The sequence below is a fragment of the Triticum urartu genome, chromosome 1, assembly GCF_003073215.2.
Source record: "Triticum urartu cultivar G1812 chromosome 1, Tu2.1, whole genome shotgun sequence".
In the NCBI taxonomy this organism is placed as follows: Eukaryota; Viridiplantae; Streptophyta; class Magnoliopsida; order Poales; family Poaceae; genus Triticum; species Triticum urartu.
In genome coordinates this window covers 283369823-283514001 of record NC_053022.1, presented here as the reverse complement: position 1 = coordinate 283514001, position 144179 = coordinate 283369823, and positions in this window count along the sequence as shown.

Below are 144179 nucleotides of genomic sequence, written 5' to 3'. Positions count from 1 at the left end.
CGTGAGCCGCGTTGGGGGTCCGGACCGGAACTCGGGGGCTGCGACCCACTCAGGGTCGCGCCGCTCGGTGATGTAAAACCACCCCGATTGCCACCCCTTCAGGGTCTCCACAAAGGAGCCCTCGAGCCGTAAGACGTTGGGCATCTTGCCCACCATGGCGCCTCCGCACTTCGCCTGGTTGCCGCGCACCACCTTCGGCTTGACATTGAAAGTCTTGAGCCATATGCCGAAATGCGGGCGGATGCAGAGGAAAGCCCCGCACATGACGATAAACGCCGAGATGTTGAGGATGAAGTTCGGGGCCAGATCATGGAAATCCAGGCCATAGTAGAACATGAGTCCCCTGACAAATGGGTGGATAGGAAAGCCCAGTCCACGGAGGAAGTGGGAAAGGAACACTACCCTCTCATGGGGCCTTGGGGTGGGGAGGAGCTGCCCCTCTTCGGAAGCCGGTACGCGATGTCGTTAGACAAGTATCCAGCCTTCCTCAGTTTTATGATGTGACCCTCCGTGATGGAGGAGACCATCCAATTGCCTCCCGCTCCGGACATGGCTAGAGAAGGTTGAGGTGGGGATTACGGATTTGGGCGCTGGAGCTCGAGTGCGCGAAAATGGATAGGCAAAGGAGGAAGAAGGCGTAGGTGAAAAGGTGGATCCTTATCCCCTTATATGGGTGCACACAACTACGTGTCCCCACCAGCCTGGTAAAACTCGATTATCCCCAAGCGCCGTAATCAATGGCGCGGTTGGGTTACCCACACCCGTATTGATGAGAATCCCGGAATAAGGGGACACGATCTCTTCTTCGACAAGATGTGCCAAGGAAACCGCCTTGCATGACACGCTGAGGTGGGATAATAAAACAATTCGAATAAAGGCTTGGCCATGGTGCGTCACACTACGAAATACGTCGGCAGATTAGATTTGTGTAAATATTATTCTCTCTATGGCAATATGTGGAAACTTATTTTGCAGAGCCGGACACTATCTTTGTGTTCAAAATCTTCTATGAAGTACTTGGAGGAGGAACCCGCCTTGCAATGCCGAAGACAATCTGCACGCCGGACTCATCGTCATTGAAGCCTGGTTCAGGGGCTAATGAGGGAGTCCTGGATTAGGGGGTGTCCGGATGGTCGGACTATACCTTCAGCCGGACTCCTGGGCTATGAATATACAAGATTGAAGACTTCGTCCCGTGTCCGGAAGGGACTTTCCTTGGCGTGGAAGGCAAGCTTGGCGATACGGATATGTAGATCTCCTACCATTGTAACCGACTTTGTGTAACCCTAACCCTCTGCGGTGTCTATATAAACCGGAGGGTTTTAGTCCGTAGGACAACATATAGAACAACAATCATACCATAGGCTAGCTTCTAGGGTTTAGCCTCTCCGATCTCGTGGTAGATCTACTCTTGTACTACCCATATCATCAATATTAATCAAGCAGGACGTAGGGTTTTACCTCCATCAAGAGGGCCCGAACCTAGGTAAAACTTCGTGTCCCTTGCCTCCTGTTATCGTCCGGCCTAGATGCACAGTTCGGGACCCCCTACCCGAGATCCGCCGGTTTTGACACCAACAGCTGGCCTTAAGGCCGCGGTGGCCCTAGGGGTAAAGCGCCTCACGACGCAACCGAGCTGGTGAAGTCCTGCGAGGCCTGCCAATTCCACGCCAAGCAGATCCACTAACCAGCTCAGGGCCTCCAGACCATTCCGCTCTCGTGGCCATTCGCAGTCTAGGGGCTGGATATCTTAGGCCCATTCACTCGAGCGCCTGGGGGCTACGGCTACCTCTACGTCGCCATCGACAAGTTCACCAAATGGGCGGAGGTAGAAGCGGTCCGCACCATCCCAGCCGGATCTACAGTCAAGTTCATCAAGGGTCTCGTGAGCCAGTTCGGGCTCCCTAATCGCATCATCACCGACAATGGCTCGCAGTTCACTAGCAATCTCTTCAAGACATATTGTGCTAACCTTGGAGCACTGATCTGCTATGTTTCGGTGGCACACCCCAGGAGCAATGGCCAAGCCGAACGTGCCAACGCGGAGGTCCTGAGAGGCCTCACGACCAGGACCTTCAAGAAGAAGCTCGAGGCCTGCGGCAGGGGCTGGCACGACAAGCTCCAGTTTGTGATGTGGTCCATCCGCACCATCGCCACCAAACTAACAGGCGAGACCCCGTTCTTCCTCGTCAACGGAGCAGAAGCGGTTCTCCCTCACGAGGTCAAGCATAGCTCCACGTGGGTCCTGGCGTTTGATGAGACGCAGCAAGACACCATGCGGGGGATGGACCTTGTGCTGGGGGAGGAACGCCGCCGCGAAGCCATGCTTCGAGCGGCAAGATACCAGCAGGCGCTGCCGTGGTATCACTGCCACAGCGTCCGCTCCAGGACTCTCGAGGTGGGCGACCTCGTCCTAAGGCGGGTGCTGTAAGTGCATCTAGTGCCACCCCTAGTTGGTTTTGGAGTATTGACGACAAACCTGGTTGAGGGACTAATGTTGTTTGTGAGAATTGCAGGATAACACAGGTAGATGTCCCTCATTGATTCGGTTTTCCTACCAGAGATGACCCCTAAAAATGTATGAAGACATTGAAGTCAAAGGTGGTATGCAAAGACATTCACATTGAAGACTATGACAAGAGAAGACATCGCGTGAAGACTATGCAGCGCGAAGACTTAGTTGTTTCATCGTTCTTTTTCTTGTTTGTTGAGTCATAGGAACCACCATACTGTTAAGTGGGGTCCAAGTAAACCAGTCAGAATGAGTGAAGTGATGCTTAACCAAAATCCTATGTCTTCGAGCGAAGACAATGAGAGCAAATCTTATCCAGAGCTAGATAAGTCAACTTTGCTTGTAGCTCAAGTAAAGTTGTCGTGTGTGTTTGAAATCTGACTGTTGGAACGCGTGTCAGTTCCTTTGTGACCCAGGGTCATTTCGGAAAAATCAGGTCGGGTTGCCTAGTGGCTATAAATAGCCCACCCCCTACACAATAAATTGGTTGGTTGCTCAGAGTTAGTGCACGGCTTTTGTCGTTTGAGAGCAACCCACATCGAAGCCTTTGAGAGAGAAATCCTTGCGAGGACAAAGCCCTAAACACCCAGAGCCAAAGAGTGTTAGGCATCACTTAAGTCTTCTTGTCTGTGTGATCTAAAGACTTATTACACTTGAGGACTATGAATCCTCCAGCCGGTTAGGCGTCGCGTTCTGAGCATCCAAGAGTTATTGTGGATCGCCGGTGAATGAAGTATGTGAAGGTTTGGAAGTCTACCTTGAAGACTTACCAGAGTAATTGGGCGAGGACTGGGTGTCCTTAGCTCAAGGGGAATAAGGTGAAGACATGGTCTTCTGAGTTGAATCTCAGCCTCCCTAACTAGACGTATAGTTGTCACAGCAACTGGAACTAGTCCAACAAATCATTGTCTTCAACGAGCCACTGGTTCTATCCTTCCCATCTCTTTATTTGCAGATTGGTCCTTGTGAAGTCATTGCCTGTTTGCATTATCTATTTGTCTTCACTGTGTGACTGCTTGTTCTGATTGGCTTCATACTATCTTCCATCCTGATCTATATTGCCTAGCTGCTATTAGTCTTTGTGCTTTCATTTCATTGAATACTTGACTATGGCTTGCTTAGTGTAGTCTACCTTCCGCTGCATGGTAATAGGTTTATTTCTATCGTTTGTCTTCGAAACTTCCATGTTTTGAAGACTTTCATAAAAATCGCCTATTCACCCCCCCTCTAGTCGATCACTAGCACTTTCAATTGGTATCAGAGCAAGGTACTCCCTTGTTCTGTGTGATTTGGTTTAACCACCTGGAGTTTTAGCTATGTCGACTGCAGCGATAATCAAAGTCTCCGTTGCGTGCCTAGTCTTCGATGGAGCTGAATATCCCTACTGGAAGAATAAGATGCGCATGCATCTGGAAGCCATTGATGTCGACCTCTGGTATGTCATCAAGAATGGCGTCCCCAAGGCTGGTGAAGGTGTCACCGCTACTGATATCAAGAAGTTCGTTCAACTAGATTCCACTACCAAGAACATCATCTGTGGTCATCTGACCAAAGGACAGTATGGCCGTGTGAGTGCTCTGTAAACTTCAAAGCTAGTCTGGGACTGGCTCTCCAAGGTCAACGAAGGCGTCTCAACCCAGAGAGATCAAAGAATCAGTGTCCTTCGCAACCTCTTCAACCGCTTCAAGAGAAATGACAATGAGAATGTTTAGCTCACGTTTGATCGACTCGCTGACATCACAAATGAGCTTCAAGCCCTCGACGCTACTGAGATCACCAAGCATGAAGTTGTCAAGACACTCGTGAGATTACTTGACAACTCGTTTGACACCCTAGCCCTGATGATTCAAGAATGCCCTAACTTCAAGACACTTGATGCGTCTAACATACTTGAAAGGCTCAACACACATGAGTTTCAGCTTTCTGAGAAAAGAGGCATCTACGGTCCCAAATATGGGCGAACTCGTGCTTTGAAGGCAAAAGTTGTTTCCTCATCTGAAGAAGAATCTGAGTGCAGTTCTTATGATCCTGAAGACATTGGAAAGGAGCTTGCTATGCTTGTGAAGAAGTTCTAGAAATTCACCAAGAAGAAAGGCTTCAGAAAGTCCTCACGATCCAGCTCAAGGAATGATGAAGCCTCTGCTCATGACTACAAGAAGAGAACATGCCACAAGTGCAAGAAACCTGGTCACTACATCTCTGAGTGTCCGAAGTGGGACAATGAGAACAAGAAGAAGAAGAAGAAGAGCAAGGAATATGATTCTGACGACAAGAAGAAGAAGAAATACTCAAAGTCTTCTTCCAAGTCTTCATCAAAGTCTTCATCACACAAGAAGAACTCATCTGGCAAGGCTCGTGCGTTTGTTGGCAAGGAAATGGATTCAGAGGAGGAGTCTGCTTCTGAGGAGGCGGAGGTGGAGTCTGAGGAGGAGTCCGATTCTGGCATTGCAAGTCTGGCTACAGCCTACGTTGCCAAGTCCATCTTCAACACTGAAGACAATGACTTCATCACCGACGCCGATGCTAATGACAAGGACAACTCCGCGACCACCTACTGCTTCATGGCATGCGGTGGCAAGGTAAACTCACGCACTACTCACTATCAAACATCTAGTGAAGATGACTCTGATTGTGGTTCCAAACCCAGCTACAAAACACTTGCTAAAATTGCAACTGAACAACAGAAAGCTATGGAACATATTCAAAAACTATTAGACAAAAGCGATGACCTGTTAGACGCTGAAATGACTCGATCTCAGTCCTTAATTGAAGACATAAAAAATCTTCATGTTAAGTATGAGGAACTTGAAAGTCGTCATGAAACGCTCTCAACAACTCATGAAAAGCTTTCCAATGATTATCTTCAAAGGAAGCAAGATCTTGAGAAATTGAGAGCGGCTCATGAAGATCTTCAAAAGGAAAACGAGTCACTTCGCGCCAAACAGATCAGTTCCGCTCAGGAAGGATTTGAACCACCATGTCTTAAATGCATTGAGCGTGACAACGCTACTTCTGTTGCTGGATGTTCTACTGCTGCTACTGTTGCAATATCTTCAACTGTTGATGTGGTAACTAACCCCTCTGCTGAGGATGCCACTGCTATTGCTGATGAAAATGCTAGGTTGAAGACATTGCTTGAAACAGGGATGTACAAAAGTGTCAAAGGGCATCAGACACTATGTGATGTCCTCAAAAGGCAGATCCTAAACCGAAACCCTAGGAAAGAGGGTGTTGGGTTCGAAAGGAAATGAATGCTGATGGCTCTTACTGGAAACCTGAGTAGTACCCCAAAACCACATGGGTTGCTACAAAGGAACCTTTAGTGGATCCATCCACCCTATCTGGCTTCACTTGTGCTAATGCCATTGTTATTGATGAATCCTTTGAAGCAAACTATAAACTGTTTAAGATTCAGAATGGTGAAGTGTTTGCCAGGTATATTGGTACTAACTGCAGGAATGGGCCACCTATGAAGAAAGTCTGGGTGCCGAAAAAGTGTTTGGAAAATCTTCATGTGTATGTCGTCATGACACCACAAGTGAAGAAGACAAACCCCAGACCACGGGCTTCATATGGTCCAAAGGCTTCATACAGACAGAGGACTCACCTGAGTTGCACTAACGCAAATGTTTTGCAGGGAAACCATACTCAGGCCTATGAATATGAGCGCATTTCATCAAACCGCCATGTTCATAAGACCAAGAACTACTCTGCTTATTCTTATGAGTACTATTGTCCACCCGCAAGACTATTTTCTAGGGCTGCAAAGTCAAAGTTCTCAAATGCTGCACTTAGAATCATTGCTTCGAAGCCACCCTTGAAGATGTGGGTGGCTAAGAAAGCTTAACTCTTTTTGCAGGGAAGGGTCTCCAGCCGAAAATCAAATGCGTCTGAAGCTATTGCCGAGGACCTTAAACATCTTGTAGGGCGCAAGATCAAATGCCCAAATGGTCTTATTATGTATTTTGTTCCTGATTCGCTTGCTACTTGCCCTATCAGTCCTATCCTCGATCTAAGCTTTTATAATCCACTTGCTCGTCAAATGTTTATGCTTCACAATTCTCTTCGTGAAGCCTATCCCCCTAACTGCCCTGTAGGGTATGACAGCAGCTACTTCAGAATGGATTATTGATAGTGGATGTACTAATCACATGACTGGCAAGCGAAGTCTTCTCATGGACTCAACCTTACGTCCATATCACAAGAGTCACATCACATTTGCTGATACTGGTAAAAGCAAGGTATTGGGTCTAGGTAGAGTTGCAATCTCAAGGGATCAGCACATGGATAAAGTGATGCTTGTTGAATCCCTTGGTTTCAACTTAATGTCAGTCTCAATGCTTTGCGATTTAAACATGATTGTGATGTTTGGAAAATATTGTTGCCTTGTTCTAATGGAATCTGACAAGTCTCTAGTCTTTGAAGGGTATCGAAAAGATGATGTGTACATGGTAGATTTCTCAGCAGGACCACAGCTTGCCGTATGTCTTCTTGCAAAAGCTTCAGAATGCTGGCTCTGGCATCGTAGGCTAGGGCATGCTGGCATGAGGAATTTGCACACTCTTGCAAAGAAGAAGCATATCATAGGCATCGAGGGCGTCAGTTCAAGAAGGATCACTTATGCGGTGCCTGCGAAGCTGGAAAGATGACAAGGGCCAAGCATCCCTTGAAGACAATCATGACAATGACTCAACCCTTCGAACTGCTACACATGGACCTCTTCGGTCCCACTCACTACTCAACTCTTACTACTACTGCTTGTCTCTATGGCTTCGTCATTGTTGATGATTATTCAAGATATACATGGTTGCATATAATCCTCTACAAGACTGAAGTGCAGGATGTCTTCAGATGCTTCGCCAATCGAGCCATGAACAACTATGGCGTCAAGATCAAGCACATCAGAAGTGACAATGGCACTGAATTCCAGCACACCGGCCTCGACACTTATCTTGATACTTTGGGCATCACTCATGAGTTCTCAGCTCGATACGCGCCGCAACAAAATGGCATCGTGGAACGCAAGAACAGAACACTCATTGAGATGGCCCGGACGATGCTCGATGAATACAAGACTCCAAGAAAGTTATGGCCTGAAGCCATTGATATTGCACGACATATCATCAACCGTGTTTATCTTCACAAGCTTCTGAACAAAACATCCTATGAGCTCCTCACTGGTAAGAAGCCAAATGTCAGTTACTTCAGAGTATTTGGTGCCAGGTGCTGGATCAAGGATCCACATCACACTTCAAAATTGGCACCGAAAGCACATGAAGGTTTTATGCTTGGATACAGAAAGGATTCACACTCCTACAGAGTCTTCAACCTATTTCACTATAAAGTGGTTGAAACTGTGGATGTGCGGTTTGATGAGACTAACGGCTCGCAAAGAGAGCACCTACCAAATGTGCTAGATGAAATTCCATGCAGTGAATCCATCAAGCTTATGGGAACCGGAGAAATCATACTGTCTGAAGCACAGCCCGAAGAGGAACTCATCATCTCTGCACCTGATCAACCTGAAGACAATGCTCAGCCTGAAGACAATCCTTCTAACGATGACAATGACCAGCAAGAGCAAAATCTTCGTCCAGTTCATCCTCGTGTTGCAAATGAAGTAGAAATTGAGAAGATAATTGACAGCATAAATGCGCCTAGTCCACTCACTCGTTCAAGAGCAACACAGCTAGCAAATTTCTGTGGGCACTTTGCTTTTGTCTCAATATCTGAACCCAAGAAAGTTGCTGAAGCCTTCATGGAACCTGAATGGATTCAAGCTATGTAAGAAGAGCTTCAACAATTTGAGCTGAATAATGTATGGGAACTGGTCAACATCCTGATCCTCGTAAGCACAATATCATAGGCACTAAATGGATATACCGCAACAAGCAAGATGAGCATGGTCAAGTCGTCAGAAACAAGGCACGTCTCGTCACTCAAGGATATACTAAGTGGAAGGGATTGACTTCGATGAAAAATTTGCTCCTGTGGCTAGGCTTGAAGCTATACGCATACTGCTGGCCTATGCAAATCATCATAACATTCTTCTATATCAAATGGATGTGAAGAGTGCCTTTCTCAATGGCAAGATTGAAGAAGAAGTGTATTTTGCACAACCGCCTGGCTTTGAAGATCCAAAGCATCATGACATGGTTTATAAGCTCAACAAGGCACTGTATGGCCTCAAACAAGCCCCTCGTGCTTGGTATGACACACTCAAGGACTTCCTGAAGAGCAAAGGCTTCAAACCTGGTTCCCTAGATCCCACGCTCTTCACGGAGACATATGATGGTGAACTGTTTGTGTGCCAAATATATGTGGATGACATTATCTTCGGCTGCACTAATAAGAAATACAGTGATGAGTTTGGATACATGATGCAAGAGCAATATCAGATGTCCATGATGGGTGAGTTGAAGTTATTCCTTGGTCTTCAAATACGACAACAACGCAACGTCATCTTCATATCTCAAGAGAAATACCTCAAGGATTTCCTGAAGAAGTTTGCAATGCAAGACTGCAAAGGTTACACGACGCCAATGCCTACCAAGAGTCATCTAGATTCTGACACCAATGGTAAAGAGTTCGATCAAAAGGTATACCGCTCCATGATTGGTTCTTTGCTTTATTTATGTGCATCTAGGCCAGATATCATGCTTAGTGTTTGCATGTGTGCCCGATTCCAAGCGGCACCAAAGGAATCACATCACTTAGTGGTGAAGCGAATTCTTTGATATTTGGCTCACACCCCAACACTAGGATTATGATATCCAAAGGGCTCAGAGTTTGATCTAGTTGGATTCTCAGATGTTGATTATGCTGGTGACAAGGTGGATCGCAAGTCTACATCAGGCACATGTCACTTTCTAGGACGATCACTTGTATGTTGGTCTTCAAAGAAGCAGAACTGTGTATCTCTCTCCACTGCTGAATCTGAATACACTGCTGCTGGATCTTGCTGCGCTTAGCTTCTATGGATGAATCAAACACTCAAAGACTATGGCATTCATCTGAAGCAAGTGCCACTCTACTGCGATAATGAAAGCGACATCAAGATCGCCAATAACCCAGTTCAGCACTCGAAGACAAAGCACCTTCAGATCCGTCATCACTTTCTCATAGATCATGTCATGAAGGAAGATATTGATATCATACACGTCAACACTGAAGAGCAACTAGCAGATATCTTCACAAAGCCCTTGGATGAGAAAAGGTTTTGCAAGTTACGGTGTGAGCTAAATATCTTTGAATCCTCAAATGTCCTGTGATCAGGCACACATCCTAACACTTATGCATGTTGATGACTTAGATGTGCAACACACGAAGTAAAGTATATCTTCAATCAACGAAGACTTACATTCTGAGTGTGAATACATTAACGTGGAATTTGACTTCGGAGCGCCACGATAATTGTGCGTCGTGTCTAAGTCTAATACTTCCTATATGGTGGGTAACGCCACCACCAAATTCTTCCTTTAAAAGTGTTTTTCTCATGGTGTTACTTTTACATAGTCTTCACACTTGATTTGTCTTCAACATTGATTTGCTTTCTTGATTATTTTCACAATGTTGACTTGGTATATGCATATATTAAGTGTTCTATCCTCTACAGCATTCACTTATAGCTATGTCTTCTAGTTGAATCTTTTGAACTAAGTGAATGTGATCGGACCCTGACCTTTCTATGCTCCCTCCCTCAAATCTATCTATCCAAATCATATGCATTCTATTGAAACTATTGAATATCTTCTCTGCGTCCTTGTCAGCAGAAGACACAGAGACAAACATTTAATCTGTTTTAATTGCTTAATCCTTATTGCCTGAAACCCGAAGAAGCCGGAATGACTGCCCGAAAATCCAGACGGGTGTGGGAACATGGAACTGCTTTCAATGTGTTGCATGTTCGCCACGTGTCCCTCAGATGTGAACCGCCAGGGGCACCTGCATAATTGCGCCGTGCCGTTCTTTTCCTTATAAATACATGTCCCCTCACGATCAAAAATCCTTCTTCCACCTCTCCACCTCGTCAAAACCCTAGCGCCTCTGCTAGCTCTCCACGACGCCGGCGACGAAGTGCTTAGCTGCCGCGACTTCACCGACGCCGTCCTCACGCCGGCCGCGGACATTGTCTTCTCCGCCGCCGCCGTAGGTGTCCCCCGTTGCGAAGTTAGGGCACGGTGGATCGAACTACTCGGTCTCCTACTCTTCCCATCTAGCAGTTCATCGTGTGGTAAATAAAATCTTACTTTTTACCGTCTTTTGACCTAATCGATTCATCCTTCTTCACCAAAAGTGGTTTCTGTGACTACAAACTTGGATCTATCTAGTTCTGCATCTCATACTGTGCCTAGCATCTTAACTTATGCATCTAAACCAGTTAGATTCCTCACTTGTACCTATTCTTGGATTCGTACAAATCTGGAACCAACTTCAAACACATAAGTGAATGTCTTCGCGTTATGAGGTCAATGTCTTCAAACTGATTTATCTTCAAAATATTCTGAGAATGCATATGACCTCTTCCCCTTCCCTCGCATCTTTAATGCTGTCACAGGTACATGTTCGTGGGAGAATCCCTTAGTTCTCATAGTTTGCATTCGTTTGCAGAATTCTTACAGCAGCATATCAACTCTCCCGAAGCCAGTTCTTGTCTGACCAAGAAGCCTTTGTCAGTGTTGAAGCCATACAGTTTAAACTTCATGGCTTTGCAAAAGTCAGTAAGGAAGGGCAGCAGACAGCGCCGCGGGGAAACATCAAAGGATTTGCCAGCTGAGCTACATGAACTGTACAAAACTGATCCTGAAGAAACCTATAATGAACGCAAAATTCGAATCCAATGGATTCGAAGATATTGGGCCGAGCAATGGTTTAAGTACAGATTCGTCACCAAGGAGTATGCTGAGAAGAATGCTATCAAGCGTCCCTTGGGAGATATTCTCTATAAAAATCTTCAACCCAAGACCAGAACTGAAGCCATTGCTCATGGTTTCTTCCCTTGCATGGTCCGTGGACCTCAACCTACTAATGCTCATCCCACATCTCTGCTATGGTGTCGGGATGACAATATGTTCAAGCGCAACTTCCAGTTTGCCAAGAACTCGGCCAAGGAGAACAAGAAATCTTGGGGATTAGAATTCAATCCTGGACCCTCTGCGCCTCGTGCCGATGACACACGCGAAGCTGAACCAAATCTGGTTGGGCCCTTCTATGACTTAGAAGGTCTCATCACTCATATCAGGGTTCAAGGGGCAGATGTGGATCGACCTGCAGATGACGCTGACTCTGATGAAGCGCCTGCACATCCGAAGCTGAAAAAGCAGAAGAAACCAAAGGCATCAAAGCCCCCCTCTGCACCAAAGGTCTCACGGGCGAATCCTTTGGCCACTGCACCTCCTGAAGCCAGTGTGCATTCTAAAGATCTCTCACGCATCTCCAAGTCTGCCAAGTTGAAAAAGCCCATGCAACCCACTGGTCAAGCACTGACCCCTGCTGCTGTTTTGAGAAATGAGAATGACGCCAATGATCTGTCTAGCGATGACGATCTTGGCGATGACGCTCTTGAGCAGTTGATAAAGAGCAAGCAAGAGGCGGAAATCTTCAATGATCTTCCCCTCTTTGATGTGGAAATCTTATACAAGTTTATTGATGAGTGGTTTGATAGCCCAAATGTCAGTTTTGATGATCTTCAGCTTCTAATTGGCCTCAGCGTCTCCTTCCATGGAGCCATTGCTCCTGAGCTGGCTCTAGCTCAGAAAATTGTTGAGCTGAAGCATAAGATCGATTATGAAAAGGCTCAGTTCAAGAAGCACATGGCCAAGCTCAATGTTGAAGACATTCAAAACTTCAAGGTCATGATGCATGAGCTCAAGGAGGCATTCCACAAGAAACAAGAAGAAGTAAAAGGTTCTCGTGAGCGCATGAAGAATCTTGCTGCCAAATGTGTTCAAGGCTACACTATACCTCGAAGCGACTCCTAGGCGACCAACACCCCAACCTGCCCCTCCTCTCATAGGCGACTCCTATGCGACTCCTAGGCGACCTACGCCGATGGCCACTCCGGCCCCGGCGGCCACCCCCCACCCTCCTGCCGGTAGCCGCTCTGGCTCCGGCAGCCACCCTCCTTGTTATGTGCCACTCCGGCCACAACAGCTACACTATGGCTCCTTTTGCTCTCAACTTTGATCGTGGGAAGAAGTTCCAAGCAGACATGAGGAGAAAGTTTTGGAACCTAGTGGTTTTCTCACCGGGGTTTCGTCAATGAGAGTTCATCATGGTGGTTTCTTTTTGTAGAGCATCTTTCAAGCTTGATACACACACAGTTAGTGTTTCGCTTCTTGCTATGTTTGGTGGTTATGCCCAAGGCTTTAGAGTTCATCATCTCAAAGATAGATCTTTCAAGTTTTCAGTCGCATCTAAATCGGTGGGTTTTGAGATTTATAATGCGGGCAGAGTTGTTGAGAAAGAGTTTGAGATGGTATTTAACCTCTGGAATTTTGGTGGTCCAAATTGGATTAGAGAAGAGAGAGTGTTCTATGCTGAGCAGGATAGAGAATGGACGTTAGTGGGTAGGCATGGTAAAGAAGTGAATCATGATTCCGGCGATCGCCGGACTAGTGCTCCGGCTCACCGGAATACCAGATCAATTTTTGAACGTCTTTCAGGCCCTATTCAAATTAGGAGTGATCAGACGGGTGCCTTGATTGATTCCAATGCGCGACTTGAAGAGGGGAAGCACAATGAGCTCCAAGTTATTACTCAACATCAACGTACCAAAAGATACGCGACATGCTATGCATGCGGGGAGTAGGGTCATTACGCGTGCAATTGTTCGAGACCAAATCTTCCTGGGCTTTGGCCTTTTATCCAGTTTGATACTTTCCAAAGCCCACCGGAGCAGGCCTGGGCCGAGGGTGCGGTGGAGTCGTGGTTTCGCTGTCCCGGGCCAGCATTACCGTTAAGGCAAGCCTCAACATTTAAGGTGCTGGTTAAGGATCTTTTCCCAAATTTTCAGCCGAGACCCCTGCTTGCCTCCTCGCATTCCACCTCACCTACCAACTCTGCCTCAACCTCGTCAAGCTCGCCACCTTCATCTTCATTGCCGGGGAGGGCCTTTGTGCTCTGTGCGTTTGAAGTGTCAGCAATGGCAAACATCCCTATCGATCCAACTCCTTTCGTCCCTCATGGTTTCCACATTCAGGTTGTGGAGGGGAGAAATGGGGTTTCCAGGGCCATCTTGCCGCACCGCCCGCGTCGCCATGAAGACTGGGTGATGGCGACTATTCATCCACATCCAAATGAGGTATTCTTCCCTAATGTTCGAGATGTTCTAGAAGAGTTTTTGCAAGGGGAGGAAGAGGTGCAGTTTCGAGAGATTCAGCCTTGTCCTTTTGGGGAGGCGTATGTTCAGTTCAGGCATGTGCGGGATAGGGACAGATTGGTCAGGCAGAGTCCACACCCATTTGGAGATGTTTTTATCTCTCTCACTCCGCATTACCAAGGTAGAAACTGGCGCAGAATTCATTTTAACAGAACTTGCTAGTTGCTTTTTGTGGGGGTGCCGTTTGATTACTGTAATACAGAGGATGTTGCTGCTGCTATTTCCAAATGGGGTAGAATCATTAGTTGGGAAAAGGAGGATGCTCTTCGAGGAAACATCTTGGTCAAGGCTAGAGTTACTGACCTCTTGGATGTGCCTAAAAGTATTAGGTGGTCTGAAGGAGAGAGTTTTGAGGAAGAATCTTGGACCTTTTCTGTTGAAGTGTTGCTAGAAGAAATGCTTGGAGGTGGACCTGCAGATAAGGACCCAATTCCTCCTCCAGGGGTGGACCCACACCCAGTACCGCAGCATGCTAATGATTTTCCTGGGTTCCAACCTCTGCCATTAAACAATGATCAAGTTAACAATGCAGAATGGGATGAGTGGGATGAGCAGGAGGAAAATGACCACTGGGCTTTCCCATAGCCAAATCCCCCTATTCTTGTGCAGCAACAGCAGGAGATACATGTGGTACCGGAAGATGGTGCTCCTAACAGTAGCATCACAACTACTATTTCTTTATCTGATGGGCTCTTGTCTCTTACACACTCTTCTAGTGAGGAGGTGAATCAGGCGGCACAAGTTCCTCTTTTGGGCATGGGACTGCAAAACATTGCTCTAGCTTATCAGGCAGACCTAGAGGAAGCTGAGACTGGCCTTGCTTCCTTGGAGGAGAATGTTAACTTGCAGGTGCCAGACTTTCAGCCCCTAGAGATTCCACCTCATGTACCTGAGTTGCAGGAGCAGGTTGTATCGATGGTGCAACCACAAGAGGTGGCACAACAAAGTCATCACATGCTTGCTTATGAGGATAACAATATGCAGAACATATCTCATAATGTCACTATAAAGGCTGGTAGTTCTAAAGCGCAGGAATTTGCTTATGAAGGAGCTGCTGACAATGAGAAAGACAATGTTATGACTATGGGCTCTGGGGCTACTGCGACTAAGGGGGAGGTGGACAAATCCATTATTAAGGGAACGAGAATGTCCCTACTGCTCCTTCTGAAGATAATAAAAAGGTACTTGTGGCCCTCCTTCTGTACCTTGTTCTCCCAATTCTTTTGATGTTCAAGAAATTGCTGAATCACATGCTAAAGACATTATTGATGGCTCTCATTTGATCTCTAAAGATGGCTTGGACCTGTGGATTCAGCATTTTTCTCCAGCCACTCAGGGAGCAGTCAACACTTTTAAGATTGATATTCCAGTAAGTTGGTTCAACTTCATAATCCACCTTCTCTTAACTCCTGACAATTTTGGCTGGATCATGAAATTTCTCAAATCTGAATTATGGACTTTGTTGACTACAAACTATTCTACTGAAGAGACTTTTACATTTCACATACCTGATAACTGCTCCACTTCTCAGGCCCCAGGTTGTAAAGACTTTATGCAGGGCATTGGTAAGGAAAATGAGGGCATTAGCCCAGCAGCTCACTCTTCTAGTGGCATAGGGAGCCCACTGCAACAGGTGTCTCCAAATAAGGTGCTCATTCTGCCACTTGGAGAGGCAGTTTCAAGGAAGAGAATGGAGAAGGAACCTCTTGTGGAAACTGAGGTAAGAAGAAGTGATAGGATTAAGAAAGATAACAATGGTTATAGGAGAAAACCTTGCACTGTTCAGACTTGCCTCCCTTGTAATGCTATACCCCCAACAATTCATAATAAAGTTGTGAAAAATCTGACAAAGAGTTTCTGCAAGGTATCTGAGGAGGGGGCACATGACAAGTTGTCCAAAAAGCTAAAGAAAAAGGAGCATGAGGAGATGGCCAAGGTCCCTAAGGCCACTGGAGATGCTAACCCTCATGCTGTGTAAACATGACTACACACCTCTACTCCAAGCCTACAAGCCAGTTCCTTTATTTCCACAACTTACTGCAACAACATTGTAGAGTGGCAATGGCTTATTTTGGTAATCTATGTAATATAAATGGATTTGGCACTCCCTGCATCATTTTGATTAGTAGTGGGAGATCTTTTCTTCTATATGTCTGTACCCCTAACTGTGTGATGTGGGTCCAGTGGGACAAGTGTACTTTGATTACCTTGGAAGAGGCTGATATCCATGCTGCTGCTTGTTTTGTTCTTGATTTGTTGAGAAAGGAAGTTTCTGCTGGGAATATACAGCTGCTTAATACAGGGATAAACACCAGGGGATGGCACCTGGTGATTAATTACAATTTGATTATTTGTATTAATGAATAACAATAGATCATGGAACATATTGAACTGGAATGTAAGGGGCATTAATTCCTCAGATAAATGGTTGGCCATCAGACAGAAAATTGAGGAGAGTGCAACTTGTATTTTTTGCATTCAGGAAACTAAAAGAGAACTTTTTGACCTTGCTTACTTGCACAAATTTTGTCCACAAAGATTTAATAAGTTTGAATTTCTCCCCTATGTGGGGGCCTCTCGTGGTATCTTGATAGCATGGAATGGCTCTTATTTCAATGGTGAATTGATATTTCAAAACAAGTTCTCTCTCACAGTTCAGTTTACATGCAAAACATCTCATCACTCCTGGGTTCTAACCAATATTTATGGCCCCTACAACCAAGAAGATAAGCTAGAATTTATTGACTGGTTAAACTCCATTCAAATGGACATTGAGACTGAATGGATTCTCATGGGAGATTTCAATTTTATCAGATCCCCAGAAGACATGAATAAACCAGGTGGGGATGTCAATCATATGCTTTTTTTCAATGAGGCTATTAGTAACCTAGGGTTGGTGGAACTGCCTTTAAAAGGTAGGCAATATAACTGGAGTAACATGCAAGATAGTCCTCTCTTAGAAAAGCTAGACTGGATATTTACTTCTGCTGCTTGGATGACCTCCTTTCCTGATTCCACTGCTCTTCCTCTGGCCAAACCAATTTCTGATCACATTCCATGTTTGATTAAAATTCGAACTAGCATCCCAAAGTCTAAGGTTTTCAGGTTTGAAAATTATTGGTTGAAACATAGCTCTTTCAAGGATATTGTCTAGGCTGCCTAGAATATTCCAGTGGGTTTTTCTGATCCGGCTAAGAAAATCAATGCCAAATTTAAAAATCTCAGGATAACACTGAAACTGTGGGCCAAAAACCTCTCTTGTATGAAAAAGCAGATTGAGGAACTAAATGATTGTATTTTTCTTTGGGACATGATTGAGGAATACAGAGACCTAACCTTATTTGAGGCAAACTGTAGGAGACTGTTAAAAGAGTATCTTCTGGAGGTGCTTAATAATCAAAAGATCTACTGGAAACAAAGGGGAAAAATTAAAGGAGTTAAGTTTGGAGATGAGAACACAAAATTCTTCCACAGTAAGGCCTCAATTAATCATAGACATAACAAGATTTCAATGCTGCTAAATGATGAGCAAGTGGAGATCACTAATCATGCAGGCAAGGCTGCTATTCTTTGGGAGGCTTTTAAAAAAAGACTTGGACAGTCAAGTGGGCATAATATGCATTTTGATTTGCATGATTTATATGAGAACAGAGTTGATCCACAAATATTTCAGGAACTTGAAAGGCCTTTCACACAAGAAGAAATTGATGATGTAGTGAAGAACTTACCAACTGATAAATCCCCAGGTCCAGATGGTTTCAACAATGAATTTATTAAAGCTTGCTCGGACATTATTAAAGAAGATACTACTACACTGATCATGGATTTTCATGCTGGCACTGTGAACCTTGAGAGCATCAATACATCTTTCATCACTTTAATTCCTAAAAAAGAAGTACCTCTCACACCAAATGACTTTAGACCCATTTCTTTGCTTAATGGTGTTATGAAAATCATTATAAAGCTGTTAGCCAACAGACTTCAGGGAGTGATATTACAGATAGTACATATTAATCAGTATGGTTTTTTGAAGAACAGGATGATTCAAGACTGCCTTGGGTGGGCTTATGAGTATATAAACTAGTGTCACAAATCTAGAGAGGAGATGTTGGTGATCAAGTTAGATTTTGAAAAAGCTTTTGATACTATTGAACATCAGGCCATCATTGACATATTCAGAGCAAAAGATTTTGGGGAAAAATGGATTTCTTGGATGAAGCTTATATTCACATCTGCTTCTTTTGCTGTTATGCTCAATATAGTTCCTGGGAAGAAATTTTATTACAAAATAGGGGTCAGACAAGGTGATCCTTACTCACCTTTGATTTTTGTTCTAGCCGCTGACCTCCTTCAGTCCATCTTTAATAAGGCTATGAGATTAGGGATTATAACTCCCCCTCTTCAAGTGAATTCTTGCCCTGATTTTCCAATAGTGCAATATGCTGATGATACCCTGGTCTTTATGAAAGCTAATGCCAGAGAGCTCATTTGTATTAAGGCACTCCTCAACACTTTTGCTATAGCCACTAGTTTGAAGGTAAATTATGGTAAGTCAGTCATGGTGCCCATAAATGTTGCAGAGGACAGAGTGGATATATTCACAAACACATTGCAGTGCTCCAGAGGCCACTTCCCTTTCACATACTTGGGATTACCTCTGGGAATTTACAAACCAACTATGGAGCAATGTTTGCCACTAGTTCAAAGAATTGCCAAAAGACTTGCTGGATTATCTACATTCATGACACAAGCAGGAAAACTACTATTGGTAAAATCAGTGCTTGCTTCATTAACCATTTTCTACATGTGCTGCCTAGATGTTCCTATAACTATCAAGTAGCAGATCATTAAATATTTGAGACATTGCCTATGGAGGAGCCCGGATTGGGGGATCATAGACCAGCACTTGTGGCATGGAAAACTGTTTGTAGACCCAAGAGTCAAGGAGGTTTAGGAGTCATGGATATTTTCACTCACAACAAGACATTGCTCATGAAAAATCTTCATAAGTTTTTCAACAGACATGATATTCCCTGGGTAAATCTTGTTTGGGAGACATACTACAGTACTGGGAATTTGCCAGGCAACAGCAGGGAGGGATCCTTCTGGTGGAAGTCAAATTTAGCTCTTATTGATTAATACAAAGCAATTGCTGGATGTAATGTAGGAGATGGTCAAAGTGCTCTGTTTTGGGTTGATTGTTGGCATGACTTTGTCATGAAACACAAATTTCACCACCTCATTACTTTTGCCAGAAATACCTCTATTACTGTCAATCAAGTCATCCATACTGAGTACCTCCAGGATTCATTTCACCTACCACTGACCACCCAAGCATATGAGGAATTCCTTGAAATGGAAACTATTTGCATCTCTTTGAGAAACTCAGAGCACCTGCAGTTGAGGGACACATGGAGCTACATATGGGGCAATGAATTTTACTCCTCAATCAAAGCATATAAGGTGTTAATTGGATATAAGATAACTCCATCTCATTTCAGTTGGATATGGAAAAGCTCATGTCAACCTAAACACAAAATTTTCTTCTGGCAACTGTTGCATGACAGAGTTAATACTAGGAATCTACTAAGAAGAAAGAACTTTGAGCTGGATGATTATAATTGTGTTGTTCGAAATTGTCATCAGGAGGAGACTTTACATCATCTCTTTTGGAGTTGCCCTTTTGCTGCACAATGTTGGGATTACATTTGCCCAACCAGAACAAGCAACCTGTCAGTGCTGGAAGCATTTCAAGACCTTAAAGACAAATTGCAGCTTCCTTTCTTCATGGAGATCATTATATAGGTTCTTTGGCTATCTAGATATCTAGAAACAACAAGATCTTTGAACATATTAATCCCTCTTTTCAGGGTTGGAAACACATCTATTTGGAAGAGCTCAAGTTATTGAAATTCAAGATGAAGAATAAGTTTCTGCCACAATTTGGAGCTTGGTTAGAGTCCATCTTGTAATTTTAGGGGTAGTATAGTTTTTTTTGATAGTTTCTCTCTTTTTTCTTCTGTTTTTTCTTCTTTCTCTTCTTTCTTTCTTTCTTTCTTTTTCTGGGCTTACCTCAAGCCCTTAAGACATTGTGTTATTTCCCTTTCTTTACTTAATAAAAGTTGCAGTGGGGTTTTACCCTACTGTTTATAGTAAAAAAGCTGAAAAGCGCAAGGCCTTGGGGAAACCAGGCATCGACCCTAGAATGGCTGCCAACAAGAAGAAGAAGCCAGCTGTGGCAGAACCAGAAGCGTCAAGGCAGGAAGAACCTCGCATTGTCTTCCCAGCCAATATGACAGGCTCGAAGCCTAAGGTCCCCACAGTGGCTTCAGAATTCAAGAAAACTAGAGCAGCTGAAGCCGAAGGCAGAAAGCGCAAGACGAAAGCCACCACTGATGATGCTCCCCCAACCAAGAAAAGGAAAACAAAGAAGAGAGACCGGGCTGCTTCCATAGAGCCCCTTCTTGTCGAGCCAATTTCTGTTGCTCGTCCTGTGTCTGAACATCGTGAACGTCGTCTGGTAGTTCATGAGCCTGCTTCCACAGAGGCTCCTGAATCTAAAGAGAATCCAGCTATTGACCCCACCACAGCTGAAGCCATTGGTCACCACGACAATGTAGCAGATGATGAAGTCCTTCCTCAGATTGAACAAAATGTGGTATCATTGCCTGTGCTCACACACAGCGAGCTCATCAGCATTGGTCATCCTCTGACGCCAATTGCTCAGGATGCATCGTGGGCTGATCACCCACAACAAACAAGACACCCCAAGTACTCCCCAACCACAAGTCACCTCACCAGTGCAAGATGACGATGACTTTGAGGCCCAGCCAACTCCATCTCCACAGGCGTCGCCAGTGTTATGTAGGCTTTGCAAAGGACCAAGGCCCCAAGTCACTCTTCCGAGCGTTCCAGAAGGAGAAGTGCACCACCGATCTGTTGCATGTCAAGTGTTCGCAGAAGCCACTCCAACTGTGAACGTCTCTGAGTCTAAAGCCAAAACGGCTGAAGATATTCCGGCTGCATCAGCCGATGATAAAGAAGAACCAAGAGTTGAAGAAGAACGAATTGCTACTTCCCCAGTCCACCAAGATGCTGCTCCCGAGGAAAATGTGTCCAACCCTCCAGCCACACAAGTGGAGGTTGAAGCTAACGTCACGACCACCAACAACACTGCTGACGACACTGATGTTGTCATGCCCGAAGCCAATAATGAAGCACCTGAAGCCAATGTGGCCCCTGAAGCCAATGCTGCACCAGACGTAATCATTCCTCCTAAAGCTATTGTGCCACTTGCAGCCCATGTCAACAAAAATGCCAATGCTCATGTACCCCCTCCAAGACCTCATATTGTTGAGCTGGCATTTGATCATGGTCAATCTGTTATGGTCCAATGGCCCATTCTGGTTCCTCCACCTGCTGCGGGTCCACAATTTGACTATCATGTCGAGCACATGCCTCAAGTCCAGAAGCCCAAGCCAAGACTTCCAAGATTCCCAGGCACTGCAAGCTCACCTGGGGTCTTCAATGTGAATGGCTTCGTGGCACATAACAACTTCTTCAACAGCGCCAAGAACCCATACTCCAAATCTCGCATGTCATCGGATCGGTTCTGGAGCTATCAGCAGCGCAGCTACTATTCATGCGTCTTATACAATCAAGGGCGCATATTTCCACATATGCGTCTCGACACTGAAGCTATAGCTGGTCTGCCCTGTATAGAAGAAGCGTTGGATTGCTTCAGAGACGCTGGACCCCTGCACTTTTTCACAAACAAGGAACACTTGAATGAATTGCTTCTATTACAGTTTTATGCAACTCTTCACATTCGCGGCTACAACAAGGATCCAAAGACTTGGGTCCTTGAGTGGATGACAGGCAATGTCCATCATGAAGCCAAAGCTCTTGATATCATTGAGCTAACTGGCCTGTCCACTCCAGGCGATCTATTTGAACCTGGTTGTAGGCTTCATCGTGATGCTTTAGAGAGCATTTTTTAGAATCCCGAGCCCAACATGAGCCGGATGCTCAGTATGATGAAGCCTTTACCTCCAGATGCTAAATATCCTCAGGCGTTCTTTGTTGAAGACCTTGAGTATCTGCCACGCACCATCTACCACATCATACGGCGAACTCTCTGGCCTATCAAAGGACATTCTCCAGCTGCAAAACTTGAAGGTACAATGAAGACATTGGTCATCTATATTCTCAATGGCAAGAGCTTCAATGCACAAGATTTCTTCCTTCGTCAACTGGCAGCATCAGGCTCAGACATCTTTGGACTGAAGTTCTATGCTCCATGGGTCATGCGCCTCATCAATCTTCACTCTGCAATCAACTATTAGCCCTCTGCACGAAACCATCTTGTCTTTTTGCCGGAGGTCAATTTGTCTGTTGATGCCATTTACCCTGACCCTGCAAAGGAGCCGCTATGTCTTCACAATGCAGACCATCAAAGCTTCACTCAGCCTATTCCAAGTCATTATGTGCCCAATGCTATCACTCGTGTTTATCCATTGGCAGGCAATACTCGTGCCCCTCTTCAAGCCAACACAGAAAGCACTATTGCTCAAAGGCCTCGGAAGCGCTCTCGTGTTCTAAATGACCGAGAACTTCTTGTCGCACTTCATCAAAAGCATGATAAGCATGATTACTGGCTGAAGCGTCAAATGCATAGTCTCTTGGTGGATGTCAATTGCATTCGTAATCTTGCCACCAAGAACGCATTTGTCTCCCATGAAGCCTGTCAGTGATCTTGGAAGAGTCTGACACTTCTGTGCTCTGAAGATGATTTAAGAGCGGATGGCTTCACTAAGAGATATAAGTTTGATTCAACGCCTCCAAGGAATGTGTTGGGGATATTACTACAGGAGGTAAACCGGCCTTATATAGCCGGGTTGACTCTTTGAAGATTAGAAGCCCATGAAGATGTAAAGATGCTGGCGCTTTACGGAGAGCCCAAGGGCGGGTTACAGTCCGTAAATGTAAACCGGCCTAGTCATGTAACTTGTATAGTAAGATAGAAAGAGAGAGGCCGAACCGGAAACGTTTATAATCCGGCTTCGGGACTCTGTGGCCCGGCGGGCGTCAACCTATGTATATAAAGGGACGAACCGGCCGCGGTTTAGAGACAGACAACAACAACTCGAGAGCCAGATAAAGTGGATTCGCTCCCTGACCTTCGAAACCCTAGCAATACCAATCACAACTAGACGTAGGCTTTTACCTTCATCGAAGGGGCCAAACTAGTATAAAACTCTCGTGTCCCCTTGTCTGGTTTAACCCCTTTAAGCTAACCCGTTGCGATGGCTCCATGACTAAGTCCTTCCACGAGGACATCTGCCATGACAAACCCACGACAGTTGGCGCCCACCTTGGGGCTATCGCATGATGGTTTTGAGTTCTTGAAGGGCAGCTTCGATGGATTCAAGGGATACGCTGTGGGCCGGATGACAAAGAGTCGCCGCGGCAAGCTCTACATCGACAACGCGGGATGGGGTCCCGAGGCCGATTCAATCAAATACGGGTACCGGGTCCCCTTTGGTAGGATTCACGTCTTCATCGGAAAGATCGGCGAACCGGCCCCCGAGCCGGACATCTGCACCGACATCATCGAAATGGCTCGGCGTGCAAGATCGGGGTACGAGGACGGACCGGTGTCCGATGGAGAAACCGTAGTCTGCTCTGATGACAAGTCTTCTGGAGAAACCGAATCGCTTTACCAGTTGTAGGACGGCCGGATTGAGGAAGGATCCGAGGGCAAAAGTATTTCGGATTCCCCCGATCTGCCAAACCGGGCCGCCATCTTCATGGCCGGCACACAATCGGCGCCTCATTCATCTACCGCCGCAGCAATGCTCTCCGATTCAATGACGGCCACACCAGCAGGGGCAGGAAGCTCGGCGCCACCTTCGGCTCAAGTCCTGTCTGATTTGTTCGACGCTCTGGCAACATTGATGTCCGCGGAGGTAGACGCAGCAGCCAGGGATCAGCACGATGCGGAGATTGTAAAAGTGAAAGATCAGATAGCCCAGGCTAAAGCGGACCTGGCAGCAGAGAACGCCAGGATGGCTACGGAGCGGGCCGAATTGGAAGCACAGGCTTACCAGATTAGACTGGATCAGAATGCTTTAGAGGAAGTCATGCGAAGAAGGTACCGATCACGTCTCCCGTTGGTTTATGAGCCGTAGAATCTTTTCAACACGCCAGGTGCAGGAGCTGGTAACCAACCCACGCTAAACCGGGAGGGGGCGCCAGGAGAAGGAGCGCCGGTTCAGCCACGCACGACGGACCTGCCTCGCCAGAACAACGTGGTACCATCAACACTGCCCGGGCATTATTCCAACCCGTTGGACAACATTGTGGCCGCCGCTTCACGCCTGGTGGCCCTCCCAACCGACGGCGAGTCACCAGTTGCAGTGGAAGCACGTCGGGCCAGGGACCTCCTTCAGACAACACTAAATCAACAGCAAGCATATTCGCACAGCCGTGAGAGGATTCATTCCACTCCCCGTCCAAGCCAGAGTTATAGCAGACACGTGGAGGACGAACTGGCCGTGTCCAGTAGTGCACGTCGCCGAAATTCGCCACGAGGGAACAAGCCGGCTGGGGGAGGTGCTAATGCGCAAGATGTTGTGGACCATGGCCGCGCACGTCGAGAGGCCGAATTGACAGCTCGACACGGAGCACGACAGCATACTCCGGTTCACCCCACCACCTCCATGGAGCCAGGAGCGATGTTCAGTTCCTTAGGGATACCGTGTTTAACTCCCGCTTTGTGTAATGTGCGACTACCCAAGGATTTCAAGGGACCTCGTAAGGTACCAAATTACACCGCCGATTTGCAGCCAGAGGCGTGGGTGGAGAGCTATGAGATGACAATGGAGATGTTATATGTGGATGAGGCGGTGTGTGCTAAATATTTCACCATGATGTTGGAAGGAACAGCTCGCACTTGGTTGAAGAGCTTGCCGACCAACTCTATTGGATCATGGGCCGAGCTGAAGCACCGGTTTATCCAGAACTTCAAGGATACGTGTAAGCAGCCAATGTCAATTGTAGATCTGGCCACTTGTGTCCAAGAAGAAGGGGAGTCCACGACCTATTGGGTTAAACGGGTCTCAGCGATTTTGCATTCATCAGATCGTATCAATGCAGACACCGCAGTGTTAACGTTAGAGGGCAATTGCCATTTCAAACCGCTGAAACGGAAATTTGGAAGGCTCAAACGTCACTGCAATGACATGTCAACACTCATGGCCGCTTTGGTTAAATATGCCGATTCAGATAATACCAAGGATCCGGATTCAGAGGAGGAAAAACCGGAGAAGGGTAAGAAGAGCGGCAATGCCAAAGGCCAACAACATAATCTGGCAGGCCATGGAAACGCTGGTAAGCGCAAGGCCGACAGTGGTTTGGACTTTGTCGCAAATACCAACGCGCAGGAGAATGGCCAGCACCGTAAAGGCAAGCAACCCCAGAGGGGTGGAGGTCCAGGCAACAACTTGGAGCGTTTGTTAAATCAACCTTGTCCAAAGCACGGATTGAAGGATAAACCGGCATCACATCTCTGGAAAGATTATTATATCATGCGGGATTTCAAGAATTCCAATATGTTCCAATATGACAACGGCCCGCCCGGCGGTTCAGGAGGAGGTTTCCACGTGCCGGGTTACAGAAGTGGTGGTTCCGGTTCAGGGTTTCCAGGCAATCAAACCGGACACGTCAATCAAGGACACCAAGGAAACCAAGGAGGTTACAACCATCAGGGGAGTCAGCAGCAGCAGAAGCAGTCGGGTTATCAGAGCAATCCCAAACAGCTGAACAACGGGCAATATCATGTCTTCACTACTAGTTTGTGCAAACGTGATCAGAAGCTTCACTAAAGGGCATTCACCTCTGTCGAGCCGGCAGTACCTCAGTATTTATGCTGGTCGGAGCAACCTATTTTGTGGAGTAGAGAGGTTCACCCGCCCCGGATTGATAATCCAGGTCATTTGGCCTTGGTGGTAGCCCCTCAAGTTGGGGGATACAAGTTCACTAAACTACTCATGGATGCGGGAAGTAGTATCAATATTTTGTATTATGATACATTCCGCCGTATGGGGTTGACAGATAAGGATATTAAACCGTCGAATACGGTACTTCATGGTGTGGTGCCTGGTAAGTCTGCATATCCTATTGGTAAGATAGCTCTGGAGGTAGCTTTTGGAGATGACTACGATTCAAGGTCAGAAACATTAACATTTGAGGTGGTGAAGATCAAAAGTCCATACCACGCCTTGTTTGGGCGGCCGGTTTATGCTAAGTTTATGGCAAGGTCATGTTATGTTTACCTGCAGCTTAAAATGCCAGGTCATAAGGGGACTATCACAGTACATGGAAGTATAAAGATTGCCTTGGAGTGTGAAGAAGGCGATGCGGCTTATGCTGAGTCGGTTTGTGCCACGGAGGAGTTAAAATTCTATCAGGAGCAAGTTGATCCGGCAGACATGACCTCCTTAAAAAAGCCAACCACGGAACATGATCCAGCATTGAAGTTCAAATCAGCTACAGACACTAAAATGGTTGACTTTGTCCCTGGCAATTCATCCAAACAGTTCAGCATCAGCTCTAACCTAGATCCCAAATAGGAAAGCGCGCTCATCGAGTTCATCCGTGAGAATCGGGACATCTTTGCATGGAAACCTTCTGACATGCCAGGTGTACCGAGAGAACTCGCTGAGCACACACTCAACATTGATCCTAAATTCAAACCGGTCCGACAGTTCCTCCGCTGTTTCAATGAGGAAAGACGCAAGGCTATAGGTGAAGAGGTAGCCCGTTTGTTGGCTCCTGGGTTTACTGTGGAAGTTTTTCATCCAGAGTGGTTAGCCAATCTGGTGCTGGTTCTTAAGAAAAACGGCACTTGGCGCATGTGTGTGGACTACACAGATTTAAACAAGGCTTGCTCTCCCTCGCATTGATCAGATAATTGATGCTACGGCGGGTTGTGACCATTTGTGTTTTTTGGATGCTTACTCTGGTTATCATCAGATCAAAATGGCAGTTAAGGACCAGGAGAAGACAACCTTCATAACTCCCTTTGGAGCCTTCTACTATGTTTCCATGCCCTTTGGACTCAAGAGTGCCCAGGCAACTTACCAGCGATGTGTTCAGAATTACCTTCATAAGCAAATTGGGCGCAATGTTCATGCGTATGTGGATGATATTGTGGTCAAATCTAGAAAGGAGGAGACATTGATAGATGATCTACGGGAAACCTTTGACAATCTCCGGGTTTACAAGATGATGCTCAATCCGGAGAAGTGTGTTTTCGGTGTCCCGGCAGCCAAGCTATTAGGTTTTCTGGTTTCAAACAGAGGCATTGAGGCTAATCCGGAAAAGATTGCAGCAATTACGTCCTTGGCTAAACCGGCGTGTATTAACGATGTGCAACATCCGGCCGGCCGGATTACAGCCTTGAGCTGGTTTATCAGCCGCCTTGGAGAGAAGGCCATCCCCTTATATCAGATGCTCAAGAAAACAGATAACTTTTTCTGGAGTGAGGCAGCTGATAAGGTGTTTGAGGATCTGAAGAGGCAGCTAGGGGAACCGCCCGTGCTGGCAACACCGATCGATAAAGAGCCATTATTCTTATATGTGGCTGCTAATGCCCGGGTTGTCAGCGTAGCCATTGTGGTAGAGCGCAAGGAGCCTGGCAAAGAGTATCCGGTTCAACGGCCGGTTTATTATATCAATGAGGTGCTCATTGAGTCAAAGCAGAGGTATCCACATTGGCAGAAACTGGTGTATGTGTTGTTTATGGCAAGCCAGAAGCTCAAACACTATTTTCAGGGCCATCCTATCACAGTGGTCAGTTCAGCTCCTCTGGGCAACATCATTCAAAACAGAGAGGCAACTGGCTAGATTGCCAAGTGGGCCATTGAGCTTGGACCTCACGGGCTCAAATATATACCCCGGACGGCGATCAAGTCCCAGGCACTCGTCGATTTCATCAACGATTGGACGGAGTTACAGGCACCTGAGGAGAAACTAGATAATACATATTGGACTATTCATTTTGATGGGTCCAGACAGTTAGAGGGTTCAGGGGCTGGAGTCGTATTAACTTCCCCACGAGCTGACAAGTTTTGTTATGTCCTCTGTTTAATGTTCCCTTATACTAACAATGCAGCTGAATATGAGGCTTTACTCCATAGTCTTCGGATGGCTAAAGAGATGAATTTGAGCCGGGTTAAGTGCTTCGGCGATTCAGATCTAGTGGCTCAGCAAGTGTCTGGCACTTGGGATTCTAAGGACCCACTCATGGCTGCATATCGGCAAGAGGTGGACGCAGTGGCTGGTCACTTTAAAGGTTATCAGGTGGACCATATAGACCAGCGGAAGAATGAAGCGGCAGACGCTTTAAGTTGTCTTGGTTCCCAACGTAAACTGGTTCCGCCCAATGTCTTTCTTGATGTATTGCACAATCCGTCAGTCAAAATACCAACCGAAGAAGATTTGGCTATTCCTGATCTGGAGGCTCAGTTGGTGGCAGCTCTGCATGCCATACCGGATTGGACGATCCCATATCTGGATTACATGAACCGGGGCGAGTTACCAGCTGAGGAAACGTTGGCTCGACAGATAATCCGACGGTCCAAGTCCATGACCATACTCAACGGGGAGTTACATCGTTACAGTGTTTCAGGAGCAATTCAGCGATGTGTTTCTCCTCAAGAAGGTTGTGAGATTTTGCGAGAAATTCATGAAGGTGATTGTGGTCACCACGCCGGTTCAAAGTCGTTAGTTGCCAAAGCTTTTCGCCTCGGTTTTTACTGGTTGACGGCACATGCTGATGCGGAGGATTTAGTCAAAAGATGTGATGGATGTCAAAAGTTTGCCCGCCGGGCGCATGTTCCGGCTCAAGAGTTGCGGATGATTCCAATTACGTGGCCGTTTGCAACTTGGGGGCTGGATATGGTTGGACCTTTCAAGCGCTCCAAGGAAAAGAAGACCCATCTGTTAGTAGTAGTTGATAAATTCACTAAATGGGTAGAGGCAGAGCCAGACAGCAAGTGTGATGCATCCATGATGGTTCAATTCATCAAAAAGGTGATATTCCGGTTTGGTTTTCCACATAGCATTATAACAGACAATGGTACTAACTTATCAAAAGGGGAGATGGAAGCATTCTGTCAACGTGAGAACATCCGGCTTGATCTAGCATCAGTAGCTCACCCTCAATCTAATGGTCAAGCAGAAAGGGCAAATCAAGAAATTCTACGGGGTATCAAACCAAGGCTTATGGTTCCCTTAAAGTGGACGCCGGGTTGTTCGGTCGAGGAGCTACCTTCTGTGTTATGGAGCATCAACACCAAACCCAATAGGTCTACGGGTTACACGCTTTTCTTCATGGTTTATGGAGCGGAGGCGGTTCTTCCTTGTGACATCCGTCACGATTCGCCCCGTGTGGCAGCTTATGTTGAAGCTGATAATGAGAAGGCACGTCAGGATTCTCTGGACCTGTTGGATGAAGAGCGGGATCTTGCAGCAGCACGTTCGGTGATTTATCAACAAGATCTTCGACGTTATCACAGCCGCCGGGTTAAAACTAGAACCTTTCAAGAAGGTGATTTGGTGCTCCGGCTCATCCAGGATCAGACTGATATGCACAAGTTATCCCCCCCTTGGGAAGGACCCTTTGTGGTCAGCAAAAATCTGCACAACGGATCCTACTACCTCATTGATGTTCGAGAGCATGAAGACTCACGTCAATCGGAGGAGGAGACAAAGCGGCTGTGGAACGTAGCTCTCCTTCGGCCTTACTATACTTGAAGCTATAGGCTCTTCACCTGTTCATATTTATGACAGTGTATATACCATATAATAAACCGGAGCCTCCATTATAAGTGGGGTATCTGTTCTTTCTTATATCATATGTGTGCTTTTACAAGTTAATGGTCAAAGCGGAGTCTTTGTTACACCGGCTTTAGCAGCTGCATCAAGATAAAGAAAATCACTGGGGGGCTTGGTCATGTTTGAACCACAGCTACACCTCTTGATAGGCATTTCAGCCACACAAGGAAAAATTTGTGGAGGCAAAGAGGGTATTGTACACAGTACAAACTCAAACATAGGCACACGCTGAGCATCGCTCACAAAGCTACTTGGGGGCTCTTTTTTGCAAAGCAACAAAGAGTTTTTAAGGACCCTCGTAATTGGCTATCAAGCCATGGCTTGGAAGCCTGGTGTATTCACCTAAAACCCCAGGTTAACCTTCCTTCATCAAGTAAGCCACTCCTATCCAGGTAATCCTGGCATGACCCACCGAACGTTTGACAAGTCAATCTTTTACAGACCCTGAACTTGTCACAGTTAAAACGATGATTGGTTAATTGGAGGCCCATCTTAAAAGGCTTTGTTAAATGGTTTAACTCAGAGGCCTGGCAGCCCATGAAAAGCCTCGGTTTGGTGCCTGGCAGCTCGTAAAAAGCCTCGCATATTTTCCTATTTGAATTTTGTTTGGTGACAATCATCAGTATTTTTTGATAAACCGGCATCCTTGACCCGGCTTGCTTTCCAACCACCAGTTGTTGGCACATGATCAATTATAAACCGGTGGTCATTGACCCGGTCTGGTTTGACTAAATCACCAGTGTTATAAAGAAAATCCGGTAGTTTTACCGGTCCGGTTTAATAGATAGACCGACATTATGAAGATGGAATTACCAAACGTACCAGGTTGGTGTTAAACACCTTTGTTGTATAAACGTTTGGTCAATCAATGAGGTATGTTCTGTACATTATTTTTTGTACAAACACTTGATTATTCAGCTAAAGTACTATATATACTTCTTGGATATTATGACATGTTTCACGGTAAACCGCTAGACACTTTTAAGTTTTTTGGACCCAGGAAGGCAAGTCATCATAAGCTATGCATAAAATATATCCTGAAGGACGGCACAGATTGTCACAAAGCGTTATGAAACATGCTCGATGGCATTGCAGATAAACAAAGTTTTAGCTATCCTATTACATGAAGCTTCAAAGTGGTTCAAACAGTGCCATTGCTTTCCACAGTAGCCACATAAACCGGCAACCGGATCAGGACTCTTCATCACGACGGTTTGACGGTTGCGAATCAGTTGATGTTGGCACTTCTTCATCCCTCCCCAGCCGCTGGAAATCAGACGTTGACCAGTCGATTTCGGTTAAAGCTTGGAACACTGCCTCCTCATGGATAAGATCAGAAGGGTTAATATCAAGGGCATAAGTGTGCTTACGAATCGGAGGCACAAGTTCTTCGACTTCATGGATATCGGTCGGCTGTATTTTCCCTTCTGCATCATAAAACGGTTGAAAATGGGACAAATCGGTGTCCTCAGCCAATTTGCTGGCCGCTGGCCGCATCTGTTTGGTCAGCCGCCGAATATCATCATTGTCAAAGTTTGAACCGTCTTCTTTAACGCCTGGATATCCTTTAATGATATCCTTTGCTTCAAGGTCTGGAATCCAGGCCTTGGCTCGAATAAGGGCGGTTAATGCTCCTGCTCTCGCAGCGGCTCTTTTCAACTCGCCAATACGCGCCGGTAACATGCCCAGCTTCTCAAGGGTCTCCTTAATCAACGTTGGCGCCGGTTTGTTGTAAGCCGCTGTACTAATGGCTCATTGAGATCCGGAGTATAGCTGCTCAACCAATGTATATGCCGCTTTGAGCTTCATCCGCATATCTACGCCAAGATGAGTGATCCGAGTTCCTGCCAAAGATTTTATCAATATTTTGGTCAGTTTTAACATTCATTGACTGGTGCAACATACATAAGCAGACACTTACCAAAGATAGAAGAGGTCATAGCCTTGATTTGGCGCTTCAAACCGGCTAGTTCTTCGACCACCGGTTTCAGGGCTTCCTCGGCATCTACAGCTCTTTTGGTCAAACCAGCTTTTTCGGTTTCCCATTCAGCACGATCTCGGGTGAATGATTCTTTCAATTTTTCCATTCCGGCCAGGGCCTGCGTCAGCTCCTCTTTTCCTTTTGCAGCTTCGGCTTGTTGAGACTTCACATTTTCTTGCAAGTCAGAGTTTTGGGCATCTTTGCTTCTCAGTTCAGCCTGCAACATTGAAGATATATTCAACAAAACAACATATTTATGCACTAAGTATAAAGCATATAACAAGTTATCCACTTCATACTTGGGGGCTAATGCCTATTTGCTCTCAAATACTACACTCTATACAAGTCTCTAGAATAATGCAAGCATTATCCTTGACACTTGTGGGCTAATGTACGTTTGTTCTAAACCGGCGGTGTGGATTAAAAACCGGATTAACTTGCCAAGTTAAACCGGCCTTTGGGGGCTATGCTGTAGAATGTTATCAATGTACAAAGGAGAAGCATTTACCTGATATCGTTCTTTCATCAAATTCACCAAACCGGCTTCATAATCCCGGTTTGAGTGCAGACGGTTCAAGAAGCCGGAATGAAGCTTATCAACATTAAGATGAGCATAGTTTGATAAATCACTGCTCCATTTACCTTTATCCCTGGCAATTTTCTCTTCTTTGGCACTATGCTGAGCCAAAATGACGGGATGACCAGGAGAGATTTGGCCTGTTCCAGTAATAATAACGTCATCACCTTGGCCTTCAGGATTTTTGGTGGATGATGATAGAATTTCAGTGTTCTTCATTGGATCAGCCCGGTTTGGTTCTGCCGGTTCAGTATCAGGGGCGGCAGGTTCAGCATCTGTTGGTTTGTCCGTATATTGGCCGTCAAGGGGCAGATCATCAAAAGTTGTTTCAGGATGAAGGCCTTCCGGTTCACCAGTCTGCTCCAGTTCACTTCTTGGTTCTTCTTCTTCGGCAACTGGGTCTTCTGGCGGATTGGTAACCAGAGCTTTCTTGCTGGGTCTAGCTTTGGCCCTGCAAACAGAATAAAAAAGGATTAACATCCTGTTCAAAAGATATAGGGCGCATTGAAAGGAAAGGTTTTTCATAACTCACCCGGCCACAGTTTTCAAAGGGGGGAGTTGAGTTGCTGTCGATTCACCAGAAGAGGAAGGAGGTGTCACCTGATAATTTGAATCGGATGGATTAAGAGGCTGTCTAAACTAACCGGCCTTGGGGTAAGAATGGTCAGAAGTAGGAGAGACCTCAGACCGGCGCTTCCGAACCGGAGTGTCAGGTAAACAGGTAGAGGTGACCTGTTGGCCACTGTGCCGGGTTGTCCGGCGAGCTTCATGCTGTTGAGTCTTCAAAATAACTGTTGGATCCAAGTGAGCAAGAGGATGAGAAAAGCTTACTTTCCGAATTGCTTGGCGAGTTTTTTGTGTTGGCATAGAGTCTGAACCGGAGGAAAGGGTAATTACCTCTACGTCATCAGCCTGACTAGCTTCTGCCTCCTCCTGAGGAAGATCATTGTTAACAAGATGCATAAAAAGAGAGCCAAGTGAGTCAAGTTCTACCTCAACTTCTGGGTCATCAGTATCATCATCAAGTTCCATATTAATCCGGTCAGTCATTTTCCGCTTTGACGTCCGTTTTATGGCTTTGGTCTTTGGGCGGGTTGGTTTGACCGCTTTGTCTCCAGTTGGCTTTGCCGCTTTCTCTATGGATTTCCGTTTCCAGAAAGGGTCATCACCCTATATATATAAAGAAGAAGGGTTACAGCTTGTATAAGTTAAAGATATTAGAGATGAAGAGGAAGGGTAATGCTTACAGCAGGCTGTTTGTTCTTGGTATAGAAGGGACTCGGACCGGTTTGACTACAGACCAATTCTGATTCATTCAGAATTTTCTTTACACCTTTGGTAACTTCTTCCTCAGATAATTGGATATTGCAGTGGCGTTGAGGATCGTCAACTTCACCGGTATATTCGCACATTAAACCGGGACGCTGGCTTAGCGGCAAGATGCTCTAGGATATCCAATAGCGCACAAAATCCACGCCTGTTAAACCGTTTGCCATAAAGGCCCGGAGCTTGGTGATTTGAGGAGCGTATTTTGCCCTTTCTGAAGAGCTCAGGCGTTGTGGCATTGGGTGAGTATTGGATAATCTATGATCACGGAAGCTAGGGAGGGGATTTTCATCCTCAGGCGAAGTGTCTCTGCAATAGAACCATGTTTGGTTCCATTCCTTTTGGTGGCTACGGTGTTTGGCATGAGGAAATGCCACTTCTTTCCGCTTTTGAATCGAGACACCACCAAGCTCTGTGTTCGGGCCATTCACAAACTCTGTGCGCCGGTTTAAGTGAAAGAAATCCCGGAACAATTCTGCAGTTGGTTCTTCTTGTAAATAGGCTTCATAGAAGAGTTGGAAATTACATAAGTTGGAGACTGAATTGGGACCAATATCTTGTGGATGCAGTTGGAAGCTGGCAAGTACATCTCGGTAGAATTTTGACCCTGGCGGTTTGAAACCACGGCCTATATGGTCAACAAAGATTACCACCTCGCCTTGTCTTGGGGTTGGAGGATTCTCTATTCCTGGAACTCGCCATTTGATCTCAGTTTTCTTAGGCAGAGAGCCGATGCTAACCATCTCATTCAATTGATCCTCAGTAACCCGGGAACGAGCCCAGTTGCAGGCAGTGAATTGTTTGGCCATTGCAAAGAGAACAAACTGAAAATGAAAGGTCGGTTCATAAATTACGCATGATTATACACAAGAGACAAGGGAGTAGGAAACATGCTGATATGGTAAATGGTACAAACCGGAGACTAGTATAATAAGAGAGAAAGGTAATGCTAGCACAGGGTTGATCAGACACTGTTAAACCGGAGCATAATTGTGAAGGTAACATGCTCTTCCAGTTTATCAGAGGGCTAATGGCATAGACTATTTATACAATGCTAAACCGCTTATATTGGTGTGAGGAGAAACGGATCTCACAGGAGCATAGAAACAGATCTCACAGTTATGTATAAAAATTTCGGATCTAATGCTAAGGCAGAAAAGCAAAAATAATTGGATCTTGAAAGGGTGCAGAACTAAAGCAATTTTTGACAGACTAGATCAGTTCTTTGCGCATAAGGATTTGTGATGATCATGGTAGGTAAGCTACGGCAGGAGATGCATCAAGCATGAAGTGTCCATCTATTAAAGGAAGAACAGGGAAGAATAGCACTAATGAACTTCGGAAGAACTGCGAAGAATGTCGAAACCCTAAGACAGATCTATGGTGAAAGAAGCAGAGAACTTACCGGAGCTGATGAGGAAGCAGAAGGGCGCCACAGTATTCTGGTGCGTTCAGGGTGATGCAACGGCCAAGGTCGGAGCAGAGACGACGGTCGACGGTGGCGGCGGAGCTCCAGAGGCTGAGCGGCGCGAGGAGGGCGACGCGAAGAGGCACGGGGGGAAACGGTGAAAATGACCCCTCGGTTCTATTTATAAGGCGAAGTGATAAAATGGCAAGTACGGGAATCGAGGAGCCCAAAAAATGGATAAAGTTAATAAAGGTGTCGCCTCGATGACTGGATATATATTAAATGAAGGAAATCTCCGACATCAATGGATGGATGACGTCACGGCGGTTTATCGTAATTTTGAAGTATGACATCACGACGGTTTACAAGATCAAAAATGAAGATAAGAGAGAAGATTTTTTCTAAAGTGTGGAAGATTGACATGAACAAGTTCAAACCAATCTGGGGCCTAATGTTGGGGATATTACTATTGGAGGTGAACCGGCCTTATATAGCCGGGTTGACTCTTTGAAGATTAGAAGCCCATGAAGATGTAAAGATGCTGGCGCTTTACGGAGAGCCCAAGGGTGGGTTACAGTCTGTAAATGTAAACCGGCCTAGTCATGTAACTTGTATAGTAAGATAGAAAGAGAGAGGCCGAACCGGAAACGTTTATAATCCGGCTTCGGGACTCTGTAGCCCGGCCGGCGTCAACCTATGTATATAAAGGGACGACCCGGCCGCGGTTTAGAGACAGACAACAACAACTCAAGAGCCAGATAAAGAGGATTCGCTCCCTGACCTTCGAAACCCTAGCAATACCAATCACAACTAGACGTAGGCTTTTACCTTCATCGAAGGGGCTGAACTAGTATAAAACTCCCGTGTCCCCTTGTCCGGTTTAACCCCTTTAAGCTAACCCGTTGCGATGGTTCCACGACTAAGTCCTTTCACGAGCACATCTGTCGTGACAAACCCACGCGACAGAATGCAGTTCTGCGACGGACTCCATCTCTTGAAGACTCTAAATACTCCTCTTCAGTGGCTACTGTAAATGCCAGAGTCATCGAGGATGAAGATGATGTGACTTCTCCAACGTCTGCATCTCCACATACCGACACTGCGCCGAGTTCTTCTGCACCGCCAAATGCCAACGACGACCCTGCTGCTTCACCTACTCCCTCTGGGAACGAGTAGAAGCTTTATGTCTTCAAACCTTTTTGGTCCTTACTGACAAAAGGGGGAGAAGCATATGAGTTGATAGTCTTCAAGCGGGTCCATATGGGTGGTTGCTTTACTTTTTGCTACTTTTTCCAAGTGCTTACAACTCTCGCTTTTTTATACATTTGGTTCTTTGAGTTGTAACACTTAAACTCGATGGTCGTCTTCTACTTATTTGCTATTCTGTGATGCGATGATAAATTCCGCATGTGCACTGATAACTTCCGCACTTAGGTCATTTTTGCAGACGTCCATTTTTCATTATGCATGTCGTTATCTTCTCTATATCAAATTACTTATATGCACATCTTCAGGGGGAGCCTTTGCCACTTATGAAGACAATACCCTATCCTTTACAATTTCACATATTTTATTCCCCGTTGAAAACTTCAAGAAGTTTGTCATCAATCACCAAAAAGGGGGAGATTGTAAGTGCATCTAGTGCCACCCCTAGTTGGTTTTGGAGTATTGACGACAAACCTGGTTGAGGGACTAATGTGTTTGTGAGAATTGTAGGATAACACAGGTAGAAGTCCCTCATTGATTCGGTTTTCCTACCAGAGAGGACCCCTAAAAATGTACCAGAGAGGACCCCTAAAAATGTATGAAGACATTCACATTGAAGACTATGATAAGAGAAGACATCGTGTGAAGACTATGGAGCGCGAAGACTTAGTTGTTCCGTCGTTCTTTTTCTTCTTTGCTGAGTCATAGGAACCACCGTACTGTTAAGTGGGGTCCAAGTAAACCAGTCAGAATGACTGAAGTGATGCTTAACCAAAATCCTATGTCTTCGAGCGAAGACAATGAGAGCAAGTCTTATCCAGAGCTGGATAAGTCAGGTTTGCTTGTAGCTCAAGTAAAGTTGCCGTGTGTGTTTGAAATCTGACCATTGGAACACGTGTCAGTTCCTTAGTGACCCAGGGTCATTTTAGAAAAATCAGGTCAGGTTGCCTAGTGGCTATAAATAGCCCACCCCCTACACCATAAATTGGTTGGCTGCTCAGAGTTAGTGCACGGCTTTTGTCGTTTGAGAGCAACCCACCTCGAAGCCTTTGAGAGAGAAATCCGTGCGAGGACAAAGCCCTAAACACCCAGAGCCAAAGAGTGTTAGGCATCACTTAAGTCTTCTTGTCTGTGTGATCTGAAGACTTATTACACTTGAGGACTGTGAATCCTCCAGCCGGTTAGGCGTCGCGTTCTGACCATCCAAAAGTCATTGTGGATCGCCAGTGAACGAAGTCTATGAAGGTTTGGAAGTCTACCTTGAAGACCTACCAGAGTAATTGGGCGAGGACTGGGTGTCCTTAGCTCAAGGGGAATAAGGTGAAGGCGCGGTCTTCTGAGTTGAATCTCAGCCTCCCTAACCAGACGTACAGTTGTCATAGCAACTGGAACTAGTTCAACAAATCATTGTCTTCAATGTGCCACTGGTTCTATCCTTCCCATCTCTTTATTTGCAGATTGGTCCTTGTGAACTCATTGCCTGTTTGCATTATCTATTTGTCTTCACTGTGTGACTGCTTGTTCTGATTGGCTTCATACTATCTTCCATCCTGATCTATACTGCCTAGCTGCTATTAGTCTTTGTGCTTTCATTTCATTGAATACTTGACTATGGCTTGCTTAGTGTAGTCTACCTTCCGCTGCATGGTAATAGGTTTATTTCTATCATTTGTGTTTGAAACTTCCATGTTTTGAAGACTATCATAAAAATCGTCTATTCACCCCCCTCTAGTCGATCACTAGCACTTTCAGGTGCTCTCCAGGGAAGGGCTGCATAAGCTCTCGCTCATGTGGGAGGGCCCATTTAGGGTCGCCCACGTCTCCAGGACTAGCGCCATGTGCCTGGAGACGCATGACGGGGTCCCCATACGGAACGCCTGGAACATCCGGCACCTCTAGAAGTTCTACCCATGAAGCAAGGCCCAACGCATGTGAAGCAAGGCCCCATGCCTGTGAAGGTCTCTACACGTGACACTCTCACGTAATAATGAGTGGGGCTATACACGCCCCGGAGTCTCAGCAGTGCCGCCCTCCGGCCTCGGGGGCTCCCTCCCACGTCCTAGTGGCAGCACTTAGCTTCGCGCTGGTGAGAAGACTAGACTAGGTGCCGGACGCGGCTTTTCATTTGCTTTCCGTAGTTGGCTTGCCCATTTTTAATGGAAGTTCGCATTCTGGTGTTTCTTGTCATCTTGGTTCGATTGCCTTTTCCTCTATTCTTCCCTCGGTTCTTTGTTTTAGCCCGTACTCTCCCTCACATGCCTCGCGAGGGGGCTGGACGAGTGCACTCGTGAGCACTCGTTTTTCTTGTTCTTCACGAGGCACCCTCGCTCAGGCTCGCAAGCTATCGCACCTCCCTCTTTTAAGTCTGTTCCCCTCGGGTACCGTGACATGGAGCGCTGGGTCATGGCCAGCCGCGCCAGGGCCCTGAGCTTACAAGAACAATAGTTCCTTAACAATTTTTTGCAGTTCCTCGACGCCTACCAAGCCTACGGCAAGGAGGTCTCACGAGGTGCCAGGAGATGCACGCCTCACGAGGCGGAAACTCTTTCAGACACGTTAAGCTAAGTTATCTTTACACGCCTATGTAAAACACTGATGCTGCAACACAATGCAGGAACAGTAAACATAACATAGCAGCCTAGAAATCATAGTTCATTGCATGCCCTTGCAGGGCCCCATACTCGTTTCTTTTTCAAATATAGGAAGGAAGAAACAAAACAAAATTAAGCAGCACGCACCCCCATGGCGGTTCGTGAGGGTAGTCCCTCGACGCCCCCCTGGACTCAACCAGACCCCTCCTCGCGCTTCACTGGGGCACGACGACGAGACGATCCACTACAAACTTCGAAGCGGGTGCGGCGGCTGGTCATAGCCACCGCTGCTGGAGCTATCGCCGGAGGAAGAGCTGCCGTAGCTGGACGAGCCACGACCAGCACCGAGGATGAGTCCGCCTTCATCCTTGTCATGACCGTTGCCAAGGCCGAGCACCTCGCCGTTGTCGTTGTCCTCAGGCCAGCATCCGACGTGGCGACCATCTTCCCCGAATACCCGCACGTAGAGGGTCGCGTCACCGTTGTACTTGAAGTGGAGGGTACTGTTGGCGTTCTAGGAACTGGGGTCCCCAGACTTGCCTGCCTACGGCCCATGGCGTGGCTGCACCAGCGGCCCTATACGGCCCATCTTCACCAGCAAACGCTCAAGACCCTTGCGAGGGGCCAAGCCTCGCGAGGCGGACGACGCAAGACCTGCTCGGGGGCAGCCTCACTAGGCTGTCTCGCGAGGGGCGGAGAGATCAAGGCAAGGGACACCTTGCGAGGTTCCTGTGACGCAAGCTATGACGACTGGACACAGGTGTGCGCCAGCGCGCGTAGTGTCCTCTTTCCTCTTTGGTGCTAAAGAGGCAAGCACAGACGAGGAGTCCTGAGGCATCAGGCAAAGGTTTCCATATCGGTGCAACAAGACCAAGACCAGCAGGACAGCAGGACAGAGGTCACCCTGGAGCCCAAGGCGGCGTCACCATCAGAGAGCCTTTGGCAGGCGAACACTACTTTTGTCAGGATGGCTTGTACTAGCTACCCCCTTCAAATTGGTCGTTGTGGGATCCCTTCCCGCCTAATATTTGGGGAGAGGACCGAGCCTCTCTATATATAGGACTAGCCACCACCGATGAGGGGGAGGCTAAATGGGGACCGGATCCATTCCACCAATCCACCACACTCACCAAGCACAAGAACACCTCTCATCCGGAGGCTGTCCTTCCCCTGTAACTGTTCATCCTCAGCCTAAGAGGCAATCCACCACACCACACTGGAGTATGGTATTACACCACATTGGTGGCCGAACCAGTATAAATTCTTGTGTCTCGTGTTCTTTTGGTTCAGCGAGCTAGGCCGTGAGATCATGGTGTGTGCGAGCTAGAGAGGGGGAGAGATCTTCGTGCGCACCCCAGTGTTCGAACCTAACGGGTTTGCCAGAACCCGAAATCCGACATTTGGCGCGCCAGGTAAGGGTGCGCCGAAGCTTGCCCCCGACGGCCTCGCCGCTCCGACCGGCTCTCATGGACGCCTCTGCTTCTCTGACTGGATCGATGAGCGCCCTCCACAGTGCCGTGGGGTTCTGGGCCTTCACCCCCGCCTTGCGGCGGGTGCAGTGGCCGCAAAAGTTCAAGCCGGAGATGCCGCCCTATTACGATGGTGCGGCAAATCTAGCAACCTTCCTGCTGGTGTACGAGGAGGACGTCCTGGAGGCCGAGGCGACGGTAAAGTCATGGCCAACTGGCTCCCAATGGCCCTCGCTGGCGTGCCGCGCGCCTGGCTCCTCCATCTGCCAGAATCTTCCGTGGCCTCCTGGGAGGAGCTGCGCGACCTCTTCATCACGCGCTTCGGGGGACCAGCACCCCCCGTCGTCATGGCTCTCCTCGGTGGCTCGTAGGCACCGCGCTCGGACCGTCATGCCAAGCCGTTCTTATGCCAGATCGGCGCCGACTCCACGCGGCAGGGGGCTCCCCCGTGTTGGGCGGCGCCCAAGGCCGACCTGACATTCGACTCAAGGGATCACCCAGTCACCACCGTCGGTTCGGGCGTGCTCCTGATGCTTTCCACGCCCACCATCTGCATCCTGGTTGTCAGCAAGACCCTCATCGACGGCGACGCCGGCCTCAACTTGCTCTCCGTGGAGGCTTTTAGTCTCCTTCACGTACCGCTTGAGCGGCTCCACCCCAGCAAGCCCTTCTCCGGAGTCAGCAGCAACTCCTCCAACCCCCTGGGGCAGATCCGTCTCCTTGTGACCTTTGGCACACGCGACAACTACCGTGCGGAGCTAATCGACTTCGACATTGCCCGTATCTGCTTACCGTACAACGCCATCCTCGGGTACCTGGCGCTGGCCCAGTTCATGGCAGCTACCCATCCTGCCTACAACCTCATGAAGATGCCAGGGAGCAAGGGCGTCCTCACCGTGGCCGGAGACACCAAGGAAGCTATGGCGGCTCTCAAGCTCGCCTTCAGGGCCACAGTGGCAACTTGCCCAGCCGACAAGGCCGTGTCCAGAACCAAGGGGGCTGCGCCGACCTAGACGAAGCAGCTATTCACTCAAGGTCAAGCCAAGACGAAGCAGATACCGGTCGACGAGGACGGGGCCTCTGGCGCCACCTTTACCATAGGCGCTAATCTCACCCCAGATCAAGAAAGGGAGTTGGTGGACTTCTTGTGGGCGAACAAGGAAGTATTCGCCTGGGAGCCCAACCAGCCGGTTGGGGTCCCGAGAGGAGTGATTGAGCATCATCTGAGGGTATGCCCCCAACGTGCGCCCTATGAATTAGAGGGCGAGGTGACAGTCCACGGAGAAGTAGTCCTTCATCATTTAGGAAACCCTCAAGCTGGAGGCAGCGGGTGTCATTCGCGAGGTCCGGTACCCAGAGTGGCTGGCGAATCCAGTCGTCATGCCGAAGAAAGGAGGGAAGGAGCGCATGTGTGTTGACTTCACCAACCTCAACAGGCTTGCCCTCAAGACCCATTCCCGCTGCCGCGCATCGACCAGATTGTCGACTCCACCGCCGAGTGTGATCTGCTATGTTTCCTGGACGCGTTCTCGGGCTACCACCAGATCAAGATGGCGGTGGAAGATGTGGAGAAAACAGCTTTCTTGACCCCGTGCGGGGTATACTGCTAGACTTGCATGCCATTCGGACTATGCAACACAGGAGCGACCTTCCAACAACTGATGCACATCGCCTTGGGGCGGCTGCTCGGGAGAAATGCTGAGGCCTACATCGATGACATTGTGGTGAAGTCTTGGGAGGCAAGAAGCTTGATTCAGGACCTGGAGGAGACCTTCGCGAGCTTGGGCCAGGTGGACCTACAGCTCAACCCGGAGAAGTGCATGTTTGGTGTTCCTTCTGGCAAGCTGCTGGGCTTCCTCATGTCCCACAGGGGGATCGAGGCCAACCCGGAGAAGGTCAAGGAAATCGAAGACATGAGCCCACCACAAAAACTCAAGGAGATGTAGAAGCTTGCGGGCTGCGTGACTTCACTGGGGCGCTTAATCTCCAAGTTGGGGGAGCGCACCTTGTTGTTCTTCAAGCTGATGAAGAAGAAGGATCCGTTCGAGTGGACCCCCGAGGCCGACCTGGCATTTCAAGATCTTAAGAGATACTTGACCAGCCCGCCGGTGATGGTGGCGCCTCATCCTCTCGAGCCCTTAGTAATCTACCTGTCTGCCACGCCCCACTCCGCCAGCGCGGCCCTGGTGGCCATTAGAGAGGAGCCCCAGGTCAAGGGCCCGCCAAGTGGAGCCGCCAAGCCGGATGAGGTAGCACAACATCAAGGCGATGCTCCTGAGACACCGGCTGCCCCAACTAGTCATCAAGCCCCAAAAGATGGGGACCCACAGGGAACGCCTCAGCCCTCGGGAGCCAAAAATTTCGTCAACTCTCCCGCCCTCGTCGAGCACCTAGTGTACTTCATCAGCATAGTGCTACGAGATGCGAGAGCATGATACCCCATGCCCCAGAAGCTCTTGCTTGCGCTCCTGGTGGCCTCGCGTAAGCTGCACCACTACTTCCATGGTCACCCCATCAAGGTCGTCTCAGCTTACCCATTGGAGAGATTGCTTAGGAGCCCCAATGCTGCGGGAAAAGTCGTCGAATGGAACATCGAGCTGCAAGCGTTTGACCTGGAGTTCAGCACAACCAGGGTCATCAAGGGGGCTGCAATCGCCGACTTTGTGGCGGAATGGACCGACACCTCTGATCTCGAAGCAGGCGAGAACCGATCCCTCTCTCTAGGGAGTGAAGCGCCGGATGGCTAGGTCATGTACTTCAATGGCACGTTCGCACGCCAGGGCACGGGGGTTGGAGCCGTGCTCATCTCACCCACTCTGCTTCCAGCGGGGCGAGAAGGTCTCCAACAACATCACAGAGTACGAGGGTCTCATTGCCGGCCTCAATGCTCCGGTGGCCCTGGGGGTGAAACGCCTCACCATCAAGGGAGACTCGCAGCTCCTCGTCAACTTCTCCAACAAGGTGTACGAGCCAGAGGATGAGCACATGGAGGCATACCTTGTGGAGGTATGCAAAATGGAGAAGCAGCTCCTAGGCCTGGAGCTACAGCATGTGCCCCGTGCAACCAACAAGGAGGCCGACGACATCGCTAAAAGAGCATCCAAGCAGCTAGCCCAAGAGCCTGGCGTCTTCGAGGAACGACTCTTCAAGCCTTCGGCGGCACCTCCGCCTGCGGAGCTGGCGCCACCTCAGGAGGAGCTCCCCCAGCCACAAGCCTCAGGAGCCCCTGCCTGCGGCCCGACCTGAAGAGCGTGTGTCCTCTTAGCGTTCGCGCCTCAGGACGGTTGCTGGATCGAGGAGTTCAGGGCGTATCTGACGCAAGGCACGTTGACGGAGAAGGAGGAAGACGCGGAGTGTGTGGCCCGGCAGGCTACGACGTACTGCATTCAGGACGGTGAGCTAATATAGGAAGCGGCCAAATGATGTTTCTCTATGATGCATTTCCAAGGAATAGGGGAATGAGTTGCTGGCCAACATACATGGCGGAGACTGTGGGCACCACTCGTCATCGCGCACCCTAGTCGGCAAGGCTTTCCGCAGCGGATTCTACTGGCCCACGGAACTCAACGACGTGGCCGAGCTGGTGAAGTCCTATGAGGCCTGCCAATTCCACACCAAGCAGGTCCACCAGCCGGCTCAGGCCTCCAGACTGTCCAGCTCTCATGGTCGTTTGCGGTCTGGGGGCTAGATATCCTGGGCCCATTCCGTCGTGCGCCAGGAGGTTACCGCTACCTCTACATCGCCATCGATAAATTCACCAAGTGGGCGGAAGTGTAAGACATCCGCATCATCCTAGCTAGGTCAGCAGTCAAGTTCATCAAGGGCCTCGTAAGCCAATTTGGGGTCCTTAATCGCATGATCACCGACAAAGGCTCACAGTTCACTAGCAATCTCTTCAAAACATATTGTGCTAACCTTGGAACACAGATTTGCTACGCCTCCGTGGCGCACCCCAGGAGCAACGGCCCGGCCGAACGTGACAACATGGAAGTCCTGAGGGGTCTCAAGACTAGGACGTTTAAGAAGAAGCTCGAGGCCTGCGGCAGGAGCTGGCACGACGAACTCCAGTCCGTGTTGTGGTCCATCCGCACCACCGCCACCAGGCCGATAGGCGAGACCCCGTTCTTCCTCGTCTATGGAGAAGAAGCGCGTTCTCCCACATGAGGTCAGGCATTCCTCCGCGCGGGTCCTGGCATTTGATGAAACGCAGCAGGACGCCATGTGGGGGATGGACCTCGTCCTGGGGGAGGAACGCTGCTGTGAAGCCTTGCTCCGAGCTGCGAGGTAGCAGTAGGCGCTGCGGCGGTACCACTGCCGCAACGTCTGCTCCAGGGTGCTCGAGGTGGGTGATCTTGTCCTGAGGTGGGTGCTCTCCAGGGAAGGGCTGCACAAGCTCTCACCCATGTGGGAGGGCCCGTTTCAGGATGCGCACGCCTCCAGGCCTAGCGCCACGCGCCTGGAGACGCAGGACGGGATGCCCATCTAGAACGCCTGGAACATCCAGCACCTCCGGAACTTCTACCCATGAAGCAAGGCCCGGCGCCTGTGAAGCAAGGCCCAGTGCCTGTGAAGATCTCCGCTCGTGACACTCTCACATAATAATGTGTGGGTCTGTACACGCCTCAGAGTCTCAGGAGTGCCGCCCACGGGCCTCGGGGGATCCCTCCCACTTCTTAGTGGCAGCACTTAGCTCTGCGCCGGTGAGAAGAGAGGAAGACTAGACTAGGTGTCGGATGTGGCTTTTCATTTGCTTTCCATAGTTGGTTTGCCCCTTTTTAGTGAGAATTTGCTTTCTGGTGTTCCTTGCTGGCCTGGTTCCATTGTCCTTGTTGCCCCCTTTTCCGCCCTCGGTTTTGACCAGTACTTTCCCTCGCATGCCTCGCGAGGGGGCTAGACAGGTGCCCTGCGCTTTCGTTTTGTGCCCTCGTGAACGCTTTCGTTTCCCTGTTTTTCGCAAGGGACCCTCGCTCGACTTCGCAAGCATGCGCACCCCTCTCAATCCGTGCCCCCGGGTACCATGATGCGAAATACTGGGTCATGGCTGGCAGTGCCTGCGACCAGGATTCGGAAGAATAAGAATTCCCTAACGAATTTTTCCAGTTCCCAGGTGCCTTCCGAGCACAGGAGGCCTCGCCAGGCACTGGGGAACGCGCACCTCGCGAGGCAGAAACTACTTCAGGTGCATCAAGCTAAGTTATTCCTATGCGCCTACATAAAACGTTGATGCTGCAACACGACACAAGAATGATAAACATAGCACAGCCACTTAGAAATCATAGTTGTTGCACGCCCTAGAGGGGCCCCATAATTGTCTCTCTCTTAATGCAGGAAGGAAAGGAAGAACGAAACAAAAGTGGAACGTGCTCCCATGGCAGGTCGCGAGGTCGGTCCCGTGGCGCTCTCCTGAGCTCAGCCAGACCCTTCCTCGCGCTTCACTAAAGTGCGGCGACGAGACGACACGCTGCCACCTTCGAAGCGGGCGCGACGGCGTGGCGGTTGGTCATAGCTGCTGCTGCTGGAGCTGTGGCCGAAAGAAGAGTTGCCGTAGCTAGACGATCCATGGCCGGCGCAGAGGGCGAGCCCGCCTCCACTCTCGTAGCGGCCGTCACCGAGGCCGAGCACCCCACCGCCGTTGTTGTCCTTGGGGAAACACCCGACGCGGTGATACATCTCCAACGTATCTATGTTTCCAAACACTTTTTCCCTTGTTTTGGACTCTAACTTGCATGATTTGAATGGAACTAACCCGGACTGACGCTGTTTTCAGCAGAATTGCCATGTTGTTATTTCTGTGCAGAAATAAAGGTTCTCGAAATGACCTGAAACTTCACGGATAATATCTTTGGAATATATAAAAAATACTGGCGAAAGAATCAAGGCCAGGGGGCCCACACCCTATCCACGAGGGTGGGGCGCGCCCTTCCCCCTGGGCACGCCCCCTGCCTCGTGGGCCCCCTGGAGCTCCACCGACCTCAACTCCAACTCTATACATTCACGTTCACGGAGAAAAAAAATCAGAGAGAAGGATTCATCGCGTTTTACGATACGGAGCCGCCGCCAAGCCCTAATCTCTCTTGGGAGGGCTGATCTAGAGTCCGTTCGGGGCTCCGGAGAGGGGAATCCGTCGCCATCGTCATCATCAACCTTCCTCCATCACCAATTTCATGATGCTCACCTCCATGCATGTGTAATTCCATCGTAGGCTTGCTGGAAGGTGATGGGTTAGATGAGATTTATCATGTAATTGAGTTAGTTTTGTTAGGGTTTGATCCCTAGTATCTATTATGTTCTGAGATTGATGTTGCTATGACTTCGCTATGCTTAATGCTTGTCACTAGGGCCTGAGTGCCATGATTTCAGATCTGAATCTATTATGTTCTCATGAATATATGTGAGTTCTTGATCCTATCTTGCAAGTCTATAGTCACCTATTATGTGTAAAGATCCATTAACCCCGAAGTGACAATAATCGGTATACTTACCGGTGATGACTGTAGTTTGAGGAGTTCATGTATTCACTAAGTGTTAATGCTTTGGTCTGGTACTCTATTAAAAGGAGGCCTTAATATCCCTTAGTTTCCAATAGGACCCCGCTGCCACGGGAGGGTAGGACAAAAGATGACATGCATGTTCTTTTCCATAAGCACGTATGACTATATTCGGAATACATGCCTACATTACATTGATGAACTGGAGCTAGTTCTGTGTCACCCTATAACTATTGCATGAGGAGTCGCATCCGACATAATTATCCATCATTGATCCATTGCCCACGAGCTTTTCATATATTGTTCTTCGCTTATTTACTTTTCTGTTGCTACTGTTACAATCACTATAAAACCAAAAATATTACTTTTGCTACCATTACCACTACTATCATATTACTTTTCTACTAAATACTTTGCTGCAGATATTAAGTTTCCAGGTGTGGTTGAATTGACAACTCAGCTGCTAATACTTGAGAATATTCTTTGGCTCCCCTTGTGTCGAATCAATAATGGGTTGAATACTATACCCTCGAAAACTGTTGCGATCCCCTATACTTGTGGGTTATCAAGACTTTTCTGGCGCCGTTACCAGGGAGCATAACTCTATTCTTTGAGTCACTTGGGATTTATATCTATTTATCACTATGAAGAATTTGAAACATCAAAGAACCAAGATTTTTCCCTCAACTATGAGGGGAGGTAAGGAACTGCCATCTAGCTCTGCACTTGATTCACCTTCTGTTTTGAGTAAACTTACGACACCTGCTCCTGCTATTCATTCTGATATGTCACATGTTATTCATGATGCCACTTCTGCTTTGCATGATACTTATGATGAAACTACTTCTATGGTTGATAATACTGTGCCGTTAGGTGAATTTCTTGATGAACAACTGGCTAGGGTTAGAGAGAATGAAATTATTGAAACTGATAATATTGATGAAAGTAATGATGAAGATTCTCCCCCTAGATATGAATTGCCTGTTGTGCGTGAGGGTTATGTTTTGGATGAAGAAACTGCTAGAGACTTCTTAGCTTTCAATGATAGATGTGATCTTAAGAAATTATTAGCTAAGCTTAAGAAATTTTTTTGAATGCTAGAATGAAATATGACCCTGCTTTTGCTACTTCACATATCTTTATTACTGATAAGGATTATGATTTCTCTGAAGATCTTGAGTTAATTACTTTGGTTGAATCTGATCCTTTTTATGGCTATGAATCTGAAACTGTTGTGGCACATCTTACTAAATTAAATGATATAGCCACCCTGTTCACTCATGATGAGAAAACTCGCTATTACTTTATCCTTAAGTTGTTTCCGTTCTCATTAAAGGGTGATGCTAAAACATGGTTTAATTCTCTTGATCCTAGTTGTGTGCATAGTCCCCAGGATATGATTTATTACTTCTCTTCTAAATATTTCACGCTCATAAGAAACAAGCTGCCTTAAGGGAAATATATAATTTTGTGCAAATTGAAGAAGAGAGTCTCCCACAAGCTTGGGGGAGGCTTCTCCACTTACTTAATGCTTTGCCTGATCATCCTCTCAAGAAAAATGAAATACTTGATATCTTTTATAATGGACTAACCGATGCTTCCAGAGACTACCTGGATAGTTGTGCTGGTTGTGTTTTCAGGGAAAGAACTATTGATCAAGCTGAATTGCTATTGAATAATATGTTGAGCAATGAAAATGATTGGACACTTCCTGAACCAGCTCCTAAACCAACTCCGAAGAAAAGGGTTATTCTATTTCTCAGTCCTGAAGATATGCAAGAGGCAAAGAAATCTAAGAAAGAAAAAGGTATTAAAGCTGAAGATGTTAAGAATTTACCACCTATTGAAGAAATACATGGTCTTGATAACCCGACACAGGTAGTAAAGGTAAATTCTCTCTATAGACTTGATGAAGGTGATATTCCTCATAATTAGTCTGCTAGCCAATGCTTAGATGAGTCTGATAATTTTATTGTTAAACAAGAAAACTTCAATGCTTATGTTGGTAGACAATTGAAATGCAATGCTGATATGCTTGAACACTTGAGCGATTATATGTCTAGAGTTAAAGGTGAACTTAAATTTATTGGTAAACATGCTTCTATGGTTACCACTCAAGTAGAACAAGTACTTAAATCTCAGAATGATTTGCTCAATGAATTAAATAATAAGAAAAATGATAATTCTGTTAGAGTCATGACTAGAGGGGGTAAAATGACTCCGGAACCTTTATATCTTGAAAGCCACCCTAAGAGAATTGAGCAAGATTCTCAAAGAATTAATGTTGATGCACCTAGTTCTTCTAAGAAGAAGAAAAAGAAAAATGATAGGACTTTGCATGCTTCTATTGAACCTGTTGTTGACACACCTGGGAATCCCAATGATATTTCTATTTCTGATACTGAAACACAATCTGGTAATGCACAAGAACCTAGTGATAATGTTAATGATGATGTTCATGTTGATGCTCAACCTAGCAATGATAATGATGTAGAGATTGAACCTGCTGTTGATCTTGATAACCCACAATCAAAGAATCAATGTTATGATAAGAGCGACTTTGTTGCTAGGAAGCACGGTAAAGAAAGAGAACCATGGGTTCAGAAGCCCATCGCTTTTCCTCCTAAACCATCCAAGAAAAAGGATGATGAGGATTTTGAGCGCTTTGCTGAAATGATTAGACCTATCTTTTTGCGTATGTGTTTGACTGGTATGCTTAAAATGAACCCTTATGCTAAATACATGAAGGATATTGTTACTAATAAAAGAAAAGTACCGGAAGCTGAAATTTCCACCATGCTTGCTAATTACACTTTTAAGGGTGGAATACCTAAGAAACTAGGAGACACAGGAGTACCAACTATACCATGCTCCATTAAAAGAAACTATGTTAAAACTGCTTTATGTGATCTTGGAGCCGATGTTAGTGTTATGACTCTGTCTTTATATCGTAGACCTTATTTGAATAAGTTGACACCTACTGATATATCTTTGCAAATGGTCGATAAATCAACTACTATACCTGTCGGTATTTGTGAGGATGTGCCTGTTGTGGTTGCAAATGTTACTATTTTAACGGACTTTGTTATTCTTGATATTCCCGAGGATGATAGTATGTCGATTATCCTTGGTAGACCCTTTTTGAATACTGCAGGGGCTGTTATTGATTGCAACAAAGGCAATGTCACTTTTCGTATTAATGGTAATGAGCATACGGTACACTTTCCGAGGAAACAACCTCAAGTCCACAGTATCAATTCTATTGGAAAAATTTCAACAATTACTATTGGAGGTTTTGAATTTCCTCTTCCTACTGTCAAGAAGAAATATGATATTCTTATTGTTGGGGACGTGCATATCCCCATTGAGGTAACCTAGTGCTATTCGAAATTTCTCCGGTTTCGTGCGATTCGGAATGAGTTTGTTAACAAGACTTGATCAACCTTTTTAGTTGATTCCTTTTGATGAGCATGAGATGGATGAAGTTAGAAAGCACAACCTTCTGTACCCTCCTTTTACTTTCTGTTATTTATATTAAATAAAGTAAAAATAGTATTTTCTGTCTGTTTTCTGAATTATCCTTGCAATAAAATAATACCCCAAAAATAAAAGTTCTCCAAATGCCCTGAAAATGAAATATGATTTTTTCCAGAATATTTAAGAATTATTGGCACTGAGAACACACCAGGGGGCCCCACGGTGTGCCCACGAGGGTGGAGGGCGCGCCCCCTGCCTCGTGGACCCCACGTGGGTCCCCTCCACTTATTCTTGCACCCACACACTTCGTCTTCCTCCAGAAAAAATCATCCACCAGCTCAAACCCGAGTTCTAGCTCATCTTGCTCCCATTTTCGATCTCCTTGCTCAAAGCTCCATTCACAAAACTGCTTTGGGGGATTGTTCTTCGGTATATGACTCCTCTGATGGTCCAATCATTTTTTGTTCTAGTGCTTTATTTCGTGCAAAATTTTGCTTCATAGGTGACCCTATTCTTGAGCTTGCATGTCAAATTAATGTGGTCAAAGTAGTTTTAATGCATGATATAGCCTCTAGGCACTTGTAGGAGTAGTTGCTATAAATTTTGTTGAGTTTGGTTCACTTTTATTTTTAAGTTACTACAATTTTCAGAAATTTTTCAGAGGAAGAAATAAGTTTAGGAAAATGTTCCAAGGTGGCTCCTCAAGGAAGCAAGGCCCAAGGCCCGCAATACGCGAGCCGGACAATGAACTACCAAGGGAGGCTCAAGTGCGGCCTTGTGAATGGCCGCACAGGATTTCATGGTCCAGGCAGGCATCAAGGAAGAATTTGACGCATATGTGTGTAACGCTGATCTTGAGAGCTTTGAGGCAGATAAGTGCCGGCAATACCTCTATCTAACTGATTCATTTGTGAGAAGGTTTAAATTTGCATCCTCTCACAACTCCCACACTGTCCTATTTGATCTTTATGATAAATCTTATACCATGGACTGTGAAGATTTTAATACTGCTTGTAAAGTCCCGCAGTGGGGTAGTGCTAGTGAACCTCGCAAATCTGAATTTAAAGAATTTCTTGCTAGTATCACTGTGGGGGAATCTAGAGAAATAACACAAGCTACCATAGGGAGCATTCATTTTCCTGCCATACATTATTTTGTTCTCTTCGTGGGTAGATGCATTAACGGTAAGGATGAGGCATGTCACATGTATGTTCTTGATCTTAGTGTTCTCAAGAGTGTTGTATTAGGAGATAAACAATACAACTTGGGGGCTATTATTGCACATAGGTTGCATCTTAATGGTTTAACTGGAGATTTGTTTGGTGGAATTTATGCAACTCGTGTAGCTAACTTTCTTGGTATACCCATACGTGGGGATGATATTGAGTTGCCTCCTGCTTATCTAGATCATAATGCTATGGTTCATCATCAGTTTGTTGAGAGGAATGATCAGTTCCTCCAGTACCGACGAATCTTTGACAGACGACGTACCGTCCACATTGCTCTCCCTGCTCCTGCTTTCTTTGATTTTCAGACAAAAGGGAGATATGTTATAACCAGGTAGGAGGCGAGCGAGTACGCGAGGAGGATGGAGGCAGCTCGCCTCCAAGCTGCAGCTCATGAGGCAATTTTCTGCATCTCAGTACGACCCCAGCTACAACTTTGATCCATGGGCATAGACCAACTTAGGCCGAAAGCCTAAGCTTGGGGGAGTACGTATTTCTCACCGACATTATATTCATGTTCACACACTCATGCCAGTTGTCGGTGCTCATACTTTTTCATTGTACTATACATGCTAGTTTATTTTCTTTTCCAGCTTTCTTCTTGTGTGTTTGAAAAACCTTAAGAAAAACCAAAAAAAATTAGTCGTAGCTTTTATCCAGTTTACTTTCCATGCTTGTAGTAGCATTAATTAAAAGAAACCCAAAAAGATTTCTCCTTCTTCTTTTGCTTGTTGGGAGCTTTACCATGTAAATAGTTTTGTTTCTTTTGTTTTCTTTGGGGGTCGAGAGGAGAAGACCATGATGAAAATGTTGAGTGGCTCTCATACGAATTATTGTTGATCTAACAAAGAGCCCATATTACCTTGTCTTCTCCCTTGTATTGAATGCTTGCAGATTCCAGCTTAGTCCAATGCACGTGCACTATTATTATTATCCACACCGTTCGGTTGTGCAAGTGAAAGGCAATAATGATGATATATGGTGAACTGATTGAGATGAGAAAGGCTGGTATGAACTCGAACTCTCTTGCTTTTGTAAATATGATTAGTTCATCATTCCTGATTCAACCTATTATGAATGGAACATGCTTGCAACGACAATTAGAGATTATAGTTGCTCATGTCATGCTTAATTTGCTAGGAGTTTATAATGTTTTACCTTGCGTGCCAACATGCTATTAAAATGGTTGTGATGTGGTATGATAGGGTGGTATCTTCCTTTGAACGATTCGAGTGGCTTGACTTGGCACATGTTCACACATGTAGTTGAAATAAAATCAACATAGCCTCCACGATATTTATGTTCATGGTGAATTATATCCTACTCATGCTTGCATTCAATGTTGATTAATTTTAATGCATGTTCATGACTGTTGTCGCTCTGTAGATGGTCGCTTCCCAGTCACTTTCTACCCTTCACTTGTACTAAGCGGGAATACTGCTTGTGCATCCAACTCCATAAACCCCAAAGTTATTCCATATGAGTCCACCATACCTTCCTATATATGATATCTACCTGCCGTTCCAAGTAAATTTGTATGTGCCAAACTCTAAACCTTCAAATAAAAATTCTATTTTGTATGCTCGAATAGCTCATGTATCAACTAGGGCTGTATGTATCTTCCATGCTAGGCGGGTAATTCTCAAGAAGAGTGGACTCCGCTCCTCACTCACAAGAAAATGGCTGGTCACCGGGATACCCAGTCCCATGCTCAAATCAAATCAAAATAATTGCAAACAAAACTCCCCCAGGATTGTTGTTAGTTGGTGGCACCCATTGTTTTGGGTAAGCCATGGATTGATACTTGTTGGTGGTGGGGGAGTATAAAATTTACCATTCTGCTCGGGAACCGCCTATAATGTTGTAGCATGGAAGATATCGAGGTCTCTCAGTTGTTATGTTGACAATGAAAGTATACCGCTCAAAATATTATTCATCTCTATTTCAAAATCGAGCTCTGGCACCTCAACAAATCCCTGCTTCCCTCTGCGAAGGGCCTATCTATTTACTTTTATGCTGAGTCATCATCCTCTTGTTAAAAAGCACCAGTTGGAGAGCACCGCTGTCATTTGCATGTATTATTATTAGTTTATATTGAGTACGACTTGACTGGATCTCTTTTACCATGAATTAGAATTTCCAGTCTGCCCTTGATCTTCAGGGGTGCTCTACATTTACGTTTTGCGGTATCAGAAAGGGCTAGTGAGAAACCATCTTGTTATATCATATTATGATTGTTTTGAGAAAGTGTTGTCATCCGAGATTTATTATTATTACTCGCTAGTTGATTATGCCATTGATATGAGTAAACATGAGACCTAAATGTTATTGTGAATATGGTTAGTTAATAATCTTTGCTGAAAACTTGAATGCTGGCTTTACATATTTACAACAACAAGAGCAAACAGAGTTTATAAAAGTTTTTCTTTATCACTTTCAGTTTATCAAATGAATTTCTTGAGGACAAGCAAAGGTTTAAGCTTGGGGAGTTGATACGTCTCCAATGTATCTACTTTTCCAAACACTTTTGCCCTTGTTTTGGACTCTAACTTGCATGATTTGAATGGAACTAACCCGGACTGACGCTGTTTTCAACAGAATTGCCATGGTGTTATTTTTGTGCAGAGATAAAAGTTCTCAGAATGACCTGAAAATCAACGGAGAATATTTTTGGAATATATAAAAAATACTGGCGAAAGACACCATGTCAGGGGTCCACACCCTGTCCACGAGGGTGGGGCGCGCCTATGTTCCCTGGGCGCGCCCCCCTGCCTCGTGGGCCCCCTGAGGCTCCACCCACCTCAACTCCAACTCCATATATTCACTTTCGAGGAGAAAAAAACCAGAGAGAAGGACTCATCGCGTTTTATGATACGGAGCCGCCGCCGAGCCCTAATCTCTCTCGGGAGGGTTGATCTGGAGTCCGTTCGGGGCTCCGGAGAGGGGAATCCGTCGCCATCGTCATCATCAACCTTCCTCCATCACCAATTTCATGATGCTCACCGCCGTGCGTGAGTAATTCCATCGTAGGCTTCCTGGACGGTGATGGGTTGGATGAGATTTATCATGTAATCGAGTTAGTTTTGTTAGGGTTTGATCCCTAGTATCCATCGTATGTTTTGAGATTGATGTTGCAATGACTTTGCTATGCTTAATGCTTGTCACTAGGGCCCAAGTGCCATGATTTCAGATCTGAACCTATCATGTTTTCATGAATATATGTGAGTTCTTGATCCTATCTTGCAAGTCTATAGTCACCTATTATGTGTTATGATCCGTTAACCCCGAAGTGACAATAATCGTGATACTTACCGGTGATGACCGTAGTTTGAGGAGTTCATGTATTCACTAAGTGTTAATGCTTTGGTCCGGTACTCTATTAAATGGAGGCCTTAATATCCCTTAGTTTCCAATAGGACTCCGCTACCACGGGAGGGTAGGACAAAAGATGGCATGCAAGTTCTTTTCCATAAGCACGTATGACTATATTCGGAACACATGCCTACATTACATTGATGAACTAGAGCTAGTTCTATGTCACTCTATGTTATAACTATTGCATGAGGAATCGCATCCGACATAATTACCCATCATTGATCCATTGCCTATGACCTTTTCATATATTGGTCTTCACTTATTTACTTTTCCGTTGCTATTGTTACAATCACTATAAAACTAAAAATATTACTTTTGCTACCATTACCACTAGTATCATATTACTTTGCTACTAAATACTTTGTTGCAGATATTAAGTTTCCAGGTGTGGTTGAAGTGACAACTCAGCTGCTAATACTTGAGAATATTCTTTGGCTCCCCTTGTGTCGAATCAATAAATTTGGGTTGAATACTCTACCCTTGAAAACTGTTGCGATCCCCTATAATGGTGGGTTATCACGCGGCGGCCATCTTCCCCGAACACCCTCACATAGAGGGTCATGCTGCCATCGTACTTGAAGTGGAGGGAGCACCGCCGACCCAGGCCGCGCGCGCAGGCAAATGCCTGCCAGCCGCGGGTCAGGGCCGCGTTGCCTGCGACAGAGACCTCGACCACGACCCACGAAGCCTTGCTGCTGCAGCCAGCCGCCTGCAACCAGAGACCGCCTGGACCAGTGACTGGCAGCTCACCGGTAAAGAAGCGCGGGAGCTGTAGCCAAGTGCCGACAGGGTTCTCTGACCACACGACAAACTCCGGCAGCACTTCCACAGAGTGGAAGTGTGGCCTGGGCGGTCGCACGACCATGGCGCGCCTCCCTTCATCGACGGGGCTCCCATGACTCGGGCGACCACCACCATGCAAAGAGGCGCCACCGCGGACGCGAAGGGCCGCGGTAGGGGTCACGGTGTGCTTGCAGGGCGGTCGCTCCCCCTCTTGGGTGGCGGTGAGCCGGGCCCCTCCTGGCAAGCCTTCCCCTTCTCCGCAGCCGAGAGCCCCTTCGCAGGCGCCATGGGTGTCGCTGCCGGCAGTGGAGTGACGACGAAGAAGAAGTAGCGAGAAAAGCAAAGGAAGAGATGGGTGACGGGGGCTCCGCCCCCTTCCCATTTATACCCAAGGGGAGGCCAACTGATGGCCTCCACGATCTAAGGTAATAATGATCTTTTTCTGCATGCATCAAGGAGTTGTCAAGTCGGGCAGTTGCCGAGGCGGCGTGGGGAAGCGTAGACGCCCACGTACAATCAATCGCCATGCGTCAACCGTGGCCACAGGCTGTTGGGGCCTGCGGCACTCCGCCCTTGCCCTTTGGCTTCGCCTCGAAGCCAAGCCCGAGCGCGCCTTGGGCCCGGGGGCTACTATCGGCGTTCTGGGAACGGCGGTCCCCAGACTTGCCTGCCTGCGGCGTGGCTCCACCAGCGGCCCTGTACGGCCCATCCTCACCAGCAAACACTCAAGACCGTCGCGAGGGGCCAAGCCTCGCGAGGCGGACGACGCAAGACCTCTTCGGGGGCAGCCGCACCAGGCTGGCTTGCGAGGAGCGGAGAGATCAAGGCAAGGGACACCTCGCGAGGTTCCTGTGACGCAAGCCATGACGACTGGAGCCATGCGGGCGCCAACACGCACAGTGTCCTCGTTTCCTCTTTGGTGCTAAAGAGGCAAGCGCAGACGAGGAGTCCCGAGGCATCAGGCAAAGGTTTCCATATCGGTGCAACAAGACCAAGACCAGTAGGACGGATGTCACCGTTGAGCCCAAGACGGCGTCACCATCAAAGCCTTTGGTAGGCGAAGACTACTTTTGTCAGGATGGCTTGTACTAGCTGCCCCCCTTCAAATTAGCCGTTGTGGGATCCCTTCCCGCCTAATATTTGGGGAGAGGACCCGGGCCTCTATATATATAGGACTAGCCACCACCGAGGAGGGGGGGGGGGCTAAATGGGGACCTCATCCATTCCACCAATCCGCCACACTCACCAAGCACAAGAACACCTCTCCTCAGGAGGCTGTTCTTCCCTTGCAACTATTCATCCTCAGCCCAAGAGGCAATCCACCACACCACACTGGAGTAGGGTATTACACCAAATTGGTGGCCGAACCAGTATAAATTCTTGTGTCTCCTGTTCTTTGGGTTCGTGATCTAGGCCGTGAGATCATGGTGTGTGCAAGCTAGAGAGGGGGAGAGATCTTTGTGTGCATCCCAGTGTTCGAACCTCAAGGGTTTGCCGGAACCCGAAATCCGACAGGTACACCGCCTGCCCAGGCCGCGCGCGGGAAAATGCCTGCCAGTTGCTACCTCTTAAGCACTGAGTTGGTTTTCCCTTGAAGAGGAAAGGGTGATGCAGTAAAGTAGCATAAGTATTTCCCTCTGTTTTTGAGAACCAAGGTATCAATCTAGTAGGAGACAACATGCAAGTCCCTCGTACCTACACAAACAAATAAGAACCTCGCAACCAACACGATAAAGGGGTTGTCAATCCCTTCACGGTGACTTACAAGATTGAGATCTGATAGAGATAATAATAAGATAAATATTTTAGGTATTTTTATGATATAGATTGGAAGTAAAGATTGCGAAATAAAATAGATTGGAAACTTATATGATAAAAGATAGACTCGGGGGCCATAGATTTCACTAGTGGCTTCTCTCAAGATAGCATAAGTATTACGATGGTTGAACAAATTACTGTCCAGCAATTGATAGAAAAGTGCATAATTATGAGAATACCTAGGCATGATCATGTATATAGGCATCACGTCCGCGACAAGTAGACCGACACGATTCTGCATCTACTTCTATTACTCCACACATCGACCGCTATCTAGCATGCATCTAGAGTATTAAGTTCATAAGAACAGAGTAACACATTAAGCAAGATGACATGATGTAGAGGGATAAACTCAAGCAATATGATATAAACCCCATCTTATAACCTCGATGGCAACAATACAACACGTGCCTTGCTGCCCCTGGTGTCACTGGGAAAGGACACTGCAAGATTGAACCCAAATCTAAGCACTTCTCCCATTGCAAGAAAGATCAATCTAGTAGGCCAAACCAAACTGATAATTCAAAGAGACTTGGAAATATAATTAAATCATACATATAAGAATTCAAAGAAGAACCAAATATTGTTCATAGATAATCTTGATCATAAACCCACAATTCATCGGATCTCGACAAACACACCGCAAAAAGAGTTACATCGAATAGATCTCCAAGAAGATCAAGGAGAACTTTGTATTGAGATCCAAAGAGAGAGAAGAAGCCATCTAGATAATAACAATGGACCCGGAGGTCTGAAGTAAACTACTCACACATCATCGGAGGGGCTATGGTGTTGATGTAGAAGCCCTCCGTGATTGATTCCCCTTCCGGCGGAGCTCCGGAAAAGGCCCCAAGATGGGATCTCTTGGGTACAGAAGGTTGCGGCGGTGGAAATAGGGTTTCGTGGTGCTCCTGGATGTTTTTGGGGTATATGGGTATATATAGGAGGAAGAAGTAGGTTGGTGGAGCTACGAGGGGCCCATGAGGGTGTAGGGCGCGCCCAGGGGGTAGGCGCGCCCCCTGCCACGTGGCCGCCTCGTTTGTTTCTTGACATCCACTCCAAGTCCCCTGGGTCACGTTTGTTCCAAACATAACTCTCCCAAAGGTTTCATTCGTTTTGGATTTTGTTTGATATTCCTTTTGTGCGAAACACTGAAATAGGCAAAAAATAGCAATTTGCAGTGGGCCTTGGGTTAGTAGGTTAGTCCCAAAAATAATATAAAAGTGCTTAGTAAAGCCCATTAAACATCCAAAACAGATAATATAATAGCATGGAACAATCAAAAATTATAGATACGTTGGAGACGTATCAAGCATCCCCAAGCTTAATTTCTACTCGTCCTTGAGTAGGTAAATGATAAAAACAGAATTTTTGATGTGGAATGCTACCTAGCATATTTCTAAATGTAATTTTCTTTATTGTGGCATGGATGTTCAGATCTGAAAGATTCAAGAATTTTTTTTAATATTGACATAAAAATAGTAGTACTTCAAGCATACTAACAAAGCAATCATGTCTTCTCAAAATAACATGGCCAAAGAAAGTTATCCCTACAAAATCATATAGTCTGGCTATGCTCTATCTTCATCACACAAAGTATTTAATCATGCACAACCCCGATGACAAGACAAGAAATTGTTTCATACTTTTGGTGTTCTCAAACTTTTTCGATCTTCACACAATACATGAGCGTGAGCCATGGACATAGCACTATAGGTGGAATAGAATGGTGGTTGTGGAGAAGACAAAAAGGAGAAGATAGTCTCACATCAACTAGACGTATCAACGGGCTATAGAGATGCCCATCAATAGATATCAATGTGAGTGAGTAGGGATTGCCATGCAACGGATGCACTAGAGCTATAAGTGTATGAAAGCTCAACAAAAGAAACTAAGTGGGTGTGCATCCAACTCGCTTGCTCATGAAGACCTAGGGCATTTTGAGGAATCCCATCATTGGAATATACAAGCCAAGTTCTATAATGTAAAATTCCCACTAGTATATGGAAGTGACAACATAGGAGACTCTCTATCATGAAGATGATGGTGCTACTTTGAAGCACAAGTGTGGAAAAAGGATAGTAACATTGTCCCTTCTCTCTTTTTCTCTCATTTTTTCATTTTTTGGGGCCTTCTTATTTTTTATGGCCTCTTTTCCCTTTTTTTCTTTTCGTTCAGAGTCTCATCCCGACTTATGGGGGAATCATGGTCTCCATCATCCTTTCCTCACTAGGGACAATGCTCTAATAATGATGATCATCGCACTTTTATTTACTTACAACTCAAAGATTACAACTCAACACTTAGAACAAAATATGACTCTATGTGAATGCCTCCGGTGGTGTACTGGGATATGCAATGAATCAAGAGTGACACATATGAAAGAATTATGAACGATGACTTTGCCACAAATACGATGTCAACTGCATGATCATTCCAAGCAATATGACAATGATGAAGCGTGTCATAATAACGGAACGGTGGAAAGTTGCATGGCAATATATCTCAGAATGGCTATTGAAATGCCATAATAGGTAGGTATGGTGGCTGTTTTGAGGAAGGTATATGGTGGGTTTAAGGTACCGGCGAAAGTTGCGCGGTACTAGAGAGGCTAGCAATGGTGGAAGGGTGAGAGTGCGTATAATGCATGGACTCACCATTAGTCATAAAGAACTCACATACTTATTGCAAAAATTTATTAGTTATCGAAACAAAGTACTATGCGCATGCTCCTAGGGTGATAGATTGGTAGGAAAAGACCATCGCTCATCCGCGACCGCCACTCATAAGGAAGACAATCAATAAATAAATCATGCTCCGACTTCATCACATAACGGTTCACCATACGTGCATGCTACGGGAATCACAAACTTTAGAACGACTATTTCTCAAATTCACAACTACTCAACTAGCATGAATCTAATATCACCATCTTCATATCTCAAAACAATCATCAAGTATCAAACTTCTCATAGTATTCAATGCACCTTTTATGATAGTTTTTATTATACCCGTCTTGGATGCCTATCATATTAGGACTAATTCTTAACCAAAGCAAACTACCATGCTGTTCTAAAAGACTCTCAAAATAATATAAGTGAATCATGAGATATCAATAATTTCTATAAAATAAAACCACCACCGTGCTCTAAAAGATATAACTGAAGCACTAGAGCAAAATTATCTAGCTCAAAAGATATAAGTGAAGCACATAGAGTATTCTAATAAATTCCAATTCATGTGTGCCTCTACCAAAAGGTGTGTACAGAAATGATTATTGTGGTAAACTAAAAATCAAAGACACAAATCATACAAGACGCTCCAGGCAAAACACATATCATGTGGTGAATAAAAATATAGCCTCAAGTAAAGTTACCGATAGAAGAAGACGAAAGAGGGGATGACTTCCGGGGCATCCCCAAGCTTAGGCTTTTGGTTGTCCTTGAATTTTACCTTTGGGTTCCTTGGTCATCCCCAAGCTTATGCTCTTTCCACTCCTTATTCCATAATCCATCAAATCTTTACCCAAAACTTGTAAACTTCACAACACAAAACTTAAACATAAAATGTCATGAGCTCCGTTATATAAGAAAACAAACCACCACTTAAGGTACTGTAATGAACTCATTATTCATTTATTTTGGTGTTAAACCTACTTTATTCCAACTTCTCTATGGTTCATAACCTCCGATGCTAGCCATAGATACATCAAAATAAGCAAACAACACACGAAAAACAGAATCTGTCAAAAACAGAACAGTCTGTAGTAATCTGTAGGTTTAGAATACTTATGTAACCCCAAAAATTATAAAATAAATATCTGGACGTGAGGAGTTTATCTATTAATCATCTTCAAAAAGAATCAACCTAATATTACTCTTCGGTAAAAAATGGCAGCAAATCTCGTGAGCGCTAAAGTTTCTATTTTTATAGAAAGATCGCAAAGACTTTCCCCAAGTCTTCCCAAAGGTTCCACTTGGCACAAACAGTAATTAAAAGCATAAAAGCACATCTAAGCAGAGGCTAGATGAATTATTTATTACTAAACAGAAAAAAAAGCAAGAAACAAAAATAAAATTGGGTTGCCTCCCAACAAGCGCTATCGTTTAACGCCCCGAGCTAGGCATAAAAGCAAGGATAGTTCTATGTATTATCATCTTTGGTATGCAATTCTTCAACGGAACACTTATAAACCTTAGGAGTTTCCTTCTTTTTATTAATGATCAAACTCCTTGGCAAGAAATCAAGAAAATCATTTGTAGCAAGAGGTTCCTTAATGATAGCGAGAAAGTTGGGGTGAACACTTATGGATTTGAGATCCGCATTTCCCTTACTAGAAGTTTCACCCTTATTTTTAGGAACGTACATCAATTTGGAAAATTTAGCATTAGAAGGTTTTGGAGTATTTTTCACGGAAGAAAAGGCATACCCTAAGTTGGTAATAATATCCTCAATTTTATCAATTCTTGTGGAATCTTGATCTATCTTTTCGTTAATTATGGGTTCCTTTTCTTTAAAATTATTAAGAGCAACTCCTACCTTAGATCCATATTGGATAATTTGGTTGTGGATCTTATTATCCAAATTTTCAATCAATTCTATATATGCAACTTTATTTTCAATAATTTCCAGCCTTTGCATAACATGTTTCAAAGTTAAAACAGTTCCATTAACCAAAAGAGGTGGTGGGCCAAACAAATCTAACATAGCATTATAAGAATCAAAATTATGGCTACCCAAGGAATTCCCTTCGGTAATGGTGTCAAGAATATATCGATTCCAAGGGGTGATGCCTACATAGAAATTGCGAAGAAGGACAGAAGTAGATACCTGCCTAGTAGATCTATTTTGAGCATTGCAAATTATGTACCAAGCATCTTTTAGATTTTCTCCCTCACTTTGTTTAAAATTAAGAACTTCATTCTCGGGAGACAAAGGAGTTGATAAAGGAATGGCCATGACGGCACACGGGACACAAGGAACAAGCAAAAAAAAGACGAACTGAAAGAGAGGGCGAATAAAACGTCAAGGTTGAAGTGGGGGAGAGGAAAACGAGAGGCAAATGGCAAATAATGTAATGTGAGGGATAAGAGTTTGTGATGGGTACTTGGTATGTCTTGACTTGTGCGTATATCTCCCCGGCAACGGCGCCAGAAATCCTTGTTGCTACCTCTTGAGCACTGCGTTGGTTTTCCCTTGAAGAGGAAAGGGTGATGCAATAAACTAGCGTAAGTATTTCCCTCAGTTTTTGAGAACCAAGGTATCAATCCAGTAGCAGACTACACGCAAGTCCCTCATACCTACACAAAGAAATAAGAACCTCGCAACCAATGCGATAAGGGGGATGTCAATCCCATCACGGTCACTTACGATAGTGAGATCTGATAGAGATAATAATAATAACATAAATATTTATGGTATTTTTATGATATAGATTGAAAGTAACGATTGCGAAATAAAATAGATTGGAAACTTATATGATAAAAGACAGACCCCGGGGCCATAGGTTTCACTAGTGGCTTCTCTCAAGATAGCATAAGTATTACGGTGGGTGAACAAATTGCTGTCAAGCAATTGATAGAAAAGTGCATAATTATGAGAATATCTAGGCATGATCATGTATATAAGCATCACGTCCGTGACAAGTAGACCGAAATGATTCTGCATCTACTACTATTACTCCACACATCGACCGCTATCCAGCATGCATCTAGAGTATTAAGTTCATAAGAACAGAGTAACACATTAAGAAAGATGACATGATGTAGAGGGATAAACTCAAGCAATATGATATAAACCCCATCTTATAACCTCGATGGCAACAATACAACATGTGCCTTGCTGCCCCTGGTGTCACTGGGAAAGGACACTGCAAGATTGGACCCAAATCTAAGCACTTCTCCCATTGCAAGAAAGATCAATCTAGTAGGCCAAACCAAACTGATAATTCGAAGAGACATGGAAATATAATTAAATCATACATATAAGAATTCAAAGAAGAACCAAATATTGTTCATAGATAATCTTGATCATAAACCCACAATTCGTCGGATCTCGACAAACACATCGCAAAAAAAGTTACATCGAATAGATCTCCAAGAAGATCGAGGAGAACTTTGTATTGAGACCCAAAGAGAGAGAAGAAGCCATCTAGATAATAACAATGGACCCGGAGGTCTGAAGTAAACTACTCACACATCATCGGAGGGGCTATGGTGTTGATGTAGAAGCCCTCCGTGATTGATTCCCCCTCCGGCGGAGCTCCGGAAAAGGCCCCAAGATGGGATCTCTTGGGTACAGAAGGTTCCGACGGTGGAAATAGGGTTTCGTGGTGCTCCTGGATGTTTCCGGGGTATATGGGTATATATAGGATGAAGAAGTAGGTCGGTGGAGCTACGAGGGCCCACGAGGGTGGAGGGCGCGTCCAGGGGGGTAGGCGCGCCCCTTCCTCGTGGCCTCCTTGTTTGTTTCTTGACGTCCACTCCCAGTCCCCTAGGTCACGTTTGTTCCAAAAAAAACTATCCCGAAGTTTTCATTCCGTTTGGATTCCGTTTGATATTCCTTTTCTGCGAAACACTGAAATAGGCAAAAAAACAACAATTTGCACCGGGCCTTGGGTTAGTAGGTTAGTCCCAAAAATAATATAAAAGTGCTTAGTAAAGCCCATTAAACATCCAAAACAGATAATATAATAGCATGGAATAATCAAAAATTATAGATACGTTGAAGACGTATCTCCAGCCGCGGGCCAGGGCTGCGTTGCCTGCGACGGAGACTTCCACCGCGACCCACGAAGCTTTGCTGCAGCAGCCATTCGCCTGCAGCCAGAGACCGCCTGGACCTGCGGCCGGCAGTTCGCCGGTGAAGAATCGCGGGAGCTGAAGCCAGGTGCCGGCCGGGTTCTCTGACCACATGACGAACTCCGGCAATACCTTCGCCGAGTGGAAGCGCTGTCGGGGAGGCTGCGCAACCATGGCGCACCTCCCTTCTTCGACGGGACTGCCACGACCTGGGCGGCCCCTACCACGTGGGGAGGTGCCTCCGCGTCCGCAAGGGGCCATGGCGGGAGTTGCGGCATGCTTACGCGGGCGACCACGCCCCCTCTTGGGCGGTGGTGAGCGGGCCCCTCCTGGCGGGCCTTCCCCTTCTCTATGGCCGAGAACCTCTTCGTGGGCACCATGGGTGCCGCTATAAGAAATGAAGCAAGGTAGAAGAAGCAAGTGGAGCAGGAAGAGATGCGTGACGGGGGCTCCGCCCCTCCTCATTTATAGCAGGAGAAGACGCCCCCACGATCACAGGTAATGATGGTTTTCTCTGCATGCAGCAGGGACTCGTCAAGTCGGGCAGTTGCCAAGGCAGCATGGTGAAGCGGAGACGCCCACGTCCCATCAATTGCCACGCGTCAACCGAGGTCGCGGGCTGTTGGGGCCCGCGGTGCTCCGTACTTGCCCTTGGCTTCGCCTCGAAGCCAAGTCCCAGCGCGCCTTAGCCCCGGGGGCTACTGTCAGCGTCCTGGGAACGGGGGTCCCCAGACTTGCCTGCCTGCGGCCCATGGCGTGGCTCCACCAGCAGCCCTGTACGGCCCATCTTCATTAGCGAACACTCAAGACCCTCGCATGGGGCCAAGCCTCGCGAGGCGGACGACACAAGACCTCCTCGGGGGCGGCTTCACCAGGCTGGCTCGTGAGGGGCGGAGAAATCAAGGTAAGTGGCACCTCGCGAGGTCCCTGTGACGCAAGCCATGACGACCAAGGCCAGGCGGGCGCAGCGCGCGGTGTACTCATTTCCTCTTTGGTGCTAAGGAGGTAAGCGCGGGCGAGGAGTCCCGAGGCATCAGGCAAAGGTTTCCATATCGGTGCAACAAGACCAAGACCAGCAAGACAGCAGGATGGAGGTCACCATGGAGCCCAGGATGGCATCACCACCAGAACCTTTGGCAGGCAAAGACAACCTTTTGTCAGGATAACCAGTACTAGTTTCCCCCTTCAAACTGGCCGTTGTGGGATCCCTTCCCGCTTAATATTTGGGAAGAGGACCAGGGCCTCTATAAACAGGACTAGACACCATCGTAGGGAGGCATCTGATCTTCGATTGGATCCATTCCACCAAGGCCACCAGACGAGCTCACCGAGCTCAAGAACACCTCTCCTCAGGAGGCTGTTCTTCCCTTGTACTTGTTCTTCCTCAGCCCAAGAGGCAATCCACCACACCACACTAGAGTAGGGTATTACACCACATCGCTGGCCCGAACCAGTATAAACCCTATGTCCTTTATTCAGCGAGTTAGACGTTCTGAGCTTTGAGATTGTGGTGAGCGCGTGAGCTAGAGGGAGGAGAGATATTCATGCGCACCCCAGAGTTCGAACCTCAATGGTTTTGTCGGAACTCGAAGTCCGTCACCTACGTGCCTCCCATGATGGGCCTATTGTACACGCTAAGAGAAGGCTGCCGCCCATTCCCCTTACCAAGGCGGGTATCAGGAGCGTGAGAGGCCGAGACTTTCCGCGAGCCGCCCAGGAGCTTCACCGACACCTTCAACGACAACAGCCACTAGGTACAACCGATATCTTAGGAGCAGGATTACGCTAACCATGGACCATGGGTGAACCAAGCCACAGCGGCAGCCAGGGACCCCGGGGTGATGGCCCTGCCGCAGGCGGGCGGTGCGCACTGGGGCTATGCGGGGGTGCTCGGTGCCAGGGCCTCCTCGACGCCGCGTGGAGCAACGCGCCGCATGGAGGTAGGTCACCTGCTAGGGAAGGAGCCGATGAGCCCTTCCCCCGGAGAAGGGCCTGCAGTCGTCGGGGGCACCGCCAGCGTCCCCCTTGCCCCTTGGTCTCGTCCTAGTTTCTGGACGCCCCAACGGTTGTCGGGGGAGGCGCAGGGCGGGGCCCTTGTCAGGCGCCATGGAAATACATGAAGGACTCCGCTCGTGACACTCTCACGTTATAATGAGTTGGGGCCGTACACGCCCCGGAGTCTCCAGAGTGCCGCCCTCGGGCCTCATGGGGGCTCCCACCCATGTCCAAGTGGAAGCACCATGCTCCGCGCTGGCCGTCGACACTGTCCCCCAATGACTATGCCCACGCCCAGTGGAAGCACTTAGCTCCGCGCTGGTGAGAAGATAAGAATCCTAGCTAGGTGCCAGACGCGGCCGTTTGATTTCGCCCTTCTTTCTGTAACCCAACTTGCTGTCGTTTGGAATGAGATTTGGAGTTTCTTGCGTTTGTCAAAAGATAAATGGGGGAGTTTTTATTAGCTCGTGGTGATTTCTTGCTTTCTGGCTTTGTGTTTGGGAGTGAGGCACACGCCTGCTACCCCCCTGTGAGAGCCCCGCGAGCGGGAGCTGGGTGTGGCATGCGCGTGTCGAGCACGCTTGGGTTAGCCCAGGCAACACCAAGGCCCCCTCGGGGTCAGGAATGCAACCGCCGCAGGACCACCCCGCGCATACCTTGCCATAACCCGACAATGGGCTCCTCGCGAGGCTTACTTGGACGAGCCAGCAGGCTCCCCAAGAGGGCCAAAACCTCGCGAGCCCTTGGAAGGCTCACCTCAGGAGAAGGGCGCCTCTACAATGACAGGGCCTACTCGGGACCTACGAGACCGGAGATAAGTTGCGACAACTACTGCCCCCAGGTCCATGACGACACGTTCCAAATCCTATTTCAAGACATATTGCCATTTCATACATTATAAGGGCCCCCCCTTCAAAAAATGCTTTCATGCCCTGTAGGGCCGTTCCCGAAGGTTTTTTCCATACAGGTCAGGGCAAAAAGGGGAAATGCAGGCCTAGCTGAATGTGTTGCTTCTGACGCCATCCTCGTCGTCTTCATGCGCGCCACCTGCGCTGTCGCTGGCATCGTCCTCATCATCGTCATCCGCGCCGCCCCTGTTGGATGCAATCACGGCCATGTTGTCCACTGGAGTGGTAATCTGCGACTAGGTCATCCACATGGTCATCCACCCAGTCTGCCAGATTACCCTGGATGACCCAGGGCACGGGGGTTATCACGGCATTGAAGTCAAAATGGGGATCGCGGTTGAGAAGGTGACTGAAGACTCGCGAGAATGCATGCCCGAGAAGGCCCCAACTTCTCTCTTCAACGAACTCGTGAGCCCTCACGGCCCGGTCCTCCAGACGTGTCACGATCTGGGTGAAGAAGCGCAGGTGATTGGCGTCCTCATCCTCGTTCGGATGGGTGACGTTCTCTTCGCAGATGGTGTCCAAAGCCCATGTGGCCCTAACCCTGAGGTCCTAGAGAATGGAGTAACACTTGCTCTACATCGTCCGACGACTGCACACCTTGTTCTCGATCTGCTACGCAAGGGACGCAACGGCTCGCCCTGCTGCTGAAATGAACACAGGTCAGTTCGTGCGGAGGCCAGGTCGGCTTGGGCAGAGGCCAGATCCTCCTTGGCAGCCCTCTCGCGCTCCTCCGCAACTTCTAGCTTCGTCTTGAGGTCGGTGGTCCTGCCCTTAAGCTCGGCCTCCAGGAGCTCCAACTTCAGGCGGTACTCGTCGGCAAGAGCCGCGCGAACCTTCGCCACCCTCTAGTCGACCTCCTACTGGATCTTGGCCTCCTGAGCGGCGACGGCGTCCTCAGCCGTGGCCACATGGCATTCCCTCACCTCCAGCCGCTCAAGCTCAAGGCCACGCTCCAAGACCTCCAGCGCCAATGCCTTCCCGCGTTCCTGGACCTCCTTCTCATCAGAGGGAGCCTCGCTCAGTGATGCTGCCAGGGCAGCCCTGCGTGCCTCAATATGCCAGTCGAGGGTGGCGTTTGAAGCCTGAAGCTCCTGCTCCCTCTCCTCGGCCGCCTCACCATGGCAGTCGGTGTCCCCTGGCTTCCTCCTAAGCACAGGCGCAAGCCTCACGAGAGTCTTCAAGGGACACTTCGGTGCTCGTGTGGGCACACTCGTGCTAAAGATGCCCAAAGTTGATGGCGATCTTTAGCTAGAGCCACTCCTGCGCCAAGCGAAGGCCCTCCGTCTCAAGGCGGGCGTTGACATCTGCAAGATCTCCACCAAGCCGACTCAGCACGCTCATCGCCTCCCGGAAAAATCTTATGCGGACGACACTGCGCCCGCACGCGAGCTCCGGCGCGTGGCCAATCCCATCCTCTATGCCCGGGGCTGCCGGAGAGGCGCGGAGTGGCTCGCGTGCCTCTAGCAGAGGGTTGGAGGCCGACGCCTTCCCAACCGCTCTCCGGTTCTCAGCGAAGGTGCTGGGCGATACGGTCTCGCGTGTTGAAGATGAAGCTGATGCTGGGGTTGCCGAGCCACCGGTGATGACCAACGAAGGAGCCCTCGGCACGCGTCCTGCACCCTAGGACTGGCCGCGAAGGAAGAATGTAGGGAGAACAGGCTCACGGCCCCCCTGCGATGCATCCGCCTCGCGGACTGGCCCCGTGCCTCACACAGGTGTCCGGTGCAGGGGGATCCGGACCATGAGTGGACCGTGGACCTCCGGAGTTTGCTTCACAGCAGGTTTTGCCGCCGCAGCCGGAGGGATCCTGAAGAGCCAGGGTCAGGAAGGGACGCGGCGCGCAGAAAACCACAAAGATAAGGTATATACTCATCTACGGCCATGTATTTCCTCTGCTTCAGTGGCCAGTGGGTGTCACCACTGCATCTTGGAGGCCCCTTCCTCTTGCGAGGAGCTTCAAGGTTCAGGCAGATTGGGCCAGGGGTCGGGGCATGGCCCTTGACGACTAGGCAGCATGTCCCCACCTCCGGAGCACTGGCCTGGGCTTCAGGGGCGGCGTCCTCTGGAGCATTGGGCCACACCAACTCACCAGCCACGGCCTCAGGAGCACCCGGCCGCACCAGTCCTCCAGCGGCCGCCTCGGGGGCCTTCGACGGAGCCTTTGGAGCGACCATCTCGGGGGCACCATACGACACCTGCTCCCCAGGGGAGGCCCAGGAGTACCAGGCGGTGCTCGCTCGCCTGCATCCTCGTCCAGGGCGCGCCGCCGCAGGGTCAATAAGCACGGGAGCCACGAATGTGGGGTTCTCGCGCGGCCCCTCAAGGCCCCCTGGGCGTAGCCCCCACTCGTTAAAGAGGGGCATCTGCTTCACGAAGTCCACCTTGTTCGAGCAGAGCCATAAGAGGCATCCGTCCTCCAGAAGTGCAGCACGCGCTGGGTCGCCCATCAGGAGCCCGAGCACAGTGCGCAACGTCTTGGAAGGAAGCGAAGGAACCTGGAGCCTCATGGGGTCATTGGGGACAGTGAAGGTCCACATTAGGTGAGAATGGCGCTGGAGCGGGGTAATGCGCTGCCGGACGAACTCCCCCACCACCATCGACGCAGTCACCCCGACCTTCTTCAACTTGGCAAAGCCTCGCGATGCGGACAACACCAAGACCTCCAGAAGGAGTGGCCTCCTCCGGCTGGCTCCTAAGGAGTGGAGATCTCTATGATAGCCTCACCTCGTGAGGTTCAGATGACGTGAGCCATGACGACCAAGGCCAGGCGAGCGCCAGCGGGCACAGGATAGCAGTTTCCTCTTTGGTGATAAGGAGGCAAGCGCAGGCGCGGAGTCCCAAGGAATCAGCCAAAGGATTCCATTCTCGTGCAAAAATACCAAGACCGCCAGGATGGCAGGACAGAGGTCATCGTCGAGCCCACCACAGCGTCAACACCAGAAGCTTTGCAAGTGAACACTAGTTTTGTCAGGATAAGATGTACTAGCTATCTCCCTTCGAATTTGGCCATTATGGGATCCCTTCATGTCTTCATTTGGGAAGAGGACTGAGGGAGTCCTGGATTAGGGGGTATCCGGACAGCCGGATTATATCCTTTGGCCAGACAGTTGGACTATGAAGATGCAAGATTGAAGACTTCGTCCCGTGTCCGGATAGGACTCTACTTGGCGTGGAAGGTAAGCTAGGCAATACGGATATGTATATCTCCTCCTTTGTAACCGACCTTGTGTAACCTTAGCCCCCTCCGGTGTCTATATAAACCGGAGGGTTTTAGTCCATAGGACCACATACAATCATACAATAGGCTAGCTTCTAGGGTTTAGCTTCTCCGATCTCGTGGTAGATCAACTCTTGTAATACTCATATCATCAAGAATAAATCAAGTAGGACGTAGGGTTTTACCTCCATCAAGAGGGCGCGAACCTGGGTAAAACATCGTGTCCCCTACCTCCTGTTACCATCCGCCTTAGACGCACAGTTCGGGACCCCCTACCCGAGATCCGCCGGTTTGGACACCGACATTGGTGCTTTCATTGAGAGTTCCTCTGTGTCTTCGCCGTTAGGCTTAATGGCTCCTACGATCATCAATAGCGATGTAGTCCAGGCTGAGACTTTTGTCCCCGGACAGATCTTTGTGTTCGGCGGCTTCGCACTGCGGGCCAACTCACTTGGCCATCTGGAGCAGATCAAAAGTTACGCCCCTGGCCACCAGGTCAGGTGTGGAAGCTTAAACTACACGGCCAATATCCACAGAGACTTGACCTTCGACGGATTCGAGCCCCTGCCTTGTGCACCACGCGGTCACGATGAGTACGATTTAGCTCTACCATCGGACAGTGTTCGAGAAATCGCACCGGCAGCCGCTCCGACCCTCAATTCGGAGCCAGTTGCGCCATCCATGGACAGGTGGATAGACCCCGCCACGGAGGCCGTATTCTCTGCGGCGATGAAGCCGAATATCGACCTTACCCTTCACGAGAGCCGTGTTGCTAAATTGCTGGATCCTTCTTCGGCCACGGACTCCGAACCGCCTGTGCCCATTCCTGTCAAATCCGATTGGGCACCGATCATGGAGTTTACATCCGCGAATATTTTTCAGCACTCGCCCTTTGGCGACATACTGAACTCATTAAGGTCTCTCTCCTTGTCAGGAGAGTCCTGGCCGAACTACGTCCGGCAGGATCGGGATGCGGATGACGAAGAAATTCGCCGCCCTCCCACCACCCACTTAGTAGCCACTGTCGATAACTTAATCGACATGCTTGACTTCGACTCTGAAGACATCGACGGTATGGACGACGATGCGGGAGCCGAAGAGGAACCACTTCCCATAGGGCACTAGACGCCCACTTCGTCACAAGACGTATACATGGTGGACACACCCAAAGAAAACAACGACGAGGAACGGAAGGACGCAGCGAAGGGTTGTTCCCTCGAGAAGCAGTCAAAGCGGCGGCGTAAACGCCGCTCCAAATCCCGCCTCGGCAGAAATAACAATCATATAGACCCAGCGATAGAGAAGGGTGTACCATCGCCCGACCAGGGCAACACGGGGAATCAAACCAAACAACCTGACTCCGTCGAAGATAACAGTCTGGACGACATCACACCGGACAGGCGCCAGGAGCAACATAATGCCCACCAAAGGCTTGTTGCCATGGTGAGGACTCTGAAAAAACAGAAGCAAAGGATCAAGGCTGCACAAGACACACTCAAAATCAAATGGAGTGAAGTACTCAACACTGTAGTGAAGTACGACAGTAATCGCCACACCAAGAGCTATCCGAAGCAAAAGTTGATACCTGAGTTTGATGAGGAGGCATTAGATCCTCCACAATTAAAAAATAAAACGGCCATCCAGTCGGATAGACGACCTCATAGCCAACATAAAGCAGCAAACGACGCCGCACATAAACCCGTACGCAATCCGCGTAAGGGCTCACATCAAAAGGACGGCGCAACCAGATCCATCTATGGACCACGTAGGCACGCTCCAACATACAATGCAACACAACAAACATCCGAACACCACGGTACGCCCAAATACAGGGGTGCCGCACACCCTCTATGTTTCACCGACGAGGTGCTGGACCATGAATTTCCAGAGGGATTCAAACCCGTAAACATAGAGGCGTACGACGGAACAACATACCCTGGGGTCTGGATTGAGGACTACATCCTCCACATCCATATGGCTCGAGGAGACGATCTCCACGCCATCAAGTAATTACCCCTCAAGCTCAAAGGGCCAGCTCGGCACTGGCTTAAAAGCCTCCCCGAAAACTCCATCGGAAGCTGGGAAGAGCTCGAAGACGCCTTTCGGGCAAATTTTCAAGGGACATATGTCCGACTACCGGATGTAGACGATTTAAGTCATATAACTCAACAGCCCGGTGAGTCAGCCCGAAAACTTTGGAACAGGTTCCTCACTAAAAAGAACCAAATAGTTGACTGTCCGGACACCGAAGCCTTAGCAGCCTTCAAGCATAGCGTTCGAGACGAATGGCTTGCCAGACACCTCGGCCAAGAAAAGTCGAGAACAATGGCAGCATTAACAAGCCTCATGACCCGTTTTTTGCGCGGGCGAGGACAGTTGGTTAGCCCGATGCAGCACCAGCGACCCAAGTACTTCCGAAGTCAGGGATGTAAACAGGAAATCACGATGCAGCAAGAATAAGCGCCGAAATAAAGAAGACATCTCGAAGAGCACGGCGGTAAATGCCAGATTTAGAAGCTCTCGGCCAGGGCAGCAGAAGCCGCCCTCCAAAGGCAACAGAGACGAATTGTCCAGCCTAAACAAAATTCTGGACCAAATATGTCAGATCCATAGCACCCCGGATAAACCTGCAAATCGTACCCACAGAGAATGTTGGGTCTTCAAACAGTCCGGCAAGCTCAACGTCGAACACAAGGGGCAGGATACACCAAGTGAAGACGAGGACGAGCCTCACAAGCAAAGCACAGGGGAACAGAATAAATTCCCACCAGAAGTCAAAACAGTCAACGTGTTACACGTGATAAAAGGGAGAAACAAAGCGGCACCTTTAGAGGAACATGCCCCAGGGCCTATCACCGCGGAGCTCCGCCACTGCTCATCCCAACCGATCACCTTCGACCATCGGGATTACTCGACAAGTATCCGGCATGCAGGATGGGTTGCCTTGGTATTAGATCCAATAATTCACGGATACCACTTCACCCGAGTCCTGATGGACGGCGGCAGTAGTTTAAATCTGATATATCAGGACACAGTCCGCAAAATGGGGATAGACCCAACAAAAATTTGCCGCAACAATGCTACCTTTAAAGGAGTAACGGCATGCCCGGATGCTCACTGCAGGGGCTCCCTACTACTAGAGGTTATATTCGGCTTCCCCGATAACTTCCACATCGAAAATTTAACTTTCCACGTCGCACCGTTCCAAAGTGGCTATCAAGCACTACTCGGACGCGAAGCTTTCGCTCGCTTTAACGCAATACCGCATTACGCTTCCCTCAAGCTCAAGATGCCCAGTCCACGTGGCATCATTACAGTAAATGGAAATATTGAGCTCTCCTTGCACGCCGAAGACGGTGCGGCTGCCTTGGCCGCCGCACACTAAACGGCCTCACCAACTCCAGCGTTTGACAGGTCGTTAAGACCACGGACACGGCTAGACGAGTCCGGCTCAGCTATATGTAATTAATACAGGTTTGATGGCTATACCCCTATTACAATACAAGGGGCTCAACGCGCGCGCAAAAGTGGCAATAAGGCTCACCTTTACTCATTTTCAACTATATATTGTTTTACCTTAACTTTTGCACGGCAACTTTTCAATTAAGTTCCTCTCTTTTTCAAATGACCATCGTGCTACACCCTTCCAGGATATGGCACAACAGAGACACAGGCACAGACGTGCAACAGGGACCCATTCCAAGGATTCTTTGTAGATTAAGACCCTGCGTAAACCTTTTTTACTGTCTCTTGTTGATTTACATCCCTCAGATTCTCGGTACAACCGAGAAGGATGCTGACGTCTTGGCATGTGGCCTAATGCACGTACCTGGACACCAGGGGCTTATTACAAAGGGTACTATTTAGACCCAGGTTACACCATAAAGACCAAATACCTTAGAGAGTGTTCGGCGTCGCGAGTTTGGCCTTATATGCATCAGCTCCGAATCATGTCTTTGGTAAAATGTTGGGTTTGCCTAGCTCCTGTGTTTTGCTTCCTTACGTTCCGCTCTATCGGCTAAGGCGGCACCAGGAGAACTACTGCGATTTTTCGCTAGTTCATTCGGACAAGCACCTCAATAGACAAAGCCGAAAACTGACTGTCAGGATATAGCGTGAGACTGGTCAACCACTCGATGACTTATTGGAATCTTCGGGATTCCTCCGCATTAACGAAGGGCCGTTTCCCGGCTAGGCATGTACGCACCCTGAATCCGGGTGAGTGCGGAGCCACCAGGGGCTATATAGTAGCCCCATTGTCAAACTCCTATGGCTAAGTGAAAGTGTTAAAGCATTATAGTCCGGTTTCCTAGTTCGCTGCGCTATCACCTCCTTAATAGGACCAAGACGTTGGATTAAGTGTGAATACGCGTCTTCTGCGAACACCCCCGCATTATATGTGTGGGGGCTGAAGCCGACGACTGCAATCTTTCAGGTTATATATAGGTATACATAAACGGCTGCACAGGAGGCATCACAATACTTTTGGGAAAAAGTATAAATACAACCTTGATAAATTCAATAAAACATTGTTTTTACAATGGGAATACATGTCACTCAAAAATAACATTCTTCGAGCACTGGCCCTCTATCGAATGAGCGCCCTCAAGAACTTCTTCAAAATAGTGCTCGGCAGCCACTCGGCCTATGGCCGAACCCTGCGCCGTGATAGTGGTGGCATCCATCTCTGCCCAGTATGTCTTGACATGGGCAAGGGCCATCCGCGAGCCTTCTATGCACGCCGACCTCTTCATCGCATTAATGCATGGCACCGCACCAAGGAACTGCTGCACCAAGCTAAAATAGTTGTTCGGCTTTGGCCTTTCCGGCCACAGATGATCCACGACAGACCTCATGGCGAGTCTGGACAATCTATTGAGTTTGGCCCATTCGGCAAGCTGATCAGTCAACAGAAGCGGACGCTCTGGAACGTTAAATTGCGACTCGAACAGCTTGTCCACTTCACGATCTGTCTGATCTCGGAAGTATTCGGCCGCATCGGCAGCGCTCGCCGCTAAATCCAGATATGCATCGGCTGAACTCCACAGCCGATCTAGAGGGGCATCCCGCAGATCGCCAAACTTCTCCGTAGCATAAAGGGCTTCCCAGGCACAATATCCATGGCTTCACGCGGTTCCTCCTTCTTTGCTCTCATTGCAGAGCGGGTGTCTTTGGTCTCCATGGTGGCCTTTTCGAGGTCCGTAGCCTTCGCTCGGCTTTCTTCTTCAAGAAACTGGCAGCGGTCGGCAGTGTCTTTTAACTTCACAGCCATTTTGGCCATTTTCTCTTTGCTCTCTCTATGCGCGGCCTTCTCAGCTCCACGGTGGCAGCTCCATCTGCAGTCACAACACATTAAAGATACTGGCATCACGCTGCTCTTACTATGTGACATTCACTATAAACATCACCTACCCTATGCCTCGTCAAGCCGCTTGTTAACAAGCTCGATATCGGCATCCGCCGCTTTAGTTCGGCAACCCCATCAGTCCGGCTAGCCACCGGAGCTTCAGACACCTGCACATAAAGGCTGTCTGGTTATTACCTGGGACTATGATCCTCCGTTCGCCGCCGTTCTCGACGACAACCAGAGTCTCAAGGGCTACTATCTACACAGGGCACACCTAAAATGCGCGGTACCATCACAAATGTATATCATTTCACGTACCTCAAAGCCCGTCAGTAGACTCATAAAGGCTTCATGCAACCCATATTCGGTGGACGAAATACTTTCAATCACCGTACACATTAATGTATGGTGCACTTTTGAGATAGTTGCTCCGACCGCATACCACATGGTGCCGGACTCTTTTGATTGCTCTCTTCAAGAGCCGGATACTGAGGGCTTCGGGTGACCATAGGATTACCTTCTGGCCTTGCCGGATCCGAAGAAACTCTCCGTGATGACACTTCAAGGTCGCCCGCTTCTTGAGCCAGGGAGTCCGGGGGAGGCGTTTCGCTCTCCATCATCTCCAGAAGAAGATCCCCCAAAGAGGAGCTCTGCTGAGAAGGGCTCAGATCCGAACTGCATGATAGATGCTTCGGTTATCTTCCTCAGAAGTAAGGTAGTATATCTTCACTATTAAGTACTTTTTGATTACTTACAGCTCGTTAGAGGGCTGATCCCCGCATGGACTTTGTGCGGCAAGAACACCCTCCGAGGCGGGACCCTCTGGTGGAGTTTCCTTCTCCCGTTTGGAAACCTTGGTTTCCGGATCATCAGAGGTAGTCCTCTTCCGCCCCCGGGGCGAGGGAATGTTAGATTCCTTCCCTTGGTTATCCTCCCTCATGGAGGCGCTCATTCCCTTGGTTGGAATAGGTAGCGGTGGGGGCCCGCTTTCGCCCTCTTTATTCCCCCCTTCATCTTCCTTTGAGGGCACCAGGCAAGGTGCTGGCTCGAGCATCTTTTCCAGCACCGGATTGTCCAAGCCTTCGGGAAGGGGGGCCGGACACCGGATCATCTTCGCCTTTGTTATCCAGTCCTGGTCAAAAAGCGATTCTTCAGAATGACGTTAGGATAAATGAAAGACAGTGTGTTCGGCTAGAGGATTACTTACTTGGGCCGCAGTGCAGTTGCTGCTCAGGCCCACGTCCTCCTCGGAGGTGTCCGGACACTCTATTTGGGGTCCGAAGAACGACTTGTACATCTCCTCGTGCGTCAGGCCGAGGAAGTTCTGAATAGCGCGCGGTCCTTCTGGGTTGAATTCCCACAAGCGGAGGGGCTAGCGTTTGCAAGGCTGGACTCGACGAACCAGCATGACTTGCAATACCATAACCAAACTAAAATCTCCCTCGAAGAGATCTCGGATGCGGCTCTGCAGTATGGGCACATCCTTGGCTGGACCCTAGCTCAGCCCCCTGCTGATCCATGACATCAGTTGTGGTGGAGGGCCCGAGCGAAAGGCGGGGAAGCTACCCACTTGGCACTTCTGGGAGCGGTGACGTAGAACTACTCCCGTTGCCATAATCCGGACATCTCTGGAAAGGTACCCTTTGGCCACGGGGCTCCAGCGATCTTGCTTATTAAGGCCCCTGCGCACGCTGCATGCTGCCCCTCAATCGTCTTCGGCTTCACATCAAAGGTCTTGAGCCACAGGCCAAGTGAGGGGTAATGCGGAGGAAGGCCTCACATACGACACTAAATGCCGAGATATGGAGAAAGGAATCTGGGGCTAGATCGTGGAAATCAAGCCCGTAATAGAACATCAAACCCCTTACGAAGGGATCCAGAGTGAGGCCTAGTCCTCGGAGGAAGTGGGAGATAAACACGACGTCTTCATTGGGTTCAGGAGTAGGGACGACCTACCCTTGGGCAGGCAGCCGATGCGAGACTTCGGCAGTCAAGTATCTTGCCTCCCTCAACTTCTTGATATCTTCTTCCGTGACGGAGGAGGGCATCCACCAGCCCTGGAGGCTGGATTCGGACATGATTGAAGGTCCGAAGCACCTGACCTGGGCTTTGGGTGTTAGAACTCGAGGCGGGGGAAGGATTCGATTGAGCACAGGAGGAAAAAATTAAAAGCCTTGACCCTTTATAAAGAGGGTGAATATCAACCGTCCTCCTCATGGCCGTTTGGGACTTGCCTAAAATCTAGGAGTCCTAGGTGCGGTTGGGTTACCCACGCCCGTATTGATGAGAATCCCATAATAAGGGGGACACGATCTCTGCTTTGACAAGACGTGTCAAGAAACTGCCTCGCGTTATGTGCGGGGCTAGTTGAAGAAAAACGGTTCGAATAATCACCGAGCCATGGCATGGTGTCATGTTACCAAAATGTGTCAGCAGATTAGATTTGTGGAAATATTATTCTCTCTACGGTGGTATGTGGAACTTATTTTGCAGGGTCAAACACTATCCTTTTATTCAAATTCTTCTGTGGTGTATCCGGAGGAGGAACCCGCCTTGCAATGCCGAAGACAACATTGCGTGCCGGACTCATCGTCATTGAAGCCTGGTTCAGGGGCTACTGAGGGAATCCTGGATTAGGGGGTATCCGGACAGCCAGATTATATCCTTTGGCCGGACTATTGGACTATGGAGATACAAGATTGAAGACTTCGTCCCGTGTCCGGATAGGACTTTACTTTGTGTGGAAGGCAAGCTAGGCAATACGGATATGTATATCTCCTCCTTTGTAACCGACCTTGTGTAACCCTAGCCCCCTCCGGTGTCTATATAAACCGGAGGGTTTTAGTCCATAGGACAACATACAATCATACCATAGGCTAGCTTCTAGGGTTTAGCCTCTCCGATCTTGTGGTAGATCAACTCTTGTAATACTCATATCATCAAGAATAAATCAAGCAGGACGTAGGGTTTTACCTCTATCAAGAGGGCCCGAACCTGGGTAAAACATCGTGTCCCCTGCCTCCTATTACCATCCGCCTTAGACGCACAGTTCGGGACCCCCTACCCAAGATCCGCCGGTTTTGACACCGACAAGGACCAAGGCCACTATAAATAGGGCCAAGCCACCACCGTAGAGGGGTATAGGATCCATTCCATCCCCACCAGCTCACTAGTTCAAAAGCACAACTCCCCAGGTTGTTCTTCGACTATACTAGTTCATTCTCTGCCCATCTCAAGGCCAATCCACCACAAAGCAAGAGTAGGGTTTTACACCGCAAGGTGTCCCGAACCTGGGTAAACTGTTGTGTCCCATTTCCTTCCCGTTCATCGAGCTAGGCCGTGAGGTTGGACAGTAGGCAGACTTGGGAGGTTGATTTCTTCACACGCACCCTAGAGTTCGAATCTATCAAGGGTCTGCGGACCCCGAAATTCGACAGAATCGTGTCATTCGGCCATTGGCTGAGCCCGATGTCCAATTTGGTCTTTTCCCATCCGGGAAGGCCGCGGCTATAAATAGTCACCCCGCTCCAACTTTGATGATTGGTTGCTCCGCTTGAGATTTCTGAGAAGATTTATTTGAGTAACCCCTCTCCGAGTGATTTGAGTTTAAGATCCACCGAGAGAAAACCAAGAGCACAAACTTAGACAGTGGTCTAGCATCACAGTAGATCTGAGTTAGAGATCTTGTAACTTTTAGGTCTTAAGAGATGCACACTCTCTAGACGGATAGGTTTGGCTTCGAGAGTTGAAGGGTTGTTGTCTTCACCGAGCCTGATCTTCAGCAAGCAAGAGTGATTGTGGTTCGCGAAGGTCGACCGAAGATTTGGAGATCACCGACAAGGATCTACCACGAGTGAAATTGACTTAGTCTGATCAGCTCTGTGTTGAAGAAGAATAGGGTGAAGAGAGTTTATCTTCTGTGTTAAGTCACAACCCCTCCAACCAGACGTAGCCCTTGGTAGAAGGGTGAACTGTTCTAGCAAATCTCTTGTCGCCATAGAGCACCACTGGTTAAATCTACTCTACCACATTTCATTTAGTAATTTTCATTCGTGCTCTGTGCCGATAGTTTACCTAATAATTTATCTTAATCTGTGGCCCTCTTCCAGTGTATCTATGTTTATTCATATCTTTATCCTCGACTATATACCTTCGTCTATCTGTAGGCACTGTTATTCTACTTATGTAATCTTTCAGTTGCATTTCTCTCAGTGTCGGCTATGTTATGTCTCATTCTGTTACATCTGTTTGCTTGTTGCATAACCCTCATTGTAATCAAACCTATAATCTATCAAGCTCATTCTGTTGTAAATGCTTTTCTTGATGAATATGCGTCTGATAATGAAAACTGATTCAGTGCATCTATCTCGATACCCTTTTCTGCTGCTGAGTTTGAGTTAAGTTTCAAAGCTTTGAAAGAAAATTTGAATCTCTGATTAACCCCCCCTCTGGTCGGTATACTCTCAGTCCTAACAGATAGATACAAAGATAAGTAAAGGTGCAAAATAAAATACAAGTAAATAAATTGCAGCAAGGTATTTTTGTGTTTTTGATTTTATAGATCTGAAAATAATATGATAAAAGATAGACCCGGGGCCATGGTTTTCACTAGAGGATTCTCTCTTGAAAGAAAGATACATTGGGTAAAAAAATTACTGTTGAGCAATTGATTGAAAAATGCATAGTTATGGCGATATCCAAGGCAATGATCATGTATATAGGCATCACCGTCTGAGACAAGTAGACCGACTCTTGCCTGCATCTACTACTATTACTCCACACATCGACCACTACCCAGAATACATCTAGTGTATTAATTTAACAAGAACTAAGTAACACTTTAAGCAAGATGACATGATGTAGAGGGATAGATGAAATCAATATGAACAAACACTATCTTTTTATCCATAATGACAACAATACAAATATGTGTCATGTCCCCTTCTGTCACTTGGATTGAGCACTGCAACATTGAACCCATTACAAAGAAAATCTCCCATTGCAATAAAAATCAATCTAATTGGCCAAGTATAATCAATAGATCAAAGATAAATGAAAAGCTATATAAATCATGCATAATAGAGTTCAGAGAAGACTAAAATAATATTCATAGATAATCTGATCGTAAACCCACAATTCATTGGATCTCAACGAACACACTGCAAAAGAAGATTACATCAAATAGATCTCCAAGAACATCAAGGAGAACATTGTATTGAAGATCAAAAAGAGAGAAGAAGCCATCTAAATACTAGCTATGGAACCGTAGGTCTATGGTATACTACTCACACATCATCGGAAGGGCAACAAGGTTGATGTAGAAGCCCTTCGTGATCGAATCCCCCTCCGGCAGAGTAGCGAAAAAGGTCCCCTGAGGGGTCTCACGAAGACAGAAACTTGTGGCAGCAGAAAAGTATTTTTGGTGTGCCCTCTGGTCTATGGGGAATATTTAGGTATTTATAGAAGAATAATTAGGGTTAGAGGCATAGGGGGCCCACAAGCTTGGGGGCTCCCCTGAGCTTATGGCTACCTCATGGCTCTTCTGGCCTCCTCACGAAGCTTCCAGGGTGTCTTGTGGGCCAAGAAAAATCATCAAAAAGCTTTTTTTCCATTTGGAGTCCGATTGGTATTGATTTTCTTGAAAGACAAAAACAAGGGGAAAATAGCAACTGGCACTGGGCACTAGGTTAATAAGGTAGTCCCAAAAAATGATATAAACTAGCATATAAATGCATATAAAACATCCAAGATTGACAATATAATGGCATGGAACAATAAAAAATTATAGATACGTTGGAGACGTATCCAGCTTCCCAAGCTTAATTCCTGCTCGTCGTCGAGTAGGTAAATGATAAAAATAGAATTTTTGATGTGGAATGCTACCTAGCATGTTTATCATGTAATCTTTCTTTGTGTGGCATGAATATTCAGATCCATAAGATTCAAAACAACAGATTAATATTGACATAAAAAACAATAATACTTCAAGCATACTAAAAAGCAATCATGTCTTTTCAAAATATCATGGCTAAAGAAAGATATGCCTATAAAATCATATAACTTGTCATGCTCCATCTTCTTAACAAAAGTATTTATCATGCCCGACCATGATGACAAGTCGAGCAATTGGTTCATACTTTTTAACGCGCAATTGGTTCGTACTTTTTGAACTCTCACGCAATACATGAGCACAAGCCATGGATATAGCACTATGAGTGGAATAGAGTATGATGTTGGAGGTTGTGTGGAGAAGACAAAAAAGAAGAAGGTCTCACATTGACAGGCTAATCAACGGGCTATGGAGATGCCCATCAATTGATATCAATGCAAGGAGTAGGGATTGCCATGCAACAGATGCACTAGACCTATAAGTGTATGAAATCTCAAAAGAAAACTAAGTCGGTGTGCATCCAACTTGCTTGCTCATGAAGACCTCGGGCATTTAAGGAAGCCCATCATTGGAATATACAATCCAAGTTCTATAATGAAAAATTCCCACTAGTAATATATGAAAGTGACAAAATACAAGACTCTCTATCATGAAGAACATGGTGCTACTTTGAAGCACAAGTGTGGAAAAGGATAGTAACATAGTTCCGTCTCTCTTTTTCTCTCATTTTTTTCTTTTTGTTGGTCACTTTGGCCTCCCTTTTTTCTTTGGCTCATTTGGCCTCTCTTTTTGGGGCTCATTTGGCCTCTTTTTTCTATTCCTCACATGGGACAATGCTCTAATAATGAAATGATCATCACACTTCTATTTACTTACAACTCAAAAATTACAACTCGATATTAGAACAAAGATATGACTCTATATGAATGCCTCCGGTGGTGTGCCGGGATGTGCAATGATCTAGCGTGACATGCATAAAAAATATGAATGGTGCCGGAGCCACAAATACTATGTCAACTATATGATCATGCCAAGCAATATGACAGTGATGATATGCATCATAATAAAGCGGAACGGTGGAAGTTGCATGGCAATATATCTCGGAATGGCTATGGAAATGCCATAATAGGTAGGTATGGTGGTTGTTTTGAGGAAGATATAAGGAGGATTATGTGTCATAGAGTGTATCATATCACGGGGTTTGGATGCACTAGCAAAGTTTGCACCACAACTCAAGGTGAGAAGGGGCAATGCATGGTACCGAAGAGGCTAGCAAATTGCGGAAAGGTAAGAGTGCGTATAATCCATGGACTCACATTAGTCATTAGGAACTCACATACTTATTGCAAGAGCTTATTAGCCCTTGAAGCAAAGTACTACTACACATGCCCCTAGGGGGATAGATTGGTAGGAAAATACCATTGCTCGTCCCTGACTGCCACTCATAAGGAAGAGAATCAATAATAAATCATGCTCCAATTTCATAGCATAACGAGAGACCATACGTGCATGCTTCGGGAATCACAAACCTTAACACAATACTCTTACTAAAAAACAATTGCTCACTAGCATGACTCTAATATCACCATCTTTATATCTAAAAACAAATGCAAGGAATAAAACTTCTCATATATTGAATGATCTTCATGGAAGTTTTTATTATAGCCCTCTTGAATACCCATCATATTAGGACTAAATTCACAACCTAAGAAAATTTTCATACTATTTATATGACTCTCAAAATAATCTAAGTGAAGCATGAGAGTTCATCAATTTCTTTAAAATATAACCACCGTTGTGCTCTAAAAGATATACGTGAAGCACTAGAGCAACTGCCTAGCTCAAATCATATAAGTGAAGCTCAAAGAGTATTCTAATAAGTTCAAGATTAATGTGTGTCCCTCTTGAAAAGGTGTGTCCATCAAGGATGACTGTGGAAAAATAAAAAGCAAATAAAGCAAAGACTTGTATAATACACGATGCTCCAAGCAAAACACACCTCATGTTGTGAATAAAAATATAGCCTCAAGTGATTTACCGATAGATTGTAGAAAAAAGAGGGGATGCCTTTTGGGGCATCCCCAAGATTAAGCGCTTGGTTGACCTTGAATATAACCTTAGGGTGCCTTGGGAATCCCCAAGTTTAGGCTCTTTCCACTAATTATTCCTTAGCCCATCAAAACTTGAAAACATCACAACACAAAACTCAACCGAAAACTCGTGAGATCTATTATTGTAATAAAGCAAATCACCACTTCAGGTACTATTGTAAACTCATTTCAATTATATATTTTGCATTATATCTACTGTGTTCTAACTTCATCATGGTTCATAGCCCCCGATACAACCCATAGATTCATCAAAACAACCGAACAACACAATGAAAACATAATCTATTAAAAACAGAATAGTCTGTAGTAATCTGGACTTTAGGAAAATTTATGTAACTCCAAAAATTTGGAAAAATTAGGAAAACATGGGAAATTTTCAAATAAATCTTTCGTAAAAAATTAAGAATTTTTTCTCTCAAGTGATTTGGAACAATTCTTCTACTGGACGTAAAAGTTTCTATTTTTCAAAGATTCAAATCAACAATCTTCCAAATCATCCCAAAGGTCCTACTTGGCGCAAACATTAATTTAAACACAAGAGCACCATAATAAAAGAAGTATAATTAATGGCATATTTATTTACAAATAGAATAAAAACAAGAAAAACAAAAAAGCATTGGGTTGCCTCCCAACAAGCGCTATAGTTTTACGCCTCTAGCTAGGCATATTGCATAGATTCAAGTGTTGTGGTAAAACTGAGGGAGATCATCCATGCTCATATCATATTCCATCCTTTTAGAAGCAAGTTTCCTTTGTGGCAAAAATAGTAATCAAAAGGGCTAAATATAATAGCATACATATCTGTAAGTTTAAGTTTGGGAGGTGGAGATTCCTCCTTTGGCCCTCTATATGTGATAACTATCTCTTCATTATAAACATTCCTTTGATTATGCTCCCTAAGCCTTTCTTTAAGAACAAGTCCTAGTCCATTTTTTGTATAGCACAGTTATTATTTTCTTCAAAAAAATTATCAATCAAAATAGATGGGGGGAACCTTTTTCCTAAGATTTTCATTGTAAGCAGCATAATCGGGAGATTGTAGTCTCCTCATCTCTTCTTGCTTAAAAACGATTTCTTCTATAGGAAGACAACAACAATTTATATTATAATGAGAAAGTATTTCACGTGCTTCTTTCATGATATGCCCAAATTAATAGGCTAGAAATATAGTGGTAATACGCTAACGGAAGGATCATGAATATTGGATAATTCTAGAAGGATCCTTTGTATGGAAGGATGCATGTGAACAAGTTGTCTTTCAAGTTCAACTATAAGCAAAGATAATACATCCACAAGACTAGAACTTTTGTTAAGAATTAACCCTCCTAGAATAGGTAACATACCGGCATAAGTAAACAAATCTTGTATGACACCCTTTCTAACAATATTACCACTACCTATACGGAGTTTTTCTGTATGCATGATAGTAGTTTATTTTTCATGAGGATCATCATTGGAAAAATCATCAATTTTTTCTCAAGCAACTTTATGAATCTTTTCTTTTTTTGCATAAGTTTCAAAAGCACGGACGGATCGTCCATAGAGCTTGCACTATTGGCGGAAACATCACTATGCTTTTTCAGATCTAGACATGACGACAAAGTAAGCAATCTAGCACACAAGCAAACATGAAGTAAACGAATAGGCAAACAGAAAGAAGGCAAATATTTTTGTATTTTTCTAAAATTGTTTTAGAAGCGGGGGAGAGGAAAATGGCAAATAATGTAAATGCAAGAGATGAGAATTTATGATAGGTACTTGGTACGCTTGATGTAGATCCTCCCCAGCAAATGGCGCCAAAAATTCTTCCTCCTACTTCTTGAGCTTGCGTTGGTTTTTCCCTTGAATAGGAAAGGGTGATGCATCAAAGTAGAGATAAGTATTTCCCTCAGTTAAGAACCAAGGTGTCAATCCAGTAGCAGGAACACAAAAGTATCCAATAGTTGTACCTGCACAAGCAAACAAATACTTGGACCCAACGCGATAAAGGGGTTCTCAATCCCTTCACGGTTACATGCAAGGATGGGATATGATAGTGATAGATATAAAAGATAATTAAAAGTGCAAAATAAAATAAATTACAACAACGTATTTTTTGTTTTTGATTTTATAGATCTGAAAATAATATGATAAAAGATAGACCTGGGGGCTATAGTTTTCACTAGAGGCTTCTATCTTGAAAGAAAGCATATGGTGGGTAAACAAATTACTATTGAACAATTGATAGAAAAGTGCATAGTTATGATGATATCCAAGGCAATGATTATGTATATAAGCATCACGTCCGAGACAAGTAGACCGACTCCTGCCTGCATCTATTACTATTACTCCACACATCGACTGTTATCCAGCATGTATCTAGTGTATTAAGTTAACAAGAACGGAGTAACGTTTTAAGCAAGATGACATGATGTAGATGGATAGATCCAATCAATATGAACAAACCCCATCTTTTTATCCTTAATGGCAATAATACAAATATGTGTCATGTCCCCTTTTGTCACTAGGATTGAGCACCACAAGATTGAACCCATTACAAAGCACCTCTCCCATTGCAAGAAAAATCAATCTAGTTGGCCAAACCAAATCAATAGATCGGAGTGAAATACAAAGGTATATAAATCATGCATAAAAGAATTTAGAGAAGTCTCAAATAATATCATAGATAATCTGATCATAAACACACAATTCATCGGATTTCAACAAACACACAGCGAAAGAAGATTACATCTAATAGATCTCCAAGAACATCAAGGGGAATATTGTATTGAAGATCAAAGAGAGAGAAGAAGCCATCTAAATACTAGCTATGGACCCGTAGGTCTGTAGTAAACTACTCACACATCATCAGAAGGGCAGCAAGGTTGATGTAGAATCCCTCTTTGATCGAATCCCCCTCCGGCAGAGTTCCGAAAAAGGTCCCCAGATGCGATCTCACGAAGAAATAAACTTGCGGCGGCGAAAAAGTATTTTCTGTGCGCCCTCTGGTCTAGGAGGAATGTTTGGGTATTTATAGAAGAATAATTAGGGTTAGAGGAGCCACGGGGGAGGGGGCACAAGCTTGGGGGCGCCCCCCGATCTTGTGGCCACCTTGTGGCTCTTTTGGCCTCCTTCCGAAGCTTCCAGGGTGTCTTGTGGTCCAAGAAAATTGTCAAAAAGTTTAGTTCCATTTGGACTCCGTTTAGTATAGATGTTCTGTAAAGACAAAACCAAGGGAAAAACATAAACTGGAACTGGGCAATTGGTTAATAAGTTAGTCCCAAAAAATGATATAAAATAGCATAATAATGCATATAAAACATCCAATATTGATAATATAGTAGCATGGAACAATAAAAAATTATAGATACATTGGAGACCCATCAAGATGCCCGCACTAGTTTCCATATTTACAAACAACTCCTTGTCTGTCACAATTAGCCTTGTCTCTTCCCCGCCACATCTAGAAGGGCATGGAACAATCTGGTGTCATGGCCATTGCCGATGTTGTCCACCCCAATCTTGGTGTTCCTTGCAATGCATGGGCATCTTACTAGTTAAGGATAAAAAGATGGGGTTTATTCATGCGTGAGTTTACTTTGTCTACATCGTGTCATATTGCTTAAGGCGTTACTTCGTTCTTTATGAACTAAATACTCTAGATGCATGCTGGATAGCGGTTGATGTGTGGAGTAATAGTAGTAGATGCAGAATCGTTTTGGTCTACTTGTCTAGGATGTGATGCCTATATACATGATCATTGCCTGGGATATCGTCATGATTATTCCCTTTTCTATTAATTTCCCAACAGTAATTTGTTTACCCACCGCATGGTATTTTCAAGAGAGAAGCCTCTATAGAAAACTATGGCCCCCAGGTCTACTTTTATCTTATATAAAATCATAAAAATACCTTGCTGCAATTTTACTTTATTTATTTTATTTTGCATTTTTTGTTAAATCTATCTATCAAACACCATACAATTTAATCTTGCACGTAACCTTCGATGGACTGACAACCCCTTGTTCGCGTTGGGTTGCAAGGATTTCTTGTTTGTTTGTAGGTGCTGCTAATGAGGTGTTGCGTGGTTCTCTTACTGGATTGATAACCTTGGTTCTTAACTGAGGGAAATAGTTATGTCTACTGTACTTCATCATCCTCCCCTCTTCTGGGAAATCCCAACGCAGTTCACAAGTAGCAAGCCATCTACCATAATCATGGTATCATCCGCATACTGCAAGTGTGTGACCCCACCCCCAGGGATGAGGTGCGTCACCACTCCTCATAGGTGGCCGGCTACCAGCGCCTTATCAAGGATGGTTGCAAGGTCGTCTACTGCAAGGTTGAAAGGAAGCAGGGACATCGGGTCCCCCAACCTAACACCGCTCGAGGATCGGAAAAAGGCCCACCATCCCATTAATGTTGATAGTCGTAGTCCATGTCTGCACTATTTGCATGACCAGGGAGCACCAAGAATCATAAAACCCCCTATGCTCAAGCTCTAGGCGCAAGAAGGACCGATCAAGGTGGTCACATGCCTTCAGAAGTCCAACTTCAAAAAGACGGCTTTCGACTTGCACCTGTTGACCTCATGGACAATTTCCTGAAGGGATAAGATCCGATCATGGATGTGTCGGCCCTTCAAAGTGTGGGTTGGAAGGTGTGAGCTATACACTATGTAATAGGTGCAAGACACATAAGGAAGACCTTTGCAAAAATCCACTCTAGCACATTAGTAACCGTGAATGGACTAAACTGACGGATATATATCGCCCCAACTACTTTGGGGATCAAGGTGATGACGCCATAGTTTAGACAGGCCAGGTCCAGAGTCCCAATGTAGAATTCATGGAACATCTTCGTGATCACCGGTTATAGCACGGGCCAGAATTTCTGGAAGAATGCAATAGGTAAGCCGTCCGGTCCCGGAGCGGATACCGCCTTCATGGAGGCGATTGCTCCGCAAACCTCCTCTGGTGAGAATGGGAGTGTCAGACCCGCATTATCATCATCCGTGACCCTAGCCTCAGTTGGACAAAAGCCGGCAGCCAAAGACACCCCACCCCTGGGAGCCGTCGCGAGGAGCGTGTTATAGAAGGAGTATATGTGGGCATAGATCTCATATGGGTTCTTGAGGATCTTCTCCCCATCCCAAAGACATGGGTACTACTTGTGATAGGCATTGGGACTTCCCCTAAGGGTGATGTACTATGGTAGAATATAGTATTTCCCTCAGTTAAGAACCAAGATTTATCGAACTAGTAGGAGACACCACACAAAAAAGGTAAGCGTTACCTGCACACACACACACACAAAACAAATGCTTGCACCCAATGATGGCAAGAGGGTTTTCAATCCACTTGTACTTGCCAATTACAAGGATTCAATCTGATAGTGATAGATAGATAACATAAAATAGAAATTAAATAAATTGTAGCAAGTACTTTTTTAGGGTTTTAGTAAATATGAAGTGAATGGACCCGGTGGCCATGGTTTAACTAGAGGCATCTCACTCATGAGCATAACACCGGTGGGTAAACAAACCACTATTGGGCAATTGATAGAATAGCGCATAGTTTCGATAATTCTTCATGGCATGATCAATACATAGGCATTACGCCTATGACAAGTAGACCGACATCCATCTGCATCTACTACTATTACTCTACCCCAAGACCGCTATCCAGCAAGCATCTCAAAGTATTAGGTTCATAAAAAATAGAGAAATGCTTGAAGCATGGTGATATAATATAGATAAAGCAAGATAAATAAATATGTTCTAGCCCCATCGTTTTATCCTTAGTAGCAACAATATAAATTCGTGCCTTGCAACTCCTCCTGTCAGAGATTAAGGACACTGCAACGTTGAACCTACTACTAAGCACCTCTCCCATAGAAGATAAATTGATATAATTGGCCAAAAGAGATAGATAGACCAGAGAGAAATACAAGGCTATAAACACATAGATAAATCTCAAAAAAGACTCAAATACTTTCAATGATTATCTAATCATAAACCAACAATTCACCGGATACTAAAAAACACACCACAAGAATTAAATTGAATAGATCTCTAAGGAGATCATTGTATTGAATATCAAAAAGAGAGAGCCAACGCCATCTAGCTACTGCTATGGACTCATAGGTCCTGTGGTAACTACTCACACATCATCGTGGAGGTAGCAAGGTTGATGAAGATTGCCTCCCCAATGGTTTCCCCCTCGGGTAGAGTACCAGCGGAGGGCTCCAGATGGGTGATGACCCACAAGTATAGGGTATCAATCATAGTCCTTTCAATAAGTAAGAGTGTCAAATCCAAGGAGGAGCAGAAGGAAATGACACGCGGTTTTCAGCAAGGTGTTTTCTACAAGCACTGAAATTGTTGGTAACAAATTGTTTGATAGGAAGGTAATTTGTAATGAGCAAGTAATAGTAACGGTAACAAAAGTGCAGCAAGGTAGCCCAATCCTTTTTTTTAGCAAAGTACAGGCTGAAACAATCTCTTATAATAAGCAAAGCGTTCTTGAGGACACACGGGAATTTCATCTAGTCACTTTCATCATGTTTGTTTGATTCGCGTTCGCTACTTTGATAATTCGATATGTGGCTGGATCAGTGTTTGGGTGTTGTTCTTACTTTAACAAGCCTCACACTTATGATTAAGCCCTCTCACAAGCATCTGCAACTGCGAAAGAAGATTTAAGATAAATCTAACCATAGCATTAAACATATGGATCCAAATCAGCCCCTTATGGAATAGCGCAAAAACTAGGGTTTAAGCTTTTGTCACTCTAGAAACCCATCATCTAATTACTACTCCAAAATGCATTCGCTTAGGCACAAAGATGGTGAAGTGTCATGTAGTCGATGTTCACATAACACCACTATGGGAATCAACAACATACATATCATCGAAATATCGAACAAATACCAAATTCACATGATTACTTATGACAAGACTTCTCCCCTGTCCTCAAGAACAAAAGTAACTACTCACTAAATATATTCATGCTCAAGATCAGAGGGGTAATGAATAGCATAATAGATCTGAACATACAATCTTCCACCAAATAAACCAACTAGCATCAATTAAGAATAAATTCTAACCATGGCATTAAACTTTTGGATCCAATCGACACCTTGCGGAATAGCGCATAAACTTGGGTTTAAGCTTCTGTCACTCTCGCAACCCATCATCTAATTGCTAATCCACAATGCATTCCCTTAGGCCCAAATATGGTGAAGTGTCATGTAGTCGACGTTCAAATGACACCAGTAAGGTAATCACAACATACATTCTATCAAAATATCGAACACATATCAAGTTCACATGATTACTTGCAACATGATTTCTCCCGTGACCTCAAGAACAAAAGTAACTACTCACAAATGATAATCATGCTCAAGATTAGCAGGGTATTAAATAGCATATTGTATCTTAACATATAATCTTCCATCAAATAAACCATGTAGTAATCAACTACAAGATGTAATCAACACTACTAGCAACCCGCAGGTACCAATCTAAGGTTTTGATACAAAGATTGAATACAAGCGATGAACAAGGGTTTGAGATGAGATAGTGTTGTTGATGATGTTAATGAATATTGGCCCTCCCATGATGAGATGGTTGTTGCTGATGATGACAGCTTCGATTTCCCCCTCCCAGAGGGAAGTATCCCCGGCGGAGTCGCTCCGCCGGAGTGCAAAAGTGCTCCTCCCAAGTTCTGCCTCGAGACGGTGGTGCTCCATCCCGAAAGTCCTCTCTTTATTATTTTTCTAGGGAAAATGGGAATATATATAACAAAAGATGGGCACCGGGGACAGGCTAGGGGGCCCACCACCCACCAGGGTGGGCAGGGGGGCAGGTGCACCCTCGTGCCTTGTGGGAACTTGGGTGGCCCCATCTGGTACTTCTTTGCTTTAGTATTTTTATTCATTCCAAAATCTCCATAAAATTTCATATCATTTGAAGATGTACAGAATAGGTATCTTTGACATAGCTTTTTCATGTCCAGAATTCCAGCTGAAGGTAATCTCCCTCTTTGTGTAAACCTTGCATATTATGTGAGAAAAGATATTAGAACTGCTCCAAAAAGTGTTATATTGATCGAAAACACTATAAATAACAGTAGGAAAAAATGATGCAAAATGGACGTATAAACTCCCTCAAGCTTAGAGCTAGCTTGCCCTCAAGCAAAAGCCGATATCGATAATCATGTCCACATGCACTACAAAAAAATACACATCCATGACATTTTGGGCCGACCGAATTTTTTCCTGTCATGCTTATGACACTTCTATGATGATAATTGTGACAAAAGCATGTATCATCATAGATGTGGTGGGCTCCTACTTCTATGACAAAAAATCATGATAGAAAATGGGCTTTTCGTCCTGGGCGGGCCGGAGACGCACCTGCATGACATTCTTTAGGCCATCCATGACGGAAAAAGTCATGGTAGAAGGGAGGGCGAGGAAAATTTTGTGGAGTTCCCGGCTGAAGTGGGTGGTCAGGGCCGAGCGATGCATGGAGGGATTGCACATTTCTCCCGTACACGTACGCGTGTGGGTGCGAGGTGTTGGGCTCTAACTGAACCTGAGCGAGGCGTTCTCATACTGAACCCGAGCGATTGCACTGGCTACGTGTTACGGAACCCGAGCGATTGATCGATCCCTGGCTGTTAACTAAACCCGATCTAGCGATTCCTTCGCTACTGCTACTAACTGAAGCCGGTCGAACCTGCTGCCTCTTGATGAAGAGTGAGCTTTGTTGCGGTTGGATGAACAGTCTAGGTGGGGGTTGGATGAACAGGACCCCGTGGTAGTAGAGGCTGTTGCTACGGGATGAACATGACCCCGATCGAGCCGGTTGGGGTGGATGAACATGACCCCGTGGAGGGTTGGTTGAACAATAGCCAGTGGAGGGCTGGATGGACAGTAGCCTGTGGAGGGCTGGTTAAACAGTAGCCGGTGGAGGCTGGATGAGTAGGAGCCCGTGGATGAACAGTAGTTGGGGGAGGCAGGAGGGAGACGCCGTGGATAAACAGTCACAGGTGGAGGCTGGAGGAGGTCGACGGTGGATGAACAATAGCTCATGGAGACTGGAGCGAGGCAGTAGACGGTGGATGAACAGTAGCCCGTGGATTCCCTTTTTTGGTACGCCACAATCCTCCTGATGAATAGGACCGCCCCACCGTTTCGACCGTAAGAGGTCGAAGAGAAGTCCGTTTCCTCCATTTTGCGGCACGCCAGACCCCTCCCGGTGAACATTATCCCGTTTTGACCGTAGGCGGTCGAACACAAGGCTGTTTCCTCCATTCTGTGGCACGCCAGGCCTTGTTTCGACTGTTCCGTCCAAGACGGTTGGCTCCCGATGAACAGGACACATTCCATTGCCTCCCGGTGAACATAACGCAGTTTCTCTGTTCCGACCTAGCCAGTTAGCTGCTGATGAATAGGACGCCGTCGCTGCTCTCCGCTGCCTCTCCATGTACACGAGCCCTGGCCGTACGTATGCACGAGTAGGCGTTCGAGACCCCACCCGTATGTACGTATGTGGACGAATTTACTTTCTTGCACCCTGGCTATATGTATGTGTACATGATGTAGACGGGACTGTGCTACCTCTTGAGCACTGCGTTGGTTTTCCCCGAAGAGGAAGGGATGATGCAGCAAAGTAGCGTAAGTATTTCCCTTAGTTTTTGAGAACCAAGGTATCAATCCAGTAGGAGGCTACGCGCGAGTCCCTCATACCTGCACAAAACAAATAAATCCTCGCAACCAACGCAAATAGGGGTTGTCAATCCCTATATGGCCACTTACGAGAGTGAGATCTGAAAGATATGATAAGATACTATTTTTTGTATTTTTGTGATAAAGATGCAAAGTAAAATAAAGGCAAAGTAAATGGCAAAGGAAATAACTAAGTAGTAGGAGATTAATATGATGAAGATAGACCCGGGGGCCATATTTTTCACTTGTGGCTTCTCTCGAGAGCATAAGTATTCTACAGTGGGTGAACAAATTACTGTTGAGCAATTGACATAATTGAGCATAGTTATGAGAATATCTAGGTATGATCATATATATAGGCATCACGTCCGAGACAAGTAGACTGACTCCTGCCTGCATCTACTACTATTACTCCACTCATCGATGGCTATCCAGCATGCATCTAGAGTATTAAGTTAAAAAACCAGAGTAACGCCTTAAGCAAGATGACATGATGTAGAGGGATAGACTCATGCAATATGAAGAAAACCCCATCTTGTTATCCTCGATGGCAACAATACAATACATGCCTTGCTGCCCCTACTGTCACTGGGAAAGGACACCGCAAGATTGAACCCAAAGCTAAGCACTTCTCCCATTGCAAGAAATATCAATCTAGTAGGCCAAACCAAACTGATAATTCGAAGAGACTTGCAAAGATAACCAATCATACATAAAATACTTCACAGAAGATTCAAATATTGTTCATAGATAGACTTGATCATAAACCCACAATTCATCGGTCTCAACAAACACACCGCAAAAAGAAGATTACATCGAATAGTTCTCCACAAGAGAGGGGGAGAACATTGTATTGAGATCCAAAAAGAGAGAAGAAGCCATCTAGCTACTAACTATGGACCCGTAGGTCTGAGGTAAACTACTCACACTTCATCGGAGAGGCTATGGTGTTGATGTAGAAGCCCTCCGTGATCGATGCCCCCTCCGGCGGAGCTCTGGAATAGGCCCCAAGATGGGATCTCATGGATACAAAAAGTTGCGGCGGTGGTATTAGGTTTTTGGCTCCGTATCTGATCGTTTGGGGTTACGTAGGTATATATAGGAGGAAGGAGTACGTCGGTGGAGCAATAGGGGGCTCACGAGGGTGGAGGGCGCGCCTAGGGTAGGCAGGCACGCCCCCCTACCTCGTGGCCTCCTCTTTTCTTTCTTGACATAGGGTCCAAGTCTCCCGGGTCTTGTTCATTGAGAAAATCATGTTCCCGAAGTTTTCATTCCGTTTGGACTCCGTTTGATATTCCTTTTCTTTGAAACCCTAAAATAGGCAAAAAAGCAGCAATTCTGGGCTGGGCCTCCGGTTAATAGGTTAGTCCCAAAAATAATATAAAAGTGGATAATAAAGCCCAATAATGTCCAAAACAGTAGATAATAAGCACGGAGCAATCAAAAATTATAGATACGTTGGAGACGTATCAAGCATCCCCAAGCTTAATTCCTGCTCGTCCTCGAGTAGGTCAATGATAAAAACAGAATTTTTGATGCGGAGTGCTACTTGGCATAATTTTAATGTAATTCTTATTAATTGTGGTATGAATATTCAGTTCCGAAAGATTCAAGACAAAAGTTCATATTGACATAAAAATAATAATACTTTAAGCATACTAACTAAGCAATTATGTCTTCTCAAAATAACATGGCCAAAGAAAGTTCATCCCTACAAAATCATATAGTTTAGTCATGTTTCATTTTCGTCACACAGGAATGCTCTCATCATGCACAACCCCGATGACAAGCCAATCAATTGTTTCATCCTTTAGTAATCTCAAACCTATAAACTTTCACGGAATATATGAGCGCGAGCCATGGACATAGCACTATAGGTGGTATAGAATATAATGAGGGGGGTTATGCGGAGAAGACAAAAAAGGAGAAAGTCTCACATCAACAAGGCTAATCAATGGGCTATGGAGATGCCCACCGATTGATGTTAATGCAAGGAGTAGGGATTGCCATGCAACGGATGCACTAGAGCTATAAATGTATGAAAGCTCAACGGATGCATCCAACTTGCTTGCTCACGAAGACCTAGGGCACTTGAGGAGGCCCATTGTTGGAATATACAAGACAAGTTCTATAATGAAAAATTCCCACTATTATATGAAAGTGACAAAACAAGAGACTCTCTAACATGAAGATTAAGGTGCTACTTTGAAGCACAAGTGTGGCAAAGCATAGTAACATTGTCCCTTCTCTCTTTTTCTCTCATTTTTTCTTTTTTGGGGGGCCTTTTATTTTTTTATGGCCTTTCTCTTTTTTTTGGGCCTTCTCCTTTTTTTATGGCCTTTCCCTTTTTTATTTTATTCCTCACTTGGGACAATGCTCTAGAAAATGATGATCATCACACTTCTATTTATTTACGACTCAATGATTACAACTCGATACTAGAACAAAAGATGACTCTATATGAATGCCTTCGGCGGTGTACCGGGATATGCAATGGACCAAGAGGGACATGTATGAAAGAATTATGAACGGTGGCTTTGCCACAAATACTATGTCAACTACATGATCATGCTAAGCAATATGAGAATAATGAATGTGTCATGATGAACGGAATGATGGAAAGTTGCATGGCAATATATCTCGGAATGGCTATGGAAATGCCATAATAGGTAGGTATGGTGGCTGTTTTGAGGAAGATATAAGGAGGTTTATGTGTGAAAGAGCGTATCATATCACGGGGTTTGGATGCACTGGCGAAGTTTGCGCCAACTCTCAATGTGAGAAAGGGCAATGCACGGTACCGAAGAGGCTAGCAAGGATGGAAGGGTGAGAGTGCGTATAATACATGGACTCAACATTAGTCATAAAGAACTCACATACTTATTGCAAAAATCTACAAGTCATCAAAAACCTCGGTACTATGTGCATGCTCCTAGGGGGATAGATTGATTGGAAAAGACCATCGCTCGGACACGACCGCCACTCATAAGGAAGACAATCAAATAACACCTCATGTTTGAAATTTGTTGCGTAACGTTTACCATACGTGCATGCTACGGGACTTGCAAGATTCAACACAAGTATTTCTCAATTTCACAACTACTCAACTAGCACGACTTTGATATTATTACCTCCATATCTCAAAACAATCATCAAGCATCAAACTTCTCTTAGTATTCAAAACACTCTTAAGAAAATTTTACTAACTTTGAATACCTAGCATATTAGGATTTTAAGCAAATTACCGTGCTATTAAGACTCTCAAAATAATCTAAGTGAAGCATGAGAGATCAATAGTTTCTATAAAACAAATCCACCACCGTGCTCTAAAAGATATAAGTGAAGTACTAGAGCAAAACTATATAACTCAAAAGATATAAGCAAAGCACATAGAGTATTCTAACAAATTCCAAATCATGTATGGCTCTCTCGAAAGGTGTGTACAGCAAGGATGATTGTGGTAAACTAAAAAGCAAAGACTCAAATAATACAAGACGCTCCAAGCAAAACACATATCATGTGGCGAATAAAAATATAGCTCCAAGTAAAGTTACCGATAGAAGTAGACGAAAGAGGGGATGCCTTCTAGGGAATCCCCAAGCTTTGGCTTTTAGGTGTCCTTATATTATATTGGGGGTGCCATGGGCATCCCCAAGCTTAGGCTCTTGCCACTCCTTGTTCCATAATCCATCAAATCTTTACCCAAAAACTTGAAAACTTCACAACACAAAACTTAAAGTAGAAAATCTCGTGAGCTCCGTTAGCGAAAGAAAATAAAAGACCACTTCAAGGTACTGTAATTAACTCATTCTTTATTTATATTGGTGTTATACCTACTGTATTCCAACTTCTCTATGGTTTATAAACTATTTTACTAGCCATAGATTCATCAAAATAAGCAAACAACACACAAAAACAGAATCTGTCAAAAACAGAACAGTCTGTAGTAATCTGTAACTAGCGCAAGATCTGTAACCCCAAAAAATCTAAAATAAATTTCTGGACGTGAGGAATTTATATATTGATCATCTGCAAAAAGAATTAACTAAATAGCGCTTTCCAAATAAAAATTACAGCAGTTTTCGTGAGCGCTAAAGTTTCTGTTATTTACAGCAAGTTTAACAAGACTTTCCCCAAGTCTTCCCAACGGTTCTACTTGGCACAAACACTAATTAAACACAAAAAACACAACCAAAACACAGGCTAGATAAATTATTTATTACTAAACAGGAGAAAAAAAGCAAGGAATAAAAAAAATTGGTTGCCTCCCAACAAGCGCTATCATTTAACGACCCTAGCTAGGCATAACAAGCAAGAATAGATCTAGGTGTTGCCATCTTTGGTAGGCAATCCATAAGTGGCTCTCATAATAGATTCATAAGGTAATTTAATTTTATTTCTAGGAAAGTGTTCCATGCCTTTCCATAATGGAAATCGGAATCTAATATTTCCTTCCTTCATATCAATAATTGCACCAATCGTTCTAAGGAAAGGTGTACCAAGAATAATAGGACATGAAGGATTGCAATCTATGCCAAGAACAATAAAATATACGGGCACATAATTCCTATTTGCAACGATAAGAACATCATTAATTCTTCCCATGGGTTTCTTAATAGTAGAATCCGCAAGGTGCAAGTTTAGAGAGCAATCGTCAAAATCACGGAAACCTAACAAATCACAAAAAGTCTTTGGAATCGTGGAAACACTAGCACCCAAATCACATAAAGAATAGCATTCATGATCTTTAATTTTAATTTTAATAGTTGGTTCCCACTCATCATAAAGTTTTCTAGGGATAGAAACTTCCAATTCAAGTTTTTCTTCATAAGATTGCATCAAGGCATCAACGATATGTTTAGTAAACGCTTTATTTTGACTATAAGCATGAGGAGAATTTAGCACGGATTGCAACAAGGAAATACAATCAATCCAAGAGCAATTTTCATATTTAAATTCCTTGAAATCCATAAAAGTGGGTTTAGCAACATCTAGGGTTTTAATTTCTTCAATCCCACTTTTATCAATTTCAGCATCAAGATCAAAAAATTCCGAATTCTTGGAACTCCTTCTAGGTAAAGGTGGATCATATTCAATCCCATCATTATCAAGATTCATATTGCAAAACAAAGATTTAATAGGGGACACATCAATAACTTTTAGATCTTAATCTTTATTTTCATAGGAACTAGAAGAACACGCTCTTATAAAGGCATCTTTCTTAGAACGCATCCTAGCGGTTCTTTCTTTGCACTCATCAATGGAAATTCTCATGGCTCTGAGAGACTCATTGATATCATGCTTAGGTGGAATAGATCTAAGTTTCAAAGAATCAACATCAAGAGAAATTCTATCAATGTTCCTAGCGAAATCATCAATCTTAAGCAATGTTTCTTCAATCATAGCATTAAAATTCTTTTGCGAAGTAATAAATTATTTTATATTAGATTCAAAATCAGAGGGCATCTTATTATAATTTCCATAAGAATTGTTGTAGGAATTACCATAATTATTAGAGGGATTACTAGGATAAGGCGTAGGGTTGAAATTTCCTCGATACTCGTTCTTACCAAAATTGTTCCTACCAACAAAATTCACATCCATAGATTTATTATTATTCTCAATCAAAGTAGACAAGGGCATATCATTAGGATCAGAAGAAACCCTCTTATTAGCAAATAATTTCATAAGTTCATCCATCTTTCCACTCAAAACATTAATTTCTTCTATTGCATGCACCTTTTTATTAGTAGATCTTTCAGTATGCCGTTCAGAATAATTAACCATAATATTATCTAGGAGTTTAGTAGCTTCTCCTAAAGTGATTTCCATAAAAGTGCCTCCCGTGGCCGAATCTAAAAGTTTTCTAGAAGCAAAATTCAATCCGGCATAAAAATTTTGTATAATCATCCACAAATTTAAACCATGAGTGGGGCAATTACGTATCATTAGTTTCATTCTCTCCCAAGCTTGTGCAACATGATCATGATCAAGTTGCTTAAAATTCATAATATCGTTTCTAAGAGAGATGATCTTAGCGGGAGGAAAATACTTAGAGATAAAACATCTTTGCACTTATTCCATGAATCAATACTATTTTTAGGCAAAGACGAAAACCAAGCTTTAGCACGATCTCTAAGCGAAAAAGGAAATAGCTTCAATTTAACAATATCATTATCCACATCTTTCTTCTTTTGCATGTCACACTAATCAACGAAGCTATTTAGATGGGTAGCGGAATCTTCACTAGGAAGGCCGGAAAACGGATCTTTCATGAGAAGATTCAGCAAAGCGGTATTAATTTCACAAGATTCAACATAGGTAAGAGGAGCAATCAGAGTGCTAATAAAATCATTGTTGTTGGTATTGGTAAAGTCACACAATTTAGTATTATCTTGAGCCATCATGACAAGCAAGCAAACTAACACACAAGCAAACAAAAAGCAAGCGGGCAAAAAGAGGCAAATAGAGGAAGAGAGGGAGGATAGAGAGAGAGAGAGAGAGGGCGAATAAAACGACAAGGGTAAAGTGGGGGAGAGGAAAAGAGAGGCAAATGGAAAATAATGTAATGCGGGAGATAAGGGTATGTGATGGGTACTTGGTATGTTGAATTTTGCGTAGACCTCCCCGGCAACGGCGCCAGAAATCCTTCTTGCTACCTCTTGAGCACTGCGTTGGTTTTCCCCGAAGAGGAAGGGATGATGCAGCAAAGTAGCGTAAGTATTTCCCTTAGTTTTTGAGAACCAAGGTATCAATCCAGTAGGAGGCTACGCGCGAGTCCCTCATACCTGCACAAAACAAATAAATCCTCGCAACCAACGCAAATAGGGGTTGTCAATCCCTATATGGCCACTTACGAGAGTGAGATCTGAAAGATATGATAAGATACTATTTTTTGTATTTTTGTGATAAAGATGCAAAGTAAAATAAAGGCAAAGTAAATGGCAAAGGAAATAACTAAGTAGTAGGAGATTAATATGATGAAGATAGACCCGGGGGCCATATTTTTCACTTGTGGCTTCTCTCGAGAGCATAAGTATTCTACAGTGGGTGAACAAATTACTGTTGAGCAATTGACATAATTGAGCATAGTTATGAGAATATGTAGGTATGATCATATATATAGGCATCACGTCCGAGACAAGTAGACTGACTCCTGCCTGCATCTACTACTATTACTCCACTCATCGACGGCTATCCAGCATGCATCTAGAGTATTAAGTTAAAAAACCAGAGTAACGCCTTAAGCAAGATGACATGATGTAGAGGGATAGACTCATGCAATATGAAGAAAACCCCATCTTGTTATCCTCGATGGCAACAATACAATACATGCCTTGCTGCCCCTACTGTCACTGGGAAAGGACACCGCAAGATTGAACCCAAAGCTAAGCACTTCTCCCATTGCAAGAAATATCAATCTAGTAGGCCAAACCAAACTGATAATTCGAAGAGACTTGCAAAGATAACCAATCATACATAAAATACTTCACAGAAGATTCAAATATTGTTCATAGATAGACTTGATCATAAACCCACAATTCATCGGTCTCAACAAACACACCGCAAAAAGAAGATTACATCGAATAGTTCTCCACAAGAGAGGGGGAGAACATTGTATTGAGATCCAAAAAGAGAGAAGAAGCCATCTAGCTACTAACTATGGACCCGTAGGTCTGAGGTAAACTACTCACACTTCATCGGAGAGGCTATGGTGTTGATGTAGAAGCCCTCCGTGATCGATGCCCCCTCCGGCGGAGCTCTGGAATAGGCCCCAAGATGGGATCTCATGGATACAGAAAGTTGCGGCGGTGGAATTAGGTTTTTGGCTCCATATCTGATCGTTTGGGGGTACGTATACATATATAGGAGGAAGGAGTACATCGGTGGAGCAACAGGGGGCCCATGAGGGTGGAGGGCGCGCCTGGGGTAGGCAGGCGCGCCCCCTACCTCGTGGCCTCCTATTTTCTTTCTTGACGTAGGGTCCAAGTCTCCCGGGTCTTGTTCGTTGAGAAAATCATGGTCCCGAAGGTTTCATTCCGTTTGGACTCCGTTTAATATTTCTTTTCTTTGAAACCCTAAAATAGGCAAAAAAACAACACTTCTAGGTTGGGCCTCCGGTTAATAGGTTAGTCCCAAAATAATATAAAAAGTGGATAATAAAGCCCAATAATGTCCAAAACAGTAGATAATATAGCATGGAGCAATCAAAAATTATAGATACGTTGGAGACGTATCAGACTATGTGACATGCTACGTCCGCGCCTCTACTATGACACGTGCACTTCCTCACTCGGCCACGATTCATCGCTGCAGCCTGCAAACAGATCGATCGACCAGTATGCACGTACATGTTCGCGACCAGACGGACAACCCTACGTATGATTCGACCGAGTGGGTCCCAGCTGTCAGGGAGGTAAAGAGGCACTTCCTTGCATGCGAAGATATAGCTAGTGGGTCCCAGCTGTCAGGGGGAGAATCATATTTTTTGCCCATAATATGGTCGCACTTCCTTGCGTGCGAAGATGTTGCTGGTGGGTCCCAACAGTTAGGGGGAAACGTTTTTTCATGAAATACGATGGCCCATCCGGTGTGTTCTTGCTGTCAGGTGGAGGAATCATTATTTTGTGCGTAATAAGGAGGCACTTCCTTGGTCTGGCCGTGGACCCACCTGTCAGGCTCTCCACATGTAGTACTCTTCCAATCGAAGTCGTTCCTTGACCACATTGACCACAGTGCACCGAGAGCACCAAGGTGGTGGATGACGGCAAGGCCTAGGAAGGGGACGACGCGGAGCTGGGGATGTTGGCATTCTGGGAATGGGGGTCCCCAGACTTGCCTGCCTGTGGCCCGCGGCATGGCTAAGCCAGCAAGCCGTACAACCCATCTTCATCAACAAGGCATCCAAGACCCTCACGAGGGGCCAAGCCTCGCGAGGTGGACAACACAAGACCTCTTCTGGAGTAGCCTAGTCGGGCAGGCTCACGAGGGGTGGAGATATCAAGGCGAGGCAAACCTCACGAGGCTCTCATGACGTGAGCCATGACGATCGACACCAGGCGGGCGCCAGCGCGTGCAGCGTCCTTGTTTCCTCTTTGGTGCTAAGGAGGCCCACACAGGCGAGGAGTACCGAGGCATCAAGCAAAGGTAGCCATATCGGTGCAACAAGACCAAGACTAGAAGGACGACAAGACGGAGGTCATCATGGAGCCCAAGATGGTGTCACTACCAGAGCCTTTCGGAGGCGGAGACCACCTTTGTCAGGATAGCTTGTACTAGCTGCCCCCCTTCAAATTTGCCCGCCATTGTTGGCTCCCTTCCTGCTCAATATTTAGGAAGAGGGCTAGGGCCTCTACAAATAGGACTAGCCACCACCATAGGCAGGGACGGATCATCAAGATCATCCCCACCCACACAAGTTAGCCAAGCACGAGAACACCTCACCCTCAAGAGGCTGTTCTTCCCCTTGTATTGTTCATCATCAGCCCAAGAGGCAATCCACCACCACCACACTGGAGTAGGGTATTACACCACAATGGTGGCCCGAACCAGTATAAATCTTGTGTCTTTCTGTGTTGCGAGTTCGTCGAGTTCGTCCACGAGATCTTAGCGAGCTAGGGCGTAGATCGGTGGGAGGACAAGACTTCGCACGCACCCCAGTGTTCGAACCATAAGGGTTTGCTGGAACCCCACATCCGATATTTGGCGTGCCAGGTAGGGGTGCGCCGTAGCTTCCCTTTCATCAGTTCGTCGCTCCGTCGCTCCATCGTCTCCATGGCGGACACTCACCGTGCTCGAGCTGAGCGTCGGGCTGCCCTCACCGCCCGCGTTGCTTAGCCGGCCCCCATCGGTGGGCCACCTTGTCATTTTCCGTCTCCCGCCGACAATGCTGCCAGCGGCCGGGTGGGGAACGAGCAGCAAGCGTCTTCGCTGCCTCCTTCGGTACGGCAGGACGGCCACTCCGCCACTCCATCGCTGACCCCGGCCGGTTCTTCGTCCCATGCACACCATGCTCCCATGGAGGCGCGGGCCGCACTCCTCGTCGCAAACGAACTCCTGCGCTACCGCCCAGTCGATGACCTCTACGAAGAGTGGCTTGACTGTGTCGCCGAGCTCGTCCGCGCCGAAGGGGCTCCCCGGTGCTATCCGTCTCTCTGCCTCACCCTCAGCCGGCCACGGGCGACGAGGCCCGGGGCGCGCCTCCACCACCCCAGCCCAAAGACGGCGGCTTGGCACCAAGGCACGCAGCCCCTCAGTGTGATCCGCCACACCCGGTGCCCACGCACGAAGAGAGAAGCTGCCAAGTAATCCCTCGGCCGTGAGGAGCTGCACCCGCGCTTCCCGCGCCGCCGTGTCAAGACCGCGCGCCGCCCGCGGCAGCGCCACGCGGACATCATCAAGACCGGCTCCACCTCCGAAGCGGGCCCCAATAACCACGGCCAGCTGCCGCACCTTCACCCCCGAGCTGCGTAGCGTCACCTGGCCAGGCAAGTTCAAGCCAGATCTGCCTCCTCGCTATGACGGCACCGCTGACCCCATGGAGTTCCTGCAGCTCTACGAGCTGAGCATCGAAGCAGCCAATGGCAACGAGAAAGTCATGGCAAACTGGTTTCCCATGGCTCTGAAGGACGGGGCCCGCTCCTGGCTCCTGAACCTGCAGCACAGCTTGATCTCCTCGTAGGACGAGATGCGCGACCGCTTCGTTGCCAACTTCCAGGGCACTCGCGACTGCCCGCCGTCCGCGGGTGACCTGCGCCGCATCAAGCAACAGCCAGGGGATTCCCTCCAGAAGTACATTTAGCGCTTCAACAACAACCGCCTCAACATCCCCAAGGTCACGGATGAAGCCATCATCTCCACGTTCTCCGACGGCGTCCGTGACGTCAAGATGAAGGAAGTGCTTGCTATCCATGAGGAGCTCTGCACATCTCAGGAGCTGTTCAACCTGGCGACCAAGTGCGCAAGAGCTGAGGAGGGGCGCCTCTCTCTCCTTGAGCTGCCAGCCGCGGGCACAAAGGAGAAGAAAGCCAAGGCCAAGGACGTGAACCGCAAGGAAGCAGCGGTGCTAGCAGCGGAGCCCGACACTAAACGGGGCAGAGATCAGCCCGAGTCATCCAAGAACAGCCGACCATTCTGTGCCTTTCACAACCTGAACAACCACAACACCAACGACTGCCAAGAGCTGAGAGCCATACGAGAAGGACGCTACAGTCGATGCCTCAAGCACAGCGACCGGGGCTACGGCCATGGAGGAGGACGTGGAGGCGGATGCTGGGATGACCGTGGCCCGCGCCAGGAATGGCGCGACAGGCCTCGTGAGGATTGCTGGCAAGACCATCCTCGCAAGGGGGACTGGAGGAACCAGCCTCGTGAGGATCACCCCCAAAGCAACACCGGTCTTCCCCCGCTGCCGCCACCAAGAAGGAACGACGATCATCATTAGGACGAGGGGGTTGGGGGCTTCCAGGAGCCGCGTGCAATCGTCTGCATCTTGGGCGGCACCCAGGCCCCAGCCTCTCAGTGCATCTTCAAACGGTTCGCTCGCGAGGTGAATGCGGTGCTCCCCAAGCATGAGGCCGCGCGCCTGCTCAAGTGGTCCCAGTGCGCCATCACTTTCAACTCGGTAGATCAGCTCAAGTGCGCGGCCACTGCCGGCGTCCTCCCGATGTTGTGTTCCCCAGTCATCAGCAATGTGCAGGTTACCAAGACCCTCATCGACGGCGGTGCAGGGCTCAGCGTCCTGTTCGTCGACACATTCGACAACCTCCATGTGCCATATGAGCAGCTCCAGCCTACCAAACCTTTCTCAGGAGTGATCGACGGCTCCACCACACTGATAGGGCATGTCCGCCTGCCTGTCACCTTTGGCACGCGCGACAACTACTGCACCGAGCTCATCAACTTCGACATCGCCCACATCCGCCTGCCGTACAACGCCATACTTGGGTATCTGGCCCTGGCCAAGTTCATGGCAGTCACCCACCACAGCTATAACGTCCTCAAGATGCCTGGTAGCGGCGGGGTCATCACGGTCCCATGTGAAGAAAGGGATGCGGTGTGCTCTCTCGAGCGCGCCTTCCTAGCTGTAGAAATCGACGACCCCGACAGCAAAAGTGAGGGCGCCCTCCGGAGGCCATCCCCAAGAAGAAGAAGAAGCTACGTCGCGCAGGACCTCAGGAGGATGGCGTCGCGGCAGGAGCCTCATCAGGATCAGCGTCCGTCCCAGGGGCGCCACCCTCCATCGCATAGGAAGGCGCACCTAGCGACCTCCTCGGGCAGGGCTCGGGGGCTCTCTTCTGGAGGGCCTCAGGCCTTGCCAACCTCACGAGGGAGGTGCTCGGGCACCACCTGGAGGCATGCTACATGACACATTTCCTCAGGAGAACACAGGGCAAGGGGTGCCCACCACTCATGAGTTCATCGCCAAGACCACACAGGAACTGCAAGACACAAGAGCCATGCGCGACGACAGCCGCTCACAGGGTGTAGCTCACCACCCAGGTGAGGGTGCTGAGCTGCGCGTCTGCATCGACGTCCCAGGGCTCAACAGGGCCGCGTCTCAGGAGCGCTGCTGGCCTTCGCATGTGGGCCGTTGCAAGGGCCCGCCACACAGCTACGTTGGATGCCCCTCGGCTTGCCGAGCGTGGTGTCAGCCTATCAGCACAACATGCGGCGTGACCTGGCGGCTCGAGAGGCCAGGTACTGCGTCGTCCTAGAGGAAACGGAGACGGTCTTTAGGGAGCCTCCTGACCCCCAGAGCCTCCCGAGGCTCAGGGCTCCGGTGGCTCATGAGGAGTCATTTCTTCGACGCACGCCTTCAGCTGCACCAACTCTGCTTCGTCTACAAAGCCAGGTGACATCTTCCAAGCTCGTTTAAGCTGGGAGCGCACCTTGGGCTGCATTATTAGTAGCCCGCGTGGGTCTGTCCCTGCGGCATGTATCCCTTTTGCTCATGTCTTTAGCTTGCCTTGCTGGGGGCGCCCCTCGAGCTGCATCATTCCCAAGCCGCTCGGGCCGGACCAAGTGGCATGTATCTTCCTGCATTTACCCAAGCTGATTTGCCTTCCCTGCTTAACCTGCCAACGGTTATCGCCTGCTCGATTGCCACCCGCTGCGGGTACATTCACCCCGTGCAATTCGCTTGCGTGTTAAAATGGGGGCTCCTGAGCATCGCGACTCAGGAGCTCTTACCGGCTCTCCAGCCCTCACACCCTAGCCTTGACCACGGCATCGCGACCTGGCATACCAGTGGTAGCTGAGCTCGCTCGAGGGCTGGGACCTAAGGACGTAGAGTGCTTGCACCTAACCGCCTTGCAGGAACACACAGCCACCAAGACTCAAGATCAGGAGGAACCTGCCTTGAGGTAGGGCCTCGTGAGTCCCGTGCTAGCTCACGAGTGCCCAGATACACCTCGCAGCCCTGCCGTGCAAGCCACGTGTCAGGGCGGGGCTGTACACGCCCCGGGGGCTCCTCACGAAGGGGGCCCCATACCACGCACAAGTGGAAGCACCGTGCTCCGCGTTGGCCGTCGACACTGCCGAGGAGCGGCTATGCCTGTGCACAAGCAGATGCACTATGCTCCGCGCTGGTGATAAACAACTGAGGGCGGCCCCACGGTCGTACCAACCTCAGGGAGCCCAGAGCTCAGCGTCCGGCCTCACCGCAATGCCTCCCCTCGGGAGAGCCGCGTGATGGGGCTGGGTACGGGGGCTGCACTTGGGCCACACCCAAGCGCACGCCACCCAACCAGGTCTCCAGGACCTGGGCGTCGCGCGCCCCTCCCGAGGCCTCTGCGAGGGCAGGTATGGAAATTGTTTGCGCGCTAAGGGGAACTCCTGAGCATCGTGACTCGAGAGCCTAACTGGTCATGTGGCCCCTCACTCATTGGTCCGTCCTAGTCTCCGGTCGGCCCAATGGCGGTTGAAGTATGCGCGGGGCCGGGCCCTGCCGACGTAGAACATCAGTCTATCCTCGCGAACTCTCCCTATAAGCTGTTTGCGCGTCATGGGGGACTCCTGAGCATCTTGACTCAGGAGCCTAACTGGTCACGTAGCCCCTCACTCCTTGGTCTGTCCTGGTCTCTGGTTGGCCCAATGGCGGTTGAGGTATGCGCGGGGCCGGGCTCTGCCTACGTAGAAGGCAAAGCAAATAGGAAGGAAATCGAAAAATCTCGAATCAAATATTACAAACACATTGTCCTCACACATTGTCTTCACAATATCAAATGAAAAGTCTAAACGCCTCCCCGAGGCCTAATGCATGTTGCAGGAATGAAACAGGAGGGTAGCCGCAGGTCACCCCCGGACGCCGCCATCACCTGCGGAAGAAGCTACCTCGTGAGCGACGTTGTCTTCACCTTCACCACCAGCCACAGGATCGGCGACATCACCAGATAGAGGAGCGGATACAAAGTCATGGAACATTTTCCGCATGGCCTCCACCTGACCTTGCGCGGCTGTGGCGGCAGCTTTGTATTGGTCTTCAGCCACAGGCTCCGGCAGCTCGTCAAGGCAAGCATTGGGGTCGCGAAGGTGCAGGTGGCTGAAGACGCGAGTCAATGCACTTGAAGACAGGACACGAGCTTCTGTCTCCGCCATAGGACCGACACCATCAACGACTTCCTCGAGCGCCTGCACCAAGAGAGGAAGCAGCCAGGCGGGGCCGTCCTCGTCGGCGGCCAGCGACTTCTCCAAGCCGTGCTCGTAGAGCGACTTCAGTGCCTTGCGGGACCTCTTCTCGAGATCGGCAAAGGCCGCACGGTCTTCGGTCAGGACTCGCGCCTTGGCGTCGAGATCGGCCTCCCTCGCCTTCACCTCACGCTCCAGCCCTTCCAACCGGTTGCGCTTGGCGGCCTGTGCCCGCCCCAACTCCACCATCTCAGCATCATGGTTCTTGACGGCATCCTCCTGGGCCTTCATTTCCTCCTCCTTCGCTTGGTGGCAGCGTGCTTCTTCGGCGTGCTTGGCGCGCAGGTCCTGCAGCTCGTCCTCCAGCACCTGGCAGCGGTCGCGGGCGGCCTTGGCGTCTTTCAACGCCATCTCATGATCGGCTGCGGTGTTGGCGACACTATGCTTCCCCTTCTCAAAAGCCGCAGCGGCCTGGCCCAGCACCGCATGAACCGCCAAGTCGGAATGGAGCCAGCCTGAGGCTAGCTCCAGACGCCCGGCCACAAGGCGTGGGTCTGCGCCCAGGAGATCCGCCTGCAGCCAGGTCATCTCCAAGATAGCACGTTCCAGAGTAGCAGCAGGAGCAGAAGAACCTGGGAGTGGAGGTGCAGCAGTGGGAGGAGGCGACATCGTCACCAGGGCCAAGAAAACCGCGACTTCCAGAGCAGTTGGAACCTCATCGGCCGCACCAGGCGCCGGCACTTCCGGAGCTAGCAGGGCCATGGGGGCTGGTTCCACGTGGCAATGCTCCTCTTGGCCCCGCGAGGACGACCGGGCTAGGGAGATGCGGGCGCTGCTAACCCCTTTCTCTGAGGAAGGAGGCACAGACGCCACATCATCCTTCCGTTTCTTCGCAGAAGACACCGACCTGATCAACCAAGGGCTAGCATCAGGAAATGATGAATACAAACAGGGACAAGGCGAAGCTTGAGACATTTACTGATCCACCACGACATACTTCCGCTTAGGAAGCCTGAAGCCTGACAGCATCGGGACGGAGGCGGCATCGCGAGGCACCAATGACGACCTACCCCTCGTCGGGATGGAGGGCTGCTCCCTCTCCCTTTGGCGAGCATCGGCCTCAGCATCGTCAGGAAGGCACGAAGGATCTCGGCCTTGCTCAGAGGGGAAGTCTCCCCCACCTCTTCCAGAGTCTTCTCCGGGTCCTCCTCCTCTTCCCCCTCCCCGTGGGGCTCGTCAGAAGACACCTCTAGCGGTTTCGGTGCTGCGGGGGCTCCCAGGATCGCTGGCGGTACCAACCCATGCGCGTCAAAGGTCGGCCTGGAGGTGACGAATTCCTCCCGATCCCTGCGTTGGAACAGGGGGACGAAGGTGCTTGGTGGGTGCTCCTGGTTGTCCCCAACTATGAGGCGCAGAACAGTGGCCAATTCATTATCAGGCAAGGCCCCCGGCTTCAGGCGGGTCTTATTCCCCTCTTCTTCAAGCTCCCATAGGGGGCATGCACGCGCCTGGAGTGGGGCTACTCATAGTGTCAAGAACTCCCTCAGAACCATGACCCCCGTAACCTTTGCCGCCCTCGCATTGCCCGGCTTCAGGTCGGTCACCATCTGCCCCAACACAGACGATACCCCTCATCAGTTAGCTCCACCCTGGGCCACTCCCCATGGGGAGAGGGCGCCATCGTAGGCAGCGCCAGACGCGGGTCGGCGCACTTGGCGTCCATCATGACCCATTTGGATCGAATGGTGTCGACACTCTTCCCGGTGCTCGAGATCGAGTTGGCCTTGCCGGATGTGACGAAGTTAGCGCATCCAGAGATGTGACCCTCGCTGACACGGAGTAAGAAGAAATGACGCAGGAGCACCATGGACGGCATCATGCCAAGGTACGCCAAGTAGGAAAAGATGGACAGGAGGAGGACAGAGTTGGGATGGAGATGCAACGCCTGCAGCCTGTAGTGGTCGAGGACTTCGTAAAAGAAATCAGAGAAGGGAGGAACCAACCCGACGGCGACACTGCTAGAGAAGAAGGGGAAGAAGGTGCTTTCCTCGGGCTCTGGCACGTCGGAGGCAAGCCGGAGCTCGGTCTCCCTCCACTCATTACTTTCACCCGCCGCCAATAGGCGCACGGAGGCGAGGCTCTTCTCCATGATGGAGGGCGCCTCAAGGGCCGACTCATACCAAGCTGGCACTGAGGAAGCCTTGGCCTTGCGTGGCGCCATTGATCACGGCTACGGGATGAGATTAGGGCGGATCTGGAGATAGTGATGGCGGAGAGCAAGGAATGGGATATGGAGCAAGGCGAAGAAGAGGCAATGAAGGCGAGTGCTGCCTGTGCTAGCCTTTTGTCAGGTCGAGCAGTTGCCGAGGCAGCATGGGGAAGCAGAGACGCCCATGTCCAATTAACCGCCACACATCTACCGAGGCCGCAGGCTTTTGGGGGCCCACGGTGCTCCGAACATGACCCTTGGCTTCGCCGCGACGCCAAGCCCGAGCGCACCTTGGGCCCAGTGGCTACTGTCAGCATTCTGGGAACGGGGGTCCCTAGACTTGCCTGCTTGCGGCCCGCAGCGTGGCTAAGCCAGGAGGCCGTACGGCCCATCTTCATCAACAAAGGCATCCAAGACCGTCGCGAGGGGCCAAGCCACGCGAGGCAGACGACACAAGACCTCCTCTGGAGTAGCCTAGTCGGGAAGGCTCACGAGGGGCGGAGATAACAAGGCGAGGCAAACCTGACGAGGCTCCCGTGACGTGAGCCATGACGATGGACACCAGGCGGGCGCCAGCGCGCCCAGCGTCCTTGTTTCCTCTTTGGTGCTAAGGAGGCCAGCGCAGGCGTGGAGTACCGACGCATCAGGCAAAGGTTGCCATATTTGTGCAACAAGACCAAGACCAGAAGGACGACAAGACGGAGGTCATCGTGGAGCCCAAGACGGTGTCACCACCAGAGTCTTTCGCAGGTGGTGACCACCTTTGTCAGGATAGCTTGTACTAGCTGTCCCCCTTCAAATTTTCCCACCGTTGTTGGCTCCCTTCCCGCTCAATATTTGGGAAGAGGACCGGGGCCTCTATAAATAGGACTAGCCACCACCATAGGCAAGGATGGATCATCAAGATCATCCCCACCCACACAAGTTAGCCAAGCACGAGAACACCTCACCCTCAGGAGGTTGTTCTTCCCCTTGTATTGTTTATCATCAGCCCAAGAGGCAATCCACCACCACTACACTAGAGTAGGGTATTACACCACAATGATGGCCCGAACCAGTATAAATCTTGTGTCTTTCTGTGTTGCGAGTTCGTCGAGTTCGTCCGCAAGATCTTAGCGAGCTAGGGCGTAGATCGGTGGGAGGACAAGACTTCGTGCACACCCTAGTGTTTGAACCTTAAGGGTTTGCTGGAACCCCACATCCGACAGGGGAAGACGCGGCAGTGGATGCCCACGTGGACAGGAGTACGAGGGTTGACACTGGTCCAGCTGCGGTATGAGGCTGTCGTCGCCGCAGAATAATAGGAGTTGTGGGTGACTAGAGGGATGGCCTGGCAAGAGGTTGGAGTAGGGTGGGGCGGTCAGGCCTGCGCTGCAGCAGAGCCGGCCACGGGAGGCAGGAGCAGGCTGTCGGCGTCCTGGGAATGGGGGTACCCATACTTGCCTGCCTGCAGCCCACAGCATGGCTCCATCAGCAGCCCGATACGACCCAGTTTCAGCAGCAACAACTCAAGACCTTCACGAGGGGCTAAACCTTGCGAGGCGAACGACACCACGACCTCCCTAGGGGGCAGCCTCACTAGGCTGGCTCCCGAGGAGCGGAGATATCAAGGCAAGGTGCACCTCGCGAGGTTCACATGACGTGAGCCATGACGACCAAGGTCGGGCGGGTGCCAGCGGGTGCAGTGTGCCAGTTTCCCCTTTGGTGCCAAGGAGGCAAGCGCAGGCGCGGAGTCCCAAGGAAAGGCAAAGGTTTCCAGGTGCAACGAGACCACGACCGCCAGGACGACAGTGCGGAGGTCATCACAGAGCCCAATGCAGCGTCACCACCAAAGCCTTTGCACGCGAAGACTTCTTTTGTCAGGATAACTTGTACTAGTTGTCTCCCTTTGAATTTGGCCATTGTGGTATTCCTTCCCGCCTACATTTGGGAGAGAACCAAGGCCACTATAAATAGGACTTAGCCACCACCCAAGAGGGGGATCAGATCATTCAGACCATAGGCATACCCACCAGCTCATCGAGCTCACGAACACCTCACCTCTTGAGGCTATTCAACCACTGTAATAGTTCATCCTCAGCCCCTCGAGGCAATCCACCTCAAAGCTAGAGTAGGGTATTACACCGCAAGGTGGCCCGAACCAGGATAAATGGCTGTGTCTCTTGTCCCTTGGGTTCGTCGAGCTAGGCTATGGGATCGTTGGGCTGGCATGTTGGGAAGAAGGAGTTGTTCATATGCACCCCAGTTTTCGAACCTCTTAAGGGTCTATGGAGCCTGGAATCCGACATTTGGCGCGCCAGGTAGGGGTGCGTCGAAGATTCTCTTCCACCGATCGACTCGCCGCTGCTCCACCGTCCCCATGATTGATGCTCGTCGAGCCCATGCTGAGCGTCGAGCCGCTCTCACCGCGCGCGTCGCCCAGACGGCGCCCGTCGGTGGGCCTCCCCATCGTTCTCCATCACCTGCCGCCAACACCGTCACAGACCCGGCAGGGCACGAGCAGCAAGCTTCGTTGCAGCACCCCTCCATGCGGCCGGACGGGTGCACCACCACCCCATCGCTAACCCTGCCCGGCTCGTCATCCGGCACTCGTCATGGTCCGGCAAACACGCAGGCTGCGTTGCTCATGGTGCGTGAACTCCTGCGCCACCGCCAAGTCGAGGACCTCTATGAAAACTGACTGGACTGCATCGTCGAGCTAGTCAGCATGGTTGGGGCCTCGCCTGCATCGTCCCTCTCACTGCCTCGTTCGCTGCCTACTTCCGGTGACGTAGCCCATGGAGGGCCTCCGCCACCTCCCCATTAGGATGTCGCCCTCGGCCCAAGACGCGTGGCCCCGCGGCATGTCCCACCATGCTGGGCGCCCGCGCACGAAGAAGAATGCTGCCGGGAGGTCCAATGGCCACAAGAAGGTGCTCCGGCGCTCCCTCCACCACAATGTCAACACCGTGCACCGCCTGCAGCGGTGGCGCGCGAGCACCAAGATCAGGTTCCACCTCCACGACAAGCTCCAGTGACCACAGTGGGCTTCCGCGCCTTCACCCCTGAGCTACGCAGCGTCGTCATCTGGCCAGGCAAGTTCTAGCCTGACCTGCCTCCACGTCACGACGGCACTCCCAACCCTGCGGAGTTCCTACAGCTCTACGGGCTGAGCATCGAGGCGGCCAGCGGCTATGAAAAGGTAATGGCGAACTGGTTTCCCATGGCCCTCAATGATGGTGTGCAGTCGTGGCTTTTGAATCTGCCCGCGGGATCGATCTCCTCCTGGGGCAATATGCGTGAGCGCTTCGTCGCCAACTTCCAGGGTACTCGCGACCGCCCGCCTGCCATGGGTGACCTACAGTGCATCAGGCAGCATCCTGGGGAGATCCCGACAGAAGAACATCCAGCGCTTCAACAGCGTTCGCCTCAAGATCCCCAAGGTTTCTGACGAAGCCATCATCTCGGCGTTCTCTGATGGCGTCCGTGATGTCAAGATGAAGGAGGAGCTCGCCATCCACGAGGACCCGTGCACAGCTCTGGAGATGTTCAACATGGCTACCAAATGCCCGAGAGCTGAGGAGCGGCGCCTTTCCCTCCTCAAGGTCCCAGCTACCGACCTAGAAGACAAGAAGTCCAAAGGCAAGGACGTGAAGCGCAAGGGAGCTGCCGTGCTTGCGGCCGAACCAGAGATGAAGCGCGGCTGCGAGCACCCAGCGTCGTCCAAAAGCAGCCGTCCATATTGTGTCTTCCACAATGTACACAACCACAACACCAATGACTATCAGGAGCTAAGGGCCATCCACGACAGGCGCCTCGGTCGACTCCTCGAGTGCAGTGATCGAGGCTACGCCCGCGGAGGAGGATGAAGTGGAGGACGTTGGGACGACCACGGCCCCCGCCATGAGTGGCGCACCTAGCCTCATGAGGATTGCTGGCAATGCCAGCCTCGCCAGGGCGCCTGGAGGGACCAGCCTCGTGAGGACCGTCCTCAGGGCAATACCGGCCTCCCTCCGCTACCACCACCACCAAGATGGAACGACGACCACCACCAGGACGAGGCGGCTAGGGGCTTCCAGGAGGCTCGCACCATCGCCTGCATCTTGGGTGGCGCTCAGGCCCCAGACTCCCACCGCACCTTCAAGAAGTCCGCTCGTGAGGTAAACGCAGCCCTCCCCAGGCTCGAGGCCACACGTCCGCTTAGGTGGTCCAAGTTGTGACGCCCCAAGACCGATGTGCCAGGTGTCTTCCAGTTATTCGCTGTTGTTGCCTTGTCATTGCTGGCGTGTCATGCATATCATATCATGTCATCATGTGCATTTCATTTGCATACATGTTCATCTCATGCATCCGAGCATTTTCCCCGTTGCCCGTTTTGCAATCCGGCGCTCCTATGTCACCCGGTGTCCCTTTCTACCTCTTTTCGTGTGCGGGTGTTAAACGTTCTCGGATTGGACCGATACTTGCCAAGCGGCGTTGGTTTACTACCGGTAGACCGCCTGTCAAGTTTCGTGCCATTTGGACTTCGTTTGATACTCCAACGGTTAACCGAGGGACCGAAAAGGCCTTGTGTGTGTTGCAACCCAACACACTTCCAAAATGGCCCAAAACCCACCTAAGCCCCCTCCATCGTCTAGATCGTTCGATCACGATCGCGTGGCCGAAAACCGCACCTCATTTGGACTCTCCTAGCTCCCTCTACCTATAAATATGTGCTCCCCTCCCGAAATTCGCGGTACAAACCCTAGCCTTCCTCTACCTCGCGCCACCGGACAAAAATCCCTGCCGCCAGACGTGTCCGCCGCCTCCGCCCCGACGAATCCGCATCCGCCACCTGTCCACCGCCGCCGTTCCACCGCCACTGGCCCGCGGAGCCAATCCGGGGCCCGCGCAGGCCTAGATCCGCGCCGCCGCCCTCGCCACACCTGCCCCGCTGCCCGTCTCCACGCAGCGCCGCCTGGTGCCATGCTCTGCCGCCCGCCGGCGCTCGCCGGCGCGGCTCCACGCCGCCGCGTCGTTCGGTCGCCACCGCCCTGCTTTCCCGTGCGCCGCCGCCCACGAGAGGCTCTGCCTCACCCGCTCCTTCGGATCCCCGCCACGGCACGAACTCGCTGGAGGAGCGCCTCGCCGGAGATGGCACCCTCGCCGGAGCTCCGGCCAGATCCAGATCCGGGGAGTGGATCAGATCCACGACTCCCTGAACCTAACGCGCCATGCCCGATCCGGATCTGCGCCGTCCTGCTTCTCCTCGTCCCGGGTTGACTTTCTCTGAGAGGTCTAAACTTCACTAAGTCCCCCAGTTTACAGTATTTTTTGAGCATATTCATCACATCATAACTTCATCACCGTGGCTCCAATTCATGGGTGTAGCATATCAAAATGTTCGTCCCGTTGAGTACTTCATTTCATCTCATTGCATCATTTTCATTTGAGCTCATCTTGATGCCCGAAATGCCGTTGGAAGAGGGCTATGTGATGTTAGTTTCAGATCTGTTATCAGCATTTGCTCATTTGTCATTTTTGCCATGATTCATGTGTGCATGATATGATCCTGAGCTCTACATGTGTTTTGAAGTATGCCATGCCATCTTTACAGGGGTGTATGCCATGTATTTTTGTGATCTCTATGGTGACTAGCACAAGCATGCAAAGTAGCTTAATCAATATTGCTGATTTCAGTGACTTAGAAATATTCTGAGTCTTTGTCCTGTTATTATTTTTATGCCATGTGTTCATGTTGCTACCGAGAGATCTATGCCTCTTTTGAGCATGATCAGTAAGGATGTTTTGTAGATAATGTTGTGCTCTATCCATCCATGTCTTTATTTGCATTTATGGAGCACCCTAGCTTGAGTCAATTGAGCTCTACTTTTGCTATAAAATGTTCCTGGCAGATTGTTAACATGTTTAGCAATTTTGTCGAGCTTGTTGTTGTTGATCCATGCATGCTATGTTGTTTTTCTTGCCATTTCTAGCTTCTATGCCATGTCTACTTGATGGGTGTATGCTTAGTTTGTCATGCAATGCCTCGTGGTGAGTGCATCGAGCTCGTAAACATGCAAAGTCTGAATCTGTTAACGTTAATTGCTATGTTCATGTGGTTACAATTGTATTTTCTGATCCCTTTTGGCTTATGGTCAATAAGGGACTTTTGTTGTATGCTTTGAGTAGCTTCATGCCATGCCTTGCTTTGCCATGATATGTTCCTGTAGCATGTAGTTATCGTGCTCTAAACTTTGCTTCCTGATGTTAAATTCCTGACATGTTGCTAATTTCACTAAGTCTGTAACCTGTTATCGTTTGCTGTTTTGCCATGCTTGTTTGAACCTGCTATTGAGTGAATTAGCTGTAGCTCAGTGTTCATCTTTTGTCAAGCATCTTGAGTGGACCCCTGCCATGTATTTTGTTGCTATGTTTGATTGCAGTAGCTTATTTATCTTGATGCATTTAGATGGCCACGTGCTGTTAATCGCAGACCATTGCCATATTTTTTTTGCTTGTCATTTCGAAACCGTGCATCCGATTCCGGTGATCTTTATATCGATTTCGACCGAAATCAACTCCTCTTTTAGTGGCACTCTTGGATTTCCAAGTTGAGGCCAGGTTCAATAATTCATTTCCGAAGCATGCATTTGCATCGCATATCGCATCCCGCATATCATGCCATGTTTTGCATCATGTTGCTTGCGCATTGCACGTGGTTGATTGTGTTCCCCTTTGCTTGTGTTCTTGCTTTGGGTAGAGCCAGGAGACGAGTTCGTGTTCGAGGAGCCCGTTGAGTACGTTTACGAGGATCAATCTTTCGTCTTCTCGGAGAACTTTGCAGGCAAGATAACCATTCCCTCGAAATCGCTTCTATCTTTGCTTGCTAGATGCTCGCTCTTTTGCTATGCCTATGCTGCGATACCTACCACTTGCTTATCATGCCTCCCATATTGTTAAGCCAAGACTCTAACCACCTTGTCCTAGCAAACCATTGTTTGGCTATGTTACCGCTTTGCTCAGCCCCTCTTATAGCGTTGTTAGTTGCAGGTGAAGATTGGAGTTCGTTCCATGTTGGAACATGGATTATTGTTGGGATATCACAATATCTATTATTATATTGATGCATCTATATATTTGGTAAAGGGTGGAAGGCTCGGCCTTATGCCTGGTGTTTTGTTCCACTCTTGCCGCCCTAGTTTCCATCATACCGTTGTTATGTTCCTTGATTTTGCGTTCCTTACACGGTTGGCTTATAATGGGAACCCCTTGACAGTTCGCCTTGAATAAAACTCCTCCAGCAAGGCCCAACATTGGTTTTACCATTTGCCACCTAGCCTTTTCTTTCCCTTGGGTAGGCCTGCCCAAGGGTCATCTTTATTTAAACCCCCGGGCCAGTGCTCCTCTGAATGTTGGTCCAAACAGAGAGATGTTCGGAGCTACCAGGGGCAACTCTGGGCTGGCCCACCCGATGTCTGGCTCATCCGGTGTGCCCTGAGAACGAGATATGTGCAGCTCCTATCTGGATTTGTCGGCACATCTTTGTGGCTTTGCTAGTCTTGTTTTACCATTGTTGAAATGTCTTGTAACCGGGATGCCGAGTCTGATCGGATTGTCTTGGGAGAAGGAATATCCTTCGTTGACCGTGAGAGCTTGTGATGGGCTAAGTTGGGACACCCCTGCAGGGATTTGAACTTTTGAAAGCCGTGCCCGCGCTTATGGGCAGATGGGATTTTGTTAATGTCCGGTTGTAGAGAACCTGAAACTTAACTTAATTAAAATGCCTCTACCGCGTGTGTGGCCATGATGGTCTCTTTTCGGCGGAGTCCGGGAAGAGAACATGGTCTCGTGTTATGCTTGATTGTAGGTTGTTCTAGGATCACTTCTTGATCATAGTTTGCCGATCGTGCCTTTGCCTTCTCTTCTCGCTCTCATTTGCATAAGTTAGCCACCATATATGCTAGTGCTTGCTACAGCTCCACCTCACATACCTTTCTCGGTCTCATTCGATGAAGACCGTGTTCGTTATGTTGTTTCCGTTTTTCAGTTGATCAGTAGTGGATCCCAGTTGGGATGATCGGGGATCTGTCTAGCATTTGGAGTAGTCTTCTTTCATTTTGGTTCCGTAGTCGGACCTTGATTGTATCTGGATGATGTAATGCTTTATTCATGTATTGTGTGAAATGGCAATTGTAAGACAACTACGTACCTTTTTCCCTTATTGTATTACATGGGTTGCTGTGAAGATTACCACACTTGCGACATTGCTTTCAATGCGGTTATGCCTCTAAGTCGTGCTTCGACACGTGGGAGATATAGCCGCATCGAGAGCGTTACACAAGTGCACCATCACCTTCAGCTCGCCCGACAAGCTCAAGTGCGCAGCAACTATGGGCGCCCTCCCGATGCTTTGCTCGCCCGTCATCAGCAATGTCCTTGTCACCAAGACCCTCATTGATGGTGGTGAGGGGCTTAATGTTCTTTTCATCGAGATGTTCGACCGCCTCCAAGTGCCGTTTGATCAGCTGCAGCCCATCAAGCCCTTCTCAGGTGTGACCGACGGCTCCACCACCCAGATAGGGCAGATCCGCCTCCCTGTCACCTTCGGCCAGCGCGACAACTACCGCACCAAGCTTAGACCTGGCAAAGTTCATGGCAGTGACCCACCACTACTACAACATCCTCAAGATGCCAGGGAACCACTACATCATCACGATTGTATGCAAGGAGAAGGACGCGGGGTGCTCCCTCGAGCGCGCATATCAGGCTGCGACGATTGAAGACCCAGACAACAAAGGCACCATCTACCCTCCTGACGTTGTCACCAAGAAGAAGAAGCAGCTACTTCGCCAAGAGCCTCAGGAGAGCGGTGTCTCCGGTGGCACCACCTCAGGATCTGCGCCCACAAATGGGGCGCCTCCCTCTCATGCATAGGAAGGCGTGCCTAGCGCCCTTATCAGGCTGGGCTCGGGGGTTCTCTTCTAGAGGGCCTATGACTTAGTCAATGTCATGAGGGAGGCGCTTGGGCATCACATGGAGGCATGCTTCATCGCATGCTTCCCTCACAAGGGCACAAGGCACAGGGTGCTAGGTGCTCAGGAGTTCATCACCTAGACGACCGAGTAGCTTCAAGAGGCGAGACCCATGCATGGCGACCATCGCCTACCACCCGGCGTGGCCCCTTGTCCTGGCGAGGACAACGAGCTGCACATTTGTGTAAACATCCCAGGGCTCACCAGAGCCGCATCTCAGGAGCTTTTCTAGCCTTCACGCATTGGTTGGTGTGAGGGCCCACCTCACAGCTACGTTCGCATGACTTTTGGCTTCTCGAACGCGGTTGTCGCCTTCCAGCGTCGCATGTGAAGCATCGTGGCTGCTCAGGAGGCCCGGCACCCACGCAGTCCTGGCGGAGGTGGCAACGGTTCTTCGCGAGCCTCCAGAGACTCTCGAGGTTCAGGACCCGGGCGGCTCGTGAGGAGCAACCTTTTTAGCATGCATCTTCAGCTACTTCGACATCTCTTCAGCAACGGCACCAGGTGACATTTTCTAGTTCATTCAGTTGGGGGCGCCCCTCGGGCTGCATTATCCTCAGGTCGCATCAGCCTGTCCCTGCGACACGTCCCCTTTTGCATCTTTGATTCACCTTGTTGGGGGCGCCCCTCAGGCTGCATCATCCCCAGGCTGCGTGGGCGTGTCCCTGCGGCATGTATCGTTCTTGTATCTATCAAAACTAACTTTATCTCCTCCCATAAGATGGTTCTCATTATCACCTACTTGCCTAACGCCCTTCGAGGCTCCCCGCGTTGCTGACCGGCCTCTCGCACATCCGCAATGGGGGCTACACATGCTGGCACGACGCTTGTGCTAGGGTTCGTCCCTTCGACGCTTATAAACCTGTGAGATTGAGCTCTAGCTCGCGGCCCACTCTATGCACGTCACCTCACCAGATCCTGAGTGCCTTCATATTATTGCGGAAAGATCAATGGCCGGACAGCGAACGCGATTATGGGTTATGCAATCCTCTCGGACTAACCCGCACGAATCTCCGGAGCTGAACTACAGGAGGCCCCGCCGGCCTCCCCTTCTTATGCGATTCGCTTGTGCGTTAAAGGGGGGCTCCTGAGCATCGCGCCTCAGGAGATCTTACTAACTCTCCAACCCTCACCCCCTGGCCTTGACCTGGACATCTGACCTGGCATACCAGCGGCAGCTGAGCCTCGCTCGAGGGTCCGGACCCGAGGACACAGAGCATTCAAAATGAGTGAGGAAAGGGGAGACCAGTGTGGCCCTGCTTAGTAGCATCACCGTTGAAGCATGAATCGGGCATTGTGCAAGGAATTAGCACAGGCTTGCCAAAAGATAAGTCACCCATGCGTGATGGAGTGAATCTCTTTGTCTAAAGCCCTCCGCTCTCATAAACTCGCTCTGGCAGTACTTCTTTCCTTTTCCGCCCCTAGGGAGCTACTTGCACGCCAAAGGGGACCTCCTGAGCATCGCGCCTCGGGAGCTCTTACCGGACCTCGGGCCGCTCACCTCCTGGCCTTGACCACGGCATCGCGACCTGGCATACCAGCGACGGCTAAAGCCTGCCTGGGGACTGGGATCTGACGGTGTAAAGCGCTAAAGCTACCGCGAGAACGAAAAGGGGGAGTGATGCCTGAGCGAGACACGCAGCCGCAATCTCATGTTAAGAACAATAAACTGTAGAAAAAAGCATTATAGGGTTTTTACATACCCCCACGGGGTTCGTTTCGATTCCTCGCAGGGAACAAAAGGAGAATAGCTTCAAGGAGCCCCGACTACGGGCACCGCCGCCAACGCCATCATCAATAGTGGGCCACGTGAGGCCGACACCAATCCCATCTAGATCACTGTCTACGTCGAATGGAGGTTGCCGCGGTGCTTCGGGCACGGCGAGAGATCGGGGGCACGTAGCTGTCGTCGCTCGACTCCGAAGATTCGCTAGGCTCGTGAGAGTCGTTGGACTCCCAGGAGTCATTGCTGCTACTGGAGGAGCTGTCGGCAGGACCCACAGCAGGCACTGCGCCCGTCGCCTCACCATGCTGGCGATCTCCTCCGGGGCAGCACTCCAGGAGGCGGCCTTCCTTGTCGAAGACCTTGAAGAACAGCGTGGAGGCGCCGTCATACTCGAAATGGATGGCAAGGGCCCCCTCCGCACGGCAGGTGTGGGCAATCTCGCCCCATCCACGAGTCATGAAGATCTTGCCGGGGGATATGGCCTCAACCTCCACACCCATGCCTAGACTACAGCACCCCGCGTGCTACAGCCAGAGCTCGAGCAGCCCCCTCGGTGGCATCTCTTCGGCGAAAAAGTGCGGGAACCGGATTCACGTGCGCGGTGGCATCACCGCCCACATCACGAACTCACGCGTGGAGCCTTCGGCATGGGTTCGCAGGCTAGACGGCCGTGCAGCCCCAGCCTGGTCCCTGCGGCCGCGGCTCGCGTGGCATGGAGCGCTGCCACCTTCTCACAAGCCTAGGGCCCGAGCATACAGAGGGAGTGGGAAGCCAGGGGTGGCCGCTCGTACTAGTGTCGCGTCACCTCCTGCCTCACCCCGATGTCGTGAGGGCGCCGGGACCTCTTCTTCAGCGGAAGCAGCTCAGTCTCCACGAGGGGGGTCTTTCCTTTTTCCGCTGCGGAAAACCTCCTGATCGGCGCCGTGAGTGCTTCGGCAAATTAGCAAGATGGAGGGACCAGGAGGAAGAAGAAGAACCAGACTGCAAGAAGACAGAGATGAGCGAGGGGCTCTCCTTCCCCTCCCTCATTTATACCCAGGAGGAGGCAAACCGCGGGCCTCCACGATTGCATGTAATGATGATTTTCCTCTACATGCAGCGGAGTATTGTCAAGTCAGACGGTTGCCGAGGCAGCATGGGGAAGCGGAGGCGCCCACGTCCCATCAACCGCCATGCGTCAACCAAGTCCACAGGTGGTTGGGGCCAACGGCGCTCCGCACTTGCCCTTTGGCTTCGTCTCAGAGCCAAGCTCGAGCGCGCCTTGGGACCGGGGGCTACTATCAGCGTCCTGGGAATGGGGGTACCTAGACTTGCCTGCCTGCGGCCCACAACGTGGCTCCATCAGCGCACCGGTACGTCCCAGTTTCAGCAGCAACGACTCAAGACCCTCACGAGGGGCCAAGCATCGCGAGGCAGACGACACCAAGACCACCCTGGGGGCAGCCTCACTAGGTTGGCTCCCAAGGAGCAGAGATATCAAGGCAAGGTGCACCTCGCGAGGTTCACATGACGTGAGCCATGACGACCAAGGCCAGGCTGTTGCCAGCGGGCGCAGTGTGCCAGTTTCCCCTTTGGTGCCAAGGAGGCAAGCGCAGGCGCGGAGTCCCGAGGAATCAGGCAAAGATTTCCATATTAGTGCAACAAGACCAAGACCGCTAGGACGACATGATGGAGGTCATCACGGAGCCCACTGCAGTGTCACCACCAGAGCCTTTGCAGGCAATGATTACTTTTGTCAGGATAACTTGTACTAGTTGTCTTCCTTTGAATATGGCCGGCGGGATCCCTTCCCGCCTACATTTGGGAAGAGGAGCAAGGCCGCTATAAATAGGACTAAGCCACCACCCGAGAGAGGGATCAGATCATTCAGACCATCCTCATACCCACCAGCTCATCGAGGTCAAGAACACCTCACCACCTGAGGCTGTTCAACCACTATACTAGTTCATCCTCAGCCTCTTGAGGCAATCCACCACAAAGCTGGAGTAGGGTATTACACCGTAAGGTGGCCCGAACCAGGATAAACTGTTGTGTCTCTTGTCCCTTGGGTTCGTCGAGCTAGGCTATGGGATTGTTGGGCCAGCAGGTTGGGAAGAAGGAGTTCTTCGTATGCACCCTAGTGTTCGAACCTCTTAAGGGTCTGCGGAGCCCAGAATCCAACACAGGCGGCACGACTGGCGCTGGTTTGGGCGGCTAGAGCAAGAAGACCAGAGGTTGAAGAAGCACTACGGCCGTTCGATGGACATCGTATGGTCACTGGAGCTAGAATCGTTCATATTGACTATGTTGACAAAGCCCTCCGTCTGCATCAACTTAGTAGGCCCACAAGTCAGCCTCCCACTATGGTGGGTCCCAGCTAGCAGGGGGACTATTCATTTTTTGTGCGTAATAAGGAGGCACTTCCTTGTGTGTGTGAAGATATAGCTGGTGGGCCTGAGCTATCAGCGGGAGGAACGTGTTTTTCGCGAAATACAGAGGCCCTTCTGGTGGGTCCCAGCTGTCAGGTGGAGGAATCATTATTTTACGCATAATAAGGAGGCACTTTCTTGCGTGGGTGCCTATTGTCAGCCTCTCCACTTACGTCGCTCTTCCGATGGTTGTTGTTTGTTGACCATGTTGACCACGGCGCGCCGAGAGGAAAAACGCGATGGACGAGGGCGAGGCCCAGGAAGGGAATGCTGACTGGTCGACTATGGGGTGAGGCTAACATCGGCGGAAAATAACAGGATGTGCGGGTGGGTAGAGGAATGGCCTGACGGCAGCACAGCAGGCCACGGGAGGAGTTAGCAGGCAGTCCCGCCGGTGCTGGTTTGGACGGCTGGAGCAGGAAGATCAGAGATTGAAGAAGCATGATGGCCGTTGGATGGACATCCAACCGTCACTGCTCTGTGTTGACTAAGTTGACAGACCCTTGCGTACGCGTCAAAATATTTTTAGGACATCGTCATCGTCAACCTAGTAGGCCTAGAAGTCAGCGTCCAAATCTATGGAAAACAGCATACAACCCATTAGCCATTATTTTCAATAATTTACAGCCCATTTGCTAATTCTTAAGGATATTTTGAAGCTCATATTCTTTTTATTAGCATTACAGACCATATTCTGGGCACTGCTGAAAAATTCAACGAAATTTTGCATAGTTCGGTGGGGTCCGAACTCTTTTAATCACAAAACTTCAAGTCATGTTAAAAATAATTTTTTAAACTTATATCAAAATAAAATTCAAAAACAATTCTCTGGAAAAAATGAATGAATTTCAAAATCTTGAATAGCAAGATGCTCATGCGTTGCACGGAACATCAAGATGCATTTGTATGAGTAGTTTATCTTGTGGGAGAAAAGGATGAACGAGGGAAAGCCTTATCTACAAATGTGGAGAGGAGTGCGGGCAAATTGTCATAGTTTCCTTCCTACTCGTTAGATATAGATCAGACAGCCTATATTGCTGGATGGCAGGCACACCATCATCACCAACTCTGTTATTTTATAAAAGTAGAGAAATCTAGAAAAAATGGTATTTGAATGTAATTGCCGGTTGGCTTTGGTTTAAAATTTACAGCCCATTTCTTACAAATTGTAGCCCATTTTCTGGGAAAGCCCATTTCTTACTACTTAGATCCCTCCTCGTCTTGAAAGATTTGCAGCCCAACAGGGCTGAGAAAAGCAAGTAGGCCTCGGTTTGGTATTCTCCAAAAAAAGAACTGGGCTAGCCATTTTCACAAAGAAAAAAGATATCAACTAGGATCGTCATGTGCTTAAATAAAAGCGTAAGCGTGGGCTAGACGGGCCACAGCCCCCGCACAACACGCAGTTGAGCTCCGTCTCTAAAACTAAAAAATAATTGGGTGAGTTGCTGGGTCCCTGGTGTTATCCGCTCGTTGTGTAATTTTCTCGTTTATTGACTACATGGACAATGGCATGGGACCTAGTTGTCAAAAAATTAGCAGGAAGTATTTTTTTGGCTTGTAATAACAAGGCACCTGCTTGCATAATGCAATGACCCTGGTGGGTCCCTACTGTCATCCCCTTAATGTATAGTCATCTCATGATTCCTCTCGGTTGTTAACCATGTTGACAAGCCAGACGGCGGCGGGCACAGTGAGCAAACTAAGGCGGAGAATGATGGCGAGGCCTTAGATGGGAACGAACATGAGCCGTCGAAGATGTGGCAGTGTAGTGGCAGGCGAAGGCGAGTACGAGGGAAACAACATGTAACTCAAGATTACAAACGGTACAAAAAGCCCAAGGATTAATTGTTCATCAAATTTAGAGAAATCCCAGATTGAACATGGCAATAACATCTAACCCAACAACTCTTTTTCGCGGTCACAAACAAATGGATCGATTTGATTCATAAAATCAACATCCTGTGCAAAAAAATTATTGGAGGATGACTGTCGGTGTCAAAATCGGCCGATCTTAGGTAGGGGGTCCCGAACTGTGCGTCTGAGGATCAAAGGTAAAAAGGGACAAATGGGACACGATGTTTACCCAGGTTCGGGCCCTCTTAATGGAGGTAAAATCCTACGTCCTGCTTGACTATCTTTGATGAGTATATGGGTTACAAGAGTTGATCTACCTCGAGATCGTCATGGCTAAACCCTAGCTTTCTAGCCTATATGAATTCTGATAGCCTGTACGGACTAAACCCTCTGGTTTATATACACATCAGAGGGGCCTAGGGTTGTACAGTCGGTTTGTAGATGAAGGAAATTACATATCAGGACACCAATCTTGCCATCCACGCATAGGAGAGTCCTATACGGACACGGGGAACGGTCTTCTGCCTTGTATCTTCACGGCCCATTAGTCCGGCCTATATCACACAGCCCGGACACCCGAGGACCCCATAATCCAGGATTCCCTTAATGACTGCAAGTTGTTGTAAATAGAAGCCGAGGACGTTCAGAAGCCCATTTGTCCACCTGAAACTTCTTTTTTTGCTGTTCAACATGTCCGTCCGTGAGAAATCTCTTGTGGAAAAACTTAAGCCTCATGGACAATAGTAACCTCGCATTCAACAGGACGAATGTGACAAAGTTTCTGTTTTCCTGGTTGGATGCATATCCATCCATCGTTATTGTCCTCAAACGAATGTCATGAGAACTAAGAAAATCCTGGTGCTTATTACGCCACCGATTGGTTATATGTTTTTCTCCATGTGTTAGCAGTGCCTAAGTAGACATGAAGATTGAAAACAGTTAAGGTCTGAAAAAATAGCATGTCGAAAGAGCGGCAGCTCAATGGTTAATTCTAGTACAATATATACGGTCTTTCAATGTGCATGAAATCATCACCTTTATATATAAATTCTCTAGAGATCGAAAGCATCACAGCAAGCCAATAATTACGTTCAGATCAAAACTAAACATTCCGATGTATAAGATCTTGACAAAATCCAGCAGCATTGATAGACTATCCATGGACGAACTCTTCATTGAGCATATAGCATAATATTAGTACCCAAAGTGTACTCCAAGATGATATAAAACTTATGCGCACAAATGAAAAATGCAGCTTATAATTACAAATGTGTATATGATAATATACGGTACCTTGAAAAGTGAGGAGCCAAACACCAACTTGTTGTGATCATTAAATGAATCACCTATTACGCCCAAGATCTCCAGTTTGGGCGCAGAGACGACAGTTATTTGCGAAGTTTTATAACAATCATCTCGATTGAGGGTGCCACCATGTTGAGAGGACTTGTGTGTGGCATCAATCCTTGGTGGGGAGAAGAAAGATGATCTCCCCAAGGATGTCATCCGGGAGATGGCTGATGCAGTCCACTTGAGATTCTATGGGTTCCTTAGATCCGAGGGGGGGGGGGGGGGCTGACCGCTTCTCCCTGCTCTGCCGGGTGCTGGATCTACAACCAGCATCGCCGCTGGTGGGAGCCTCATCTTCTTGGCATTGGGGCCAGCCGACTCCATTTTCCTTGCAGGCATCGCGCCGAGCTCATGGGTATGAGCAGACTAGCCAAAGACGAACCTAGTGGTAGTGCGTGTGGGGAAGAAGGAGGGCTGAGGTTTTCTGTAGGAGTGGAAGAAGAGGAGCAGGCGTTTTCTATACGAGTGAGGAAGAAGGTGAGCGGGGATTTTTTTGTACAAGTGAGGAAGATGGGGAGCGGGGGAATTGGGGGCTGACAGAACCGGGAGAGTCCAGCGAGCTGCAGTATAAGTGGAAGCGAGGAGGAAGGAGGGTTTTTCCGGGATCACCCCCTCTTCAAGAAATATGGGCTTCTCGCAAAAAACAAAAATGAATGGGCTTTAAGATGGATAGGCTTTTGTATCGGCCCAGTCGGCTGCCCGTGTTTCGTACTAGAGGGCCTTAACACTAGAGGTAGCCCATTAGAGACACTCTCCAGCTCTCCAGCTTATTTCCCATTAGAAAGAAAATAAGAGACACCTCTAGCTTAATTATATAGCTCCTCATTAGTCAATGTACCAATAAGCTTATTTCATCTTGTGTTGGTCATTCGACCTACTAAATTTGAGTAGTTAAGAATGTAGGAATACTTGGAGCACCGTGAGGTCAGCTGACAACATGTTCAACTAAAATTGAGGTTTGTGCTTCCTTTTGCAGAAATAGACACCATATGGAGATAGACAGCCCTGTTTGCACAAATATGTAACAGGGTTATTTAAGTTGTGTCATTTTTTGCAGCGATATATGATTAATAGCGGCATCCCATATGTTATCAATGGCATTACAGTGAAAATATGAAAAAGTGCCATTATCTAAGAAGTTCCATCACATCAAATCAACACTGGCACTAGATTAACGGGGGCTTACATTAACATGCATAACAATTGCATTATGACTATGTGATAACAAAGGCATGTGTGGTTCAAGGGGTTTTAATAGGGATTAACAGGGATTGTGGGGGATTAAATCATGTACAAGCCAAATTCCCCTCCATTACTCTCCAAACCCCTTGGGAGGAGGTTGAATCGAACAAGGCCTAAGACTAACCACAGTGGGAGTAACTTAATTCCATGCAGTATCATAATATGATACTCAACCCTCCCTTTCTTCATTTAAGTCTACGCCACCTCATCAAATTTGCCTAGTTGGCATGCATGATACTACTTATGATACTCCCATCACAACCAGCCTGCTAGAATTAGTATACCTAATCTAAATGGTCACCGCCCGATCTCTTTGTCCTCCTCCAGCATCCGGCTGAGGAAGAATCATGCAAGACACCGGCTGTATTCTGAGGCGTCACCTCGGCAGTGGCCTTCATGGGATACAATCAGCGACGGCCTCCCATGTTCTACTTCACCTTGATGATGGTGGCGGGTGGGGACGTGTGGGCCGTCACCTCGTCGACATTCGCGTAGCCGCGTCACCTCGTCGACATCCGCAGCGACTTCTTTCTCTACCTGCATGGCGCGGCTATGCGCGCGTTGATGGCGGATGGCGTAGTCGCAGGCACTCGAGGCCCTGTACGATGCGTCGGCATCGAGGACAGCGAAGATGCCCGTGCCGCTGTGCTCCCCGACAAGCCGGCGTGGAGCAAGTCGTCACTCTTCCTCGAGCTGTATTGGAGCGGCCGGCTGCGGAACCACGCACTGGCTTAGTGCGGCAACTGCATCCGACGGGCTACGCGAGAGGTGGAGCAGCGAGCTGCCTCTCTCATAACAGCTGGGCTCGGCATGCCACCCAGACGACTTTTATGCTGCAGAACTGCTCTTCCTGCTCGTCGGATGCCGCTAGAAGAGTGGAGAAAATGGTGGAAGGAGGAGCTTGGTCTGCGCCATTCTCCTGAATGGACGTGTGTGGCTGGAGTGGGTTTCTCGCATTCCACGCGGGTTTAAATGTAGGATTTGGAATGCGGCGAGGAGGCGGGTACAACTAGGAGTGCAGTGGGCAGTGCCCTGGGCCGGAGCGCAGCTTCAAATGGCGGACGCAATGAGAGGTTGCGTCCACCCTGACCCCCTTGGCCGTGGACCTTGATGGTGTACGTCACCTTGTGTCCAGATCTGAGATGCCACGTGTCCCAAATGAAGGACTCCAATTTCGACCACCGTGATGCAAGGTGCGAGCCGAGGAACACTGTCGGAGACACCCCCCTCATAATTTTCCTATTCATGTGTTTAAGTTCCTATGAAGAGAGTATTTTCTCTAAATGATGTGCCGCTGCAAAAGCCGCCTATATTAATTAACCATGCTCTAAAAAGGTGGATCAGCTTTGGCTATAGTACACTGTACTAGGTTAGTAGGTGACCTTGCACTTGGCTCTTCGCCTCTTCCAGAAGTCGAACAATAATGATGGTACTACCGTAGTACTACTTCTGGCAATCTCACACCAAATGAACTGTTGCACGGCAGAAGGTCGCACTGTGGTGTGGTTGGGTTCGAGACTAGGAGACGTCCCTGATATTTGTAAGAATGACTTATGTCCTGATTGATGAAATTAAATCTTCCTTTCACCCACAAAAAAATGAATTGTTGCATGTCCACCGCTTGTAAGAAAAAGTTTGTCCTCATGCTGCGAGCCACCACGCACGCATTGGCGAGGGAGAAGGCATAGTAAGCAAGCTTCTCGTCATTCTGCGAGTTGACGGGACACATCAATGTTATTTAGTACTCTCTCCAAAAAAGGGTCGACCATGTGCAAGGCTACCATCCCGTGCTCCGTCATTGAGTATGTGCACTATTCACGTGCCATGGAGGAGAAAAAATATTGCGTAGTACCAGGTGCTATCAAAGTGCATGACTCACTTACTCACTACTTATCACCATTTTCTTGGATGACACGTGCACTTTGATGCTAGATGTCCCGCGTGGTGGCAAATTGATGAACAAAGCTCACGTCAAAAAAATGAGTGGAAGAACATAGATTCCCAACGACCGAGAAGGAGCAAGGAACCTCGCGGTGGAGCGTCTGCACTCATAATATTTTATATTATTCAACGATATAAAATCAACCAAATCTCTCGTCTAGCTGGTTCACGCATTTTCCCCTGTTTTTTGCTGCCTGCCAACCTACGGAACCGCCTCACGATGTCCAATTCCTCTCCAAACACCTAGGGAGGCAGTTGAACCTAACAAGTCTAACTTGTTTTTAGTGGGTACATTGATGTGGCATCAAAAGGGTGTGATAGGTGACTCTGGCAAAATAATTGACTGCCATGTTGGCATACATGAGAAAAGGGCCCACTTGTCAGCGGGCTAGACGGAGGAAGGAAGCAAGACAAAATGGAGTGCAGAAGGGTGCGAATCGATTGGTTCATGTGTGATAAACACTAGAGAAATCCACTCAGATTGTACTACGTTAAAAAATTTGTGCAAACACGGCCCGTTATAATTTGAGTAGGTGACCGTACGCTTGGCTCTTCGCCTCTTCTGGAAGTCGAACAATGATGATGGTACTACAATATAGATACTTCTGGCAATCTGACACTGAATGAACTGCTGCACGTCCACCGCCTGTATTAAATGTACTATCGTAAAGCAAAAGCTTCTCCTCGTCCCGCGAGCCACCGCACGCACGTGAGCGAGAGAGAGGTCGTACTAGTAGACTAGCCACAATGGGAGTAACTTCAGTAGTAACATCGAGTCCAACTCAGCAAATTTTCTTATTTGGCGGTGAGTTAATGAGCAGAAAGGTAGTTTGTAACGCCCCAAGACCGGAGCTTCAGTTGCCTTCCAGGGTTTCCAGGTTTCGTCGTGTGTTTTGTTTGGTCCGCTGCATTTCATCTTTGCATCATGTGCATTGCATCATGTCATTTCTTTTCTTAACTCAACTAAATAAACCGTATGGATCGTCGATCCATTTAAACCGAGGGAATTCACATGGTGATTCTCTTTACAACTTATCCTCTTGATATTTAGAGAGCTATAGTAATTATTCCAATTATGTGGAATTACCTTAACACACTTGCAAAAATCCCAATGCCTTTTATTATTTCAACTCTTGGCCTCTAACTTTGCCACATGTCCTTTCATCATTTTCCGGAGCTCCACCTAATTTCTCAACATTTTTGGGCACTTCGAAAAACCTATCCTAGTTCAAACCTTTTGAATTAAATTCAAAGGAATTTGAATTTAATCTTTCAAACTTGACCTTTTTCTATTTTCCCGGACCGTGCTCAATTTTCTGAGTCCGTGAAAATTATCCCCGTGCTCAAATTCTTCCTCTAACCTTCTCTTCTCTCTTTTCCTTTCTCCTATTTTATTGTCTCTGTTTTTGTTAAGAGTAGATTCAAGAGAGGGAGAGAAGGGAGCCTAGCAGGCCATTTGGGCCCAGCTGCAACTAACCTAGCCCAGGCCGGCCCATCCTTCCCCGCAGCCCACCTAAACCTACTTCCTAACCCTAGGCCCAACGAACCAACCTCCCTCTCCTCACGATCTCCTCTTCCCTCGTGCTGCCAGAGAGACCCGCAGCCCGATCCCCATCTCCCTCGCGCGTGCTCCTCTTCTCGCTCGCTGGCCGCAGCCACTCCTCCCTCGATCCCTCTCCTCCTCTCGCTAGTCTTCTGCCGCCGCCACACCCTCTCGCTCGCGCCCGATCCCCCCCGGCAGCCACGTCCAGCGCCGGCCCTGCCGCCGAGCGACGCCCGCTCTTCGGTCCGGCGTCCCGCGTTGTCCCCGTCGCCATCGTCCATCCTGTCACCGGAGCCTAGCGCCTCTACCTCGCCTCTGCTCCCGCATGCTTCGCCTCCCCGTGCTCCAGTTGCATCGATGTCCGGGGCTCCAAGTCCTCCACCTCTGTTGTTCGCCCCAAGGTCCGGCGAGGTCACGGCCGGACCCAACTCCGGTGCCCCGTTCCCATTGGTGCTGACCTCCACCGCAGGAGCAGCATGGTCGCTGCCCTGCTTCTGTGTTGTTTGCCAGGTCCCGCAGGAGGCTGCGCGAGCCCGCGTTGACCACGTCGGTGTGGGTCCTTTTCGCCTGCAGGTGCCGCCATGGAACCGAGCTTAGGGCTCTGCTGCTGCCTTGGTGCTGCTATGCCCAACTCCTCCTTGACAGTTGCCTCGTCTTCGGCCCTGCCCGTTGGAGCCATGCCTCCCGGTGCCCGCAGCCGCGTCGCCGGTCTTCTGTCTCAACCCGGCATCTTTCCCTTGTGGCATCTATTTAGGTCCAGCGCCACAAGTTTTGCCTCTGTGCACCCGGGTGATGTTGGCAGTGGGGTACCTCGACGCCCGACGCCTAAAATGATCACCGAACCGGAAATAACGCCAAGTACTAGGTCAACGAGGACCGCCAAGTTCGTCTTCCGCCGTCTCCGAAATCGCCAAGTACCACGACGATACGTGAACGACCACCGCCGACCCCAAGTTACTCGGATTCGTCAAGTACCTCTACGAAAACATTGTACGACTACTTCCGTGGCTGAAAACCCGTGTACAACTACCTCCACGACGAACGTCCCGAGAACGTCTACTTCCTTTACTTTGCACCGAACGAGAACCGTCCCTTTTGCACGCTTCGAAGGTATAACCCCGAGTCGACGCCCGTGAACGCATGAATGCATGTTGGATGAGATGCACCCTTTGTCTGCACTGTGTCCGTATTGCCACTCGTTTTCCATGCCACTAACCCGTGGGACACCCGGAATCCAGGATCATCCCACCATCTCTTGCACGCTCCCGTCACTTTTCCTTTTGCATCGGTATCCCCATGGACTACCTGATAACCGATATGTTGCCGTGGCATCATTTTCGTATTCGTCGCCATGGCACCGCTTTTCCTTGGCACCACGGTGACAAATGCTTCATAATGCTCTTGTCAACTTTTATTAAAAATTGCTTAACCTTGCACATGTCATCCGCATCATGATAACAACTTCAAGATTGTTTAAAATTGTTGCTGCACCAAATTGATAATTGCATTTGGGGTTTACCGGTTTTGTTGTTAATTATATCCGGCCCCATTTAAATTGTTTAGATGATATAGTTTTGTTATGCTTCACCTCTTGCCATGTTTAAACAACATTTAATATTGTTTGGTACCTAACCGAGAGTGAACTAAATAATTGATGTGGTGTTCGGTCAATATGCAACGGAGTTGCATATTGAGCTCCACTTAATTTGTAGGATTGCTTGTGCACTTTGCCATGCCATGCCGCTTTAATCCGGACATGCATCATACTTGTTTGTGCATCATGCCATGATTCTGTGTTGGTTGTTTACTATGTTGTTTGCTTCTTTCCGGTGTGCTTCTTCGGGTTGTTTTCGGTAACGTCATGTTTGTGAGGAACCGTTCGACTATGTCCATTTGTCTGCTTCATGGACTCGTTCTTCTTCCTTGCGGGATCTCAGGCAAGATGACCATACCCTCGAAATCACTTCTATCTTTGCTTGCTTAGTTGCTCGCTCTTTTGCTATGCCTATGCTGCGATACCTACCACTTGCTTATCATGCCTCCCATATTGTTGCACCAAGCCTCTAACCCACCTTGTCCTAGCAAACCGTTGATTGGCTATGTTACCGCTTTGCTCAGCCCCTCTTATAGCGTTGTTAGTTGCAGGTGAAGATTGAAGTTTTGTTCCTTGTTGGAACATGGAGATGTTGTTCCTGGTTGGAACATGTTTACTTGTTGGGATTTCACAATATATCTTATTTAATTAATGCATCTATATACTTGGTAAAGGGTGGAAGGGTCGGCCTTATGCCTGGTGTTTTGTTCCACTCTTGCCGCCCTAGTTTCCGTCATATCGGTGTTATGTTCCCGGATTTTGCATCCCTTACGCGGTTGGGTTATAATGGGAACCCCTTGAGAATTCGCCTTGAATAAAACTCCTCCAGCAAGGCCCAACATTGGTTTTACCATTTGCCACCTAGCCTTTTCTTTCCCTTGAGTCGGCCAGCTCAAGGGTCATCTTATTTTAACCCCCCGGGCCAGTGCTTCTCTAAGTGTTGGTCCAACTGAGCAATGTCCGAGGCTACCAGTGGCAACTCTGGGCTGGCTTACCCGACGTCTTGCTCATTCCGTGTGCCCTGAGAACAAGATATGTGCAGCTCCTATCGGGATTTATCGGCACATCTGGGTGGCTTTGCTGGTCTTGTTTTACCATTGTCGATATGTCTTGTAACCGGGATTCCGAGTCTGATCGGGTCTTCCCGCTAGAATGTCTATTCCTTCGTTGACCGTGAGAGCTTGTCATGGGCTAAGTTGGGACACCCCTGCAGGGATTTGAACTTTTGAAAGCCGTGCCCGCGGTTATGGGCAGATGGGAATTTGTTAATGTCCGGTTGTAGAAAACCTGAAGTTAACCTTAATTAAAATACATCAACCGCGTGTGTTACCGTGATGGTCTCTCTCCGGCCGTGTCCGAGAAGTGAACACGGTGTTGGAGTTATGCTTGACGTAGGTTGTTCTAGGATCACTTCTTGATCATAGTTTCTCGACCGTGCTTTGCCTTCTCTTCTCGCTCTCATTTGCGTATGTTAGCCACCATATATGCTAGTCGCTTGCTGCAGCTCCACCTCATACCTTTTACCTTACCCATAAGCTTAAATAGTCTTGATCGCGAGGGTGCGAGATTGCTGAGTCCCCGTGGCTCACAGTTACTTCCAAAACCAGCTTGCAGGTGCCGATGAGACCGTGCAGTTGACGCAGCCAAGCTCAAGAGGATCTCGATGAAGATCTTGTCCTTTGTGGTGTTTCGTTCTAGTTGATCAGTAGTGGAGCCCAGTTGGGGTCGATCGGGGACCTTGTCGCATTTGGGGTTCTTCTTTTATTTTGGTTCCGTAGTCGGACCTTGATTGTATTTGGATGATGTAATGTTTTATTCATGTAATTGTGTGAAGTGGCGATTGTAAGCCAACTATGTAACTTCTTCCCCTATTTTATTACATGGGTTGTGTGAAGATTACCTCACTTGCGACATTGCTTTCAATGCGGTTATGCCTCTAAGTCATGCTTCGACACGTGGGAGATATAGCCGCATCGAGGGAGTTACAAGTTGGTAATCAGAGCCTTCCCCGACCTTAGGAGCCCCTTTGCTTGATCGTTTTTAGCGGCCGAGTTGTGTCTAGAAAAATGTTTTGAGTCATTTAGGAATTATATATCGGAGAGTTTAGGAATTCTTTTTACTCCCCAGTCTCCTCATCGCCCTGGTAAGGCATCCTAACGTAGAGTTTTGACTCTTCTCTTCTCAAATTTCACTAAAAAAAATTAGGATCACACGGGTATCTTGGAATCGTTCCGATGGTTTTGTGACGAGAACATTGTCTTGCTGCCTCCTATCAGGGGTTTTGTGGAAGTGTCCTGGGGAGTTGAGCTCTGAGGTGTTGTCGTCATAATTTTATCGTTGCAGTTCTGGAATACCTGAGTTTAGTACCCCGACATCGAAAATCTCTTTTATGCAGTTCGTTGGTGAGATAACCTCGACGCCACCCAGTACTGGGGCGGGAGTTCGGTAGTATCGCCATAACTCGTATAACGGATGCTTTTCGAAGGTTGAGGTAGATGATTTCTGAAGGTTTCTTGGTTATGTGTTGAAGGATGGATACAGCTGGATGTAGGATTTGCTAGTTTTGGATGAGATATTATGCTTCCCCTGTATCCCCAACACCTGATTGCATAACCGGGAAAATTTCGGGAGTTTCATAAGTGGGAATTCTAGTAGCTCTTAGGATATCTTTCCAACAGATGTATGATATGAAATTGGGGTTCGACGTCTAGTGGTCCGCCTATTCACGGTCAGTTTTACAATGGTCTCGTTGTGTCTTAAAGAGTCCTTGGCTATGCCGACTCAGGGATGCTTCGTATGTCATGTGCACTGCCTTGTACATGATGGTGCTGTACGATCGAGCCCGTGTAGGCCCCACCACGAAAACTTCGGACAAAATATCTATCATATGTTTGTTCTGGCATATTCCGCAAGCCAATCCTTGTTTTGTTTTGAGTTGTGGTATTCGAGTTGCTTCGAAGTCAAATGTTGATTCCATACCTTTTCCAAGTGGTGTTCTCATATTCCTATGTGAATACTAATCCTTCTCGATCATCGAGTTTGTCATTTCAATTTCTTTTAACTGGTGTGTTTTCTCTTCAAGTGGATCCGATCATTTCAACATCAGTAAGATCAATGATCAGTTCTTCTCAACGGTGTTCGTTTCATCCATCCCAAGTTGCCTTTGTTTTTTCCCGCCCTCCCTCCCTTGTTTTTCTTCAACGACTCAGATTTCTTAATCAAGTATCCATTTTATTGATGAGAAATCTCTCCATTCTTTTCCATCAGTATTCTTATCCGGTGATTTTCATGAAGATGCTAATGGAGCTTCTAGTTCATCATTCTTCGTTCTCTTTTATCCGATGAATTCAATTCAAACTTTGCCAATTATATCCTTTCCTCATTGCAAATACCTTCTCATGCCGGTGCACCTCATATTCAGTCATTTGTCGCTATTCAATTGTTCCGGAGTGCTAAAGATATCTCGAAGATTCGTGTTTTCCACACTGCCTTCATTCAAGATCTTTCGAGATTGTTATCTTATTCAAGTCTTTTAATTCAACCAGTGCTATTTCTTTTTTTCAAGTAATCATTCCAAAGGTGTTTATTTTGAGTGGGACCTAACCCACAGGTCTTTTCCCAGGATCTTACCTGACTCTTCTAAATTTTCCGGAGTTATTCTTAAATTCTTTTCTAAAGTTTGACGTAAGAATGGATTATCATCAATCAAATGTCTTTTTACAAGATCTTTCAAATTCTTTTCATTGTAGGATCAACCTTTCTATTCGTCATCCTGGAGTTTTTCAACGATTTTGGTGCTGTTGTTCTCGTCATTCTCGGATTTGAAGACCAAAGAGGAGTTCCTCTTAAATCCTTACCCGTTCTTCCAAAGACCCATGGTTCTAATTTGTTGCCATCCTCTCATAATTGTTTTCGATTGTGAGAATTCTTTTCACCTATCCGGAGTAATTCAAGAGTCTTCTCAGTTTGCTATCCGGAGTCCATCAATTCAGGTTTATTCATTCTCAGCTGTCAGTTATCATTCTACTATCTTGCCGGCGCATCAATCAAATATCCTCTAATCAGTTCTTGATCTCTTCGTTCTGATGTATCTAAATCCCCTCAACCTTCTTCGTTCATTTGCTAATTCTTTCCGGTGTTTCTTCATATTTTAATCGTTCTTTTTCAATTCTTATGGTGGTTCATTCAAGATCTCTCTTCCTTGGTTAGCATATCAATCCATTCGTGTTTTCAATCCTACCGATGGCTTGTTGAAGACCGTCTCAAGTTTGCGCTATATCTCGCTTAATCCTTTCTACGGGAATAAGTAGTGTGATAAATCCGTTGATTGTCATCAATTTAATTGGTGAAGGATAAGCATAATGTAATTCTTATTCTTGTTTCTCCTAATGATTAATTCTTATTCCGGAGGCCCTTCAAACTCTCGGTTTCATTTGTTTCATCTTCTCTTTTTCCCGGAGTGCCAACCTCTTTCAATTATATTGTCACGGAGATCTCTATCTAAATCATTGCGAGGCTTAAATCTTTTTTTTCATCATTCAATTAGTTTGGATCATCCTTTTGTTATCGGAGTTTTTTTTCATGGAAGCTATACATGATGGTTCATCAAAGAAATAATTCCTTCTCCAAGTGTTCATTGAGATTCTTTTCAAAGGAGCTCAAGCTTTCTTCATCTTGCTATCTGGAGTGCAATTCTTTCTTCCATATTATTGGAGGTGGTATTATGTCATTCTTGATAATTGAGTTCATGTTTTCATGATTCACATGTTGTCAAGAATGAGATATTTTAAATCCATCAATCTCGTCATTGGAGTTATCTTGGGTTATATTTCACCTAAAGCCTTCCCTAAGGATTGTTGCTATAATGGTGCACATATATGATCCAAGTTCTTCATCTACCCTCCCGGTGAAATAAGCTTCTCGTCCCCTTTGTTCATGCCAATCCAATTCTTCTTCCCGTGAGTGGCAAGTTGTCACCTCATAATTTTTGAGATGTATTCCATAAGACCATATCAAGATTATTCTTTTCGTTGTTGGTTTTCCAACAACTCCGTTCTAGCATTTGTTGTAAGCGTGCTCCCTCGAGATCTTGTTTCCCTTCGTTCATCCCATTCCATTCTTACTTTTGTTCTGGAGGCTTTGTGATGTTGCTCTCTTCAACCCATCTTTTCGTTTTGTCAGGATCGTGTTCTTTTCTTGGTTTATCCATTTAACCGGAGTGTTGTGTCCTTTTTCCTCAAGTTCTTTTCGCCTTATCAAGTCTTGCATCCTTTCTCAACCGGAGTGCTGTTCGAATTTGGTCTTCCTTGATCCCCTTCCTTAACCGGCGTGTTTTCAATATATATCTTCCCTTCAACCTCAAGGTTTTCGCAATGTTCTTTGTCCCTCTTTTCTAACGGAGTGTTTTCGACCTTGTTCACCTTCGTTGTATTCTTTTCTTGAATTTGTGTAACCTTTTCAAGGTTCTTTGGTTTCACTCGTTTGTCAAAGAAGCAACTTAGTCTTACCTCTTCTCTTTCTCTTTCGTTGTTCCTCCGGTGCCATTCTAGATCTCAGGACGAGATCCTCTCATAGTGGTGGAGTGTTGTAACGCCCCAAGACCGGAGCATCAGTTGCCTTCTAGGGTTTCCGGGTTTCGTCGTGTGTTTTGTTTGGTCCGCTGCATTTCATCTTTGCATCATGTGCATTGCATCATGTCATTTCTTTTCTTAACTCAACTAAATAAACCGTATGGATCGTCGATCCATTTAAACCGAGGGAATTCACATGGTGATTCTCTTTACAACTTATCCTCTCGATATTTAGAGAGCTATAGTAATTATTCCAATTATGTGGAATTACCTTAACACACTTGCAAAAATCCCAATGCCTTTTATTATTTCAACTCTTGGCCTCTAACTTTGCCACATGTCCTTGCATCATTTTCCGGAGCTCCAACTAATTTCTCAACATTTTTGGGCACTTCGAAAAACCTATCCTAGTTCAAACCTTTTGAATTAAATTCAAAGGAATTTCAATTTAATCTTTCAAACTTGACCTTTTTCTATTTTCCCGGACCGTGCTCATTTTTCTGAGTCCGTGAAAATTATCCCCGTGCCCAAATTCTTCCTCTAACCTTCTCTTCTCTCTTTTCCTTTCTCCTATTTTATTGTCTCTGTTTTTGTTAAGAGTAGATTCAAGAGAGGGAGAGAAGGGAGCCCAGCAGGCCATTTGGGCCCAGCTACATCTAACCTAGCCCAGGACGGCCCATCTTTCCCCGCAGCCCACCTAAACCTACTTCCTAACCCTAGGCCCAACGAACCAACCTCCCTCTCCTCACGATCTCCTCTTCCCTCGTGCCGCCAGAGAGACCCGCAGCCCGATCCCCATCTCCCTCGCGCGTGCTCCTCTTCTCGCTCGCTGGCTGCAGCCACTCCTCCCTCGATCCCTCTCCTCCTCTCGCTAGTCTTCTGCCGCCGCCACACCCTCTCGCTCGTGCCCGATCCCCCCCGGCAGCCACATCCAGCGCCGGCCCTGCCGCCGAGCGACGCCCGATCTTCGGTCCGGCGTCCCGCGTTGTCCCCGTCGCCATCGTCCATCCTATCACCGGAGCCCGGCGCCTCTACCTCGCCTCTGCTCCCGCATGCTTCGCCTCCCCGTGCTCCAGTTGCACCGATGTCCGGGGCTCCAAGTCCTCCACCTCCGTTGTTTTCCCCAAGGTCTGGCGAGGTCACGCCGGACCCAACTCCGGTGCCCCGTCCCCATTGGTGCTGACCTCCACCGCAGGGGCAGCATGGTCGCTGCCCTGCTTCTGTGTTGTTTGTCAGGTCCCGCAGGAGGCCGCGCGAGCCCGCGTTGACCACATCGGTGTGGGTCCTTTTCTCCTGCAGCTACCGCCATGGAACCGGGCTTAGAGCTCCGCTGCTGCCTTGGTGCTGCTATGCCCAACTCCTCCTTGACAGTTGCCTCGTCTCCGGCCCTGCCCGTTGGAGCCATGCCTCCCGGTGCCCGCAGCCGCGTCGCCGGTCTTCTGTCTCGACCCGGCATCTTTCCCTTGTGGCATCTATTTAGGTGCAGCGCCACAAGTTTTGCCTCTGTGCACCCGGGTGATGTTGGCAGTGGAGTACCTCGACGCCCGACGCCTAAAACGATCACCGAACCGGAAATAACGCCAAGCAATAGGTCAACAAGGACCGCCAAGTTTGTCTTCCACCGTCTCCGAAATCGCCAAGTACCACGACGATACGTGAACGACCACCGCCGACCCCAAGTTACTCGGATTCGTCAAGTACCTCTACGAAAACATTGTACGACTACTTCCGTGGCTGAAAACCCGTGTACAACTACCGTCGCCGTGTACGACTACCTCCACGACGAACGTCCCAAGAACGTCTACTTCCTTTACTTTGCACCGAACGAGAACCGTCCCTTTTGCACGCTTCGAAGGTACAACCCCGAGTCAACGCCCATGAACGCATGAATGCATGTTGGATGAGATGCACCCTTTGTTTGCACCGTGTCCGTATTGTCACTCGTTTTCCATGCCACTAACCCGTGGGACACCCGGAATCTGGGATCATCCCACCATCTCTTGCACGCTCCCATCACTTTTCCTTTTGCACCGGTATCCCCGTGGACTACCTGATAACCGATATGTTGCCGTGGCATCATTTTCGTATTCGTCGCCGTGGCACCCCTTTTCCTTGGCACCATGGTGACAAATGCTTCATAATGCTCTTGTCATCTTTTATTAAAAATTGCTTAACCTTGCACATGTCATCCGCATCATGATAACAACTTCAAGATTGGTTAAAATTGTTGTTGCACCAAATTGAAAATTGCATTTGGGGTTTACCGGTTTTGTTGTTTATTATATCCGGCCCCATTTAAATTGTTTAGATGATATAGTTTTGTTATGCTTAACCTCTTGCCATGTTTAAACAACATTTAATATTGTTTGGTACCTAACCGAGAGTGAACTAAATAATTGATGTGGTGTTCGGTCAATATGCAACGGAGTTGCATATTGAGCTCCACTTAATTTGTAGGATTTCTTGTGCACTTTGCCATGCCATGCCGCTTTAATCCGGACATGCATCATACTTGTTTCTGCATCATGCCATGATTCTGTGTTGGTTGTTTACTATGTTGTTTGCTTCTTTCCGGTGTGCTTCTTCGGGTTGTTTCCGGTAACATCGTGTTTGTGAGGAACCGTTCGACTACGTCCATTTTTCTGCTTCATGGACTCGTTCTTCTTCCTTGCGGGATCTCAGGCAAGATGACCATACCCTCGAAATCACTTCTATCTTTGCTTGCTTAGTTGCTCGCTCTTTTGCTATGCCTATGCTGCGATACCTACCACTTGCTTATCATGCCTCCCATATTGTTGCACCAAGCCTCTAACCCACCTTGTCCTAGCAAACCGTTGATTGGCTATGTTACCGCTTTGCTCAGCCCATCTTATAGCATTGTTAGTTGCAGGTGAAGATTGAAGTTTTGTTCCTTGTTGGAACATGGAGATGTTGTTCCTAGTTGGAACATGTGTACTTGTTGGGATATCACAATATATCTTATTTAATTAATGCATCTATATACTTGGTAAAGGGTGGAAGGCTCGGCCTTATGCCTGGTGTTTTGTTCCACTCTTGCCGCCCTAGTTTCCGTCATATCGGTGTTATGTTCCCGGATTTTGCTTTCCTTACGCGGTTGGGTTATAATGGGAACCCCTTGACAATTCGCCTTGAGTAAAACTCCTCCAGCAAGGCCCAACATTGGTTTTACCATTTTCCACCTAGCCTTTTCTTTCCCTTGAGTCGGCCGGCTCAAGGGTCATCTTATTTTAACCCCCCGGGTCAGTGCTTCTCTAAGTGTTGGTCCAACTAAGCGATGTCCGAGGCTACCAGGGGCAACTCTGGGCTGGCTTACCCGATGTCTTGCTCATCCGATGTGCCCTGAGAACGAGATATGTGCAGCTCCTATCGGGATTTGTCGGCACATCTGGGTGGCTTTTCTGGTCTTGTTTTACCATTGTCGAAATGTCTTGTAACCGGGATTCCGAGTCTGATTGGGTCTTCCCGCTAGAAGGTCTATTCCTTCATTGACCGTGAGAGCTTGTCATGGGCTAAGTTGGGACACCCCTGCAGGGATTTGAACTTTCGAAAGCCGTGCCCGCGGTTATGGGCAGATGGGAATTTGTTAATGTCCGCTTGTAGAAAACCTGAAGTTGACCTTAATTAAAATACATCAACCGCGTGTGTTACCGTGATGGTCTCTTTCCGGCGGTGTCCGGGAAGTGAACACGGTGTTGGAGTTATGCTTGACGTAGGTTGTTCTAGGATCACTTCTTGATCATAGTTTCTCGACCGTGCTTTGCCTTCTCTTCTCGCTCTCATTTGCGTATGTTAGCCACCATATATGCTAGTCGCTTGCTGCAGCTCCACCTCATACCTTTTACCTTACCCATAAGCTTAAATAGTCTTGATCACGAGGGTGCGAGATTGCTGAGTCCCCGTGGCTCACAGTTACTTCCAAAACCAGCTTGCAGGTGCCGATGAGACCGTGCAGTTGACGCAACCAAGCTCAGGAGGAGCTCGATGAAGATCTTGTCCTTTGTGGTGTTTCGTTCTAGTTGATCAGTAATGGAGCCCAGTTGGGGTCGATCGGGGACCTTGTCGCATTTGGGGTTCTTTTTTTATTTTGGTTCCGTAGTTGGACCTTGATTGTATTTGGATGATGTAATGCTTTATTCATGTAATTGTGTGAAGTGGCGATTGTAAGCCAACTATGTAACTTCTTCCCCTATTTTATTACATGGGTTGTGTGAAGATTACCTCACTTGCGACATTGCTTTCAATGCGGTTATGCCTCTAAGTCGTGCTTTGACACGTGGGAGATATAGCCGCATCGAGGGCGTTAAATAGTTTGAGTAACTTAGCTAGTTACTGTAACATCACATGTCCCAATGCAATATGAGTCTATAACCTAATAAATGCAGCTTTGCATGACACCACACTTATGTTACTACCCACTATGAAGGTAGTAACATAGTCTAGGAATATGTGTATGTAACTAGTGTATGTTACTCTCCACTGTGGCTGGTCATAGTAAGCAAAGCTTCTCCTCGTTTGCGAGTTGACGGACACATCAAAAGTAGTGTATTAGTCTCCAAAAAGGGCTGACCATGTCCATGGCTACCATCCCGAGTTTCGTCATTCAGTGCGTGCATGATTCACGTTCCATTTAGAAAATAATGTTTCATACGTGCCATCGAATAGAATAACTTAATTTATAACAAACGCGCCATCGCGTCATGGTCGAACTTTGATTCATCCACGCATGGTTCCCATGAACAACTACTACACTCGCCAAATTATCTGGTGAGCTGCCTCTTCATACAGAAATGAGCTCACTGTGTACCCGCACGTGAGTATTAGGGAAAGAGGCAAGGAGTACCTGCTGTCAGCGTTCTGGGAACGGGGGTCCCCAGACTTGCCTGCCCGCGGCCCGCGGCGTGGCTGAGCCTGCAGGCCGTACGACCCATCTTCACTAGCAAAGCATCCAAGACCCTCGTGAGGCGGACGACGCAAGACCTCCTCGGGAGTAGCCCAGCTAGGCAGGCTCACGAGGAGCGGAGATATCAAGGCGGGGCAAACCTCACAAGACCCTCGTGACGTGAGCCATGACGCACGGCACCAGGCGGGCGCCAGCGCGCGCAGCATCCTTGTTTCCTCTTTGGTGCTAAGGAGGCAAGCGCAGGTGAAGAGTACCGAGGCATCAGGAAAAGGTTGCTATATTGGTGCAACGAGACCAAGACCAGGAGGACGGCAAGACGAAGGTCATCATGGAGCCCAAGACGGCGTCACCTTAGAGCCTTTGGCAGGCGAAGACCACTTTTGTCAGGATAGCTTGTACTAGTTGTCCCCCTTCGAATTAGCCCGCCATTGTTGGCTCCCTTCCCACTCGATATTTGGGAAGAGGACCAGGGCCAGTATAAATAGGACTAGCCACCACCTTAGAGAGGGGACGGATCACTCAGACCACATAAACACACACACACACACACACAAGCTCACCGAGCTCAAGAACACCTCAACCTCAGGAGGCTGTTCTTCCCTTGTACTGTTCATCATCATCCCTAGAGGCAATCCACCACCACCACACTGGAGTAGGGTATTACACCACAACGGTGGCCCGAACCAGTATAAATCTTG